This window comes from Coregonus clupeaformis, chromosome 17 (assembly GCF_020615455.1).
Source record: "Coregonus clupeaformis isolate EN_2021a chromosome 17, ASM2061545v1, whole genome shotgun sequence".
Classification (NCBI taxonomy): domain Eukaryota; kingdom Metazoa; phylum Chordata; class Actinopteri; order Salmoniformes; family Salmonidae; genus Coregonus; species Coregonus clupeaformis.
Window position 1 is genome coordinate 33,875,887 of NC_059208.1, and position 121,754 is coordinate 33,997,640.

Below are 121,754 nucleotides of genomic sequence, written 5' to 3' on the forward strand. Positions count from 1 at the left end.
AGAATACCAGCTTCTTCTTACAAGACCTCCAAACAGACAGTTGGAAATTTACAGGCTTAAGGCTCATACAGCACATGTGCACAACAAAAGTTGTAATTTTGCCACGACAATAATCTATGGACATAGAAAGTGGAATCCTAAAAATGATCTGCCTCAGCTTAGCCGAAGCTCCAGGGACATGACTTGTGATTTTCTTCCCATTGAGAGTTTTCATTTCTGAACATGGTCAGCACAGAATATTAACAAGTGTACAATTACCAATGGACTGGGCTATTGTGACTTCACCTATCTATTTCTTAACGGCATTGATTAATCAAATAGGGTGTAGATGAGACACCGTGGTCGCATCAAACACCATTACAACTTTCCACTCCGACACATCATTACTTTTGTTATTCACTACCTTCGCCCTCTTCACACTCTCAACACTGGATGATAGTTCTGATGGTATGGGTGGGGATGACGAAAGTCAAGGACCTCTGCAATGTTCCCTCCAATTTTTTGGGGCACCGAGCAAATTGTTTGTCTTGTGAGCAGAAACTTGAACCTTGTGAGCATTTTGTGCAACTTCCGGCGCGCGTTTACAGTGAACACTAAGGCTGTACCCTTACAGTTTTAGACAGTAGCCAATGGGCTATTGTGGCTATTTGAGCATAATGTAGGCCTACCAACAAAACCAATGGCGCAAATCCCATAACATTTTCACATGGAAATAGCTTTTGATTTCTATGATATAACCTACAGTAGCCTATATGTGGTAGTCAATGCAGGCCTACATTGCATGCGACTTTTAATAACAATTTCACATTATGAAGGGCTTGCCTTTAATTAATGGGAACATTGCCTGCATGGTCTGTGGTGACCACTGCTGTCAGTAGCGCTTATAGCAGGGCCATTCTTTTTTCCTTTACCTTTCACCACAGACCATCCATGGCCTTGACTTTCATCATCCCTACCCATACCATCAGAACTATCATCCATGTTGACCACAGTCCAGCACAGCTGTTGCTAAACCGCCTACCACAATATAGAACGATGGATTCTGTTTCGCTTCTCCACAAACACTCAAATCAGATCCACCGTCGGAGTGTATTTTCTCTCGCATCAGCTCAAATAATGCTCGCCAATGATTTCAAGAAATGTTGCATCATTCTTTAAGTGGTTACGTCATATTTCTGGTCATACTTTCCGTTGACGCTTGCATTGATGCATGCTTCAAAATATGTACAAAAGCAGTACGCATTCGAAAAGTGCCCTCCGTAAACACACTATTTTTTGAAGCCTTCCAAAATGTGCATCATCTGACAAAACACACCTCGCTTATTTTGATGTCAACCTCTCTAGTTACATGCTGCTTATCTGATTCAGTTTTCATAGAGCTTACAATTTCCTCATCTGATAAACCTCTACCACAACTTTCTGTCTTTAAGTGGTAGTATTAATTCTCAATATTTAACATTTTAGTCATTTAGCAGACGCTCTTATCCAGAGCGACTTACAGTTAGTGAGTGCATACATATTTTATTTTTCATACTGGCCCCCCGATGAACCCACAACCCTGGCGTTGCAAACGCCATGCTCTACCAACTGAGCTACATCCCAATATCTTGGGTGTCAGAGATTTAATTTGGCTGCACCACTGACACTCCATCTTATGAACTCTTGGATAAATCAGGATGAAGATCAGAAGCAGGTTCTTTATCCTCAAAAGTGTGTACATTTTGCATATTAAGTTAACAGTCTGAGGCTCTTCTCTGAGCAGTTGACATTCCCTCATTCAAACTCTCCACAGGCAATAGGTTTTGTACCTGAGCCTCATTTACATTCTCTGTTTGTACCATTTTGTTTAATTTCACCTTGTTGTCACTAGCAATAGAATGTATAAATGTTAACTCTATTCTTGTCCCACATATTCCTAAGATTTGACACTACATTTAGTGATAATGGGTTTTCCAATTGGCCATTGCAAGGTTTTGGCATCTTTCTCCCAAAATAGGAAATCACATTTTTCATTATGCTGCATAACATAATGTATTGGCATTGAAATAGCATGGTAATACAAACATTTATTTAATGTTTTCAACCCCCCAAAAATGTATTCTCAACTTTCTGAACCTCTCCAACATCCCTGCCACCCCCATACAATTTACTGTATGTTCATGATTTGGTGGTTCAACAACATTATTTTCATTTATCATCTGTTGTGTCAAATTATTCTGATCTATGCATTTATCAGTACGGTCAACTCCACAGTTAACTATCACCAAAGACAACAGCATCACTATCAGTACAGTCAACTTCTACTATAGCACTAGGTCCACACTTTACCAGTCCCTCCAGAGAAGCCTTTGACTCGCCTCCTGAATTGCCACCGTACACAGCACAGCCATTGGTTAGGCAGCACAAAAAGGTTTACATCTACAAGAGCAGGGCAGGCCAGGGCTCATGATTGGGAAATCCATTGCAGTGTGTAATGCAGTGTAGCCTAGTTTCATACTGAACCAAAATATAAACGCAACATCTAAAGTGTTGGTCTCATGTTTCATGAGCTGAAATAAAATGCACAAAAAGCTTATTTCTCTCAAATTGTGTGCACAAATTTGTTTACATTTACATTTAAGTCATTTAGCAGACGCTCTTATCCAGAGTGACTTACAAATTGGTGCATTCAACTTAGGATAGTTTGATAGTTTACATCCCTGTTAGTGAGCATTTCTCCTTTGCCAAGATAATCCATCCACCTGACAGGTGTGGCATATCAAGAAGCTGATTAAACAGCATGATCATTACACAGGTGCACCTTGTGCTGGGTACAATAAAAGGCCACTCTAAAAGGTGCAGTTTTGTCACACAACACAATGCCACAGATGTCTCAAGTTTTGAGGGAGCGTGCAATTGGCATGCTGACTGCAGGAATGTCCACCAGAGCTGTTGCCAGATAATTTAATGTTAATTTCTCTACCATAAGCCGCCTCCAACGTCGTTTTAGAGAATTTGGCAGTACATCCAACCAGCCTCACAACCGCAGACCACGTATAACCATGCCAGCCCAGAACCTCCACATCCGAATTCTACACCTGTCTGAGACTAGCCACCCGGACAGCTGATGAAACTGAGAAGTATTTCTGTCTGTAATAAAGCCCTTTTGTGGGGAAAAACTCATTCTGACTGGCTGGCTCCCCAGTGGGTGGGCCTATGCCCTCCCAGGCCCACCCATGACTGTGCCCCTGCCCAGTCATGTGAAATCCATAGATTATGGCCTAATAAATTTATTTCAATTGACTGATTTCCTTGTATGACCTATAACTCAGTAAAATCGTTGAAATTGTTTCGTTAATATTTTTGTTCAGTATATTTACACTATCCCAGCAGTGCAAAAACTTGTGAAGGAAGTTAGAAATATAACTTTGCCCTGTGCTACTCCGAGCATGCCCTTCGTATAACCTAGGCCTATAGCCTAGTATAGGCTATGGATCATTTGATTGAGACTACACTAAATATTGATGCACTTGATATTGCACGGCTAGCAGAGAATCAGGGAAGAGGGGCAGCACATACATCGGCATACATACATTTGACTTTGGCACCTAGAATAGTTTTCTCTCTACAGTCGTGGTCAAAAGTTTTGAGAATGACACAAGTATTGGTCTTCACAAAGTTTGCTGCTTCAGTGTTTTTAGATATTTTTGTCAGATGTTACTATGGTATACTGAAGTATAATTACAAGCATTCCATAAGTGTCAACGGCTTTTATTGACAATTACATTAAGTTTATGCAAAGAGTCAATATTTGCAGTGTTGACCCTTCTTTTTCAAGACCTCTGCAATCCGCCCTGGCATGCTGTCAATTAACTTCTGGGCCACATCCTGACTGATGGCAGCCCATTCTTGCATAATCAATGCTTGGAGTTTGTCCGAATTTGTGTTTTTTTTTTGTCCACCCGCTTCTTGAGGATTGACCAGAAGTTCTCAATGGGATTAAGATCTGGGGAGTTTCCTGGCCATGGACCCAACATTTCGATGTTTTGTTCCCCGAGCCACTTAGTTATCACTTTTGCCTTATGGCAAGGTGCTCCATCATGCTGGAAAAGGCATTGTTCGTCACCAAACTGTTCTTGGATGGTTGGGAGAAGTTGCTCTCGGAGGATGTGTTGGTACCATTCTTTACTCATGGCTGTGTTCTTAGGCAAAATTGTGAGTGAGCCCACTCCCTTGGCTGAGAAGCAACCCCACACATGAATGGTCTCAGGATGCTTTACTGTTGGCATGACATTTACATTTTAGTCAATTAGCAGACGCTCTTATCCAGAGCGACTTACAGTTAGTGAGTGCATACATTTTTCATGACACAGGACTGATGGTAGCGCTCACCTTGTCTTCTCCGGACAAGCTTTTTTCCAGATGCCCCAAACAATCGGAAAGGGGATTCATCAGAGAAAATGACTTTACCCCAGTCCTCAGCAGTCCAATCCCTGTACCTTTTGCAGAATATCAGTCTGTCCCTGATGTTTTTACTGGAGAGAAGTGGCTTCCTTGCTGCCCTTCTTGACACCAGGCCATCCTCCAAAAGTATTTGCCTCACTGTGTGTGCAGATGCAGTGGCGGCTCCTGAAAAAAATCTCAGGGGGGGGCAATTTTTCTGATGATTTAGGTGACCTACACACATTTAAAAAAAGATATGTCCAGCAACAACATGAAGACAGGGGCAGCATATAAGTCAATACCAGAAGCATTTATTGACTGATCTCAAAAGTGTTGGCTTACAAAAGCAAAATAAGTTATCACAGTAAAAATAATCAAGGGTGTTCTTTCACATTCCTCAACACTGCATAAACAATATGCATTTCCATAAACAAATGAAATATCAGCTGAAAATACAGCATCTTGGTATTTGTTCAGATTGCAGGATCAACAAGAGCTTTTACCACATTTTTTGCCTCATGGTTGAATTGGAAATATGTGCACCTGAGCATAATTCACAACAAGCAAGCAGGAGCTTTTGATAGAGGCTACTGATAACATTGATGCAAGTTATTGGTAATACGAAATTTTTATAGACTTCCATATTCTGCCCTCTTGTATAGATTTGTGAAAATGAACAGTGATAGACATTTTGCCTGAAAACAGAATTTGAAAGTAATTTCTAGAAAAGGTAAACACAGCTATCTGTATGGCTTTATAAAAATGAACAACCATATTCTGGCCAATTGTATAGATTTGTAAATATGAACAACCATATTCTGGCCAATTGTATAGATTTGTAAAAATGAACATGAACAGATTTTTTTTTTTTTAACTTTTTTAAAAATGAAAAATAACTATTTTAAACAACATCAACTGTGAACTGATTTGGGCGTGTGTGTGTTAAAGAGACAGACAGGGAGGGACAAAGAGAGAGAGAGGCTACATTACTTGTACTGAAACTGTTCTCTTCTCTGTTTCAATACAGCAAAGCGGTCAATGACTTTCTCATTGAAATCAGGCATGCTGAGGACTAGTTCCCTCTCCATGGAAAGCATGGCCAGTGCATTCAGACGTTCCTGGCCCATTGAATTTCGCAGGAATGTCTTAACTCGTGTCAAAGTTGAGAAACATCTCTCAGCTTCAGCTGTTGTCATGGGAGTAGTTATGAGGATGTTCAACAGAGTCACAGTCTCAGAGAACGTCTCCTGGAGGTTGTAGCTCATGAGAACCTGGTACAGTGCCAGTGCACCACAGCAGCCCTTGAATTCAGGATTCTCATAGATCAGAGATAGTTCTGTCTTGAGCTTTGCCTTGCTCAGCATGGGGTATGCATTCACAGTGGCATTCAGAGCCTCATCAGGAAATGAATGGCAGTACCTTTCAAACATGTCTGCTTGCAGTAAGGTAGCACTCACAAGGTGGCCAGAGAAAGAGAACCTTTCTTTGGTGTGATCCAGGATGGTGTTGCAGACCTCTTCAGACAGCCTCTGCTTCTCCTCTTCTCTCAAAGCTGTTCTGGGTCTTTTGGCTCCTGTTGCTTCTTGCAGCTGCTGTTGAGAGGAGTCCCTGAAGGCAAACAGACCAATGTGTTTGTTGGCTTTGTACAGTATTGTTGTCTATGTGATGCACAGGTATATGCAATGTATCCATGTATAGTACAAATACTTCAGTTCCACTTAAAATGGGCAGGGATGCATAAAGTCTTTAGTGTTTAAGTTAGCCTTTGTGTCTCACATAGCCTGGATGTTCAGCACAGTATACAGTTGTGCTCATAAGCTTATGATCCCATGCTAAAGTTGACTAAAAAGAGGAATAAAAAAGAAAAGAAAATTGGTGTCCTTAAAGGTTGGATTTTCCAACTTTTTTAATTAAGTCATTAAGATCAATTTCCAAAAGATGATTTTTTTATTTTTTTATTCCTCTTTTTAGTCAACTTTAGAATGTGTTCATACACTTATGAGCACCACTGTACAGTACACATAGTATATAAAATAAGATAGATTACACCACTGGCCATATATAATGAGAATAATGTAATTTCAAACACAAATGCAGTCTCCTTTCATGCATACATTTTCAAATAAAGCTCTGCTTTGAGAAAGATCAAATGATATTGTTTAATCTTACCTTATGGCCTGCACACTGCTTGTGAAGCTGTCGAGGGCACGTTTGATAAAGACAGCATCGATGTCCTTCTTCTGTAGCTTCTGGTACAGAATGTCGACGTGGGGCATGATTTTGTGAAAAAGCCCCAGGAAAAAAATAAAATCTTCATCATGTAGCATCCTCACGTAGCCAGATGCCTCTCTCACGGTGGGCTGGTCAAATGAACCCAATGAACCCGTCCGGATGGCTTCAAAACATTCTATGAGGTCGTCTCGATTCTCGTAGACAGTGTTCACGACTCTGCTGTTGAAGTTCCACCGTGTGGATGAAGGTCTGGGCAGTCTTCGTGCAACAGTCTGGTCAAGAATGCTGGTGCGTTTGGGTGACCGGGAAAAGAAAGTTGCAATCCCGCTCAGATCGGAAAAGAAAATGTTCACTTTTTTGATGCGAGAAGTAGCTTGCTGCATGATCAAATTCAGCTGATGCGCATAGCAATGCACGTAATGGGCATTCTTGAAATGTTCACGCACCTTTTGCTGCACACCAGCCTTCTCTCCCCTCATCACACTGGCTCCATCGTAAGCTTGCGCAATGAGTTTGACTTTCTCGTCGTCGGCTCCTGCACTTTGTGGTTGCTATCTATGTACCTCAGCACAAGCACCAGCTGAGTCTGTGTAGAAACGTCCGTGGTCTCGTCAGCTTGGATAGCTACGAAGTTCGCCGACTTCACCTCCTCCACAATATGTTCCCTCATGACCGCTAGCATACACTCCAGTAGCTCGTTTTGAATGGTCTTTGATGTGCCCTTGAAAACTTTAGCATTTTTAAGATGGTCATCAAACACCTCATCTAATTGTGCCACAAAGTTGACAAGTCCAAGAAAAATACCAGGGTTGGTGGAGCCCTCAGTTTCATCTTTGCCTCGCAAAGCTAACTCAAACACTCCGCAAAACTTCACACACTGGATTAGCTGGCTGAGGATGTGGCGGTTCTTGCTAACCTCATCGTTGTGGCGGCGGACAGCTAGCCTGTATCCCTCATCCAGTTGAGTGGCAATGTTCACTCTCCCCAAAGCAGACAATCTCAAACAGCTATCCATGTGGGTCTTTGACAGCTCATGTTTCTTAATCTTTTCTGAAAGATGGTGCATGTCGGTTACACCAGTCGCTGTCCAAGCGGTGCTGTCTGCCGTGCCGCCTTCAGGGTGAAAGAGTAAGCAGGGGTAGCAGAAAACTGCATTAGCTACATCGCAGCCTGCTAGCCAGATTTTTCGTTCGTACCAATTTTTGGAAAATCCTCGGGTGTAGGACTTTCCCCCTTTAGTAGAAACCTGTTGAATTATTAAATTTGGTCTGGGAGGTCCTAATTGTTTCGTTGCCAATTTATCTTGATTTGTTCGCCGACAAAAAGGAACTTCTTTCAAAGAGACAATCGAGTTGCACTGAATGCTAGCCATTTTGACAGTAGTAGTGAATTGATTGACGCTGCTACCCGCTCTTTTCTTAGTTACGTATGACGAAAGCGCGTAAGTGCAAGCCCTCAGAAACCCATAGAGATTGTATTGAAAGCTCTGATATTTGAAAAAAAAGATTTTACATTTGAGTCTATGAGACTTCTGGGGCGATTTTCAACCTGACTGAAATCGCCCCAAAAGGGGCGGGGCCATTTGAAGCACGACTTTAGCCTGATTGGACATTTAGTTGCAGATCAGACGTCTAGATTAGAACACTGATAACTACTGTTGCCGTGATATAATTGATTAAAAAAAAAATCCCTTCCTTTTCCCGTTTGGCAGTGCGTCGCCCATATCGCCCTAATGAACACACCGCCCCTGTGCAGATGCACTCACACCTGCCTGCTGCCATTCCTGAGCAAGCTCTGCACTGGTGGTGCCCTGATCCCTCAGCTGAATCAACCTTAGGAGACGGTCCTGGCGCTTGCTGGACTTTCTTGGGTGCCCTGAAGCCTTCTTCACAACAATTTAACCTCTCTCCTTGAAGTTCTTGATGATCCGATAAATGGTTGATTTAGGTGCAATCTTACTAGCAGCAATATCCTTGCCTGTGAAGCCCTTTTTGTGCAAAGCAATGATGACGGCACGTGTTTCCTTGCAGGTAACCATGGTTAACAGAGGAAGAACAATGATTTCAAGCACCCAGACTGTTATTAATAATAATAATAATAATATGCCATTTAGCAGACGCTTTTATCCAAAGCGACTTACAGTCATGCGTGCATAATTTTTTTTTGTGTATGGGTGGTCCCGGGGATCGAACCCACTACCTTGGCGTTACAAGCGCCTTGTCCTCGTCAACACTCTCACCTGTGTTAACGAGAGAATCACTGACATGATGTCAGCTGGTCCTTTTGTGGCAGGGCAGAAATACAGTGGAATTGTTTTTTGGGATTAAGTTCATTTTCATGGCAAAGAGGGACTTTGCAATTAATTGCAATTCATCTGATCACTCTTCATAACATTCTGGAGTATATGCAAATTGCCATCATAAAAACTGAGGCAGCAGACTTTGTGAAAATTAATATTTGTGTCATTCTCAAAACTTTTGACCACGACTGTACAAGCCAATATGTCATTTATAGTGTATTGCATTGGGACCAATGGAGTTAGTGGAGTAGAAAGTGTTACTGGGCATATAGGCCTCAGTCCCCCATCAAATAACACCATATATACAGTGGGGAGAACAAGTATTTGATACACTGCCGATTTTGCAGGTTTTCCTACTTACAAAGCATGTAGAGGTCTGTAATTTTTATCATAGGTACACTTCAACTGTGAGAGACGGAATCAAAAATCCAGAAAATCACATTGTATGATTTTTAAGTAATTAATTTGCATTTTATTGCATGACATAAGTATTTGATACATCAGAAAAGCAGAACATAATATTTGGTACAGAAACCTTTGTTTGCAATTACAGAGATCATATGTTTCCTGTAGGTCTTGACCAGGTTTGCACACACTGCAGCAGGGATTTTGGCCCACTCCTCCATACAGACCTTCTCCAGATCCTTCAGGTTTCGGGACTTTCAACTCCCTCCAAAGATTTTCTATTGGGTTCAGGTCTGGAGACTGGCTAGGCCACTCCAGAACCTTGAGATGCTTCTTACGGAGCCACTCCTTAGTTGCCCTGGCTGTGTGTTTCGGGTCGTTGTCATGCTGGAAGACCCAGCCACGACCCATCTTCAATGCTCTTACTGAGGGAAGGAGGTTGTTGGCCATGATCTCGCGATACATGGCCCCATCCATCCTCCCCTCAATACGGTACAGTCGTCCTGTCCCCTTTGCAGAAAAGCACCCCCAAAGAATGATGTTTCCACCTCCATACTTCACGGTTTGGATGGTGTTCTTGGGGTTGTACTCATCCTTCTTCTTCCTCCAAACACGGCGAGTGGAGTTTAGACCAAAAAGCTCTATTTTTGTCTCATCAGACCACATGACCTTCTCCCATTCTTCCTCTTGATCATCCAGATGGTCATTGGCAAACTTCAGACGGGCCTGGACATGCGCTGGCTTGAGCAGGGGGACCTTGCGTGCGCTGCAGGATTTAAATCCATGACGGCGTAGTGTGTTACTAATGGTTTTCTTTGAGACTGTGGTCCCAGCTCTCTTCAGGTCATTGACCAGGTCCTGCCGTGTAGCTCTGGGCTGATCCCTCACCTTCCTCATGATCATTGATGCCCCACGAGGTGAGATCTTGCATGGAGCCCCAGACCGAGGGTGATTGACCGTCATCTTGAACTTCTTCAATTTTCTAATAATTGCGCCAACAGTTGTTGCCTTCTCACCAAGCTGCTTGCCTATTGTCCTGTAGCCCATCCCAGCCTTGTGCATGTCTACAATTTTATCCCTGATGTCCTTACACAGCTCTCTGGTCTTGGCCATTGTGGAGAGGTTGGAGTCTGTTTGATTGCGTGTGTGGACAGGTGTCTTTTATACAGGTAACGAGTTCAAACAGGTGCAGTTAATACAGGTAATGAGTGGAGAACAGGAGGGCTTCTTAAAGAAAAACTAACAGGTCTGTGAGAGCCGGAATTCTTACTGGTTGGTAGGTGATCAAATACTTATGTCATGCAATAAAATGCAAATTAATAACTTAAAAATCATACAATGTGATTTTCTGGATTTTTGTTTTAGATTCCGTCTCTCACAGATGAAGTGTACCTATGATACAAATTATAGACCTCTACATGCTTTGTAAGTAGGAAAACCTGCAAAATCGGCAGTGTATCAAATACTTGTTCTCCCCACTGTAGATTCTACAGAGCCTAATAAGTATTCCCCACCCCGCTTTTACATTGGCACAAATAATAGTTTTTCCTGTACAGTACAAGATTTGTACCATATATTTTCCAGGCACCCCATTTTAAGTTTTGACCACAGTAAAAGGCCAGCAACACTCCATATTATTCAGAGCCCTATGAAATTACACCGTATATACATTCTACAGACTCTTCCCTACAATACTTTTACTGCAGCACCCAGAATAGAATTAGCTCTATAAGCCAATATGTATTCCATATACAGTGATTCGCATTTTGTCCGGCAATAGAATGGGTGGAGTTAAAGGTCAGCAACACTACATATTATTCAGAGCCCCATGAAATGGCACCATATATACATTCTACAGACCCTACTGAGTACTCCCCACCCAACTTTTACATCGGCACACATAATAGTTTTATCTCTATTAGCCAATATGTAATGCATATACGGTGATTTGCATTGTGGCCAATGTAATGGGCGGAGTAGAAGGCCAGCTACAACCAATGTTCCCTCCTCCAGGACTGCCATGCAGAAGAAATGCCAGGCTGTCCAGACACGAGATTGAACTTCACTGAGTTCACCCAATTAGTTTGCACTATATAGATAAAAGTTTTTTCTGTGATCGAATAAACATTATATCAGCCCCTTTTCAGTGCAACAAACCAAAACAAATCTAACTTTGCAAGATTGAGCCAGTGATTCTGTTGTTGGCAGAGCCACAGCGCAACGGAGTAGAATTCTATTGGTGGGGTAGCCCATGAGCGGTCTTTCAATCACCCGCGAGTGATTGCACTTTTCAGATCAGTTCAGATCAGAGTGCAAATGTGCACATTTGTTGATATTCTTTGCTTGTTAGCGAGTTATTGTCCAAGTTATAGATAAGTATAGGTCAGCAATTGGTAGTTACTGCTTCCATTTCAAGCAGTCTTTGAAAAGCCATACAGATAAAAAGCTTAAATCTTAATTAAAGGGGCAGTGTTGTATTTTGAGACAGGCTTGAATGTGCAAATAAACCAATAGGCAGAGGAGTACCCTACATTGTCTAATTCTCTGTATGGAAATAATAATAATAATAACATCTTTTTTTTGTAAAGTGGTCACTTGCATCATACAACACACTACCCATGGTGTTACAGACCAAGTAAAAAATAATTAATTAAAGTCAAGCCCTTCATAATTTAAAAACGTTATAGGGCGGCAGGTAGCTTAGTGGGTAAGAGCGTTGTGCCAGTAACCGAAAGGTCGCTGGTTCTAATCCCCGAGCCGACTAGGTGAAAAATCTGTCGATGTGCCCTTAAGCAAGGCACTTAACCCTAATTGCTGATGTAAGTCGCTCTGGATAAGAGCGTCTGCTAAATGACTAAAATGTAAAAGTCACATGCAATGTAGGCCTGCATTGAACACCACATATAGGCTACTGTAGGCTATATCATAGAAATCAAAAACTATTTCCATGTGAAAATGTTATGGGATTTGCTCCGTTGGTAGGCCTACATTATAACTCAAATATCCACAATAGCCTATTGGCTACTATCTAAAACTGTAAGGGTACAGCCTCAGTGTCCACTGTACACGCGCGCCGGAAGTTGCACAAACATTCTCACAAGGTTCAAGTTTCCGCTCATAAGTCCTCAAATGTGCTCAGTGCCCAAAAAAATTTGAGGGGACATTGCCAGCAACACTCCGTATTATTCAGAGCCCCATGAAATGACACCACATATAGATTCTATAGACCCTACTGAGTATGCCCAATGGAATGGGCGGAGTAAAAAGGGCTGCTGGGTATTTAGACCACTTGACTTTTTCCACATTTTGTTAAGTTAGACTTATTCTAAAATGGATAAAAAATAAATAGATTAAATCTATTCAATCTACACACAATACCCTATAATGACAAAGCATAAACAGGTTTTTAGAAATGTTTTCAAATTGATAAAAAAAAGAACAACTGAAATATTACATTTACATAAGTATTCAGACCCTTTGGCAGTGATTACAGCCTTTAGTCTTCTTGGGTATGATGCTACAAGCTTGGCACACCTGTATTTGGGGAGTATCTCCCATTCTTCTCTGCAGATCCTCTCAGGCTCTGTCAGGTTGGATGGGAAGCGTCGCTGCACACCCATTTTCAGTTCTCTCCAGAGATATTCGATCTGGTTCAAGTCCAGGCTCTGGTTTGGCCACTCAAGGACATTCAGAGACTTGTCCCGAAGCCACTCCTGCGTTGTCTTGGCTGTGTGCTTAGGGTAGTTGTCCTGTTGGAAGGTGAACCTTCTCCCAAGTCTGAGGTCCTGAACAGGTTTTCATGAAGGATCTCTCTGTACTTTGCTCCGTTCATCTTTCCCTCAATCCTGACTTGTCTCCCAGTCCCTGCCGCTGAAAAACATCCCCACAGCAGGATGCTACCACCATGCTTCACCGTAGGGATGGTGCCAGGTTTCCTCCAGATGTGACGCTTGGCATTCAGGCCAAAGAGTCCAATCTTGTCTTCATCAGACCAGAGAATCTTGTTTCTCATGGTCTGAGAATCATTTAGGTGCCTTTTGGCAAACTCCAAGCGGGCTGTCATGTGCCTTTTACTGAGGAGTGGCTTCCGTCTGGCCATTCTACCATAAAGGCCTGATTGGTGGAGTGCTGCAGAGATGGTTGTCCTTCTGGAAGGTTCTCCCATCTCCACAGAGGAACTCTGGAGCTCTGTCAGAGTGACCATCGAGTTCTTGGTCACCTTTTCCCCTGATTGCTCAGTTTGGCCAGGCAGCCAGCTCTTGGAAGAGTCTTGGTGGTTCCAAACTTCTTCCATTTAAGAATGATGGAGGCCACTGTGTTCTTGGGGACAGTCAATGCTGCAGAAATATTTTGGTACCCTTCCCCAGATCTGTACCTCGACACAATCCTGTCTCGGAGCTCTACGGACATTTCCTTCAACCTCATGGCTTGGTTTTTGCTCTGACAAGCACTGTCAACTGTGGGACCTTATATAGACAGGTGTGTGCCTTTCCAAATCATGTCCAATCAATTAAATTTACCACAGGTGTACTCCAATCAAGTTGTAGAAACATCTCAAGGATGATCAATGTAAACAGGATGCACCTGAACCTCCATTTCTAGTCTCATAGCAAAGGGTCTGAATACTTATGTAAATAAGATATTCTTTTATTTTTATTTTATACATTAGCAAACATCTAAAAACTGTTTTCGCTTTGTCAGTATGGGGTGTTGTGTGTAGATTGATGAGGGGAAAAAATAATGTAATCAATTTTAGAATAAGGCTGTAATGTAACAAAATACTTTCTGAATGCACTGTATAGACTCTGGCGCTTCATCATTCTACATTCTGTAGAATGTTATGTTCTTTACATTCATTTACTTAAGCTCCAACCATTTATCAATGTGCTCCACCTTATATTATTGATATTATATAAAGTAGTAATTCCCTTTAGTTTAGACTTTTTAAAAACATTTGAAGAAGTCTTAATGTTGCTGCCGGGACACTAATGTTGCTGCATGATGCTAATGACATAAGCACCGAGTGGGTCCAAGCAATGGTGTGAACGTTCCACCACCAACTTTTTTTTCCTGACCAGCCAGGAAGATATGTTTCTATCAAAATCTCAATTTATTCACCACATTCTGCTTTTCAAATAATTAAGCTTTACAATCCTACAAAATAATGACAAAATAAGTCATCTTTTAGTTTTTATTGAGATTAAAAAACATCAACAAATAAAACAAAGTTTGACATTTCACTTTATTACAGCAAACTTTCTAAATATTTGCTCTCTCTAACAAAACTGAAATTCACATTACCCTCAAATTAATGTTGGGGTGGTTTCCCAGACCTGTTTCTGATCACAGAGATACATACTGTATGTTTTACAGTATGTATCTATATCTCTATAGTTCTAACTGCTTCTTCAAAAACATTGTTACAAACCAAGAACATTGAATTAATCCAAGCAACATAGGAAAACATGAAACTGTAACAAACTTTGGTCACAGGAACATGAATTCATACAAGTGATAGATTCTGTTGTGTACCTCAATTACTATTGAGTTGTATAGTATGAACTGTTGTAATGCAGTATGGTCAAGCACATCATTCATTAAAGAAACAAATACTAGGCTAGATGAAGACATGTTTAACATACAATCTTGAACAACATTTACACACAAATTCGACCAGAGTCTGTGAAACCAAGCCATCCACTTCAGTTGAAAGCCAAGTGATAAAAAAACTAGCAAAAAGAGCTGACAGCTAACATAAAAAAGTAAGTCTTAAAAAGAACTGTGAGGAGTGATGTTGAGTGAATTACAAGGATGATACTGGCAAACAAAACCCTCACAGTAGTCAATAGCTGTACATCTTCTGAGAGAAATCTTAGGGATGATGGATTGGAAGTTTACAGTTACTGTCTTTTTTTTTTTTTTTTGTCTTGACTCCATAAGGTGAATTATGCAATGAACCAAGTGAAAGAAAGTGAAACTATGATTATGGTGCATTCCCAAATGACACCATATTCCCTTTATAGTGCACTACTTTTGACCAGGGTCCATAGGGCTTTGGTCAAAAGTAGTGCACTTTATAGGTAAAAGGGTGCCATGATATTGACACTAACAAAATCTGTTTCGAAACAAAGATAGCTGGGAAGGGGAATGGGAAGTTGTTATATTCAAAGCTTTGGCAATTAAGGCAAATAAAATTACAAGACATTAGCAATTCGAAAACTGCAGAGCTTTAGGAGAGATAAGACAACAATTAAAAGCATGTTCATGATTTTTTCTATTAAAAAAAAAAACGAAAAACAAAATACTTAACAGATTCGATTGATTTAACCCATTTTAGCTTATTTGGATAAGTCTGCACTGACCAATACAAGATTAACAAACCTCAATGAGAATATCAACATCTATAGGATGTGCATGGAATTAGAAACAGTATCAATAACAGTACCGGGGAAGAATCTAAATGGGATTAGTCTGGACCGACCAATACAAGATTAACAACTGTCAATAAAATTGTCTTCACATCATTCAAGCTATGGATGACAAAGGAAATACAAAAATGTACTTGCTTTTTCACATGGTTTCCACAAAGGCATCAAACCATAAAAAAATAATAGCAAGAGCAAATAGACACGTAGGTTAGTTGAGAAAACAAGAAAGAGTTGGGTAAGAGCTTAGAGCTATCACATTAATAAAATGTTAAAAACATGTCCGTTCATCTTACAAGATGCTACTGATATTTTGTGTTTCCCGGCAACAAGCTATGTTGTCTCGTTCAGTCTGCTCCACCTAGGTTCCTTTTACTTTACAACCTTTTTGGTTGAGCCAGGCTTTCTACCCCGCCTCTTAGGAACAACCACTACTTTCTTCTTTATGGCTGCCGCTACCTTACCAGGTTTGCTAGACTTGCGACGACCACTGCGTGGTTTGATTTCCTCTTCCTCGTCATCTTCTACTGGAGAAAAGTATTCGTCCTCATTTCTCTCTGTATCTTCATTTTCCTCCAAGGCAGCTTCATCTAACACATTTGCTTTACCGTTGGAGCAGCGGTAAAGCCTTACTATTGGAGAAACAGTGCACCCCTGTTTGGCTGGGGGTGCACTGTTGGACCTATCCTTCTCTGCTGCTCTCTTGGCTTTGTTTGCATTGAAGGAGCCTAAGGGGCGGCCCCTCTTTTGCGGGGAACCATCTTTAGCGGGGGGGTTGGAAATCTTAGAAGTTGGAGGTGGGTTTTTCCGTAAGTGGGCACCTTTACCTGTTATTGCCTTGCGTGGACGGCCTCTTCCCCGTGGCTCGGCAGAGGTGGGTGTGGCGGGGGGATCCACGCGGGGATGGATGCGCGGCCTTCCGAGAGGCTTCCACACTCTAGGTCCCTTAGGTTGGCTTTTCGGTTTCTTTCTCTCCTCTTCCTCCTCGGTTGACAGCAGGTTCTTCCTCGGCCTACCCCTTTTTTTTTGTTGTTTAACTTTTTTGGGCCGGCCACGCTTCAGAGGTGCAGTTGTCTCTGCTGAAACAGCATTAGGGTCAACCTCTTTACGTGGCCTGCCCCGTGGCCGCTTGTCTAGTACCGTCAGTATCTTGGGTTTCTTGGAGCCTGATCCTTTGGGCCTACCCCTTCCCCTCTTAGGTGGTATAGGCCTGCCATTAGACAAGGCTTCACCTGACTCCTCTTCACTACCAGTACCAGCAGCATCCATCTGTCCTTCTTCCGACACGGTTGCCGCTTCCTCTGACACTGTTGCCCCTTCTTCTGACATTTTTGCCCCTTCTTCTGACATTTTTGCCCCTTCTTCTGACATTTTTGCCCCTTCTTCCGACACTGTTGCCCCTTCTTCTAACATTGTTGCCCCTTCTTCTAACATCGTTGCCCCTTCTTCCGACATTGTTGCTTCTTCTTTCATCTGTTTTCTCACAACCTGGCGCCTTCCTTCTTTCCTTCCAGCTCACTTCCTAGGAGGTCTTGTGAACTACTTGGGGCTTCCAACTGTAAAACACATATCGAGAAGGTTACAATACAAACAAAATTGTATTCGTGCATCCCTTCATTACTACATAAAACTGGCCTACGTGGGCACGAGAAAGTGTAGCTAACATGTCTTGTAATATGTACCGTAAACACATACTGTGTTTACTGATTGCAGTTTCTTCATTTTGTGATTGGTAACGTTGCAATTATGTATATGGAAAGGTGCACAATACTAACACAATCTGATATGACAGTCTCCATCTCCTCCATAAGTAAACTAAAGTTGATCCATTGAAGCGACTCTGAAATCTAGCTAGCTAGTATCCTGATTCAGTGACTGTTTTGGTTAGTAGTAGCTAGTTAGCTAACTTTACCAGCTGTTCGAAGCAACATTACATGCACCTTCTACGACAGGGGGGAGGGGACTAGCTAGCTAACTAAATGGACTTTAAAAGAAGCTAGCAAACTAGCTAACCACGTAGCGTCGCTAGCTTGTCATCTTGACAAAGCTAACTAACTGGCTACCTAGCAGTAGCACGAGCGCGTGCGACAGCCCTGGATCGCAAGCTAGCTAACGCCGTTACCTTGCTAGCTAAGCTAGTTGAATGAAAATACCACCCTGCGCAGCATACGCCTCACCTTGGTAAAATCCTTGCTAAGATGGTGATGTCTACACTTTTATCAGATATCGTTTAATATCACGAAAGTCGATAGATGTTTAATCGGTCTTTGTTGTTCTTTTTTTTAGCTAGCTAGCGATTTGAATTTCAACCGGACGTTGTGGTGGGTGGGGGCTGATTTGGAAGCCCCTACTACTAAAGGCAAGTGAAACCACGTTTTTCAGTTCCGTTCCCTGAAATAAAAAATATATTGTCTTTCACAGGACACTGATGACACTTATGGAGAGTGCTTTCCTTGAGCAATTATTTAAAATGTTCATAATAGCATCATAGCTCAGATTGATTTCCATTGAAAGCCTGGGAAAATGCGTAGGCTTCTTCTGGATGCTCTGGAGAAGGGATGAGCTGAACATTCTTCTTCTGTGGGTTTTATGGCAGACTACAACCCCAAAAGGTGTATTGCTGCCACCAACTGGACGAGGTTAAAAATAAAACCCATTCGTCATAGAGAGAACTAACTTAATCCACCAAAAATAAAACAATAAATAATCACATTGACAAAACCAAAACCCCAAATTCCCACTTTTTCCTTCCTTCAAATCCTCATATCTCCCTTCTCAGGCTCTATGACCTGAGAGGGTGGTATGGCTTATGACAATACTCCTTGCAACTCTTCCGCCGAGAAGTCTTTCCGTCCCAGGAACCATCCACAATGATGTCTATTTCCCTGGACTTCCTATCCACCTTGGCAGTGCCATTAATCACCATAGCTATAAAGGCCACAAAGTCCACCTTCTTAACCTTTAACATATCTGGGTCAAGCTGTTGAACGGCAACCCCTGCAGCCTTCAGTGAAGACCTATCCACCACCATTGACTATTCAGGAGCAGCATTCAAACCCTCAACCCTTTTAACAGCCGCTGCATATGAAATGCCCCGACTTTGGTCACATTCTCTTTCCCCCTTGTTGGGCATTCCAAATAGGTGGCACATTGGTTACCACCACAATTGCAACATGTCACATTTTCATCACTTTTAAAACACATGATATGATCTTTTCCACAACTTGGACATCTCGGCGTCTCCCTTCTGCAGACACTTGATCACACTGCATTGGTCTTGGAATAAATGCTCTGACTCTGCAGTTTATATATCCCAAATGCACTTGAGTAGTGAGAGATTCCATACAAAAAAACTAAAGAACAGATAGACCCTTCACTTTTTCTTAATTCACCACACGATTCATCCGACGAGCATCAATAACTCCAGGAAAAGTATTAATCTCTGCAACATCGACTTCCCACGAAACGCCAGATATTACACCCTTGAGGGGTGCCCTGTTCCGAAGAGACACACAGGACACATCAAACTTCTCAAATCGGGTGAGAAGCAACACATGTTCCTTCTAAACCTCAGAAGAACAAAAAATCTAAACAAGCCTGCCTCTCGTGATCCTCACAGCCTTCACTTTACCCAGCACTCTCTCTACCCGTTTTGATATTTCAAATGGATTCTTCAAAATTGGCAATCCAATCAGCTGCTCCTCATAAACAAAACGTACTCCTACAAGATAAGAAGGGATATTCTCATCACTGTATGCTTCTTTGCTCCGTTTCCTATTCTTTTGGACAATATTCCAATTCTCCTTGATTCCCCCGCCATTATATTCACGCTCCACATCAGTGTCTGCTTCCGCCATCTTTCTCCTCTCTAACCGATGATCTTCCATGATGGAGAGTGAATGTTTTGTACAGTGCCAACAGCTGCCAACCCTGCTAGATCTACTGGTCTTTGGATCATGAAAATTAATATCTCATCAATGAATTAGTTATTAATTGCTAGATGTACCTGTGTTCTTGTGACTGTTAGCTTGAAATTGCAAACTTTTAGATACAAACATTAGTTTTAAAAAAATCAGTGAGAGTAACAGTAGTTTATGGTATTGAAGCAAACGGAGGGACAGAGACATAAACCTGTGGAGCTGGCGTTCAAGGCAAACACCCTATATGCATTGCGCCAATAGGGTTAACCCACTTAGGAATTGTAATGTGGCTCAATAGCGAGGATCGCTACACTGCCCCCTTGGAATGGGAAGGCTTCGACTACCTCATTCCCCTCATATGTCCGGCCATGCGTTCCGATGGCCTCATGTCCACCTTCCCACTTCTGACACCAATGTAGTGAATGGAGGGAGTGGGCCATTAACCTGTGTCGCTGGCGTGAAAAGCAAACACCCTACACATCATGTCAATATGATTCACCTACTTGATGGGAATTGCAAGGTGGCTCATTAGGGAGGATCACTACAGTATGGCTGAGAACTTTTACAGCTACTGTATAAAATAATATGGCATAGGTCTATAACTGTAGAAATAATGAAAATATACAGTATATCAGGCACTACTTTTGTTAAACTTTTTAGAAAGTTTGATTTATTTTCGCACCACTTGATTTGCTACCGTTTCTTTTCCCTACCTCTATATTTTGTTCTCATGTCTCCATAGACAGGAAAAAGAGGGGGGAAGGAGATTAAGGTAGAGAATAGGTATGCGGTAACAGATGAGTGATGGAAGCAGAATGAATAAGAAAAATATATACAAATTGTATGTGTGTGCGCGCAAGTGCGTGACCCTGTACGTGCCTGTGTGTGGGATATGGAGAGAAACAGAGGGAGAGAGCTTGAGAGACAATCCCAGAGAGACTGTGTGTTGAACCCGCTGCACCCTAATACCCCTACCCCCTCCCTGCATGCTTTGCCATGGTTACGAGACAGGGCTCCCAATGCAGGCAGTTCATGTGTTTTTCAGCAGCAGGGGTGAGCTGGGTACTAATGTGTCTCGGTCTGTCTCCTCAGTAAATGGCACAATCAATATCAACTGTCCCAGGATGCACCACCACTAGCAGAGGGCCAGGGAAACCACCAAGCTGCCAGCATGGTTGGATAATGTAAGGTGACTGAAATATTCTGCTTTCATAAAATGTTACGCTTTTTTCAAATGAAACAAAATACCTTGCTTTTGTTAAAGCTTTTAGAATTAGTTTGTGAGTTAGGGAAAATAAGAGTAATTAAAGATCAAATTTTTTAAAATCAAATAATTTTTGTACATTATATTAGCACAATTTATTGCACAAGAGCTTCCTTTTTATGTCAGCAATTTTTGTTTTCAGTAAATTATTTTGATACGTACAGTCAGGTCCAAAATTATTGGCACACTTGATAAAGCAAAAAACACTATAAAATAAATAATACAAATACTGAGCTACTGTATATTGTATGCTCAAAAACATTTGAAAATTATTTATATTTTATTGTTCAGAGAAATACATTTCGTTTAACAAGTAATCTTTTTTTTCTCAAAAAGATAGGGGTCAAAATTATTGGCACCCCTGTTTTCTGTTTTCAATACCTCACCTTGCGAGGATAACGACACAGCCTTTTTCTAAAATGTTTTATGAGATTGGAGAACGCATAGGGCGGGATCTTAGACCAATCCTCCATTCAGAATCTTTCCAGATCCTTGATATCCTTTGTCCGCTCTTAATTAAAGGGGCAGTGTTGTATTTTGAGACAGGCTTGAATGTGTATATAAACCAATAGGCAGAGGAGTACCCTACATTGTCTAATTCTCTGTATGGAAATAATAATAATAATAACAACTTTTTTTTGTAAAGTGGTCTCTTGCATCATACAACACACTACCCATGGTGTTACAGACCAAGTAAAAAATAATTAATTAAAGTCAAGCCCTTCATAATTTAAAAACTTTATAGGGCGGCAGGTAGCTTAGTGGGTAAGAGCGTTGCGCCAGTAACCGAAAGGTCGCTGGTTCTAATCCCCGAGTAAAAACGTTTTTAAAAGTCACATGCAATGTAGGCCTGCATTGAACACCACATATAGGCTACTGTAGGCTATATCATAGAAATCAAAAACTATTTCCATGTAAAAATGTTATGGGATTTGCTCCATTGGTTTTGTTGGTAGGCCTACATTATAACTCAAATATCCACAATAGCCTATTGGCTACTATCTAAAACTGTAAGGGTACAGCCTCAGTGTCCACTGTACACGCGCGCCGGAAGTTGCACAAACATTCTCACAAGGTTCAAGTTTCCGCTCGTAAGACCTCAAATGTGCTCAGTGCCCCAAAAAATTTGAGGGAACATTGCCAGCAACACTCCGTATTATTCAGAGCCCCATGAAATGACACCACATATAGATTCTATAGACCCTACTGAGTATGCCCAATGGAATGGGCGGAGTAAAAAGGGCTGCTGGGTATTTAGACCACTTGACTTTTTCCACATTTTGTTAAGTTAGACTTATTCTAAAATGGATAAAAAAATAAATAGATTAAATCTATTCAATCTACACACAATACCCTATAATGACAAAGCATAAACAGGTTTTTAGAAATGTTTTCAAATTGATAAAAAAAGAACAACTGAAATATTACATTTACATAAGTATTCAGACCCTTTGGCAGTGATTACAGCCTTTAGTCTTCTTGGGTATGATGCTACAAGCTTGGCACACCTGTATTTGGGGAGTATCTCCCATTCTTCTCTGCAGATCCTCTCAGGCTCTGTCAGGTTGGATGGGAAGCGTCGCTGCACACCCATTTTCAGTTCTCTCCAGAGATGTTCGATCTGGTTCAAGTCCAGGCTCTGGTTTGGCCACTCAAGGACATTCAGAGACTTGTCCCGAAGCCACTCCTGCGTTGTCTTGGCTGTGTGCTTAGGGTAGTTGTCCTGTTGGAAGGTGAACCTTCTCCCAAGTCTGAGGTCCTGAACAAGTTTTCATGAAGGATCTCTCTGTACTTTGCTCCGTTCATCTTTCCCTCAATCCTGACTTGTCTCCCAGTCCCTGCCGCTGAAAAACATCCCCACAGCAGGATGCTACCACCATGCTTCACCGTAGGGATGGTGCCAGGTTTCCTCCAGATGTGACGCTTGGCATTCAGGCCAAAGAGTCCAATCTTGTCTTCATCAGACCAGAGAATCTTGTTTCTCATGGTCTGAGAATCATTTAGGTGCCTTTTGGCAAACTCCAAGCGGGCTGTCATGTGCCTTTTACTGAGGAGTGGCTTCCGTCTGGCCATTCTACCATAAAGGCCTGATTGGTGGAGTGCTGCAGAGATGGTTGTCCTTCTGGAAGGTTCTCCCATCTCCACAGAGGGACTCTGGAGCTCTGTCAGAGTGACCATCAGGTTCTTGGTCACCTTTTCCCCTGATTGCTCAGTTTGGCCAGGCAGCCAGCTCTTGGAAGAGTCTTGGTGGTTCCAAACTTCTTCCATTTAAGAATGATGGAGGCCACTGTGTTCTTGGGGACAGTCAATGCTGCAGAAATATTTTGGTACCCTTCCCCAGATCTGTACCTCGACACAATCCTGTCTCGGAGCTCTACGGACATTTCCTTCAACCTCATGGCTTGGTTTTTGCTCTGACAAGCACTGTCAACTGTGGGACCTTATATAGACAGGTGTGTGCCTTTCCAAATCATGTCCAATCAATTAAATTTACCACAGGTGTACTCCAATCAAGTTGTAGAAACATCTCAAGGATGATCAATGTAAACAGGATGCACCTGAACCTCCATTTCTAGTCTCATAGCAAAGGGTCTGAATACTTATGTAAATAAGATATTCTTTTATTTTTATTTTATACATTAGCAAACATCTAAAAACTGTTTTCGCTTTGTCAGTATGGGGTGTTGTGTGTAGATTGATGAGGGGAAAAAATAATGTAATCAATTTTAGAATAAGGCTGTAATGTAACAAAATACTTTCTGAATGCACTGTATAGACTCTGGCGCTTCATCATTCTACATTCTGTAGAATGTTATGTTCTTTACATTCATTTACTTAAGCTCCAACCATTTATCAATGTGCTCCACCTTATATTATTGATATTATATAAAGTAGTAATTCCCTTTAGTTTAGACTTTTTAAAAACATTTGAAGAAGTCTTAATGTTGCTGCCGGGACACTAATGTTGCTGCATGATGCTAATGACATAAGCACCGAAAGTGGGTCCAAGCAATGGTGTGAACGTTCCACCACCAACTTTTTTTTTCCTGACCAGCCAGGAAGATATGTTTCTATCAAAATCTCAATTTATTCACCACATTCTGCTTTTCAAATAATTAAGCTTTACAATCCTACAAAATAATGACAAAATAAGTCATCTTTTAGTTTTTATTGAGATTAAAAAACATCAACAAATAAAACAAAGTTTGACATTTCACTTTATTACAGCAAACTTTCTAAATATTTGCTCTCTCTAACAAAACTGAAATTCACATTACCCTCAAATTAATGTTGGGGTGGTTTCCCAGACCTGTTTCTGATCACAGAGATACATACTGTATGTTTTACAGTATGTATCTATATCTCTATAGTTCTAACTGCTTCTTCAAAAACATTGTTACAAACCAAGAACATTGAATTAATCCAAGCAACATAGGAAAACATGAAACTGTAACAAACTTTGGTCACAGGAACATGAATTCATACAAGTGATAGATTCTGTTGTGTACCTCAATTACTATTGAGTTGTATAGTATGAACTGTTGTAATGCAGTATGGTCAAGCACATCATTCATTAAAGAAACAAATACTAGGCTAGATGAAGACATGTTTAACATACAATCTTGAACAACATTTACACACAAATTCGACCAGAGTCTGTGAAACCAAGCCATCCACTTCAGTTGAAAGCCAAGTGATAAAAAAACTAGTAAAAAGAGCTGACAGCTAACATAAAAAAGTAAGTCTTAAAAAGAACTGTGAGGAGTGATGTTGAGTGAATTACAAGGATGATACTGGCAAACAAAACCCTCACAGTAGTCAATAACTGTACATCTTCTGAGAGAAATCTTAGGGATGATGGATTGGAAGTTTACAGTTACTGTCTTGACTCCATAAGGTGAATTATGCAATGAACCAAGTGAAAGAAAGTGAAACTATGATTATGGTGCATTCCCAAATGGCACCATATTCCCTTTATAGTGCACTACTTTTGACCAGGGTCCATAGGGCTTTGGTCAAAAGTAGTGCACTTTATACGTAAAAGGGTGCCATGATATTGACACTAACTAAATCTGTTTCGAAACAAAGATAGCTGGGAAGGGGAATGGGAAGTTGTTACATTCAAAGCTTTGGCAATTAAGGCAAATAAAATTACAAGACATTAGCAATTCGAAAACTGCAGAGCTTTAGGAGAGATAAGACAACAATTAAAAGCATGTTCATGATTTTTTCTATTTATTTTTTTAAACGAAAAACAAAATACTTAACAGATTCAATTGATTTAACCCATTTTAGCTTATTTGGATAAGTCTGCACTGACCAATACAAGATTAACAAACCTCAATGAGAATATCAACATCTATAGGTTGTGCATGGAATTAGAAACAGTACCGGGGAAGAATCTAAATAGGATTAGTCTGGACCGACCAATACAAGATTAACAACTGTCAATAAAATTGTCTTCACATCATTCAAGCTATGGATGACAAAGGAAGTACAAAAATGTACTTGCTTTTTCACATGGTTTCCACAAAGGCATCAAACCATAAAAAAATAATAGCAAGAGCAAATAGACACGTAGGTTAGTTGAGAAAACAAGAAAGAGTTGGGTAAGAGCTTAGAGCTATCACATTAATAAAATGTTAAAAACATGTCCGTTCATCTTACAAGATGCTACTGATATTTTGTGTTTCCCGGCAACAAGCTATGTTGTCTCGTTCAGTCTGCTCCACCTAGGTTCCTTTTACTTTACAACCTTTTTGGTTGAGCCAGGCTTTCTACCCCGCCTCTTAGGAACAACCACCACTTTCTTCTTTATGGCTGCCGCTACCTTACCAGGTTTGCTAGACTTGCGACGACCACTGCGTGGTTTGATTTCCTCTTCCTCGTCATCTTCTACTGGAGAAAAGTATTCGTCCTCATTTCTCTCTGTATCTTCATTTTCCTCCACTGAATCATAAGTTGTATAATCAACTTTCGCAGTGTTTCTCCTGCCTCTTCGCCTCTGGGCTTGTAAGGCAGCTTCATCTAACACATTTGCTTTACCGTTGGAGCAGCGGTAAAGCCTTACTATTGGAGAAACAGTGCACCCCTGTTTGGCTGGGGGTGCACTGTTGGACCTATCCTTCTCTGCTGCTCTCTTGGCTTTGTTTGCTTTGAAGGAGCCTAAGGGGCGGCCACTCTTTCGCGGGGAACCATCTTTAGCGGGGGGCTTGGAAACCTTAGAGGTTGGAGGTGGGTTTTTCCGTAAGTGGGCACCTTTACCTGTTATTGCCTTGTGTGGACTGCCTCTTCCCCGTGGCTCGGCAGAGGTGGGTGTGGCGGGGGGATCCACGCGGGGATGGATGCGCGGCCTTCCGAGAGGCTTCCACACTCTAGGTCGGCTTTTCAGTTTCTTTCTCTCCTCTTCCTCCTCGGGTGACAGCAGGTTCTTCCTCGGCCTACCCCTTTTTTTTTGTTGTTTAACTTTTTTGGGCCGGCCACACTTCAGAGGTGCAGTTGTCTCTGCTGAAACAGCATTAGGGTCAACCTCTTTACGTGGCCTGCCCCGTGGCCGCTTGTCTAGTACCGTCAGAATCTTGGGTTTCTTGGAGCCTGATCCTTTGGGCCTACCCCTTCCCCTCTTAGGTGGTATAGGCCTGCCATTAGACAAGGCTTCACCTGACTCCTCTTCACTACCAGTACCAGCAGCATCCATCTGTCCTTCATCCGACACGGTTGCCGCTTCCTCTGACACTGTTGCCCCTTCTTCTGACATTTTTGCCCCTTCTTCTGACATTTTTGCCCCTTCTTCCGACACTGTTGCCCCTTCTTCTAACATCGTTGCCCCTTCTTCTAACATCGTTGCCCCTTCTTCTAACATCGTTGCCCCTTCTTCCGACATTGTTGCTTCTTCTTTCATCTGTTTTCTCACAACCTGGCGCCTTCCTTCTTTCCTTCCAGCTCACTTCCTAGGAGGTCTTGTGAACTACTTGGGGCTTCCAACTGTAAAACACATATCGAGAAGGTTACAATACAAACAAAATTGTATTCGTGCATCCCTTCATTACTACATAAAACTGGCCTACGTGGGCACGAGAAAGTGTAGCTAACATGTCTTGTAATATGTACCGTAAACACATACTGTGTTTACTGATTGCAGTTTCTTCATTTTGTGATTGGTAACGTTGCAATTATGTATATGGAAAGGTGCACAATACTAACACAATCTGATATGACAGTCTCCATCTCCTCCATAAGTAAACTAAAGTTGATCCATTGAAGCGACTCTGAAATCTAGCTAGCTAGTATCCTGACTCAGTGACTGTTTTGGTTAGTAGTAGCTAGTTAGCTAACTTTACCAGCTGTTCGAAGCAACATTACATAAAACTGGCCTACGTGGGCACGAGAAAGTGTAGCTAACATGTCTTGTAATATGTACCGTAAACACATACGACGGGGGGGGGGGGACTAGCTAGCTAACTAAATGGACTTTAAAAGAAGCTAGCAAACTAGCTAACCACGTAGCGTCGCTAGCTAGTCATCTTGACAAAGCTAACTAACTGGCTAGCTAGCAGTAGCACGAGCGCGTGCGACAGCCCTGGATCGCAAGCTAGCTAACGCCGTTACCTTGCTAGCTAAGCTAGTTGAATGAAAATACCACCCTGCGCAGCATACGCCTCACCTTGGTAAAATCCTTGCTAAGATGGTGATGTCTACACTTTTATCAGATATCGTTTAATATCACGAAAGTCGATAGATGTTTAATCGGTCTTTGTTGTTCTTTTTTTTAGCTAGCTAGCGATTTGAATTTCAACCGGACGTTGTGGTGGGTGGGGGCTGATTTGGAAGCCCCTACTACTAAAGGCAAGTGAAACCACGTTTTTCAGTTCCGTTCCCTGAAATAAAAAAATATATTGTCTTTCACAGGACACTGATGACACTTATGGAGAGTGCTTTCCTTGAGCAATTATTTAAAATGTTCATAATAGCATCATAGCTCAGATTGATTTCCATTGAAAGCCTAGGAAAATGCGTAGGCTTCTTCTGGATGCTCTGGAGAAGGGATGAGCTGAACATTCTTCTTCTGTGGGTTTTATGGCAGACTACAACCCCAAAAGGTGTATTGCTGCCACCAACTGGACGAGGTTGAAAAAAAACAAGGTAAAAATAAAACCCATTCGTCATTGAGAGAACTAACTTAATCCACCAAAAATAAAACAATAAATAATCACATTGACAAAACCAAAACCCCAAATTCCCACTTTTTCCTTCCTTCAAATCTCTATATCCCCCTTCTCAGGCTCTATGACCTGAGAGGGTGGTATGGCTTGTGACAATACTCCTTGCAACTCTTCCGCCGAGAAGTCTTTCCGTCCCAGGAACCATCCACAATGATGTCTATTTCCCTGGACTTCCTATCCACCTTGGCAGTGCCATTAATCACCATAGCTATAAAGGCCACAAAGTCCACCTTCTTAACCTTTAACATATCTGGGTCAAGCTGTTGAACGGCAACCCCTGCAGCCTTCAGTGAAGACCTATCCACCACCATTGACTATTCAGGAGCAGCATTCAAACCCTCAACCCTTTTAACAGCCGCTGCATATGAAATGCCCCGACTTTGGTCACATTCTCTTTCCCCCTTGTTGGGCATTCCAAATAGGTGGCACATTGGTTACCACCACAATTGCAACATGTCACATTTTCATCACTTTTAAAACACGTGATATGATCTTTTCCACAACTTGGACATCTCGGCATCTCCCTTCTGCAAACACTTGATCACACTGCATTGGTCTTGGAACAAATGCTCTGACTCTGTAGTTTATATATCCCAAATGCACTTGAGTAGTGAGAGATTCCATACAAAAAACAAAAGAACAGATAGACCCTTCACTTTTTCTTAATTCACCACACGATTCATCCGACGAGCATCAACCACTCCAGGAAAAGTATTAATCTCTGCAACATCGACTTCCCACGAAACGCCAGTGTAGTGTATTAAGATTATGTCTTTGTTAAATGTTTTTCATGAAGAAATGGAATGTTGGTTATGTTAGTATCAAAAGGCAATGTTTAGTATAATGTCATATACAATAGACAGGAAGTGTGTGTTGTAGACAGGGGAGACTGGTGATTGGCCAGAGGAGGGAGTTTCATTGTTTATAAATAAGGGGGTTAGGCGAGGAAGACGTCAGAACGGCCATGGCAATCTGAGGAGCCGTTCTCCAGACCTCGCGAGTCTGTTACTCATGCTGAAGCTTGTGGTCTGAATAAACCTTATGATCAACGTTCAGTATGAGCAGACTCCTTTTGTTCATCAGCAATAATTGCCACCACTCACTCGATACGACACCAGATATTACACCCTTGAGGGGTGCCCTGTTCCGAAGAGACACACAGGACACATCAAACTTCTCAAATCGGGTGAGAAGCAACACATGTTCCTTCTAAACCTCAGAAGAACAAAAAATCTAAACAAGCCCGCCTCTCGTGATCCTCACAGCCTTCACTTTACCCAGCACTCTCTCTACCCGTTTTGATATTTCAAATGGATTCTTCAAAATTGGCAATCCAATCAGCTGCTCCTCATAAACAAAACGTACTCCTACAAGATAAGAAGGGATATTCTCATCACTGTATGCTTCTTTGCTCCGTTTCCTATTCTTTTGGACAATATTCCAATTCTCCTTGATTCCCCCGCCATTCTATTCACGCTCCACATCAGTGTCTGCTTCCGCCATCTTTCTCCTCTCTAACCGATGATCTTCCATGATGGAGAGTGAATGTTTTGTACAGTGCCAACAGCTGCCAACCCTGCTAGATCTACTGGTCTTTGGATCATGAAAATTAATATCTCATCAATGAATTAGTTATTAATTGCTAGATGTACCTGTGTTCTTGTGACTGTTAGCTTGAAATTGCAAACTTTTACATATAAACATTAGTTAAAAAAAGATCAGTGAGAGTAACAGTAGTTTATGGTATTGTAGCAAACGGAGGGACAGAGACATAAACCTGTGGAGCTGGCGTTCAAGGCAAACACCCTATATGCATTGCGCCAATAGGGTTAACCCACTTAGGAATTGTAATGTGGCTCAATAGCGAGGATCGCTACACTGCCCCCTTGGAATGGGAAGGCTTCGACTACCTCATTCCCCTCATATGTCCGGCCATGCGTTCTGATGGCCTCATGTCCACCTTCCCACTTCTGACACCAATGTAGTGAATGGAGGGAGTGGGACATTAACCTGTGTCGCTGGCGTGAAAAGCAAACACCCTACACATCATGCCAATATGATTCACCTACTTGATGGGAATTGCAAGGTGGCTCATTAGGGAGGATCACTACAGTATGGCTGAGAACATTTACAGCTACTGTATAAAATAATATGGCATAGGTCTATAACTGTAGAAATAATGAAAATATACAGTATATCAGGCACTACTTTTGTTAAACTTTTTAGAAAGTTTGATTTATTTTTGCACCACTTGATTTGCTACCGTTTCTTTTCCCTACCTCTATATTTTGTTCTCATGTCTCCATAGACAGGAAAAAGAGGGGGGAAGGGGATTAAGGTAGAGAATAGGTATGCGGTAACAGATGAGTGATGGAAGCAGAATGAATAAGAAAAATATATACAAATTGTATGTGTGTGCGCGCAAGTGCGTGACCCTGTACGTGCCTGTGTGTGGGATATGGAGAGAAACAGAGGGAGAGAGCTTGAGAGACAATCCCAGAGAGACTGTGTGTTGAACCCGCTGCACCCTAATACCCCTACCCCCTCCCTGCATGCTTTGCCATGGTTACGAGACAGGGCTCCCAATGCAGGCAGTTCATGTGTTTTTCAGCAGCAGGGGTGAGCTGGGTACTAATGTGTCTCGGTCTGTCTCCTCAGTAAATGGCACAATCAATATCAACTGTCCCAGGATGCACCACCACTAGCAGAGGGCCAGGGAAACCACCAAGCTGCCAGCATGGTTGGATAATGTAAGGTGACTGAAATATTCTGCTTTCATAAAATGTTATGCTTTTTTCAAATGAAACAAAATACCTTGCTTTTGTTAAAGCTTTTAGAATTAGTTTGTGAGTTAGGGAAAATAAGAGTAATTAAAGATCACATTTTTTAAAATCAAAGAATTTTTGTACATTATATTAGCACAATTTATTGCACAAGAGCTTCCTTTTTATGTCAGCAATTTTTGTTTTCAGTAAATTATTTTGATACGTACAGTCAGGTCCAAAATTATTGGCACACTTGATAAAGCAAAAAACACTATAAAATAAATAATACAAATACTGAGCTACTGTATATTGTATGCTCAAAAACATTTGAAAATTATTTATATTTTATTGTTCAGAGAAATACATTTCGTTTAACAAGTAATCTTTTTTTTCTCAAAAAGATAGGGGTCAAAATTATTGGCACCCCTGTTTTCTGTTTTCAATACCTCACCTTGCGAGGATAACGACACAGCCTTTTTCTAAAATGTTTTATGAGATTGGAGAACGCATAGGGCGGGATCTTAGACCATTCCTCCATTCAGAATCTTTCCAGATCCTTGATATCCTTTGTCTGCTCTTATGGACTGCCCTCTTCAATTCAAACCACAGGATTTTAATGGGGTTCAAGTCCGGAGACGGAGATGGCCATTGCAAAATATTGATTTTGTGGTCAATTAACCATTTATTTGTAGATTATGATGTGTGCTTGGGGTTGTTGTCTTGCTGGAAGATCCACTTGCAGCCAAGTTTCAGCCTCCTGGCAGACGCAACCAGGTTTTCTACTAAAATGTCCTGGTACTGGGTAAAGTTCATGATGACCTTATAAATGGCCCCAGGACCAGTGGAAGCAAAATAACCCCAAAACATCAAAGATCGGAAAGTATTCAGACCCCTTCCCTTTTTCCACATTTTCTTACATTACAGATTATTCTCAAATTGATTAAATAAATATTTTCCCTCATCAATCTACACACAATAATCCATATTGACAAAACGAAAACAGATTTTTAGATTTTTTAAATACCTTATTTACATACACTACCGGTCAAATGTTTTAGAACAACTACTTATTCAAGGGTTTTTCTTTATTTTTACTATTTTCTACATTGTAGAATAATAGTGAAGACATCAAAACTATGAAATAACACATATGGAATCTTGACATTCTCTAGACCAGCTTCACCTGGAATGCTTTTCCAACAGTCTTGAAGGAGTTCCCACATATGCTGAGCACTTATTGACTGCTTTTCCTTCACGCGGTCCAACTCATCCCAAACCATCTCAATTTGGTTGAGATCGGGGGATTGTGGAGGCTAGGTCATCTGATGCAGCACTCCATCACTCTCCATCTTGGTAAAATAGCCCTAACACAGCCTGGAGGTGGGTTGGGTCATTGTCCTGTTGAAAAACAAATTATAGTCCCACTAAGCCCAAACCAGATGGAATGGCGTATCGCTGCAGAACTGTTTTAGCCACGCTAGTTAAGTGTGCCTTGAATTCTAAATAAATCACAGACAGTGTCACCAGCAAAGCACCCCCACACAATAACACCTCCTCCTCCATGCTTTACATTTTACATTTACATTTTAGTCATTTAGCAGACGCTCTTATCCAGAGCGACTTACAGTTAGTGAATACATATTTTTTTTATACTGCCCCCCCGTGGGAATCGAACCCACAACCCTGGCGTTGCAAACACCATGCTCTATCAACTGAGCTACATCCCTGCCGGCCATTCCCTCCCCTACCCTGGACAACGCTGGGCCAATTGTGCGTCGTCCATGAGTCTCCCGGTCGCGGCCGGCTGCGACAGAGCCTGGATTCGAACCAGGATCTCTAGTGGCACAGTTAGCACTGCGATGCAGTGCCTTAGACCACTGCGCTACTCATTTTACGGTGGAAAATACACATGCAGAGATCATCCGTTCACCCGTTCACAAAGACTTAATATTAGGAAGGTGTTACTAATGTGTTGGAACCAAAAATCTCCAATTTGGACTCCAGACCAAAGGACACATTTCCACCGGTCTAATGTCCATTGCTCGTGTTTCTTGGCCAAAGCAAGTCTCTTCTTATTATTGGTGTCCTTTAGTTGTGGTTTCTTTGCAGCAATTCGACCATGAAGGCCTAATTCACACAGACTCCTCTGAACAGTTGATGTTGAGATGTGTCTGTTACTTGAACTCTGTGAAGCATTTATTTGGGCTGCAATTTCTGAGGCTGGTAACTCTAATGAACTTATCTAACTCTGGGTCTTCTATTCCTGTGGCGGTCCTCATGAGAGCCAGTTTCATCATAGCGCTTTATGGTTTTTGCGACAGCACTTGAAGAACCTTTCAAAGTTCTTGAAATGTTCAGGATTGACTGACCTTCATGTCTTAAACTAATGATGGACTGTCGTTTCTCTTTGCTTATTTGAGCTGTTCTTGCCATAATATGGACTTGGTCTTTTACCAAAAAGGGCTATCTTCTGTATACACCCCCCCCTACCTTGTCACAACACAACTGATTGATCAAACGTATTAAGAAGGAAATACATTCCACAAATTAACTTTTAAGAAGGCACAGCTGTTAATTTAAATGCATTCCAGGTGACTAACTCATGAAGCTGGTTGAGTGAATGCCAAGAGTGTGCAAAGCTGTCATCAAGGCAAAGGGTGGATATTTGAAGAATCTCAAATATAAAACATGTTTTGATTTGTTTAACACTTTTCTGGTTACTACATGATTCCATATGTGTTATTTCATAGTTTTGATGTCTTCACTATTATTCTACAATGTAGAAAATAGTACAAATAAATGAAAACCCTTGAATGAGTAGATGTGTCCAAACTTTTGACTGGTGCCTTCGGAAAGTATTCAGACCCCTTGACTTTTTCCACATTTTGTTACGCTACAGCCTTTTTCTAAAATGTATTAAATTATATTTTTTCAATCTACACACAATACCCCATAATGACAAAGCAAAAACAGATTTTACTAAGTACTTTGTTGAAGCACCTTTGGCAGCATCAAGTCTTCTTGGGTATGAAGCTACAAGCTTGGCACACCTGTATTTGGGGAGTTTCTCCCATTCTTCTCTGCAGATCCTCTCAAGCTCTATCAGGTTGGTTGGGGAGTGTTGCTGCACAGCTATTTTCAGGTCTCTCCAGAGATGTTCGATCAGGTTCAAGTCTGGGCTCTGGCTGGGCCACTCAAGGACATTCAGAGACTTGTCCCGAAGCCACTCCTGCGTTGTATTGGCTGTGTGCTTAGGGTCGTTGTCCTGTTGGAAGGTGAACCTTTGCCGCAGTCTGAGGTCCTGAGCGCTCTGGTGCAGGTTTTCATCAAGGATCTCTCTGTACTTTGCTCCGTTCATCTTTTCCTCGATCCTGACTAGTCTCCCAGTCCCTGCCACTGAAAAACATCCCCACAGCATGATGCTGCCACCACCATGCTTCACCGTAGGGATGGTGCCAGGTTTCCTCCAAATGTGACCCTTGGCATTCAGGCCAAAGAGTTCAATCTTGGTTTCATCAGACCAGAGAATCTTGTTTCAGTGGGACCTTATATAGACAGGTGTGTGCCTTTCCAAATCATGTCAATCAACTGAATTTACTACAGCTGGACTCCAATCAAGTTGTAGAAACATCTCAAGGATGATCAATGGAAAAAGGATGCACCTGAGCTCAATTTCGAGTCTCATAGCAAAGAGGTCTGAATACTTATGTAAATTAGGTATTTCTGTTTTTTAGTGTTAATTTTTTTCTAAAAACCTGTTTTTGCTTTGTCATTATGGGGTATTGTGTGTAGATTGCTAAGGATGTTTATTTATTTAATCCATTTTAGAATAAGGCTGTAACTTTAAAAAATGTGGTAAAAAGTCAAGGTGTTGGAGTACTTTCCAAAGGTACTGTGTATATATATATATATATATATATATATATATATATATATATATATATATATATATATATATATAGAGAGAGAGAGAGAGAGAGAGAGAGAGAGAGAGAGAGAGAGAGAGAGAGAGAGAGAGAGAGAGAGAGAGAGAGAGAGAGAGAGAGAGAGAGAGAGAGATTATTATGCCCCTACCCCCTTCTCCACTGGTTGGAAAACATTACAATTCAATATATATATATAGACACTGAATGTACAAAACATTAGGAACACCTTCCTAATATTGAGTTGCACTCCATTTTGCCCTCACAACAGCCTCAATTCATCAGGGCATGGACTCTACAAGGTGTCGAAAGCGTTCCACATGGACAAAAAGGCCGTGCAACTTAATATTAGGAAGGTGTTACTAATGTTTTGTACACTCACTGTATAACGTTTCTTTCCTAATCGCACTGGACTCCAAGTGTATCTGCAAATCAACCAATAACTCCAATCTTAATTCGAACTCTCAGATGTCCACAGACTAAGCCATCTTTCCCAGGACACTAACATTTGACTATTTCCTTTTGCAATACATCCTTCAATTTTACTGTGATGTTTTATGAGGGTCTTGAACCTCTCTATTTGTACCATTTCTACCGAGATTGCCCTAAAAATAAATACTTTACCTAAGTGTCACGAATTCAGCCGAGGCTGCCCCTCCTCCTTGCTCGGGCAGGCTTCGGCGTTCGTCATCACCGGAGTACTAGCTGCTACCGATCCATGTTTCTATGTTCTACTTGTTTTGTCTGTATTGGTCTCACCTGTTTCCCATCATGTAATTTTGTCTTCCCTATTTAACTCTCTGTCTCACACTGTGTGTTGTGCGTGTTTGTGGTCCTCTGTTTGTGGTCCTCTGTAGCTCAGCTGGTAGAGCACGGCGCTTGTAACGCCAAGGTAGTGGGTTCGATCCCCGGGACCACCCATACACAAAAAATGTATGCACGCATGACTGTAAGTCGCTTTGGATAAAAGCGTCTGCTAAATGGCATATTATATTATTATTATTATATTATATTATTATAATATTATTATTGTTCATGTTTTGGTTGTCGTATGTGAGCGGGTTTGTTCCTCCCTGCGTGGAGGTATGTTCATTAAGATACCTACGAGTAAAGTACGTTTTTCGATTAGCTCTGTGTCCTGTGCCTGACTTCGTCCTACCGCATTACACTGACGCCTTGACACCAAGAGTATAATCATATTTCCCATTGATTGATCGTGGTTTTTCAAATCTCCTAACAGTACTGTTTGTAGGTCAATCTGAACACAGACTTTATGACTTAACAACCACTCCTGGACCTGACTCCAAAAGCGAGCCACCGAAGGATAGTACCAAAAGAGATGATCTATTGATTCTGTTTCTTCGTGGCAGAGTCTGCACAGGGCTGACTGTTCAATGCCCCATATATTGAGCATTCTTTTTGTGATGAGAATCTTACATAATAAGTTTAAATTAAAAAGATTGGATTAATGCTTCTATTGTTGTTTTGTAAATCAGTTCATTAACCCGACGCCATGGTATTGGGACATAAAAACTCTGTTCCCAACTATCTTGAATTATATGCGGCCTAGTTGTCGAACCTCTCGACCTTAAGCAAAACCGATAAATTTTATTATTTATACTAGTCATTTTAAGCCATGCATGGTTTTTCATTGGAGGCAGACAAACCAATTCATTCCTTTCTCTTTTGAGTAATTGCCTCTTCCATTTTTGTGGCAGAGCTGCGATGAGTTGGTTATACTCCATACACCTTAATTAATTGCTTGTGTGACATAATTTTACCGTCCTTATTTACAATGTAATTCATAAACATGATCCCTCCCGTATACATTTTTTCCAAGAAAATGTGTGTTTCCTTTATCAGTACATTGGAGTTTAGCCATAATAGTTGCTAATAATAATAATATGATTCTATCAAAAGACAATTTTGTGAGGGTCCCCTACCAGAAATGTACATGCTAAAAACATATTAATATACATTAATTTCACAATAACAACATTTATTGTAACACAAATCGAGAATTGTAACATAAAAAATGCATTCCACCAGTCTTTGCTTTCATAAACACCTTAAAGGTTGTTTGGAGTGCCTTTTTAGTTCCAAAATACATTACAAATGCATAGGAAACAGGTTATCAAGTCATTTCACGTGCGATGAAACATGTTAGAATTGCAAACTGTGTTTATTTTGCGTCAAATTTCCAGAAGGGTAACTGATGCTTTAGGTGGTAATATTTCCATGCTTTCTTGGCTGTTCATCCGATGACATCTTCTTGATCCCGATTACATCATTCTACCCCTCTCCTAATAGTTTTTTTTATTCACCCAAATTCTGATGAACTTGCATGCAGCCTTGTTCCCAAGGACCTCACCTGTGACCTTTAAAGTAATCACAGGTTAAGGGTCTCAGGGACAACGAAACACGCTTAGATATAAGTCTCTAAATAGACATATGAAACTATTTGAGGATAAAAGTACAACACAACAAAGATAATAGAGTATATCATATTATTATGTCACAATCAGAGGCATTGGTTGAATGATGGTGGGAGGTGTATAAAGGCTTTTATTACAAAACGGCGAACAGAAGTTCATGGGAAACGTACTTATGACGATCCCTGAAAGAAAGAGTCAATCTGACACTAGTTTGGATAGCATACAATTGTGTTGAGTGTGTTGGGTTGGTGAACGGCTCCACCTCATAATGGCTCATCTCTAAACTTGCCAGAGATGTTACCTGGAAGGTGAAAAGAAGACAGGGGTAAGAAATCATTGGAAGGTATTGATACGCAGTACTATTCTTGTGTTTTCATTTTAATCATTCATGACCATAGGACATGGGCCATATCCTAAAATCAGACATGAAGATATTGTATATGCATTTCATTCCTCTAGCCGTCCAATTTCTATGTACCCAACATTACCCCCTAGTGGTAGACAGACAGAAAAAGTTACTGTTGAAAGAGACTGACAGACTAATTGTCTAAACCAGGGATGGGCAACATTGATTGGGAGGGGGCCACACATTTTTTAAACTCATCATGAGGGGCCGCAGTGGCTTGTGGGTCTGCGTACCCACACCAATATTCTAGTTTAAATATATATATTGAAAAAATGTAATTGATTCTACTCTAGTCTATATTAGACAAACATTGAAATATAACTAAACATATGCTTTCTTAAAAAGTAAAAAAAGGCTTAAAACTACGAGATACTACCAATGCGCTAAGTTTGCTGCATGCATGTTAAAGACATATGGTGAAGATGGCCTTCACAAGCAGCAAGAACACATCTCAGAGCTCATGCAACGAAAGACATATATGTAATGCAAATAAACCCAACAGAACAAAGGTGCATGTAGAATGTACTGTACTGTCTGAAATTAGACCCCTTCAATGTCCTCTTGTCCCTCTAGTTTTCCCTGTCCCAGATTTACGAGCTCCTCCTTTCTCTCCAAAGCATGAGCGCACAAGAGGAAGGTGGATGAAGAAAACCAGAGAGAGGAGGAGTAGAAACACAATGCAAAAAGAAACAGGATGAATGTGAGAGAAGAAATGAAAAGAGTATAACGGTGGCTAGCCTAAGAGGTCAGATAGATAGCTTCTCTCTTTTCGTTTGCCGGTTCGCTCGAGTGTGTCCACTCACCATTTCGGCTCTAGCTGGTGGAGAATTTGTGTTCCTTCTGTGAACACACACTCACACACATGACTGTGTGCACATACGTACACACAAATGCATGCACATACTGTACATACATACACTCACATGCAAACATGCACAGTCGCACACACTCTTGATTAGTGATTGATCCATTACCCCACTGAGAAAAAATGACAATTATTCCATCGGTAAAGGAAATAAAGCACAATAAACCCTATCCTGCTCCATCTTCACTGTCTTCCTTTTTTCAGGGCTGTAGCCTACACAGAAAAATGAAAAAAGCACCCGCTCTACTCCCCCGGCTTTTTCTCTATTTTTTGCCTTTCTCATCTCCTCCTATCCCTCTCACAGGCTCTGTCCCCGTCTCTGTTTGTGGCTGTCTCCCTGTGCCAAGTCAGATCCCTAATTCTCCGGGCGATTAGAGTCCAAGCAGCCAGTGTGTGAGACAGGTACACACAGACAATCGCATTGATGCCACTACTGCTGTACCTACAGCCATACTTCCCCAACCCCCTACCACGAACACCAGCCAGCGCCTCCATCTCTGACCCCCTCCCCTCATAAATCTGTATCACCTATATGCATCGCACACACACAAACACACACAAAAACACATATGCAAGCTTCCAGTCCATCTTTCTCTCTCGCCTGCTGACATTCTCACCACTCTGTCCCCGCCTCCCCTGCTCTGTCTCTCACCCCCTTTCCCCTCATCTCCATCTATCCCCTTTTCCTCCTCCCCCTCTCACTTTCTCTCTCTATTTATCGCTCATACTCTCACCCTTGTGTTTTTTTCAGGCGTGACGTCTTGTCTCGCCCATCTTGCAGTCTGTGTGCGTGCATGTGTGTCTTTACGTGTGTGTGTCTATCTGTACGTATGTGTGTGTGCACGCGCGCATGTGTGGTGTGTGTGCTCGTACGCTGCTGTGCTCGTGCATCTGGGAAAGAGAGTACATGTGTGTGAGAGCTGGAGGGAGGGAAGGAGTGGGGGAAGGTGGCAGGAGCAGACAGATACTGAGGCTGTGGTATTCACACAGCATGAGGATCAAAGCCACATCAAGCCCAAAGGTGATTAACCTCACAGTCACTTTGTCCGACTGCCACCCTCTTCACTTTGATACACTGGGCATCTAAACAACATACATAATAATAATAATAATATGCCATTTAGCTGACGCTTTTATCCAAAGCGACTTACAGTCATGCGTGCATACATTTTTTTTGTGTATGGGTGGTCCCGGGGATCGAACCCACTACCATGGCGTTACAAGCGCCGTGCTCTACCAGCTGAGCTACAGAGGACCACGTCTATCATCATCTCTACATCTGAACAACACTCCGTAACCTCTGCAGCAAATACGTACCTAAGAATCTGCCTCTTATAAATATCTCTTAATATAGATATTTTACAGTTAGAATCCCAATTATAATATGCATATAACTGTCATCCCTTCATTGATAATTTCTACTTGGCACAGACACATTTATCTCAAATTCACACATGAACAGATTCACTGTGAAATTATTTTCATGTTACGTGATTCACTTCTTCTGCGCTACGGTTGTGTAGCGCTTTTAAACCAACACAAGTTGTATGTGAATATAACACAATCAAGATAAAGTAATATGAGACAATTGGTTATCATATCAAGAATGAAACATAAATGGTTGACGGCAGAAAGGAATGCCGGAAAGTAAAAAATAATTAAGTGCCCCCACAAATCCATGAATGGCACAAAATTCCAAAATAGCAGACAATAGTTGGCACTAGTGCCATGCTGGGTATATTTATTCTGTTGGAGGAGAGATTAAGGGAGTCTTTCAATGAGTGCGTAAAGAAAAGAGCAGCGGCAGACACAGATTGCTGATGTATGCTCTTTTTCCCTCCTTACTCGAGCACAGCAACGCAATGCGGATACTGACTGTCTGAGCCACTAGCCAGACACACTGGGGGGACTTAGGGGGAGTGGAGGGGGGTTGTAAGGAGAGGGGGAAGGCAGTATGGTGGAGGAGCTCAAACACAAGCTCCCATGTGTTTGGAAATATTGATACTAATGGTTGTACATATTGTCACACTTCCCGCAACCACACAGAACAGCAGACTCTTGTGAAGATGTCAAATTTACGAGATCACTGTAGAAACCTGTCACCTGTCCATTTTATTCAAAGCCTATATAATCCAGGGCGTGTGCCTATTTTTTTTACTTAACTTTTATTTAGTCAGGGGAAACCCATTGAGACAGGGTTTCATTTTGAAAGGTGCCCCGAGTACAGCAATACAACAATATAACAGTACAAAATGATCACTCTAACAAAACAAAAACAAAACTACATTACAACTTTCAACATTACAACCAAAACAATCTCTTAAATCAATCAAAACAACTGCAACTCTCATTCAACACATCTAATACTAGAGTCTTAAACTGCCCTGGCAGCACCAGAGAATCAAGATGCAAGGAGATCTGCAGGCTAGTCCAAGAATGGGGGCCATTAAAACTGAAAGCGGATCTACCTAGATCGGTACGGACTAGTGGAACCTCAAGAGTTAACCATCCCTGTGAACGGGTTTGGTGTTTTAAATTTCAAACAGCACAGTGAGGTAGGTTGGAAGCTTTTTCAGCAGAGCTTTGTAAACAAAAAGGGAGTAATGAAGTGATCTACAGGACTTTAGTGATGAGCATTAAAACCTGTCACGTGATGAAGTGAAGTACGCTGTGGTAGACTCCATCCAAAGGTTTTAGTGGTGTCTGCTGCATTTTGATAAATGGTGTCACCATAGTCCAAAACTGGCGGAAAAGTTGATTGTACAATCTGCTTCCTGCGGTTTAGAGACAGTCAAGATCTATTTAAAAAAAAGAAGCCCACTTTAAATCTTAACTTTTTAACTAGCTCTTCCATATGTTTTTTATACATTAGATCTTTATCAATCCAAACACCCAGATATTTAAAGGCGGGAACCCGCTCAATGAGAGAACCATCCAATGAGTAAATACAGTTCCTTCAGAAAGTATTCATATCCCTTGACTTATGTCCGCCCTCGTCTCCTGCCTTTCGGGGAAAGCCCTGGATTGGGCCAACGTGGTCTGGAATGAAGGAGGAGCCGCGTTGGACAACTACGGGGAGTTCGCTCGCCTCTTTCGGGCTGTCTTCGATCACCCGCCTGAGGGTCGAGAGGCGGGCGTGCGGCTGGTCCACCTGAGGCAGGGGACGAGGACCGCGCAGACTGCGCCCTGGAGTTCCGGACTCTAGCAACTGGGTCCGGGTGGAACGAGCGGGCCCTCATCGACCACTTCCAGTGCCATCTATGGGAGGATGTCTGATGGGAGCTAGCCTGCCCGGACACTATGTTGTCCTTCACTCAACTGGTGGGCATGGCCATCCGGTTGGACAACCTGCTGGCGGCCAGAGGACATCCTGGAGGGGGCCATGCCCGTTCCAACCCCGCCCGACCCGGATCATGAGCTGATGGAGCTGGGTGGAGCGGCGATCCGGGAGAGCGGAGGATGACAGCGCCAGTGTCACTCTGGTGGCACGAGAGGACATTTCACTGCACAATGTCGTCAGCGTTCTTTTAGGTCTGGAGGCGGCAGGCAGGGCACTCTCGCGTCACCCCAGTAATCGAACACCCACACTCGTTCAGAGCCCTCTGCTGCGCACTGTACCTTACCCATCCACTTTCCTGATTACATTGTAGTTCCCCAGTGTAAGGCGCTGGTCGATACAGGCGCAGCTGGGAACTTTATGGACAGGTCATTTTAACACAGTCTAGGCATTACATTGGTTCCCCTATCCATTCCACTCCCCATCAGAGCACTTGACAGTCGACCATTAGGGTCCGGGATCGTTAGGGAGGTTACAGCACCAGTCACTATGGTTACACACAAGACTCATCTTTTTTTATTATTGAGTCTCCTGCTTTCCCTGTTGTGTTAGGTATTCCCTGGTTAGCACTACACAACCCCCCCTTTTCATGGCCGCAGAGGGTTCACACAGGGTGGTCGCGAGAGTGTCAAGGTAGGTGTCTCGGTGGTTCAATTGGTGCAACCACGGTGGAAAGTCCAGACAGTACCTCCACCGTGCGCATTCCCCCCGAATACCTCGATTTGGCGCACACGTTTTCCAAAACGCAGGCGACCAAATTATCACCTCATCGAGCGGGGGATTGCGCGATAAACCTTCGGGTAGACGCTGTGCCTCCCAGGAGTCATGTGTATCCCCTGTCACAGGCTGAAACGGAGGCTATGGAGACATACGTCACCGAGTCCCTGCGCCAGGGGTTTATATGTCCCTCCACTTCGCCCGCCTCCTCCAGTTTCTTTTTTGTGAAGAAGAAAGACGGCGGTCTGCGCACTTGCATTGATTACCGATCACTGAACAAGGAGACAATACGATTTAGTTATCCTCTACCCCTCATTCCATCTGTGATCGAGTCAATGCATGGGGCGCGCTTCTCTACAACCTGGTGCGTGTCCGAGAGGGGGACGAGTGGAAGACAGCATTCAGCACAACCACGGGGCATTACGAATACCTGGTGATGCCTTACGGTTGGACGAATGCTCCATCCGTCTTACAGTCCTTTGTGAACAAGGTGTTACGGAACATGCTTAATCGCAGTGTAGTGGTCTACATCGATGACATTCTGGTGTATTCCGCTACGCGCGCCGAGCATGTGTCCCTGGTTCGCAAAGTGCTGGCCCGACTGTTGGAACATGACCTTAATGCCAAGGCAGAAAAGTGTCTGTTTTTCAACAGTCCGTCTCCTTCCTCTGATACCGCATTACCACCACAGGTGTGGAAATGGAGGGAGATTGCATTTCAGCAGTGCGTAATTGGCCGACTCCAACCACGGTAAAGGAGGTGCAGCGCTTTATTCGCTTTGCCAACTACTATCAGAGGTTTATCCGGGGCTTTGGCAAGGTCGCAGCTCCCATCACATCTCTGTTGAAGGGTGGGCTGTCCCGGCTCCGCTGGTCTGCTGAGGCTGACAGGGCCTTCAGTAACATGAGGGGTCTGTTCACCTCAGCCCTGGTACTGGCCCACCCCGATCCATCACTACCGTTCGTAGTGGAGGTGGATGCGTCCGAGGTAGGGATAGGCGCGGTCCTATCGCAAAACACTCGGGCACGCCACCCAAGCTCCGCCCCTGTGCCTTCTTCTCCAAGAAGCTCAGCCTGGCGGAGCAGAACTATGACGTTGGTGATCGGGAGCTGTTGGCTGTTGTCCGAGCCCTGACCGTGTAGAGGCACTGGCTCAAAGGGGCAAAACACCCTTTCCTCGTCTGGACGGACCACCGTAACCTGGAGTACATCCGGGCAGCAAGGAGGCTGAACCCTCGCCAGGCCAGGTGGGCCCTATTCGTCAACCGGTTTGATTTTACACTATCATACATCCCGGGTACGAAGAACGTGAAGGCAGACGCACTGTCACGGCTGTACGACACAGAGGAGAGGCCCAGAGACAACACACCCATACTCCCGGCTTCCTGCATTGTGGCACCGGTAGTATGGGCGATGGACGCGGATATAGAGCAGGCGTTACGCACAGAGCCATCTCCACCTCAGTGTCCAGCTGGGCTGAAGTACATGCCTGCTCTTGTCCGTGACCGTCTGATCTACTGGGCACACACGTCCCCTCCTCTGGTCACCCAGGTATCGGTCGTACAGTGTGCTGCCTGACCAGAAAGTACTGGTGGCCTACCTTGGCTAAGGACGTGAGGGTGTATGTCTCCTCCTGCTCGGTGTGCGCCCAGAGTAAGGCACCTAAGCACCTCCCAGTGGGTAAGTTACAGCCTTTATCAGTTCCAAAACAGCCATGGTCTCACCTGAGTATTGATTTCCTTACGGATCTTCCCCTCTCTCAAGGTAACACCACCATCCTGGTCGTTGTGGACCGCTTTTCCAAAGCCTGCCGCCTCCTTCCTCTGCCCGGTCTCCCCACGGCCCTGCAGACAGCGGAGACCCTCTTTATACACGTCTTCCGGCACTACGGGGTACCAGAGGACATAGTGTCTGACCGGGGTTCCCAGTTCACATCCAAGGTCTGGAAAGCGTTCATGGAATGTCTGGGAGTCTCGGTTAGCCTGACCTCTGGTTTCCACCCCGAATCTAATGGGCAGGTGGAACGGGTGAATCAGGATGTGGGTAGGTTCCTGCGGTCCTACTGCCAGGACCGGCCGGGGGAGTGGTCGGTGTTCTTGCCATGGGCCGAATATGCCCAGAACTCTCTCAGTCACTCCTCCACTAACTTAACGCCATTCCAATGTGTTTTAGGTTACCAACCGGTTCTGGCACCGTGGCACCAGAACCAGACCGAGGCTCCTGTGGTGGATGATTGGTTTTGGCGCGTGGAGGAGACGTGGAACGCTACTCATGTCCACCTCCAACGTGCCGTGCATCGTCAGAAGGTCAACGCTGACCGCCACAGCATTGAGTCCCCGGTCTTCGTACCGGGTGATCGGGTTTGGCTCTCGACCCGGAATCTGCCCCTCCGCCTGCCCTGCCGGAAGCTGAGCCCGCGGTTTGTGGGGCCATTCAAAGTCCTGAGGAGGATAAACGAGGTTACCTATAGGTTATTACTCCCACCAGATTATCGTATTAACCCCTCATTCCATGTGTCTCTCCTCAGGCCGGTGGTGGCTGGTCCGCTCCAGGAGTCTGAGGTGCGGGATGTCCTCGGTCGAGGGGGCCCCGGTGTACTCCGTCCGTTTCATCCTGGATTCGAGGCGTCGGGTGGGCGGCCTTCAGTACCTCGTGGAGTGGGAGGGGTACGGTCCGGAGGAGCGGTGCTGGGTCCCGGTGAGGGATATCCTCGATTCCTCCCTGTTGCGGGATTTCCACCGTCGCAATCCGGCTCGCCCTGCTCCGCGTCCTCCTGGCCGTCCCCGAGGCCGGTGCCGGCGCGCTGCTGGAGCTGCGCGTCAAGGGGGGGATACTGTCACGACTTCCTCCGAAGCTGCCTCCTCTCCTGGTTTGGGCAGGCTTTGGCGTTCGTCGTCACCGGCCTTCTAGCCACTGCTGCTCCTCATCTCATCATTCTGTTTGTTTTGTCTTGTTTATGACACATGCCTGATTCATATCCCCTCATTAGTACTTGTATAAGTGTTCCCTCTGCCCCCTTGTCCTTGTGGGTGATTGTTTATTGTGTGGAGAGTGTAGCTCGGTTGAGCTCCGTGTATTTTGTATTGCCGGGGTATATTTTCCCCGTGTGCCTGTTTGGTTCCAGTGCGCCTGTTTTGCGCACTGGACTGTTTGACACATTTCTGCGTAACTCTGTATTCCGGAATAAACTCTGTATTCTGTAATTTACCCTCCTGCGCCTGACTCCTTCAAATCACACATCACACATAGCGACAGAGTGAAAACATGTTTTTAGAAATTTTTGCAGATGTATTGAAAATAAAATACAGAAATATCTAATTTACATAAGTATTCACACCCCTGAGTAAATACGTGTTAGAATCACGTTTGGCAGTGATTGCAGCTGTGAGTCTTTCTGGGTAAGTCTCTAAGAGCTTTGCACACCTGGATTGTACAATATTTCCACAATATTATTTTCAAAATTCTACAAGGTCTGTCAAATTGGTTGTTGATCATTGCTAGACAAACCTTTTCAAGTCTTGCCATAGATTATCAAGCAGATTTAAGTTAAAACTGTAACTCTGCCACACTCTTAGAAAAAAGGTGCCATCTAGAACCTAAAAGTGTTCTTCGGCTGTCCCCATAGGGGAAACCTTTATAGAAACCTTTTGATTCCAGGTATAACCCTTTTGGGTTCCATCTAGGACCCTTTCCACAGATGGTTCTACATTGAACCCAAAAGAGTTCTACGTGGAACCAAAAAGGGTTCTCCCTGGAACCAAAAAGGGTTCTCCTATTGGGACAGCCGAAGAACCCTTTTGGAATCCTTTTGGAACCCTAAGAGTGCACTCATGAACATTCACTGTCTTCTTGGTAAGTAACTCCAGGGTCGATTTTAGGTTATTGTCCTGCCGAAAGGTAATTTCATCTCCCAGTGTCTGGTGGAAAGCAGACTGAACCAGGTTTTCCTCTAGGATTTTGCCAGGCCATAACGATTACAAGTGTTACTCAGTAATGGGTTTGTATTGTATTTGCCCCAAACATAACGATTTGTATTCAATACAAAAAGTGAATTGCTTTGCCACATTTTTTTTCAGCATTACTTTAGTGCCTTGTTGCAAACAGGATGCATGTTTTAGAATATGTTTTATTCTGTACAGGCTTCCTTCTTTTCACTCTGTCAATTAGGTTAGTATTGTGGAGTAACTACAATGTTTCTGATCCATCTTCAGTTTTCTCCTATCATAGCCATTAAACTCTGTAACTGTTTTAAAATCACCATTGGTCTCTTGGTGAAATCCCTGGTATCTTTGTAGTGACTGGGTGTATATCGAAAGTATAATTGATAACTTCACCATGCTCAAAGGGATATTCAATGTCTGCTTTTTTTTTTTCATTTTTTTTTTTCCATCTACTAATAGGTGCCCTTTGTGAGGCATTAGAAAACCTTCCTGATCTTTGATGGTTGAATCTGTGTTTAAAATGTTCTGCTTGACTGTGGGACCTTACAGATACAGTGGGGGAAAAAAGTATTTAGTCAGCCACCAATTGTGCAAGTTCTCCCACTTAAAAAGATGAGAGAGGCCTGTAATTTTCATCATAGGTACACGTCAACTATGACAGACAAAATGAAAAAAAAAAAATCCAGAAAATCACATTGTAGTGGTTCTGCAGGTGGTGACCACAGACCACTTCTCAGTTCCTATGCTTCCTGGCTGATGTTTTGGTCACTTTTGAATGATGGCGGTACTTTCACTCTAGTGGTAGCATGAGACGGAGTCTACAACCCACACAAGTGGCTCAGGTAGTGCAGCTCATCCAGGATGGCACATCAATGCGAGCTGTGGCAAGAAGGTTTGCTGTGTCTGTCAGCGAAGTGTCCAGAGCATGGAGGCGCTACCAGGAGACAGGCCAGTACATCAGGAGACGTGGAGGAGGCCGTAGGAGGGCAACAACCCAGCATCAGGACCGCTACCTCTGCCTTTGTGCAAGGAGGAGCAGGAGGAGCACTGCCAGAGCCCTGCAAAATGACCTCCAGCAGGCCACAAATGTGCATGTGTCTGCTCAAACGGTCAGAAACAGACTCCATGAGGGTGGTATGAGGGCCCGACATCCACAGGTGGGGGGTTGTGCTTACAGCCCAACACCGTGCAGGACGTTGGCATTTGCCAGAGAACACCAAGATTGGCAAATTCGCCACTGGCGCCCTGTGCTCTTCACAGATGAAAGCAGGTTCACACTGAGCACATGTGACAGACATGACAGAGTCTTGAGACGCCGTGGAGAACGTTCTGCTGCCTGCAACATCCTCCAGCATGACCGGTTTGGCGGTGGGTCAGTCATGGTGTGGGGTGGCATTTCTTTGGGGGGCCGCACAGCCCTCCATGTGCTCGCCAGAGGTAGCCTGACTGCCATTAGGTACCGAGATGAGATCCTCAGACCCCTTGTGAGACCATATGCTGGTGCGGTTGGCCCTGGGTTCCTCCTAATGCAAGACAATGCTAGACCTCATGTGGCTGGAGTGTGTCAGCAGTTCCTGCAAGAGGAAGGCATTGATGCTATGGACCGCCCGTTCCCCAGACCTGAATCCAATTGAGCACATCTGGGACATCATGTCTCGCTCCATCCACCAACGCCACGTTGCACCAAAGACTGTCCAGGAGTTGGCGGATGCTTTAGTCCAGGTCTGGGAGGAGATCCCTCAGGAGACCATCCGCCACCTCATCAGGAGCATGCCCAGGCGTTGTAGGGAGGTCATACAGGCACGTGGAGGCCACACACACTACTGAGCCTCATTTTGACTTGTTTTAAGGAAATTACATCAAAGTTGGATCAGCCTGTAGTGTGGTTTTCCACTTTAATTTTGAGGGTGACTCCAAATCCAGACCTCCATGGGTTGATAAATTTGATTTCCATTGATAATTTTTGTGTGATTTTGTTGTCAGCACATTCAACTATGTAAAGAAAAAAGTATTTAATAAGATTATTTCATTCATTCAGATCTAGGATGTGTTGTTTAAGTGTTCCCTTTATTTTTTTGAGCAGTGTATATTCTTTATTTTTTTAACAAATTAATATAGAATCAAAAGCTGAAATGTCTTGAGTCAATAAATCAGGGGTGTCAAACTCCTTCCATGGAGGGCCTAGTGTCTGCTGGCTTTTGGTTTCTCATTTCAATTAAGACCTGGAAAACCAGGTGAGGGGAGTTCTTTACTAATTAGTGACCTTAATTCATCAATCAAGTACAAGGGAGGAGCGAAAACCCGCAGACACTCGGCACTCCATGGAATGAGTTTGACACGTGCAATAAGTATTCAACCCCTTTGTTATGGTAAGCCTAAATAAGTTCAGGAGTAAAAGATTGCTTAACAAGTCACATAATAAGTTCCATGGACTCACTCTGTGTGCAATAATAGTGTTGAACATGATTTTTGAATGACTACCTCATCTCTGTACCCCGCACATACAATTATCTTTAAGGTCCCTCAGTTGAGCAGTGAATTTCAAACACAGATTCAACCACAAAGACCAGGGAGGTTTTCCAATACCTCTCAAAGAAGGGCACCTATTGGTAGATGGGTCAAAAATACATTTAATGTCCCTTTGAGCATGGTGAAGTTATTAATGACACTTTGGATGATGTATCAATACACCCAGTCACTACAAAGATACAGGCGTCCTTCCTAACTCAGTTGCCGGAGAGGAAGGAAACCGTTCAGGGTCTGTAAAACAGTTACAGAACAAAGCACAGGCAAAATCCTAGAGGAAAACTTGATTCAGTCTGCTTTCCTCCATACACTGGGAGATTAATTCACCTTTCAGCAGGATAATAACCTGAAACACAAGGCCAAATCTACTCTCGAGTTGCTTATCAAGAAGACGGTGAATGTTCCTGAGGGGCCGAGTTACAGTTTTGACTTAAATCTACTTGAAAATCTATGGCAAGACCTGAAAATAGTTGTCTAGCGATGATCAACAACCAATTTGATGGAGCTTGAAGAATTTTGAAAAGAATAATGGGCAAATGTTGCACAATCCAGGTGTGGAAAGCTCTTAGAGACTTAGTCAGAAAGACTCACAGCTATAATCGCTGCCATAGGTGCTTCTACAAAGTATTGACTCAGGGGTGTTAATACTTTTATAAATGAGATATTTCTGTATTTAATCTTTAATAAATATGCAAACATTTCTAAAAACATGTTGTTCTTTTGACATAGTAAAGAGAACAGGTCCCAAAACCGACCCCTGCAGTACACCTTTCGTAATATTGAGGAAACAAGACTTGACACCATCAGAAAGCACACATGGTGTCCTGTCTGTCAGATAGTTCTTAAAACATTTGCAAGACTCCTGATCCAGGCCCATTTCAGACAGTCTTTGAATGAGTAGGGAATGGTCAACGGTGTCAAAGGCCTTGGAAAGGTCTCTCAATAAGGCAGAACAATTATTTCCATGATCTAGGCAATTTGACACCATCTAAAACAAGCATAGTCGCTGAAACAGTGCTTTGACCAGATCTAAAACCAGACTGGTGCAAATTTAGAATAGAGTGAGAAGTTAAAAACATTCTTAGCTGGGAGTTGGCTAGGCAAGATAACTTGGAAATTGGGCGATAGTTATCTAAGTGAGAAGGATCTCCACCCTTATCTACGGGGAGGACATGTGCCGCTTTCCAGATCTTAGGGATAACACCAGTAGCAATGATCAAATAAAAAATACAGGTTAATGATTCAACAATGAGTGGGGCAGAGAGCTGTAGTAAGAAGGGTTCAAGTGAATCAGCCCCTGTGGATTTTTTTTACATCGATCTTTAGTAAGGTACTAAATACATCAGACATAAAATACTTGAAATGAAAAAAATAAGATTGTCTGTACAATCTGTTTAGAGTTAAATAAACTCCCTCTAGAGAAAATAGAGGAATTCTCAGAAACTATTCTTTCAAAAAGGTGGCCAGCTGAGGCAAAATGGTTATTAAAAGCACCACACATTTCCATTTGGTCTATTACGGGACCAGAGGCTGTCATAACCTATTATGGCAATGAGGGAGTGCAACAATAAAAAGGGCAATACAGTGTGTAATCTGTGACCATGAACGAACCATGATAATGGTGTTTAGGTTATGTTATTGTAAGTTTACCTCTGGTTAACAGAGCGCAGTGAGCAATCTCAAACAGCCATGAAAATTGTCACACCCTGATCTGTTTCACCTGTCTTTGTGATTGTCACCACCCTCATCCAGGTGTCGCCCATCTTCCCCATTATCCCCACTGTATTTATACCTGTGTTCTCTATTTGTCTGTTGCCAGTTCATTTTGTTTTCGTCAAGCCTACCAGCGGTTTTCACCTTGCTCCTGTCTTTCTCAAGTTCCTGTTTTCTAGTTTTCCCGGTTTTGACCATTCTGCCTGTCCTGACCCTGAGCCTGCCTGTCATTCTGTACCTTTTGGACTCTGATCTGGATTACAGACCTCTGCCTGCCCTTGACCTGTTGTTTGCCTGCCCCCTGTTTTTGTAATAAACTTTTGTTACTTCGACACTGTCTGCATCTGGGTCTTCTCCTGAAACGTGATAGAAAATAATTGATAAAAGCTCTATATGTCCACATGCTGCACCAAATACCTATCAAACAGCAGACGCTTGCCATATTGATGTCCGCCTGTATTTCCCTCACTGTTTAAGTGCCTTTGGAGTTTCACATTCAGGAACAAAAGCCCTGATGTCAACAGCATATATTAATGAGATTACCATTGTCCTTATGTAATTCCAAGTCTGTTTCAATCTAATTGACATTTTGGTTGCATTAGGGTATTTGTTTATTTAAAAAAATGAATGTTGGGATGAAATCCAAATCTAATTTTCAAAGTCTAAATAATGTGCCTTAATTACATTGTAGTTCCTGTCTCTTTGAGTTGCCTCTGACGCCCCTTATTCAATCGCACACCTAGATTGAGTCCATATGGGCACTGTTCAAAAGTACAGCACTATTTAGGGAATAGGCTGCCATTTGGGACACAGCCCTATTTCACATTACTTACTCAGTGGTATTACATATTATTATACATTATTGATTATAAATTGACAGAACAATACATATTAAAGGCATTTTTAGGGGCGGTTTCCTAGACACAGATTAAGCCTAGACCTGGACTAAAAATCAAGATTAATGGAGCATCGTAGCGTAGACCTGACACTTTCTAAACGGCCCACTCTGTCTAAATGTCCAGAACTGTTGTGGGGTCTTTAGTTGACTCTTCATACTTACCACAGGGGAGTTGAGAGAAGGGGTCCATCATTGGATGATGTATTGGTGACACCGCAGGGAAAGCTAGAAGGTTGTACCGTTATCTCCAGGCTGTTTATTATGCGAAACAATACAACCAACTACCTCACACTGCAGAGCCCTCTTAGAGCAGGGTCACTGCTGGAGTCTCCTGACAGAATGACTGTGCGTCTCTCTTTCATGGTCTGTCCTTTGATTATTTTTACTCTAAATACAGTATGTTTTTCACCCGATTGATCATACAATTCAATATTGGTTCAAATGTCATCCTGAATTATTATTATTTATTTATTTTCTACACAGGTTTGTTAACTTATACCCTAACATTGTACAGGGTATCATGAAGAAACATACAGATTCCAAAGTGATTAAAAAAATGTGTATGGGTTAAGAAATGCATCCACCCAATGCATTTCTGTGGTATTGTCTCCCTCTTGTGGTATGTGATTGAACCTTCACGACATCCCCTCCCCCTTCAACTCACTCATGGCAAGACCTTGGTTACGTCCCAAATGGCACTTTATTCCCTTTATAGTGCACTACTTTTGACCAGATCTGGCACTATAAAGGGAATAGGGTGCCATTTGGGACGCAGACCTTCACTGTCTCACATCACAAAGCCAGGGACTCTACCTGCAGTCTGTCTGACCTACTTAAACAATAATGTGGTGCATCCAAAATCTTCACCCCCTTGAATACTGAGAATACTTCATTATTCTGAAGCAGTCTAGAAATGCTGGGTTCAGTCTCATCCTTTTTCTCTCACTTTCTCTTTCTTCTCCCACAAAAATTACATCGGAATGTAAGTATTGTCGCTCTTTGTGAAATGATAATCATCACTTTACTCAGGTAAAAAGGTCTGTAGGATCACTATTAATTAGACTAGCAATTGATGGCAATAAGATTGTGATACAAGAATGATCAAGACATAGTGTGTAGTGATTTGGAAATGATGATGCTAGATATCTACTTTTAGCACACTCTTTCAATCACCACAACTTTATGAATTATTGTATCAGTGGAAATTCTGTCTTAATAATCATATGGGAGTGCCTAAAACAGGGAATACATAATATGTACTACTAATATGTACTAATATATTATATTCCCTTCTCTCAATCCGATCAATGATGCAGCAGTTGCCCTGATGGTACATCCAGGTTTTATTTGTTATTTGTAAAATATGAGTAATAATGGGTTACAGATCCATAGACACCCTCTTTTTAGAACTACAGCTCAATATTGATGACAACATTTTTGAGCGCCATTAAGTCAATCTATCTCACTGCACAACATAGGGAGCTGATTTTGATAGGCACGTACAGACTTATGACCACAGAGTGAGGTACAGATATTTTCCTCTCCGATAATGCAGTAAATTGGCTGTTGTTAGCGGTCAATGGTGGTGTTTTGACACTCTTCCTTTGTGCCTGAAGGACTCATTAATTACTTGATAGCTACACAGCTTTGCTAGGCTCCCCATTCAGCTTGGTTAATGCGCCAAAAAACACCCTTCACTTCTGAGTTGGCTAGCTAAAGCCTTACTGAATTTCTGTTGACCAAAAGGTTGAAGAGCGGGATCAAAGCTTCATGTCTATTGATGCATATTGACTAGGAAATTCATATAGCGACAATTACTTCAGTGGCTTTAAAAAAAAAAAAACATCACCAGAGCCAGTGCGCCAGCTATCTTGCTAAGTGATTTTACCCTTCGTTTGATATATTATACAGATATATTAGGTGGGAAAGACCAACTATTATGCCCTTCAATAGATTTAGTGCCAATTTCAAACAGTATGCTACTATGAAAAGTACGATCAGTGGAGACATTACAGAGCATCATCTTTTCTTTTTTTTTTTTACTCTTGTTGGATGGCATCCAACTGCAAACCCCATTCGCCACTTCTCTCTCTCTTTCTTTCTTTCTCCTTCAGTCTAAACCTTCATTCACTTTCATTGGCCGGCTTCCCCGGTCTCTATGTGCCTCTCGTTTGTCCTTCATCGCCAAACATTTGTCTGAGAAATCTTTTCCAGATCTTTTTGTTGTTGTTGGACAATCTCTCTTTTCATACAGGTCTCCCTTCTTCATCCCCTTGATTCCACTCCTCCCCTTTCAATCTCTCTCACTGTCTCATTCGTAGTCGAATCACGCATGTATGCGGCATGGTTGTGCCAATGCCAGTTCTCTGCCAGTCTGTTTGTGTGTGGGTGTGTTTTTGTGTGCCAATGTAAGCCTGAGTTGGTTTGGGGTTAGGTAAAGCTATTGAAGGTTACCATTCAAACAACTTGATTGACCCCAAATTAATTGGGAGGGTCGGAGGATTGGAGCATAGAGCTCCACCATCAAGAAAAATAGTGATGAAGAATATTTCGATATAACAAAGAATTACAAATTCCTGTCTGTATATTCAGAAAGTGACATTCACTTATTAGGCTCTGTCTGGGAATCTCTGACTTTGCACCAGACACCAGAGTTGGGCATGTGAAGGTGAGAAAGGGAAGCACATCCGTTGATAGAATCCAAATTTGGCACTGCACAGTTGAGTGATGGATGGTCTCACTTTCCAGCTGTTTCACAGTGGGTGGCTCCCTCCCAGTCCATCTCTGTAACTAACAGTGTCTATGTCCCAAATGGCACCGTATACCCAATATAGTGCACTGCCTTTGACTAGGGCCAATAGTAGTGCACTATGTAGGGAATAGGGTGCCATTTGGGAAGCAGACAGTGTCCCACTGGATATTCACTGAAGATAGAAGGACATTTGCCCCCTTCTGACTACCAGTAGTTTAAAAAATAATAATCCATTAAGGATTTAAGGAAGAGAAGGAGACAAAAAAGTAACCAAAGCTTGTTTTTGTAGTCAAAAGTTGAGAGATTGACAAAGTCTTAAATGAGATGCGGACTCGAGCAAAGAAGATAATAAATATAAAAACACAGTTTGACTTATAACAGAAACTTTTGAATTGATATGCTTCTGACTTGACTGACTGGAGAGAAACACTAGGTCGACATGACAGCTGCATTGGTATCAAACGTGCCTGTCTGATCTTTGTCAATCACTGAGATTATTCTCTCTGGATATAAAGCTAAAAAGAATGAGCTCAGGTGACAGATACACCTTTGACACACTTAAAAAACGACACGTCTTAAGACTTAGCGTGTCTCCACTGTGACTTGAGTGACAGACAACTAACCTACTGTGTGTGTGCAACACCCATACAGCCAGAGAGCAGAGTGCATGAAGTCTGCATGCAGAGTCTTGACTCGATCTATCATTGTCTCCTCCCCTAACTGGAAAACCAGATTGAGTTGGACGGCAAGTCGACATGACACGCATTACCTCACCAGAGCTGAGGCAGGTGGGAGTATAAACTGTGTATACTGTGTGGATATGTGGTCATTAATTTCCCTTTTATTTTCATAACCTTTATGAGAGTGTGGTTATGTGACCGTTTGATGTTGGGGAGGAGGCTGGAATGTGTTATACTCCTCTCCGGAGTCATATTCAGTCCCTTGTCCTCTTTAGAGTTCTCTGTATGGGAAAGCAAGGCTCAGACCACCCCGCAGACAAACTTTCCCTCTTCAGACAGATGACAACTTGATTCAAGGCCAGGGTAAGTATCTGCTACTCCCAGACCATAAATGATTAGCTTTCTCAAGATGATACGAGATGCTGTAGTAGCCATCTCTCCCAACCCCTCTTTCCTCTCTCCTCATACCTTATTTACAAAGGCAGCATAAGATGTTACCATGGGAACACTGACACTGCCTGGCAACCTCAATGGCTTGGCAAGATGCCCAATGGTTGCTAGGGCACCGTTTTCAGTTGCTATGGGTATTGTGCCAATCCTGTTAGTGCGTGCGCACGTGTTTGTGTAGCCTATGCAAGGCAAGGTATTTGTACCCCATTCTAATAAAGCCCATTGAAAAAGTTGATATAGCCATTATTTGATGTTTTATGTAAAGTAGATCTTCTCTACTGTATTTCATACTTTCTACCATTTGTATGACATAATTTAGCTACTAGTGGGAGTGTTTGTGAGTAGAATGAGATTTGAAGTTGCCAGAACATTCACGTGTGTATATGTGCGTGTTTCTGTGTGTGTGTCTGAGAGAGAGAGAGAGAGAGAGAGAGAGAGAGAGAGAGAGAGAGAGAGAGAGAGAGAGAGAGAGAGAGAGAGAGAGAGAGAGAGAGAGAGAGAGAGAGAGAGAGAGAGAGAGAGAGAGAGAGAGAGAGAGAGAGAGAGAGCGAGAGAGAGAGATTGGAGGCAGCTTTACCTTACTGAGGCTGGACTGAAATTCTTCCCATAGATCCTTCTTAGTGGGAAGTTTCCACGGACTCAAGTCGAGAGTAGACCACAGCATTCCTGAAAGCAACAGAGCATAGGCTGTTTATTATTATCTATTAGGAAATCAATAAATCAATTCATATGTCCACTGTTCAGACCTGACCTTGTCCAGTGCTATTTCCGACGGAAACATAGAGCATTGGATAATGTAAGCTAAACATTTGTGAAGCAAATCATGGAAAAAGCCAAAATGACTGATCAGTCCAAGAAATAACAATAGTAGACTAAACCCATTGAACCAAAAACATAATAGCTCATTGTCTTAAAAATGCACTATGCAGAAGTCGCTCCGCCATTTCCTGGTTGCTAAAATTCTAATAGTTCGCCTAATTTCAGTTTGTGACAAAACAACAGTCATTGTGTAGAGAAACATTGTACCATCTAAACTGCTGTGAAATATATTTTCCATAACCAAAAATATTGTATATTTAGCTGTTTTAAGCTGATGTAGAAAACCAAAAGTAAAAGACACAAAAATGAAACTTCAGAACGGGAAGAATAGAAATAGCAAACATAGAACATATCTACCACTTCTTAGACTTGCCTTCAATGGGAATGAAAGATCTATAACACATTTCTATGCGAATATGGTCAGGTTGCCCAAAAAGTTACATACTGTAGCAGTAAGTCAGGAAACAGAGTGTATCCACAATATTACCTGTGTAGATAATGAAAGGGAAAATGGAAGAGTGAAAATATTATATATTTATATATTTTGTGCTATTGACAAAGACTGAATAGAACATAACATACAAAGCCATGAAGAGATGCTTTAAGACAATAGTGATGAATAATTCATTAATAATGATGAACAACACAATCCGCCATTATAAATTAAATAGTAGTGAGCCAAACAAATGCAATAATTATTACATCTCAACACAGTGTTTGCATGCACTTAAGGCTTCTGCATGCCACGGTTCAGCTGGAACCTAGCCAAACTCGGTGCGGCGAACCGAACGAGTGTGCTTGCATACCTTTGACCTTCGCTTGAAAAGACCTTCGCTTAAAAAACAAGAAAAAAGCATCCATAGTACTGTTTGTCCATCTTGAGATGCCGAGGCCAATATACACTTCCTCAAAATAGTCAGAATTAATCTAAGATAACTCAAGATATCTGTCATTCACTTTTACGTTTTTGCCAAGGAGATCTTAACTAGGATGTTTGGTGCTGTATTTCTCAAGTGAACAAAATGTATATGAAAACGAGTCGTCTATCTTTGAATGACAGAAAACTCCTCATTGAATAATCCCTACTGTTAATCAATTACCGATGAAGGGGTGTAGACTTCGCCTTGCCTCAAAAAATTGTTTTGTGTGCACGAACAGACGAAAAAACCCTTGCCGATGGCCAAAACGAACAAAAACGTCATAAAATGTCATCATAATATATGCACAAACTGTTCCGAACTGTTTCAGATGGGAAGCATGCAGACGCCTTTAGTAAGAGACGAATGTTGCCTGCAGTGCATCTTATCTAACATCACCAGAGGAAGTGTTGCCCCTTCCCCTCCCTCTCCCATCCCTTTGAATTGAAACCATGGCTGGAATGTCTGATTGAGCACAGCATGCTCTTAAAGGAGGTCAAAGGCCAGGCTAAACAGTCTGGTGTTATGGCAACTTGATGCCACCAACCAGAGATTGTGAGGGGGGATGGTTGGGGAGGTCAGACAACCTGTCAGGGGGTCATTATCAGAGACACATCATTCTGGTTCTGAATCGGCAAGAAGGAAGTTGAGCCTAAAATATTGACGCTTCTTAAAGTGTATTTTCAAGTGAATCTCTGTCTGGATACTCATTGAGTTTTCACTTGTGTCCTTAATACTTCCCCATGCATACTACACTCTTAGAAAAAGGTAGAACCCTTTTGGGTTCCATGTAGAACCCTCTTTGGAAAGGATTCTACATGGAACCCAAGAGAGTTCTACCTGGAACCAAAATAGTTCTATATGGAACCAAAAAGGGTTCTTCAAAGGGTTCTCTTTTTTTTCTAAGAGTGTAGACATCCTTCTATGAATGAATCGTATGTGTGTGGTGCCAGTGTAGCCAAAAAACAACAATGACAATGCCACACTAAACAAAAATGTAAAGCCCCTTCAAAAAACGGCAACAATGAAAAATGAACAGCAGCTTTAGCCTAATTGTGTTACCTGCAAGGTCTGAATCTCTGTTTTCAATTCAGCTCTGGAGTGTTGGGTCAATATGATCTCCATTCTGTGTCATTAGCTTGTCTGATCATTGAGGAGAAACCTTTTTAAGTGTGTCCATAGGTGTGTGTATGTGACAGAGAGAGATATAGAGACATACACACATTGACTGGAATAGCGCAGAGTGAGTGCATGTTTATGCATGCATAGTGGTATTGCCTTTCAATACAATTCCGATACAGACCTGTCTTTACAACGTGCATGCATTGATGCAGTTCACATATGTCCTATGTGAGTGGGTGTGTGTGTGTTTTTCCAGAGTGTGTTTGTGTGTCTTTGTGTTTGTTCAATGCGGCAGAGGGTGGAGTGGCCGATCAATAAGAAACAAAGGAATTCAGATCAATATGAAGCCAAGTGAGAGAGAGAGTGAAGGAGAGAGAAGGGGAGAGAGAGAAAAAAGGGGAGGAGGGGGATGAAGAAGTGGGAGGTGGTGAGTTGGAGGGTTGGACGGGGACTGACTGTTAGTGCTAGCGCACTGGCTAACTGTACACTGGGGAGAAACCAGTCATCTCCACAGCATAACCTGAGTACTTAAACTCTAGACGTCAGTGACAGTGAAGAAAGAGGGTCAAGGAGGGGAGAGAGAGGAGAGCAGAGAGATACTGGAGACTAATTCAATCTTCCTGCATTGTTATTGACATTCTGTTAAAGCAGTGACTCAGACTTGAGATCGCAGGCTTTGGTTTTTCCATTTATGTTTTCAGGTTGGACTTTAGCACGTTAGCTAAAGTCCAACCTCGTAGTCAGTATGTGTTACACCTGTGCTGGCTTGTCCATCTCGTTAGTGAGAAGGTGTTTCATCTCTGCTTGCCCAGGTGCTATTTAAGAGTGGCTGGCCCAGTGCTCCAGTTGTCTTGATAGATGCGGAGGGTTAACACCTTTAGTTGGCGATCCCTATTTTGAGTTCTAGACAAACAATCTTTTGTCTGATTTCCCTGATTTTGTTTTGCTCCACCTTTTTGGTTTGCTTCCTGTCTTTGAGTTTGGTGTGGGTTTTTATTTTGTTTGCCTCTTCTTGGGCAAGTTTGGTGGGTGCTCATGATGGGTGTCATTTAGGTTCCAGTTGTTGTTGCTTTTCAACTTTCAGTGGACACCCCCATGAGTGTCTTTCAGAACCCTTCCTAAAATCCCACCTGTTTCATTTAGGTTGTTGTCAGTGACTCTTTGTTAGTTCCCCCTTCTGTTGGAGCGACATTATTCGTTTTTTTTGCTGGGGAACGTAACAATATGCATCTCCTTCTCTTCTCTTCCTTGTTGTTATAGTTCTACTGTCATTAAGCACTACTGTGTGATCTGACCAAGCACCAAGTGGCATGCTAGCAATTAAGAGATGGGCTGCATCCCAAATGACAGCATATTCCCTACACTACCAGTCAAAAGTTTGGACACACCTACTCATTCAAGGGTTTTTCTTTATTTTTACTATTTTGTACATTGTAGAATAATAGCAAAGACATCAGAACTATGACATAACACATATGGAATCATGTAGTAACCAAAAAAGTGTTAATGTAAATGTAAAAAATAGTAACTTTTGACTGGTAGTGTACATAGTGCACTACTTTTGACCAGTGCACTATATGGGGAATATGGTGCCATTTGGGACAAAGCCATGGTTTGGAGGGGGACCAGGGTATGGCTGCATGTCACCTATTCTTGATCTCTGAACCCCAGTCAGTGAAATCTGGCTTTGTATGATAGAGGCAGACACGCTACAGCTGAGGGCCAAGTGAACTCTGACCATCGACCTGTCACCCCACCACCTAAAGCACATCTCCATCTTTTGTTTTTAGAAATGCATATACAGTAAGTACATCATAAGTATCATACACTATACATATCATACATTCTATCTATTCATACTATCGAAATCATTTTCAGACTGGCATTATTTTTCTATTGTGACAAATATTTCAAATTTTTCAGCCAATGTCCTCACACATTTAAAAGTGAAAACAGGATAACTTGGGTTTCTACATCGCCTCGTCGCTTGGTGGCGAGATCAAAGCGCCGAGTGCCATTTTGGTGTCTAGACTGGATGATACTTCTTTGATGTGAAGTGGCAAAAACAAACACCTGGCTGCTGAGTGCTGTTGAACCTGCTCTCCATCTCTTCATCTCGCTCAAGGTTCCTCAGCACTTGAGACAAGTTTTAATTAGAAAGGCCTCCACATACAAGTCAAACTGACAATTTCTTTTGAATTATCTGTATAGAAATATAGCGTAGTGTAGTGGTGTTAATGGCTGAGATTCAGCAGAAGGCAGACGGTTCAGGTGTATAAGTGTACATTTCTATTAACAGTAACCACGTTTCCATCCACTGTTTTTATACCGTATCAGAAAAATCACGACAGCTGTGATGGAAATAGAATGTTTCGGTACAATTTTATGAATGCCGACAAATGAGTCGGTAAAATGTATTATACGAGAAATGGCGGTGGAAACACCTTTATGCGCAAATATTGATATAATAACCATCATATCGATGTAAACTTGAAGTCACGATATGGTCTGTGGTCTTCCCACTACGACTTGGGAAACCATGCAGTTTATTAGGCAACAGATGAAATAACTTATGATGAACTCCACAGAGTGGTGAAAGTGCATGTTGATCTTGATGCTCCTTTCCAAGAAATATTGAGGGTCTTATTCTGGTGACATGAGGATCGATGCTTGACTGCCATTTGGCAAAAAAACATTTTCTCGCTGTTATCCATAATAATCTCATCATGTAGACTAGCCTACCTGCACTGTATCTGCCAGCTGTTGACTAGAGCACACGTGCTAAGACTAGAGAAGGCACATTTGCTATTTAACGCAACAGTTTTTGTGATAAAACTATCGGTAGAGTTGAAAATGTGATGGAAACAAATAGAGCTTTAGATTTTTATTCGATACATGAAAACTTAAGTGAAAAATTACATTTTGTGTGCATTACGTCATCACACATTGATTTCTATCCGCAACAAGTCCGTTTGGTGGAAACACACCACTGGCGGGAAAATTAGCATATTTTCTTTATGCATATTTTGTTATATTTGCATGAAAGTCTGTCGTCAATTGAATGGAAACCTAACTAGTGTTCAAAAAGGTGCATCCCAGATAATATCGATGGATGCGCATTATGTGGGTCCAAATGAGGAGTGGATCATCATGTTGAAACTGTACCAGTAATCGTTTAGCGGTATGTGTGTTTGGCGAAAGGCATATAATGGTATTCTTGTCCCCTATATATATATTATCATAAAATATCATCCTTATTTTACCCCTATTGAACTTGGCATCTTTTTTAAGCGGATTCAACATATGTTATGTTCCAAGTTATATTGACTACCAAATATGAACATATTTAGGGCTCTATTTTAACAAACCTAACGCAATGGTAAATCTTAGCGCTGGCGTTAGCGCTATAGGTTCAGGGGTGTGTCAGAAATATTTTTGCTATTTTCACAACCAGAATTATGGGCAAAAAATTATTGGTTTTGATGAATAAATAAGGTTTGATGAGGGCTTGGCCACTCACTGGCTTAATACTGCAGTTGTCGCAATTCTGTAAGTTATTGATGGTCTTGGCGTTGTCATCAACTCCAATTCAGCTGGGGGCACAGAATATTCTCATCCTAGTCCATTGTGGATTGATACTACAGTTTTTTAAATAGCATAGGCTACAGTAACGAGTTATAACAACTGTAAAATAAATCCAGTGTTTGCTCAATATGTTTGGAGTGTTGACAGTCAACATTGTTGAAATTGGCTTCAACGAGTATGTCTTTAAGCATTTCATTTCTCCTCAAATAAAAAATACTAGACTCCCATAAATTGTATTGTATGTGTGAGGCACATTCTAAGCAAGATATAGCCTAGGCCTACTGTTGATATGGCATTATAGGACTGAATAATTTAATATGTTTGGTGGAGCGTGTCTTTGGTAACCAGACAAGAGGCGCTCTTTGGAAATGGGGATGGATCCAAGCCGAATGGAGTTTGCACTACAGGTAGGCCTATGTGAATTGTGAATAATGCAAAAGCATGATGAAAAAAGCCTCACAGTAGACCATTTACAAACCTTTTATGGATAGGCTGCTTAGCTAATGCATGGCGAGGATAAGATATACACCTGAAGCATTGCTGTTCAAGCAGCGTTCGTTATAGGCCTAGGATAAGGGTAGCCTACTGAGGACTTGTTTTTGAATCACATGAATTGGAAAACAAGCTATTGTTAAAGGAAAATAACTTAAATGTTTCTAAATAGGGTCAGCGGCATCAGCTCATCTCTCGTTCCATGATGAGCATATTGACATGTAACCTAGATAGGGGGTTTTACGCACATCCAAAATAATAACAGGAGCTGGCTAAAATAATATACAGACTTGATCTTTTAAAACAGCTTTGGTGATTAAAAGATTTATTTCAAAGCAGTCTTACGAGCCAAACACTTTATCGATATTCTTGACTACTTGGTGAATGCATTGGGCAGGACAAAAAAAACAGCCTTCATTGAGAGGACGGGAGGCTATGCTTGGTTTTTAATCAAATGAAACGAAATGGGGAAAAAAGCACATCTCTCTTGTTCCATGCGCATATGGGTACTGTGCATCACGGCTGGATAGGCTGCGCTTCCAATGTCAAAATCCATGCCATAACCGCTATGACCAGCTTTTGGTTGGTCTTAAATATCCCCACCAGTGCTGCCTGAAATTGGCACGTTGGCACACGTTTTAAAGACACACCTCAGATATTGCCACCCCTCCCACCTCAGCCCACAAAGTCCTCACAACAATGGTAAACCAAGGAACATTCTGAGAAGTGAGAACATTTGGCCGGTCCTCACTATTAAAAAGGCTATTTTAAGCTTAGATTTAGGGATAGAATTAGGGTTAGGGGTTAAGGTTAGGGTTAAGGTTAAGGTAAGGGTTTGATTTAGGGTTAGTGTAAAAAGTCCTCACAAGTATAGCAATACAGAGCTGTGTGTGTGTGTGTCTGAGTGAGACAGACCAGGAGACTCACTCTCTCTCTCTCTCTCTCTCTCTCTCTCTCTCTCTCTCTCTCTCTCTCTCTCTCTCTCTCTCTCTCTCTCTCTCTCTCTCTCTCTCTCTCTCTCTCTCTCTCTCTCTCCCTCTGCTCTCTTCCCCCCCTCTCTCTCTCTCTCTCTCCCCTCTGCTCTCCCCCCCCCCACTCTCCCTCCCTCCCTCTGTCTGTCCCCCTGAGCTATGTTCTATTCCCTGCCAATCTGGCATTAAAAGCTTCCTTTGCATGAAATATGAGATGCCCTACATCTGTGTATGTGAAATGTGCTTTCATTCAAGGAGCATGTGTATGAGGTTTAAAGTATGTCAAATCCCACATCTGACAGAAGCAAGAACATCAGCATACCTCAGGATTGGGGATAGTAGGGGGGTTACAGAAAGTGAGAGAATCACAGCTTTGGGTTACTACAGTCAGATATCCAGACAGCTCATATGTGACTCATTTCAGGAAACTAGGCGTATGTCGCACGTCACTACTTCACAGCAGAGCCATTTGATCGTAAACTTGTATTTATTGATAAAAATTCGTTTTTTGGCAGAAATGTCTTCTGAAACGTGAACTTTCATGTGCCTTAATAACAAACTTGTATGCCATCTGTAAATACTAATAAAATTGTTAAATTATGAGCCTAGTTGGTTTAACCACGGAAAAATACAGGAACCTTCCCGCTAGCCATGATTGGCTGAGAATATGTGTCGGCTGGACATGCAGAGAGATGAGTTCGGATTGGTCTGCCATGTAGCCTGCTTCTGTCTATAACATGAAGCAGCCGTCATACCGCTCAGGAAGGAGACGCATTCTGTCTCCTAGAGATGAATGTACTTTGGTATGAAATGTGAAAATCAATCCCAGAACAACAGCAAAGGACCTTGTGAAGATGATGGAGGAAACAGGTACAAAAGTATCTATATCCACAGTACAACGTGTCCTATATTGACATAACCTGAAAGGCAACTCAGCAAGGAAGAAGCCACTGCTCCAAAACCGCCATAAAAAAGCCAGACTACGGTTTGCAACTGCACATGGGGACAAAGATCGTCTTTTTGGAGAAATGTCCTCTGGTCTGATGAAACAAAAATAGAACTGTTTGTACATAATGACCATCGTTATGTTTGGAGGAAAAAGGGGAAGGCTTGCAAGCCAAAGAACACCATCCCAACCATGAAGAACAGGGGTGGCAGCATCATGCTGTGGGTGTACTTTGCTGCAGGAGGGACTGGTGCACTTCACAAAATAGATGGCATCATGAGGAAGTAAAATTATGTGGATATATTGAAGCAACATCTCAAGACATCAGTCAGGAAGTTAAAGCTTGGTCGCAAATGGGTCTTCCAAATGGACAATGACCCCAAACATACTTCCAAAGTTGCGGCAAAATGGCTTAAGGACAACAAAGTCAAGGTATTGGAGTGGCCATCACAAAGCCCTGACCTCAATCCTATAGAAAATGTGTGGGCAGAACTGGAAAAAGCATGTGCGAGCAAGGAGGTCTACAAACCTGACTCAATTACACCAGCTCTGTCAGGAGGAATGGGCCAAAATTCACCCAACCTATTGTTGGAAGCTTGTGGAAGGCTACCCGAAACGTTTGACCCAAGTAAAACAATTTAAAGGCAATGCTACCAAATACTAATTGACTGTATGTAAACTTCTGACCCACTGGGAATGTGATGAAATAAATAAAAGCTGAAATAAATCATTCTCTCTACTATTATTCTGACATTTCACATTCTTAAAATAAAGTGGTGATCCTAACTGACCTAAGACAGGGAATTTTTACTAGGATTAAATGTCAGGAATTGTGAAAAACTGAGTTTAAATATATTTGGCTAAGGTATATGTAAACGTCCGACTTCAACTGTGTAAGGTAGTAGAACTGCAAAGGTGTTGTTCTCCACTTTCTGGAGGACCTTTTTTGAAATCAGTGGAATGCATGGTGGAATTAGAGTATGATAGCTAAGGGGATGGAGAAAATTCTGGCGTTTGATTGCAAATATGCAGACGGAGTCGAAAAGAGAACACACAGATGGCTGTTATATAAAACACTTGTCTCCGGATTACATCTTCAAACTAAGGCAACCATGGCATCCGTGACCGAGAGGGAGAAGCGTCCATCCATGTATATGGGTAAGATAGTCTAGCTAGATACATTTTCAGATATTACACTTTTCTAATTTTGTCAGAAAGTCGTTTTCATTTCAAGTTAAAGTGTCCTGTTAGCTAGCTAGCTAACGTTAGCTGGCTGGCTCGCTAGCTAACGTTACATGTATGATCTGTGTAGGAATATTATTCGTATCTCAGAGCCATTTGCATTGCTAGGTATAGCCTAATGTTAGCTAGCTAGCTAACATTGAACCTGGTTGGTTAGCTACCTGCAGATTCGTGCAGGGTAGTAACGTTATGAGTTGGGATTATGGTTCATTGTTTAGCTACCTAGCTAGCTACATGTCTAAACAAAAGACTCCACTATGCAAGTAACCATTTCAATAGAATGTTAACGATGTCACTGCGACAACTGTCGATAGATGTAGCTGTGCCAGAGCGCAGAACAACTGACTAATTTATGAACACCCGTTGAATATGGCCAGTGTCAGTAAACGTTGGCAAAAAAAAGCGTAATTAAATTGTTGCCAGCAGCACAGTTGCAGTCACCAATGCTCTAGATAACATAAAAACAGCCTAACCAGCTTTGCTAGGGCAAGTAAAATAGTCTGAGTGAGCTGTTCCCTCATTTGTGTCTGGAAGTAGCTAGCAAGCTAGCCAACGTTAGCCAGTTAGCTTGGGTGCTTGACTGCTGTTGTTAGGTCAGAACGCTCAGATCAACCCTACTCCTCACCCAGAGTGTCCAGTGTGCGCTCTGAATGCTCAGAGAGCGAAATGCTCTGAATTTATGAACGGACAATCTGATAATGCTCTGAGTTTACGAACGCCCAGAGCACACACTCCGGCACTCCAGATTGAATTTACAAACACACCCGTAGTATAAACCAGCCTTTATTCTTGAAATCTTTGGTACATGTTTAGTACATGGCCTCACATGTGAATCCTTAAAGAGCTGGGTGGGGCTAAAGCTTAAGAGGGTTACAAGTTTATCAACTTTCAAAGCAGAATTACTTTCCCATTGTTCCTCAACTGTAGTGTAGGATATACCATTTTCTAGCTCTGAGTCTCTACTTTTATCCAATGTAAAAAACACAATTTCAAATTTTGCTACATAAGACCGAATCGAGGTGGTCGGTCACATATGAAGCCCTACAGACCATTTGGGAACAAAGGAGGCTGCTGAGGGGAGAACAGCTCATAATATTGTCAGAGCATGGAAACCATGTGTTTGACGTATTTGATACCATTCCACTTATTCCACTCCAGCCTGTGCTCCCCAATTAAGGTGCCACCAACCAGACACTGTACCGCACTGCATCAATAACAAGCATGCACAGACACACACAGTCTGTATCTTTCCCTTTCTCACCCAACCCCCCAGCACCGCAGGTACTGAACTACATGTGCCGAAGAGAGAGAGAGAGAGAGAGAGAGAGAGAGAGAGAGAGAGAGAGAGAGAGAGAGAGAGAGAGAGAGAGAGAGAGAGAGAGAGAGAGAGAGAGAGAGAGAGAGAGAGAGAGAGAGAGAGAGAGAGAGAGAGAGAGAGAGAGAGATCAATGAAAGGTAGGAATAGTGCATAAAGATAATAGGATATGTGAATAGAGAGATATGGAGACAAAGAACACATTTGACGTAATGAACAGGAATGAGAGGAAAAGAGAGCAGAAAGTAAGACAGAGAAACAGGAAGAATGAGTGAGAGGTTGATAGACAGGAATAGACTACCCGTGAAAGAGAGAGGGGCAGTAAGGGCCTGGGTTAGGGGGAGAGAGAGAGAGAGAGAGAAAAGAGAGAGAGAGGGCAGGCGGGAGGGTGCGTGCTAAAGTAAGAGGCAGGCTCTTGTCAGCGCTGTGACCTACTCATGCAGGACTGAGGAATTATCCCTGTCAACCAGGACACATTCCTCCGGTCCTCAGACATTAACCCACGCGCTGCCACCATGTTGGGCTGGAGCGGGTTCCACTGGCAGCCCTCACTGGCACTGCGTTGCACCGTTGTACATGTACTACACACTACCCTAGCAACTCATTGTTTAAAAAAAAAATTTAAATAAATATTTTATTGGATAGAGACAGTGAAGGGAGACAGTGCTCCAAAGGCAGCCACAGTAACCGGCTAGACCACCCCAGGCCACAACTAGCCACTCTTCATCAGTACTGTCCTGTGCACACATTCACCAAGCCTAGTACTGCACACACAAGAAATCAGCACACATGCTGTATCTGAAAAGCCACTAATCTACACATATTGAAGCATGATTAATTGTGATGCCTACACCAACACGACACACACACACACACACACACACACAAACACAAACGCTGAATGGAGCCTATACACACTTCTAAATGAACACACTAAACAAGAATGGGTTGATCAGGTAAAGTGCGTAGCATAACCAAGTGAACCAATGAACTGGGTGTGTGTGTGCATATGGCGCTGCAAAACCACATTGTGACAATATCTGGATATGAAGGGCTCTATTGTGTCGCCGGGCAGAATGTAGCTCTTATTCTGCTGGTGGGGACGGGGGACGGGGGGTTACAAAGACAAAAATGTAATGTGAAGCTTCTCAAAGCCACAAGCTCTTCTTTATATCCCTCTGCTTCTCCCTGATTCCCTAGCCATTCACTACTTACAATACCGCAGGATCAGGACATGACCAACTGGCAACCTCACCACTTGTAACTCAGTAAGAAATACAGTATGTCAAAGCCCGAACTGGCAACCCGTATTGTACAAAGCTCAAATGTGACATGAAATGCCCATCACTATAGAACATTATCATTAGTTTGCTATTTAGCTTCCTTGGGAGAACAACCTTCAAGTGAATCATTATAGGATGACTCAGGGAGTTGTAATTCAATTGTTCTGGTGGTAAATCAATGGGTCGATCGGTTCCGAGCTCAAAATGGCTGACCAAGTGATCCTCCCCACTGCTGGATGTTTGAGTAAAAAGCTGACCGATAGAGCACTTGATTCTATTCACATTTAGATGACTTCCCTGAAGGGTAAGTGAAGTATGATGGATGATTTGTGTTTGTTAGTTTTGAGTGAAAATGAAAATATCTCCTTACTTTCAGTGGTGGAAAAAGTACCCAATCGTCATACTTGAGTAAAAGTAAAGATATCTTAATAAAAAATGACTCAAGTAAAAGTGAAAGTCACCCAATAAAATACTACTTGAGTAAAAGTCTAAAATAATTTGCTTTTTAATATACTTAAGTATCAAAAGTAAAAGTATAAATAATTTAAAATGTCTTATATTAAACAAACCAGACAGCCTAATTTTCTTGTTTTTTACATTTATGGAAAGCCAGGGGCACGCTCCAACACCAAGATATAATTTACAAACTAAGCATGTGCTTAGTGAGTCCGCCAGATCAGAGGCAGTATGCATGACCAGGGATGTTCTCTTGATAAGTGTGTGAATTAGACAATTTTCCTGTCCTGCTAATCATTCAAAATGTAACAAGTACTTTTTGGTGTCAGGGAAAATGTATGGAGTAAAAAGTACATAATTTTCTTTAGGAATGTAGTGAAGTAAAAGTAGTCAAAAATATAAATAGTAAAGTACAGATACCCCCAAAAGACTACTTACTTTTCAGGTCTTGGTCTATATGGAATGGGAGTGGCAATGTTGGGTGCGTAGGTCAGGTCTGAAAAAGAGAAACAAACATCTCTAAGTTACATTTTTTGCAGTAATCTTTAGTTATTTTGAAAACTTCCCGTTCTAATTCTGTATGCTTGACTTCTGCTCCCCCTCTACCCCTGAAGAGAGGTAGCCTCTGTCTTCTATATATTTGTCTTTGCTTGTCTGTTAGGCTGCCCATTGTTTTTACTGTACATCCACCTGTCTGTTTCCCAGTATGTTTATCTGCATGTCCACTTACTGTATATGTCTAACAATCTGTCTATTGCTCGTCAGATATATTGCTCCTACTCTTTGCAACAGTCACACTGGGAGTTTTTCCATACCATCACAGATATATATCATCAATGACCAGTGTATCATATTATATCATCAGATTTCTGTAGGTAAAAATTAACATTCAACCCCTGCCTTCAGAAAGTATTCATACCCCTTGACTTATTCCACATTGTGTTGTGTTACAGCCTGAATTCAAAATGGATTCAATATATATTTTTTGCTCTCACCCATCTACACACAATACCCCATAATGACAAAGTGAAAACATGTTTTTAGAAATGTTTGCAAATGTATTGAAAATGAAATATAGGTATCTCATTTACATAACTTTGCATACCAGGATTGTACAACATTTGCCATTGTTCTTTTCAAATTCTTCAAGCTCTGTCAAGTTGGTTGTTGATCATTTCTAGACAGCCATTTTCAAGTCTTGCCATAGATTTCCAATACAATTTAAGTCAAAACTGTAATTAGGCCACTGAGGAATATTCAATATCATCTTGGTAAGCAACTCCAGTGTATATTTGGCCTGTTTTAGGTTATTGTCCTGCTGAAAGGTGAATGTCTCCCAGTGTCTGTTGGAAAGCAGACTGAACCAGGTTTTCCTCTAGGATTTTGCCTGTGCTTAGCTTTATTCCGTTTATTTTTATTTTTTAAAACTTCCTTAGTCCTTGCCGATGACAAGGATATCCATAACATGATGCAGCCACCACCATGCTTGAAAATATGAAGAATGGTACTCGGTAATGTGTTGTTTTGGATTTGCCCCAAACATAACGCTTTTGTATTCAGGACATAATGTTTATTTCTTTGCCACGTTTTTTGCAGTTTTACTTTAGTGCCTTATTGCAAACAGGATGCACGTTTAGGAATATTTTTATTCTGTACAGGCTTCCCTTTTTTTTACGCTGTCATTTAGGTTAGTATTGCGGAGTAACTACAGAGCTCTCTGAAATAAGGTGCCCCCCTTGGTCAGTTCAGAGTAATGATCTCTATGTTGATAAATGTATTTTTTTCTTAATATGTTTTGTAATTTTGTACATTGTATATGCAGGGCTCATCTGTAAAAGAGACCCTAGTTATGACTTCCCTGTCAAAATAAAGATTAAATAAAATACAAATAAATGTTGATACATTCTCAGTTTTCTATCACAGCCATAAACTCTGTAACTGTTTTAAAGTCACCATTGGCCTCATGGTGAAATCCCTGAGCGATTTCCTTCCTCTCCGGCAACTGAGTTAGGAAGGACGCCTGTATCTTTGTAGTGACTGGGTGTATTGATATACAGTGGGGGAAAAAAGTATTTAGTCAGCCACCAATTGTGCAAGTTCTCCCACTTAAAAAGATGAGAGAGGCCTGTAATTTTCATCATAGGTACACGTCAACTATGACAGACAAAATGAGATTTTTTTTTCCAGAAAATCACATTGTAGGATTTTTAATGAATTTACTTGCAAATTATGGTGGAAAATAAGTATTTGGTCAATAACAAAAGTTTCTCAATACTTTGTTATATACCCTTTGTTGGCAATGACACAGGTCAAACGTTTTCTGTAAGTCTTCACAAGGTTTTCACACACTGTTGCTGGTATTTTGGCCCATTCCTCCATGCAGATCTCCTCTAGAGCAGTGATGTTTTGGGGCTGTCGCTGGGCAACACGGACTTTCAACTCCCCTCCAAAGATTTTCTATGGGGTTGAGATCTGGAGACTGGCTAGGCCACTCCAGGACCTTGAAATGCTTCTTACGAAGCCACTCCTTCGTTGCCCGGGCGGTGCGTTTGGGATCATTGTCATGCTGAAAGACCCAGCCACGTTTCATCTTCAATGCCCTTGCTGATGGAAGGAGGTTTTCACTCAAAATCTCACGATACATGGCCCCATTCATTCTTTCCTTTACACGGATCAGTCGTCCTGGTCCCTTTGCAGAAAAACAGCCCCAAAGCATGATGTTTCCACCCCCATGCTTCACAGTAGGTATGGTGTTCTTTGGATGCAACTCAGCATTCTTTGTCCTCCAAACACGACCAGTTGAGTTTTTACCAAAAAGTTATATTTTGGTTTCATCTGACCATATGACATTCTCCCAATCCTCTTCTGGATCATCCAAATGCACTCTAGCAAACTTCAGACGGGCCTGGACATGTACTGGCTTAAGCAGGGGGACACGCCCAGCACTGCAGGATTTGAGTCCCTGGCGGCGTAGTGTGTTACTGATGGTAGGCTTTGTTACTTTGGTCCCAGCTCTCTGCAGGTCATTCACTAGGTCCCCCCGTGTGGTTCTGGGATTTTTGCTCACCGTTCTTGTGATCATTTTGACCCCACGGGGTGAGATCTTGCGTGGAGCCCCAGATCGAGGGAGATTATCAGTGGTCTTGTATGTCTTCCATTTCCTAACAATTGCTCCCACAGTTGATTTCTTCAAACCAAGATGCTTACCTATTGCAGATTCAGTCTTCCCAGCCTGGTGCAGGTCTACAATTTTGTTTCTGGTGTCCTTTGACAGCTCTTTGGTCTCTGCCATAGTGGAGTTTGGAGTGTGACTCTTTTAGGTTGTGGACAGGTGTCTTTTATACTGATAACAAGTTCAAACAGGTGCCATTAATACAGGTAACGAGTGGAGGACAGAGGAGCCTCTTAAAGAAGAGGTTACAGGTCTGTGAGAGCCAGAAATCTTGCTTGTTTGTAGGTGACCAAATACTTATTTTCCACCATAATTTGCAAATAAATTCATTAAAAATCCTACAATGTGATTCTCTGGATTTTTTTTTCTCATTTTGTCTGTCATAGTTGACGTGTACCTATGATGAAAATTACAGGCCTCTCTCATCTTTTTAAGTGGGAGAACTTGCACAATTGGTGGCTGACTAAATACTTTTTTTCCCCACTGTACCATCCAACTTGTAATTCATAATTTCACCATGCTCAAAAGGATATTCAATGTCTGCTTTTTTTATTTTTACCCATCTACCAATAGGTGCCCTTCTTTGTGAGACATTGGAAAACCTCCCTGGTCTTTGTGGTTGAATCTGTGTTTGAAATTCACTGCTTGACTGAGGAACCTACAGATAATTGTAGGTGTAGGGTACAGAAATGAGGTAGTCATTCAAAAATCATGTTAAACACTATTATTGTTAAGCACATTTTTACTCCTCAACTTATTTAGGCTTGCCATAACAAAGGGGTTGAGTACTTATTGACTCAAGACATTTCAGCTTTTCATTTTTATTTAATTTGTTAACATTTCTAAAAACATAATTCCACTTTGACATTATGGGATATTGTGTGACACAAAATCTCAATTTAATCAATTTTAAATTCCGCCTGTAACACAACAAAATGTGGAAAACGTCAAAGGGTGTGAATACTTTCTGAAGGCACTGTATCTCAATGAGTCAACCCCATCCACACACACACACAGCCAGCCTGCAGAGGAAATCCTGAGGTCTGCACTGACCCAGTTAATGTATGCTGCTGCGGTTGAATATAATCTCTTAAGAATGAGCACCACAACAGACTCACAGACAGAAGAATGGAACTGATAGTGAGAGGAACCCTGGGATGCTAAAACTATGGTACACATCGATGGTACACTTATTCCCTATATAGTGCACTACTTTTGACCACAGCCCCCATATAGCTCTGGTCAAAAGTAGTGCACTACAAAGGGTATAGGGTGCCATTTGAGACTAAGCCAAAGGAGCAAGATGTACAGTGACTTGCGAAAGTATTCACCCCCCTTGGCATTTTTTTTATTTTGTTGCCTTACAACCTAGAATTAAAATGATTTTTGGGGGGGTTTGTATCATTTGATTTACACAACATGCCTACCACTTTGAAGATGCACAATATTTTTTATTGTGAAACAAACAAGAAATAAGACAAAAGAACAGAAGTTGAGCGTGCAAAACTATTCACCCCCCCAAAGTCAATACTTTGTAGAGCCACCTTTTGCAGCAATTACAGCTGCAAGTCTCTTGGGGTATGTCTCTATAAGCTTGGCACATCTAGCCACTGGGATTTTTGCCCATTCTTCAAGGCAAAACTGCTCCAGCTCCTTCAAGTTGGATGGGTTCCGCTGGTGTACGGCAATCTTTAAGTCATACCACAGATTCTCAATTGGATTGAGGTCTGGCCTTTGACTAGGCCATTCCAAGACATTTAAATGTTTCCCCTTAAACCACTCGAGTGTTGCTTTAGCAGTATGCTTAGGTTCATTGTCCTGCTGGAAGGTGAACCTCCGTCCCAGTCTTAAATCTCTGGAAGACTGGAACAGGTTTCCCTCAAGAATTTCCCTGTATTTAGCGCCATCCATCATTCCTTCAATACTGACCAGTTTCCCAGTCCCTGCCAATGAAAAACATCCCAACAGCATGATGCTGCCACAACTATGCTTCACTGTGGGGATGGTGTTCTCGGGGTGATGAGAGTTGTTGGGTTTGCGCCAGACATTTTCCTTGATGGCCAAAAAGCTCAATTTTAGTCTCATCTGACCAGAGTACCTTCTTCCATATGTTTGGGGAGTCTCCCACATGCCTTTTGGCGAACACCAAACATGTTTGCTTATTTTTTTCTTTAAGCAATGGCTTTTTTCTGGCCACTCTTCCGTAAAGCCCAGCTCTGTGGAGTGTACGGCTTAAAGTGGTCCTATGGATAGATACTCCAATCTCTGCTGTGGAGCTTTGCAGCTCCTTCAGGGTTATCTTTGGTCTCTTTGTTGCCTCTCTGATTAATGCCCTCCTTGCCTGGTCCGTGAATTTTGGTGGGCGGCCCTCTCTTGGCAGGTTTGTTGTGGTGCCATATTCTTTCCATTTTTGAATAATGGATTTAATGGTGCTCCATGGGATGTTAAAATTTAGGATATTTTTTTATAACCCAACTCTGATCTGTACTTCTCCACAACTTTGTCCCTGACCTGTTTGGAGAGCTCCTTGGTCTTCATGGTGTCGCTTGCTTGGTGGTGCCCCTTGCTTAGTGGTGTTGCAGACTATGGGGCCTTTCAGAACAGGTGTGAATATACTGAGATCATGTGACAGATCATGTGACACTTAGATTATTTATTTATGGGCTTCATAGCAAAGGGGGTAAATACATATTTTCCATTATTTATTCTTTAGAATGTTTTGAAATAAGTAATTTTTTTCATTTCACTTCACCAATTTGGACTATTTTGTGTATGTCCATTACATGAAATCCAAATAACAATCCATTTAAATTACAGGTTGTAATGCAACAAAATAGGAAAAACGCCAAGGGGGATGAATACTTTTGCAGGGCACTGTAGACAGAGCAGAGGTATCGGCTTGTACAGTATGTATTCCCATAACATGTTTGGAATATCACATGAGCTGCTGGAGGGTGCTATTGTTCATATTCAACGTGATGATGAATGATTTCCAAATTTCTGAATTGGATAGATCTAGTAGATTAGATTTGGCATCTGGTACAACTAAATATTGGCTCTAACATATTATGATAATAATGTACTCTGTGGTATTTAGATGTGATGTCAACCTCCCTCTGAGGCATATAGTATTCTTGTAATTTACAACCTGTCTCTTCCACTTCAAGCACAGGTATGTACTGTACTATAGGTGCTAATATGGGGCCATTGAGTCCATGCCAGGGGTAGACCCATATAGTTCACTACCACTGATCATGAGCCTGCACCCCCATCCAGCCACTGTTACGTAAAGATTACATAACACCCGGGTCCCAATACAGTACACTGGCATTACCATCAACTCCCTACAGGACTGAAATCAAAGGCGGTTTGTTGAGGTTGAGGAACATTCAGAGACATTGACTGTCTGACGGTGTATTTGAATCAAACAGGCGTACTGCCGGAGCATGGGGATCCCCCCGACTGATGCTGCTGAAAACCCAGGCGTTTGCCTCATGCAAACTTTGACATCAAAGATTTTTCCACCCTCTTTCTTTAAAAGCCATAGGGAGGTCGTGGTGGGGCCAGGGTTGGAACGCCACTAAACAAAGGGATGTCCCACGCAGACTATTAAGATGCTGTCTACAGAATAAATGTCATATCATTCAATGCAAATTAATCAAATCATTACATTTGAATTCATCCTGTAACTATGCACAAAATATGCATAGAAATTAGGCCACGTATTGTAGTCATACTGGTTCCACTTAAGCACATACTATATATAAATCAACCACAGAGTAGGGAGGCAGATAACCCAGGGGAGGGAAGAGAGAAAGGGAGAGATACACTACATGGCCAAAAGTATGTGGACACCTGCTTGTCGAACATCTCATTCTAAAATCATTAGCATTAATACGGAGTTGGTCCCCCCTTTGCTGCTATAACAGCCTCCACTCTTCTGTGAAGGCTTCCCACTAGATGTTGGAACATTGCTGCGGGGACTTGCTTCCATTCAGCCACAAGAGCATTAGTGAGGTCGGGCACTGATGTTGGGCTATTGGGCTTGGCTCGCAGTTGGCGTTCCAATTCCTACCAAAGATGTTTGATGGGTTTGAGGTCAGGGCTCTGTGCAGACCAGTCAAGTTCTTTGACACCAATCTCGTCAAACCATTTCTGTATGGACCTCGCTTTGTGTACAGAGGCATTGTCATTCTGAAACAGGAAAGTGCCTTCCCCAAACTGTTGCCACAAAGTTGGAAGACATTTGACGAACTGACTTGTTGGAAAGTTGCCACATTGAAAGTCACTGAGCTCTTCAGTAAGGCCATTCTACTGCCAATGTCTGTCTATGGAGATTGCATGGCTGTGTGCTCGATTTTATACACCTGTCAGCAACTGGTGTGGTTGAAATAGCCGAATCCACAAAATTGAAGGGGTGTCCATATACTTTTGTATATATAGTGTGTATCAGGCTGATACTGGAGATGGAAAGGAGAAGGTGGGTTTACATACTGGTACTGGACATACAATACATACGGACGGATTAGCAGCTGGTTAGCGCATATAACGAAAAGAGAGAAAAGCGACCCTATACTTCTAACTCCCAATACCATTGCCCCATATTCTAATACAAAAATAATCAAACCTGCCATGCCCTTCATGCCTCCCTTAACACTTCATTATAACACACAACATCCTTTCGATACACACATCGATACATAACATGAAACGTGATCGGCACAACCCCACGCATGCGTATGGAGTCACATAAGAGTGATCCGCCGGCACCGCTCACTCCAACCCCCCACACCCAGTCTCCCTCTCGCTCTCTCTCCTCTGTCTGGACCCCCAGAACTGGATGCTCTGAATGCAGCCCCCTCCAAAATCCCAATTTAAACGTGACCAAGGGTAATCCTACAGGGAGGCACTGAGGATAGCATATGTTAGAGAACAGCAGAGGGGGGGAGAGTAGGAGAGAGAGGGAGAGACGGAAGAGAGAGAAGGATAGAGAGAGAGAGAGGGGATATGATGGGGGATTAGGATCCTAGGAAACACACCTGCATTACTAGCTGTTTGGGGTTTTAGGCTGGGTTTCTGTACAGCACTTCGAGATATTAGCTGATGTAAGAAGGGCTATATAAAATAAAATTGATTGATTGATTGATTTTTCAAACAAAAATAAAATAGTTGACAAATGGAGCAAGGCATGAGGAGGGTGGGAGAAAGGAGAATCTGAGAGAAAGAAAGCGATAAATGATGAATGTATGAAGAGGGAAAAAGGATATGAACAGACACACAGAGGCGAGAGGGACATTGAAGGAATTATAAAAAATGAGGAAAAGTGAAGTGGGCAAAAAACACAAAAGCGAACAGAAAGTACCAGCTCCTTCTCTTTTTCTCTTTCTCTTTTTTTCCTCCTTTTCCCGCGATTTTGACCCCTACGGGTCCCCCTTCTCATCTCTCCTTCAAATTTTTCTTGGTAGTGCCGGTACTCTCTCTCCTACCTCACTTGTTCTCCCACAGAACATGCTCTCCATTTTCTCACTCTTTTTTTCTGCTGTCCCCTTTCATCTGTCCATTCCGCGTCCTCTTCTTTTCTTCGTCCTCTCTTCCAGAATGGGTATGTGAAGAAATGACTCAAAACGGACCGGATTTTAAATTAAGGTTAGAGAGCTCTTTTTTTTTATAAAGAGCTAAAATCATAGGGAGTAGATGCACAAATCGATTGGTAGCGTGCAGTCTGATGCAGGGACAATCCAGGGCCTATGTTTTCAGGGGCGCTCTCACTGCAGAGAAGGGGTGAAATGGGACTCGTCTCGCTGTACATGAGGGAAAGACCCAAAGCAAGCAAAGCAAATAAAAAAGAACAGAGCCCTGCGCTTGCTGCGGTCTCAGGCGAAAGGGGATAGTAGGCGTGTGAGGGAAGGAGTCAGCCCGGGTGTGTGTGAGTGTGCATGTGTGTGCCTGTGTGTAAAGAGGTGGGAGGGGAGAGAAGGGAAAGCTAGCGAGAGCGAGACGGGGTTCATGGTGAAATATCCAGGAGGGAGGGATAGAGGAGGAGGGGTGTGTTGTTGGGGAGAGAGGGTAGGGTAGGGGGCTGCTGGAATACATTTTTTCTCTCTCCCAGTATACATTTTTTGTACTTCCATTTCTTCCCTCATTCCTGGGTTAATACATTTTCTCTCAGAAAGAGAGAGTAAGAGCACTGCTCTCTCCGCTTTGTGTCCTGCCTCTTTTAACCCCTTTCTCCTTGCTTACTTTCCTCTCTGCCTCCCTTTAATTCAGGCCATTTTCTACACGTGCACTTGAACTCTAAATCCTGTCTGCCATACCCTCCCCTTTCCCTCTTACTCTCTCTGTCTCTGCCTGTCTCTCTCTCTCCTAGACAGAGGATTGAAATAGCGCTTGCAGGCTAAATGCGAGAGAGTGAGGGAAATGGAAAGGGCGAGGGGGACAAAAAAGGGGAGAGAGATGTAGGGGAAGAGGCTTAGAAGGGCTGATTCAGAGCTGAGGGTGGCTCTCTCTGTGTGTGTGTGTGTGTGTGTGTGTGTGTGTGTGTGTATGTGTGTGTGTGTGTGTGTGTGTGTGTGTGTGTGTGTGTGTGTGTGTGTGTGTGTGTGTGTGTGTGTGTGTGTGTGTGTGTGTGTGTGTGTGTGTGTGTGTGTGTGTGTGTGTGTGTGTGTGTGTGTGTGTGTGTGTGTGTGCGTGTGTGTGTGTGTGTGTGAGAGACGTATCATTTTTGTTACTTAATACTTTGGGTCTTAATATTTGATTTAATGTGTGGTACACTGGTAAGCCTGAGGCAATTGCAAATAAAGAAGAAACTATTATGAGGAAAACATAAAAAACCACAGCAGCAAACTTAAGGGACCTCGAGACTGTTTCATGAAAAGCTGCAATAACCGAACACCATGAACTACACACATTCAAGAGTTCCCATAACAGCACAAACAGTGACGATGACTTGTCTTATATCTTTCAGGTTAGGGTTGGGCTTTTTTCCTGCATTATATTTAGCATACATTGTGCCTTCTTGTATTGTTAGCCCCTCTATTACATATGGTGTGTACTACTCTGAGACAATCATATATTTACACTAAAATTAAGGGTTATCTGGGCAAAATAATGTACTCATGGTGAATACCTATAATTTGTTACCATACTATTACTGTGTTAGTAGCACTTTATGCTGTGCTACCCATCTAACAATGTGCATTGTCCTATCGCAAAACCATTTCCATGACCTACAAAATCCAAACCAGTTTATGCCATACTGACAAAGGCTTTTCCATTTCATCAGGAAATCCCCAGGCATCAGTGCAGGTATGAGGGGAAAGTAAGGTGGCGGTGTAGTGACATGTGGGTGGAAATGGAGGAGAGAGAGAGCGTGGGGGGAGTCATAACAGTTCAAGGAAGGCATTTGCTGAATTCCCTGTTACCTTGGTTAAGGAGTTGCCTGTCTGTCCCTACTTCCAAAGCCAAACAGCATTTCCACCAGGGGTAAACGATTCCTGTCACGAATTCAGCCGAGGCTGCCCCTCCTCCTTGCTCGGGCAGGTTTTGGCGTTCGTCGTCAATGGCTCACTACCGCTCCATTTATCATCACTCCATTTGTCTTGTCTTGTCAATCACACACCTGGTACTCATTCCCTCATTAGTCTGTGTATAAGTGTTCCCTCTGCCCCCTTGTCCTTTGTGAGTGATTGTTCATTGTGAGAGTGAGTAGCTCGGTTGAGCTACTCTTTCCTTTCGTTTTGACGCTTGCTGCGCTTTATTCATGTACACTGAATAAACTCTGGATTTCGGTGTTTTACCTCCTGCGCCTGACTCCGTCATTCACACCTCATCACAATTCCATTAAAAACACTTCACAGCTAATACAGATAAAGTATTTCCACTATCCAAGGACAATACGAACCTACAAGCAGGAACATAAAATAACCACTATGACACATGCATGAGCACAGGAGAGGACACTGTAGGTCTGTTTGTTTATATAGGGTACCTTTGTAGGTGGTCGGTGAACTTGCTGATCCTCCATCTAGGTGTAGGCTATCTTCTCTCTGAGGCCACTGCACCACACTTCATGTATAGGAATGGTGGCTGGGGAAAGAAACATGTGGACATAAAATTAACAAGCCTGCCCTCTGCTGGTATTGCATAGTAGACTATTATCCCTCACATCCATTCCTCATCCCCTGAAGAATCAAATGCATGCATTTAAATTGTACTCATAGCTATCTCTTGCAATAACGCTTCGGAACTGTCTAAATACACCTAACTCTGAATTACATGGTCACAAGGTTGCCAGGTAGGATACAAGCCAAGTTGCAGGGTTGGACTATATCAAAATGTTGAGAATACATCCACTCCAACTGAAGGCAGTAACCCTACTCAGCAGCGAGTTAAAGAGGGTTTTATATCAGACATTCAACAGACATTTGCCGTTAAATCTCTTGTCCGCAGTAACTTTTGCGTTGATTGTCATAGAAGCATCAAACCAAGTGCTAATTATTCTAAAAAGGTCTGACCAACTTTTACAACCTTTGATTTGCATTAAAAGTCAAATGTTGATTTGATAGAAATAATAAAATCATATAAAAATGCATTTTAATCTCTTGTTCGCAATAACTTTGCGTTGATTGTAATAGAAAGATCAAAACAAGTGCTAATTATTCTAAAAAGGTATTTTACAAGCTTTGATTTGCATAAAAATGTATGTGTTGATTTGATACAAATAATCAAATCATATACAAATGCATTTAAATCTCTTATCCTTAATACATTTTTCATGAATTGTCATAGAAACATCAAACTAAATCCAAGTTATTCAAACCAGACCCTCAATGGAACTGAAGCAGGCCATCACCACCATACAAGTTTCAGCTTTACAAAAGGTGTTACAGAATTACCTGCCGGTGACTCTTAGCACACCATCTCACAGCCCTCTCTGAGAGAAAATATGTAACTGGCCCTTCCCATCTCTGGCCCTAACCAAACCGATTGGTTGCTAGGGATCAGGTTGCCAGGTGCCTTATCACACCGTGGGGTCAGCCAATCACCGGCAGTCATCTTGGGTTCCAGATCCCCAATTTCCGCCACCCCCTATGTCTTCTTTAGGCAGTTGCAGAGTGTCCATCAAGTTCCTACACCTCTTCCCTCCCCAATACAGCTGGACTCATTCAAATATCTTCACATGTGGGATGGTGTGCGTGTATGAAGTAGAGGGAGGGAATTTGTATTTTTGTATGTTACTGCTGGTTGTTCAGTACAATATTAGCTTTTAGTGCTATACAGTTCTTTGCCATTTGTTTCTGCTCTATCCTGTAAGGTTCTGTATCTGTGCATTCTTGCCCCGGTGTATTCATTTGGTATGTGAATATTCATTGCCTCTATTTTCTCCTGTTACAGAACCACTACCATTCTACTTTCCATGTCTGCCTATGTATGTCAATAAAGTATCCCTGTGTGTAACTCTGAGGTTGAATCATGCCCCATCTCCTCTGACCGGGGATGGTGCTAGCGGGTCACAGACCAGCAAAATACGAAGAGCCAGGTCGCACTCTTTCAAATGGTGTGTAATTACTGAGCACAATGGTGTGAAATTATTGATGTACATAATTACATGATGTATAGGTCCCCTTGTCTGTCCAGTGCCCTGACCACTGTTTTGTTTCAATGTACTAATGGAGACAACACTGAGTGACCTGTTTCTGCCAAAATAACACCACAACCCTGAAGACCTCCACCTGGCTGCCACATTGAAGCTCGCTCAGAACAAGGTGCAGAAGTCAAGATTAATTTGGATAAGTAGAAAATGCTGTATCCCACATGGTATAAATTGCACTGGACCAGGGAATCTATAATGGGATTTGGTTTGTTTGGTTGATGTGAGGACCGTTATTATTGCAGTTGTTTTATTGGTTTTTAAATGTAGATATAGAGACCGAACATAATGGACAGTAACAACATAAATACAGCAACAAGTTACATTGATACTATCCTATGCAACAGCTGTTGGACAAAAAAATAAATAATAATAAATAAAATAAAAGACATATATATATATATATATATATATATACAGTACCAGTCAAATGCTTGGACACACCTACTCATTCCAGGGTTTTTCTCTCAACCAGCTTCATGAGGTAGTCACCTGGAATGCATTTCAATTAACAGGTGTGCCTTCTTAAAAGTTAATTTGTGGAATTTCTTTCCTTCTTAATGGTTTGAGCCAATCAGTTGTGTTGTGACAAGGTAGGGGGGGTATACAGAAGATAGCCCTATTTGGTAAAAAAACTAGTCCATATTATGGCAAGAACAGCTCAAATAAGCAAAGAGAAACGACAATCCATCATTACTTTAAGACATGAAGGTCAGTTAATACTGAACATTTAAATAACTTTTAAAGTTTCTTCAAGTGCAGTCTCAAAAACCATCAAGCGCTATGATGAAACTGGCTCTCGTGAGGACCGCCACAGGAATGGAAGACCCGGAGTTACCTCTGCTTCAGAGGATAAGTTCATTAGAGTTACCAGCCTCAGAAATTGCAGCCCAAATAAATGCTTCACAGAGTTCAAGTAACAGACACATCTCAACATCAACTGTTCAGAGGGGACTGTGTGAATCAGGCCTTCATGGTCGAATTGCTGAAAAAAAAAACACTACTAAAGGTCACCAATAAGAAGAAGAGACCTGCTTGTGCCAAAAAACACAAGCAATGGACATTAGCCCGGTGGAAATGTGTCCTTTGGTCTGGAGTCCAAATTGGAGATTTTTGGTTCCAGCCGCCGTGTCTTTGTGAGACGCAGTGTGGGTGAACGGATGATCTCCACATGTGTAGTTCCCACCGTAAAGCATGGAGGAGAAGGTGTTATGGTGTGGGCTTAGTGGGACTATACATTTTTTTTCAACAGGACAAGGACCCAACACACCTCCAGGCTGTGTAAGGGCTATTTGACCAAGAAGGACAGTGATGGAGTGCTGCATCAGATGACCTGGCCTCCACAATCCCCTGACCTCAACCCAATTGAGATGGTTTGGGATGAGTCGGACAGCAGAGTGAAGGAAAAGCAGCCAACAAGTGTTCAGCATATGTGGGAACTCCTTCAAGACTGTTGGAAAAGCATTCCATGTGAAGCTGGTTGAGAGAATGCCAAGAGTGTGCAAAGCTGTCATCAAGGCAAAGGGTGGCTATTTGAAGAATCTCAAATATAAATATATTTGTTTAACTCTTTTTTGGTTACTACATGATTCCATATGTGTTATTTCATAGTTTTGATGTCTTCACTATTATTCTACATTGTAGAAAATATTACAAATAAAGAAAAACCCTTGAATGAGTAGGTGTTCTAAAACTGTCAACTGCGTTTATTTTCAGCAAACTTAACATGTGAAAATATTTGAATTAACATAACAAGATTCAACAACTGAGACATAAACTCAACAAGTTCCACAGACGTGACTAACAGAAATGGAATAAAGTGTCACTGAACAAAGGGGGGGGGGGGTCAAAATCAAAAGTAACAGTCAGTATCTGGTGTGGCCACCAGCTGCATTAAGTACTGCAGTGCATCTCCTCCTCATGGACTGCACCAGATTTGCCAGTTCTTGCTGTGAGATATTACCCCACTCTTCCACCAAGGCACCTGCAAGTTCCCGGACATTTCTGGGGGGAATGGCCCTAGCCCTTACCCTCCGATCCAACAGGTCCCAGACATGTTCAATGGGATTGAGCTCCGGGCTCTTCGCTGGCCATGGCAGAACACTGACATTCCTGTCTTGCAGGAAATCACGCACAGAACGAGCAGTATGGCTGGTGTCATTGTCATGCTGAAGGGTCATGTCAGGATGAGCCTGCAGGAAGGGTTCTACATGAGGGAGGAGGATGTCTTCCCTGTAACACACAGCGTTGAGATTGCATGCAATGACAACAAGCTCAGTCCGATTATGCTGTGACACACCGCCCCAGACCATGACAGACCCTCCACCTCCAAATCGATCCCGCTCCAGAGTACAGGCCTCGGTGTAACGCTCATTCCTTCAACGATAAACGCGAATCCGATCATCACCCCTGGTGAGACAAAACCGCGACTCGTCAGTGAAGAGCACTTTTTGCCAGTCCTGTCTGGTTCAGCGAAGGTGGGTTTGTGCCCATAGGTGACGTTGTTGCCGGTGATGTCTGGTGAGGACTTGCCTCACAACAGGCCTACAAGCCTTCAGTCTAGCCTCTCTCAGCCTTTTGCAGACAGTCTGAGCACTGATGGAGGGATTGTGCGTTCCTGGTGTAACTCAGGCAGTTGTTGTTGCCATCCTGTACCTGTCCCGCAGGTGTGATGTTCAGATGTACCGATCCTGTGCAGGTGTTGTTACATGTGGTCTGCCACTGCGAGGACGATCAGCTGTCCCTCCTGTCTCCCTGTAGTGCTGTCTTAGGCGTCTCACAGTACGGACATTGCAATTTATTGCCCTGGCCACATCTGCAGTCCTCATGCCTCCTTGCAGCATGCCTAAGGCACGTTCACGCAGATGAGCAGGGACCCTGGGCATCTTTCTTTTGGTGTTTTTCAGAGTCAGTAGAAAGGCCTCTGTAGTGTGCTAAGTTTTCATAACTGTGACCTTAATTGCCTACCGTCTGTAAGCTGTTAGTGTCTTAACGGCCGTTCCACAGGTGCATGTTCATTAATTGTTTATGTTTCATTGAAGCATGGGAAACAGTGTTTAAACCCTTTACAATGAAGATCTGTGAAGTTATTTTGAATTTTATCTTTGAAAGACAGGGTCCTGAAAAAGGGACGTTTCTTTTTTTGCTGAGTTTATATACATACACATACACATACATACATACACACATGCAGTGATCAGTAACTTCCTTGCCATATAGCATAACATACAACCTTTCAATGTAAATTTTTATGTAACTTATAGTATCTGAGCCTGAGAGTAAATATCTTAGTGTGGTAACCCAGTTACTTTTGTGTTCTGTAACACTTCAATTATGTTTATTAATTTAGGATAACCTCAAATTACTCAGTCAGCAGGCTATTAAAAGGAGAGGAAACAAACTCCCTTAAAAATAACAATAACAAATAGATTTTTGTGCACAGTGTAATGTGCCGCAATATTCAATAGCACCTTTCAAATCACCCAGATCAACCGCCTCTTAATGCTAAGATAGCAGGGCTATGCAGGTCAATAATCATACTGTTAACTTGTATGCGCTCTAGTGGATTTAGTTGGTATGACATGTACTGATGTACATTTTCATAAATGTCCCATGGCTACAGGCTACACTGAGCTACATAATAACTGAGGGGAATTACGAACGTGAACTAAACCAATTAAAGTAGAGATCCCTCTATGTACAATGATAGCTTAGATGTATAACTCCAAACTATGGTGGAGAAAGATAACAGCTATGGCTGCGTTGCACTTGTACAATGGATGAACGACATGGGTTAGCTACAAGGTCAGCTCAAAGAGAAGCAGAAAACGAGCATTAAACCAAAACAGGGAAACCCTTTGCTGTAAATTATAAGTAAACTAATGTTGCCTAAAAAAAATAGAGCTAAACAAAATAGTGAAATCCTTAGATCCTTAGATAATGTGCAATACACACTCTACTAGGTAGCCATCTAAGCAAAATAACAAGATTACGAAAGTATTATTTCACTTATGGTCTAAGCATCATGAATCCTGCAGATCCGCTCTAGTCAGATTAGGCTTAGATTGAGAACAAGTGACATCAGCTAAAGTTAGCTAAAGAGGTCCGATCTGTAACGTAAATGTTAGCTAACTAGCTAATCTGGCAATAACATGGGCCATAATCAAAAATGCTGATTACTGGAAAAATTTACATAATGTCATAGCTAGTTACCCATCTTCTCCAGGTGGAGTTACAGTCCCTTGCAGCACAGGTAACCAATCCGTTAACAAATCAACAAAAGTAACGTCCATGCAGCTGGATGGCCCGGTTCAGTCCTTAAACTGGCTAGCATAACTAGCCTCCAGATAGCCAAATGGCCCGTTGCTTCCTAGCTTGGTTTGTTAGGCTAGCATTTTCACCCAAAGTTGGAAAGAGAGAACGGAATTACTGTTGTGTTTGATCTTCACTTGAGTGTCAAATTCTTCAGAATGAAATCCTTAGCTAGTGCTGGTTCCGAGAGGCTTTTCCGAACGCCATCTGGGGTTGTTATCCTCAAGTCCACAGGGTAGCACAGGCCATAACGGATTCCCTCACCACTACTGAGCATGGCTCTCAACCCCCTGAAGGCAGCCCTCTGCTTGGTAACCGCCTGAGTGTAGTCAGGGTGGATTCGGATCTGGTCTCCAAATGTGGATATCACTTGTTTGACCTCGGCTGTGTAGTGTTTAAACACTTTATGACTTTGCTAATGGTTTCAAGTGGTTTTAGAGGATGTTGACTAAGCTTAAGGGAGCATCTGGAGAGTAGTTCTATAGGGGCACCCTAAAGCCGAGGGAGTCTGTTAGGTGCAGTCCTGGGATTGGTTTATGGGAAAACACCCATATTATATTACATAGGGCATAGGATATAAATACCACAGTTAAGACAAAGGAGGTCAGAACAACTTATTCTTTTGGGTCGTTGGTCTCCAGATGCCTGCAGACGTCTGTAAACTTATGCTGAAATCTTGTGATATAAATAAACCTTTATAATCAAATTACAGTGTAAGCGGACTCCTTGGTCTCACAGCAAAGATTAGCATCATTTTTAGATACAACAGAAATGGCGGCGAGGAACGTTTGGGACGTGATGCGTCTCTCCAGTGTTCCATTTATGTGCTGCGAAGTGACTCCCGCTCAAGACGCCGGCTCATAAGGTGAGATTTCTCACAATTTTGTGCGCGGGTTGATTCGCTTGCTTGTGGGTGTGTGCGCTGGAGAAATGTACCATTTAAAAGACTTATGTGTGCAGATTTTGCTGTTATTTGCTGTGGGATAGGAGTCCATTCTAATAATTCTAAATTTGTTTGCGCTGGTAACAACGCAAACAGGGGGGGAGTGTCTATAACTATTGAATAATATAATGAAGGAATAAGGCCAGGGTAAATGTATACAAATTAGACCATTGCGAATCTATGGAAGCCCTCTAAGGAGGGGATCATTAGGATGGGCCGAAAATCCTAAAAACACGTTAGGTGTATTTAGGTGAGTCCAGGGGACTTGAGGCTGTGGTATATATATTCGGTTGCAAGTTACCTCTCAACATGTGGTTGACAAATTATATGATTGATGTGACCGCTCATTGGATGTCCGCGGAACTCATGGTAGCAGAAATTTAGAGACAAAGGAATTATACGGCGCAATGTAGGTAGAATACTACCTTAGAGGTCCATAAGAATGGGACAAGCCTCTTAAAACTGTGTATGTATGAAAGAGAGAGAGAGAAAAATAATAAAATAAAGACGTCTCTGTTGTGTTTAAACTGTGTGTCGACTCATATTAGGATAATATTTATGTTAGAGATATATACATATATATGTTTTGGTTGAGGATAGGGGTTTTTGTTTTTAAAAGGAAATACGTAAGTTAAGGTTAAAAAATCTTATGAGTCTCCGTTGGTGAGAACGTTAATAGTTGTTAACTATATATGAGCCCCCTGGAAGGACGCTAAGGTTAAAAAACGTATGAGTCTCTATAAAAAGAGAACGTTTACTAACTATTAGAATATCATGAGCCTACAGGGAGGAGTTTTTAATAGTGTATAGAGATGTTTTGTAATAAATAAGGAAATAACTATAAATCTGCAGATTAGGATAAAGGGAAGTTAAGAAACTTCTAAGTAGGATTTGTGTTCAATGTTTTATGTTGGTTTGTGAGCTCTGTTAAATGTTACTGTTTGCCTCATGAAGAACGGAGGTAAAGTTGGCGTGTCTACTTTCTGTTGTTTAGCTGGGAGAGAGCTCCATCCACTCTGAAATCGTATTGGTGTATGAACTACGCATGCGCGTGATTTCATGACTTTAGAGTTACGTAGGGCAAATATGCCACTCCCCTGCCTGCACTGAGCTGCTGGGAGACGCGCACAAAGAGAGAGAAGATTTAGACACTAATAGTGTATTCTGGTTGTTAAATCGGCTGTTGTTTAAAGATTAAACTGTTTTCTTGAGACCTATCGAATTGATAAACTAGAGATATGTTGACGGATTAAAAATAAATAAAATAAAATGTTATTGAGCTATTTATACTATTCCTGAGTTAAGTTGTTTGCTTATTTCTTAGCGCGAATGTGAACGGAGGAGTATTGAATGGTTGAAATAACTCAGTGTGTGCATAAAATACTAAATTCTTGTCTGTCCTTTGTTATTCTGTCATATGAGAGACGAGAAGGAGGAGAGAGAGAGAGAGCGGAAGTGCTGACGTGTACATCACGCGACAGGGTGTGCTGCAACGGATCCAGTCAAACTAAGGCCAGTACTGTTCTATTTACAAAACTTACCTTCCCATACAGGATATTTTGTGTGCCTAGCATATTTGATGTTGTGACAATTTGACAGGGACTTGGCAACAGACTGATCAATTGATGTAATTGCATATTGGAGTTTTTGTGAATAAGTTGGTTTGATTAGAGTTGTGTTGGGAATCGAGTACTGACATTATTCTGTAAAATTAAGGTCATTGGGTGCTTATTAAGCAATTGGTTTGTGAGTACTGTAGTGTTGCTGGATTGTAGGTCTTTCTTTTTTGGATTGCTCTGAAGTTGACTACTTTCCTTTACTTTTCCTGATCGGATGTGGTAAGATTGCCACTAAGTAATAAATTGGTTTAAAATATATATATATATATATATATATATATATATATATATATATATATATATATATATATATATATATATATATATATACATAAATTGATTGATTAATTAATTGTTTAATTACAAAACTAACTAAAAAAAAGCCTTGTTTTTTATTAATAATTAAAGGGAGGAAACTATAAGCTATATAGTCTAAAATAATAACATATTTCACAATAAAGGAATATAAAAGAGTTGTTACAATGGGGAAAAAGGACATCAAAACTATGAAATGAATTACTCCTGTTGATATAGTACAGAATAGTAATCCTCTAGTTAATGGTATTGCTAGGTTATCTGGAAAATGGAATAAACGTTGGCCTGACATTGAACAACCATGGCCAGTGGAAGGGACTCTTAACCCTGACGTCATCAACATAATGAAAGTGCTTCTGTCAATTCATAAGGCAGATCAAAAGAAGGGAAAAAAAGGGAACAACGTAAAGAAAAGAGACAAAGAGAGCTGGGTGTTCTTAAGCTGTTTGAAAATGAAGGACAAAAACTGATAAAAGATACCAACGATAAAAGAAACAAAGGTATAGAGAAAATTGTAAAAGCAGTGAAGGTGACAGAAAAACTAATGACAGAAGTCAGTACACCTTTCTCACATACGGATTCAGCAAAAAGACCCCCACCTTATGAGAAAGAAGTAGAGTTTAAGGACATCTATCCTCAGCTTCCAGTGATCATTCAGGAGGGTGATTATTGCATCAGAGATGAGGATGAACGAATAATAGAGAGAGGACAAGCAGAAACGACCATAAAAATGAATCCAAACTCCAAAAGTAAGAAAAAAACGAGATGTCTGGAAACTAAGGGTGGAGTGAGGTTCAGGAGGATGGAACTTGAAGATGATGATGATGATGATGATGATCAGAGTGATTCAGAAGAGATCATGGGTGGATATGACCCTGTGATCAGACGGAGGTTGGCCAGAGCGGAAAGAAGGGGTGATGGATGTTTGAAGAAGAAGAATACAAGATATTCCAGTTCTGATGAAAGCGAAGATGAAGACAGCGATAAAGATTCGGAGATTAAAGGTGCTTCATATTCAAGAGGATTTTATCCTACAATGACTAGCACAGAAGAAATAGAAAGAGATATAGACCGATGTGTATCATGCCTGGATAAAGCGAATAATTTAGAAGAAGTAAGAGAACTGGAACAACAACTCAAGAAGCTGAAGATACAGAAGAAAAAACTGCTGAGAAAAGGACCCCAAGAATTGGAAAAAAAGTATACATTGAGGCCAAGGAAAGAGGGCACCAGTAAGAAGATGATGCCAGTGATCATTCGAGGACAAAACCTAGAATATAAGCCTTTGCAAAATACCGATATGTAAGATATACTTGAGAAGCTGCCTACTCTTCAAGATGGAGCCTATCCTTGGATTTCAAAATTGGAAGAAATTACGGTGGGAACACAGTCAGCCATAGGAGACATTAAGAGACATTTGGCTAATCTCCTTGGGATTCCAGATATGGAAAAAATATTTCAGAGAGCTGGACTCAATAGATATGTGGGGACTGCAGTGAACGACCCTGAATTGTTGGCTGCAAGTAGGAATCGTCTGTGGAGAGCACTGAAAGATATGTTTCCAACAAATGTGCATCCTGACAACATTCTGATTGATCCACTAGGACAACAAGAAAATCCGAGAGCCTATGTGTCAAGAGTCCATCAAGTGTGGAGAAATATTATCGGAAATGATCCAGATGTGAGTCAAATTGAGCAGTCCATTTTGAGAGCTAAACTGCAGATGGGACTGCCCTCACCAGTAAGGAGCAAACTGGCAGAGGTGGTTGGACTTGGAAGCATGACAAAAGGCGTCTATACAGATCATATAGCCCATCAAGTGGATCTGTACAGGAAAAAGGAACACAACCAGAAAGAACAGGACCAAGAAACTCTCAGAAAACTCAATCAAATACAACTGGTGGAGAATAAGAAGGAGAAGAAACAAGCTTTGGTTATGCAGAATCAGTGTGCACCAAATCAACAATCACTGCCACAGCTTCAACCGGACCAGTTCCAACCGCAATTGTACCAGCCACCAATAGCGGTACCAGTTGTTTCATATTCACAGCCAGTTTCTGGACAGACACAGAATTGGAGAGGAAGAGGACGAGAAGGCTTAGAAAGAGGAAGAGGAGGAAGATTTAAGCCATACTTCCAGCAATCTCCAGAAGTGTGTTATAGTTGTGGACAGGTTGGTCACTTTGCCCGTGAGTGCAATGGGCCAGGAGGAAACATCAGAGGGAATTTCAGAGGAAGATACAGGGGTCAGTCAAGATCATCTGGAGGACCGGTGAACCCCTATAGGGGCCCGGAGCAAGGATTCTAGGGGTGCCCAGAAGATCCGAGAGGGGGGTGTCAGCTGGTAGCATCAGGACCGGAAAAAGATCCAACAATTGAGGTAAAAATAAACAACCGACCATTGGAAGTGATGGCAGATAGTGGAGCTGCTTTTACCTGCGTTCGGCCTGAAGATGCTACACATCTCCCTATATCCAATCAACTCATTAGGACAATCGGATTCGAGGGAGTAAAACAGCTGATTCCTCTTACGGAACCAATTGAGCTCTGCTATAAAAATCAAAAAATTACAATACCCATACTGGTATCAGAACATACACCTATTGCATTATTGGGAAGAGATGCATTGTGTAAGTTGAACTGTACAATAAGATGTACACCAGACGGCTGTCTGGTAGAAGTGCCAAAGGAAAAGGTTTACCAATTGTTGATGATGACAGAGATGGATTCGTCTTCAGTATTCTGGATTGGAAATCTCAGTGAAGATTTTTTGAAGCAGGCTAAGATATGGGAGAAATTTATTGTGGCAAATATGCCAGATGCGAGGCTTCCGGAATATCCATTTCATTGTACGCTCAAGTATTTCAAGAATGCTGCCCAATCGAACTCAGGGAAATGGTTGAGTCATCAACCAAAGAATGTTCAACTCAGCTCATGTTGCATTATTTTAGGACCACAAGGAGCAGCTATGAAGATAAACACAGACGATTAATTGAATAAAGAATTTGAGATTGAGAAGAGTATGCCACATGTGACCTTGTTGGTTTCGGAAGGCTATGAGCAGAAGCAAATAGGAGAAATTATGACAGAAGCAGAGAAAGCTGTTTTCAGACCGATGAAAGAGAATTTGGCGATTTGGAGGAGTGAAAATCAACGATTTCTCAAAATAATGATTTCGGCTCAAGGACAAGGAGAGCCACAAGCTGTAAGGATGACACATGGATCTATTTGCAGTGTGCAGATGAATTCAGACCCTATGAAAGAGAAGATGTTGGAACAAGTTCCAGAATGTTTGTGGTCTCAACACAGTACCGATATTGGATTTGTGAAATCAGCCCAACCTGTGAAAGTTGAACTTCGACCAGGAGCCAGAACTCCTTGGAAGAATCAGTATCCATTGAAAGATGAAGCAATCCAAGGGATTGAACCACAAATTGAAGGACTTTCGAAAGCAGGTGTTTTAAGGACAACAAAAAACCCTCAGAGTAACACGCCTTTGTTGCCTGTGAAAAAACCAGATGAAACGTATCGTGTGGTTCATGATTTGAGAGCAGTGAATGAGGTAGTGACTGACTTTCCAGCAGAAGTGCCAGACCCGCATACCTTGTTAGCCCAAATTCCTCCTGATGCGACACATTTTACGGTGTTAGACTTACAGTGGGGAGAACAAATATTTGATACACTGTCGATTTGGCAGGTTTTCCTACTTACAAAGCATGTAGAGGTCTGTAATTTTTATTATAGGTACACTTCAACTGTGAGAGACGGAATCTAAAACAAAAATCCAGAAAATCACATTGTATGATTTTTAAGTAATTCATTTGCATTTTATTGCATGACATAAGTATTTGATCACCTACCTACCAGTAAGAATTCCGGCTCTCACAGACCTGTTAGTTTTTCTTTAAGAAGCCCTCCTGTTCTCCACTCATTACCTGTATTAACTGCACCTGTTTGAACTCGTTACCTGTATAAAAGACACCTGTCCACACACTCAATCAAACAGACTCCAACCTCTCCACAATGGCCAAGACCAGAGAGCTGTGTAAGGACATCAGGGATAAAATTGTAGACCTGCACAAGGCTGGGATGGGCTACAGGACAATAGGCAAGCAGCTTGGTGAGAAGGCAACAACTGTTGGTGCAATTATTAGAAAATGGAAGAAGTTCAAGATGACAGTCAATCACCCTCGGTCTGGGGCTCCATGCAAGATCTCACCTCGTGGGGCATCAATGATCATGAGGAAGGTGAGGGATCAGCCCAGAACTACACGGCAGGACCTGGTCAATGACCTGAAGAGAGCTGGGACCACAGTCTCAAAGAAAACCATTAGTAACACACTACGCCGTCATGGATTAAAATCTTGCAGCGCACGCAAGGTCCCCCTGCTCAAGCCAGCGCATGTCCAGGCCCGTCTGAAGTTTGCCAATGACCATTTGGATGATCCAGAGGAGGAATGGGAGAAGGTCATGTGGTCTGATGAGACAAAAATAGAGCTTTTTGGTCTAAACTCCACTCGCCGTGTTTGGAGGAAGAAGAAGGATGAGTACAACCCCAAGAACACCATCCCAACCGTGAAGCATGGAGGTGGAAACATCATTCTTTGGGGATGCTTTTCTGCAAAGGGGACAGGATGACTGCACTGTATTGAGGGGAGGATGGATGGGGCCATGTATCGCGAGATCTTGGCCAACAACCTCCTTCCCTCAGTAAGAGCATTGAAAATGGGTCATGGCTGGGTCTTCCAGCATGACAACGACCCGAAACACACAGCCAGGGCAACTAAGGAGTGCATCTCAAGGTCCTGGAGTGGCCTAGCCAGTCTCCAGACCTGAACACAATAGAAAATCTTTGGAGGGAGCTGAAAGTCCGTATTGCCCAGCGACAGCCCCGAAACCTGAAGGATCTGGAGAAGGTCTGTATGGAGGAGTGGGCAAAAATCCCTGCTGCAGTGTGTGCAAACCTGGTCAAGACCTACAGGAAACGTATGATCTCTGTAATTGCAAACAAAGGTTTCTGTACCAAATATTAAGTTCTGCTTTTCTGATGTATCAAATACTTATGTCATGCAATAAAATGCAAATTAATTACTTAAAAATCATACAATGTGATTTTCTGGATTTTGTTTTAGATTCCGTCTCTCACAGTTGAGGTGTACCTATGACAAAAATTACAGACCTCTACATGCTTTGTAAGTAGGAAAACCTGCAAAATCGACAGTGTATCAAATACTTGTTCTCCCCACTGTATGTGGTGCATTTTTTAGTGTTCCACTTAGTGTAGAAAGTCAGGGTTTATTTGGGTTCACATATAAGGGACAATTCTATGAGTATAGTCGTTTGCCACAGGGGTACAAGCATAGTCCTCATATCTTCAATAAAGTACTGAAGGATGATTTTGTCAAGGCGTGCTGTAGGTGCAGTGGCGGAATCAAATGCAGGACGCAGACTGATAATCCAATAGACTTGTATTGAGCCGAAACACGGCAAACGGACAACACTTGCCCGAAGGCGAAATACGCACGAAGGCGAAATGGAAAAAAACAGCGCACAAACAGGTGCGATAACTCCAGCGCAGTGGAGAGAAGCTCAACCGAGCGAAAACACGTCTGACAACAAACAATAATACACAACACCTGACACACACAACGGGAACTAAATAGGACACTAATGACACTAACTGAAAACAGGTGTGACAACACTCAGACAAAAAGCAAACGAACATGAAACATACAACGGTGGCAGCTAGTACTCCGGAGACAACGAACGCGAAGCCTGCCCGAACAAGGGAGAGAGGCAGCCTCGGCCGAAACCGTGACAGTACCCCCCCTTGACGCGCGGCTCCAGACGTGCGCTGACTCGGCCTCGGGGACGACCCGGAGGACCGGAGCGGGCGCGTCGGGTGCCCACGATGGAATTCCGTCAGGAGACGGGTCCAAAATGTCTCCCTCGGCACCCAGCACCGCTCCTCCGGACCGTACCCCTCCCACTCCACTAGATACTGGAGACCCCCATCCGACGTCTCGAATCCAAGATGGACCTCACGGAGTACGCCGGTGCCCCCTCGATGTCCAATGGGGGGCGGAGGAGTCTCCCTGATCTCACTGTCTTGGAGTGGGCCAGCTACCACCCGGCCTGAGAAGGGACACATGGAACGAGGGGTTAATACTTTTATATTCAACAGGTAGCTGTAATCTATAACACACCTCGTTCAACCTTCCCAGGACTTTAAATGGCCCTACAAACCGCCGACCCAGTTTCCGACAGGGCAGGCGGAGGGGCAGGTTCCTGGTAGAGAGCCAGACTCGATCACCAGGTGCGTACACCGGTCCCTCACTGCGGTGGAGATCAGCGCTCGCCTTATGACGTCGGAGGGCCCGCTGCAGGTGGACGTGTGCAGCGTTCCATGTCTCCTCCGAGCGCCTCGCCCACTCATCCACCGCAGGAGCCTCGATCTGGCTCTGCTGCCAGGGTGCCAGAACCGGCTGGTAACCTAACACACATTGGAAAGGGGTTAGGTTAGTGGAGGAATGGCGTAGGGAATTCTGGGCCATTTCGGCCCAGGGAACGTACCTTGCCCACTCCTCCGGCCGGTCCTGGCAGTATGTTCTAAGAAACCTGCCCACATCCTGGTTTACACGTTCCACCTGCCCATTACTCTCCGGGTGGTAACCCGAGGTGAGGCTCACCGAGACCCCCAACCGCTCCATAAAGGCCCTCCAGACTCTGGAGGTAAATTGGGGACCCCGATCAGACACAATATCCTCGGGTACCCGTAGTGCCGGAACACATGGGTGAATAGGGCTTCGGCAGTTTGCAGGGGCGGTAGGAAGGCCCGGCATGGGGAGCAAACGACAGGCCTTAGAAAACCGGTCCACAACGACCAGTATAGTGGTATTCCCCTGTGAAGGAGGAAGGTCAGTAAGGAAATCCACCGAGAGGTGGGACCATGGTCGTTGTGGCACGGGCAGGGGTAGTAACTTACCCCTAGGCAGATGTCTAGGCGCCTTACACTGGGCGCACACCGAGCAGGAGGAAACATAAACCCTCACATCCCTTGCCAACGTGGGCCACCAGTACTTGGCACTAAGACAGTGCACTGTCCGGCCGATACCCGGATGTCCAGAGGAGGGTGACGTGTGAGCCCAATAGATCAATCGATCCCGAACCTCGGCGGAACGTACTTCCGACCCTCCGGGCACTGTGGTGGACTAGGGTCGGTGCGTGCCGCCCGCTCGAGTTCAGCATCGACCTCCCACACTACCGGTGCCACCAGACACGACTCCGGCAGTATGGGAGTGGGCTCCACGGACCTCTCCTCCGTGTCATACCGCCGAGACAGCGCATCTGCCTTACCATTCTGTGACCCAGGGATGTACGTGATCTTAAAAGTAAACCTGGTCAAGAACATATTCCATCTTGCCTGGCGAGGGTTCAGCCTCCTCGCCGCCCGGATGTACTCCAGGTTACGGTGGTCCGTCAAAATGAGGAAAGGGTGTTGAGCCCCCTCAAGCCAGTGCCTCCACACCTTTAGGCCTGTACCACGGCTAACAGCTCCTGTCCCCTACGTCATAGTTCCGCTCCGCCGGACTGAGGCTTCTTAGAATAAAAAGCACAGGGGCGGAGTTTAGGTGGCGCGCCAGACCGTTGTGAAAGCACGGCTCCTAGCCCGGCCTCTGACGCGTCCACCTCTACCTGGAACGGCAAAGAGGGATCCGGATGTGCCAGCACCGGGGCCGAGGTAAACAGGTCCTTCAGCCTCCCAAACGCCCTGTCCGCCTCGGCCGACCACTGCAGACGCACGGACCCCCCTTCAAAAGAGACGTGATGGGAGCTGCCACCTGTCCAAAACCCCGGATAAACCTCCGGTAGTAATTCGCAAACCCCAAAAACTGCTGCACCTCCTTCACAGTGGTTGGTGTTTGCCAATTACGCACGGCCGACACCGGTCTACCTCCATCTTCACCCCTGACGCAGACAACTGATACCCCCAAAAAAGGAGACCGACTCCTGGAAAAACAGACACTTCTCTGCCTTCACATACAGGTCGTGCTCCACCAGCCTCCGCAACACTCTACGCACCAGGGCCACATGCTCGACACGGGTAGGCGAGTACACGAGAATGTCATCAATGTACACAACCACCCCCTAACCCTGCATGTCCCTGAAGATCTCATCCACGAATGATTGGAAAACTGACGGAGCGTTCATCAACCCGTATGGCATGACCAGATACTCGTAATGGCCCGAGGTGGTACTAAAGGCTGTCTTCCATTCATCGCCCTTCCTGATGCGCACCAAGTTGTGCAGCGCTCCTGAGATCTAATTTAGTGAAGAAACGCGCCCCATGCAACGACTCAGTCATAGTCGCAATCAGCGGGAGTGGATAACTGTACTTCACCGTAATCTGATTGAGACCACGGTAATCGATGCACGGGCGCAAACCACCATCCTTTTTCTTCACAAAAAAAGAAACTCGAGGACGCAGGGGAAGTGGAAGGCCGTATGTATCCTTGTCTCAGAGATTCGTCTATGTAAGTCTCCATAGCTTTCTTCTCCTCTTGAGACAGAGGATACACATGGCTCCGTGGGAGCGCAGCTCCTGCCTGGAGGTCTATCGCACAATCTCCCTGCCTATGGGGCGGCAACTGCGTCGCCCTCGCCTTACTAAACGCAATAGCCAAATCCCCATACTCAGGGGGAACGTGCAATGCGGGCACCTGGTTTGGACTCTCCACCGAGGTAGCCCCCTACGGAAACGCCCAAACATCTACCCACACACTGAGCAGACCACTCCATCAGAGCCCTCTCCTGCCACGAAATGGATGGGTTATGGGTACTCAACCAGGGCATGCCCAGCACCACCGGATACGCAGGAGAGTCAATCAGGAATAGCTGAATCATCTCCTGATGACCCCCCCTGCGCACACATCCTAAGTGGCGCCGTGACCTCCCTGATCAAGCCCGTACCCAACGGACGGCTATCTAGGGCATGAACGGGGAAAGGAACATCAACAGGAAGAAGGGGAATCCCTAACGCTAAACAAAACTTTTTATCAATAAAATTCCCAGCCGCGCCTGAATCTACCAGCGCCTTATGCTGGGAATGAGGTGCTACCTGTGGAAAACGCACAGGCATACAAAATGTGCAACAGAGAGCTCTGGGTGAGTGGGGGCGCCTACTCACCTGGAGGGAATCCCCAGTGCGGGACCTGTCGTCCTCTCCCTAGGAGGCCATCCCCAGCACCTAGCCGCGGTGTGTCCTCCCGACCACAGTTGGTGCAAGGGATGGACCCCCTAGTAAGCCGACCCCTCCTCTCTCTAGCGCCAGCGCCCCGAGCTCCATGGGGCACGGCTCGGAAGCGCTGGAGGGTGAAATGGACGGACCCCCTCGGAACGCCCGCGGGTAGCTAGCAGGTTATCCAGCCTGATGGACATGTCGACCAACTGGTCGAACGTGAGGCTGGTGTCCCTACAGGCCAGCTCCCGACGGACGTCCTCTCGCAGACTACACCTGTAGTGATCGCGAGGCCCGATCATTCCACCCCTGCATCTGCCGCTAGAGTCACGGAAGTCGAGGGCGAACTCCTGAGCACTCCTCCTCCCCTGCCGGAGGAAGACCAGACGCTCCCCGCCGCTTTCTCCGGGGATGGTCAAACACCGCCTTGAAGCGGCGGGAGAACTCGTTATACGTGATGGTGTCCGCGTCGATCCTCCTCCACTCCGCGTTGGCCCATTCCAACGCCTTCCCGGACAGGCAGGAGATCAGGCGGACACGCTCTCATGTCCCGAGGGCGCCGGATGCACGGTGGCCAGGTACAGCTCCACCTGGAGAAGGAAACCCTGGCACCCGGACGCGGTCCCCTCGTAAGCCCTCGGGAGCGAGAGTCGGACTCCTCGGGGTTCTGGTGCGGGACTAGGCTGACTGGCCGATGGTGCTGGCACGGAGGGTGGCGGTGGAGGCGTCCCCCAGCCTCGGATGGTGGTGATCACCTCCTGCAGTGCGGTCCCCATCTGCAGGATCTGGTCCCCCTTGCTCCCGGACCCTGTCCTCCAGAGTCGCCTGGGCTGCTGCGGCTCCTGCTGATTCCATAGGTGGTGTATTATTCTGTCAAGGCGTGCTGTAGGTGCAGTGGCGGAATCAAATGCAGGACGAGACTGATAATCCAATAGACTTGTATTGAGCCGAAACACGGCAAACGGACAACACTTGCCCGAAGGCGAAATACGCACGAAGGCGAAATGGAAAAAAACAGCGCACAAACAGGTGCGATAACTCCAGCGCAGTGGAGAGAAGCTCAACCGAGCGAAAACACGTCTGACAACAAACAATAATACACAACACCTGACACACACAACGGGAACTAAATAGGACACTAATGACACTAACTGAAAACAGGTGTGACAACACTCAGACAAAAGCAAACGAACATGAAACAACGGTGGCAGCTAGTACTCCGGAGACAACGAACGCCGAAGCCTGCCCGAACAAGGGAGAGAGGCAGCCTCGGCCGAAACCGTGACAGATTTGGTAGGGATAGATCAGATATTGCAAAGCACTGTCATTCAGTACGTAGATGATATAATAATTTGCTCACAGAATAAAGAAACATGACTCAATTAAATTGCTACAGGTATTGGCAGAAAAGGGGCATAAGGTTTCACAGAAAAAGTTGCAATATTGCCAGGAGAGGGTTGTTTATTTGGGTCAGAAAATAACGCATGGACACAGAAGCATTTCGGACAGTCATTTGGAAGCTATTCGTAAGGCTCCGAAGCCTAGAACTGTCAGAGAGATGATGACATTTCTTGGTATTGCTGGTTATTCCTCAGCTTGGGTGGAGAGCTATACTAGTTTGATGGGACCTTTGAGAGCTATGGTTAAGGATACTGGAAGTGGACAACTCCATAGCAATCTTTCCTGGACACAGGAAGGCCATGTGGCATTTGAAACGATCAAACAGAGGTTGCAGGAGGCACCTGCACTTACACTACCAGACTACTCTAATAACTTTTTGCTCTATGTGTCTACTTCTACTGGAGGTATATATGCATGTGCAGTTCTTTGTCAGCTGACAGGCACAGGGACGAATCCTCAGCCTATTTCCTACTACTCTACTGCCTATTCAGAAGTAGAACTAGGGCTACCACTGTGCTACAGAGCAATGGTGGGAGTATATTCAATGTATGACAAAGCATCATCGGTTACGATGGGTTACCCAGTAACAATTCTTACCCATCATAGTCTCAGAAATCTTCTGAACTATGGGAAATATACATTGACTATGCCTAGGCTCAGAGACTATCATAGGCTCTTAGAGCAGGAAGATGTCACCCTAGTGAGGTGTGATACGGTAAATCCAGCTGAGAATTTGCCAACTTCAGAGGATGGTGAGTCACATGATTGTGTCCAAGAAGCAGAGAAATACTCAAGGCTTAGATCAGATTTGCAAGCCTTTCCATTACGTGAGGGCAGACCTGGAGTATTGGACTGATGGGTCTTGTTATCGTGTGGGAGATAAATTGTGTGCTGGCTATGCAGTAGTTAAAGCCCAAGGAACTGGATTTGTTGTTGAAAAGGCTGAAGTAATACCACAGCCTGCGTCTGCACAACTTGCTGAACTTGTGGGGGCTAACAGAAGCATGTTTGTTAGCAGAAGGAAAGCGAGTGACGATATACACTGATTCAGCATATGCACATAGTGTATGTCATTTGTTTGGGGCAGTATGGAAAGGTCGAGGGTTTAAGAAAGCGGATGGTTCTCCGATACAACATCATGCGCAAATAATGAAACTGTTGCATGCTATGATGAAGCCTAAAGAGATAGCGATAGCTAAGTGTGCAGCTCATAAAACAGATGTGTCAAAAGTCACACAAGGGAACAAAGCTGCTGATGAAGCTGCAAAAGCCGTCACAGGAGCGGACAAATTGGGCAAGGTTTTTCTGGTCACTCATCGAGTGGACTTGGAAGACAAAATTACGCTTAAGGATGTGATTTTGATGCAGGAAGCTGCTTCTATGATTGACAAACAGCTGTGGCTAGACCGAGGGGCGGTCAAAGATGCTACTGGTCTTTGGAGAAACCATGAGGGGTTGATAGTAGCGCCTCTAGACCTCTTAGGTCTGATCATTCAGGAAGCACATGGGTTAGCTCATGTTGCAAGGGGGGAGGTTAGGAGTAAGATCACAAAGGAGTATGGTTTTTGGGCACCATATTTGCTTGAACAGATTGACTATATAATAGGAAGGTGCACAATCTGTCTGAAAAATAATGTTCGCAGGGGTGTGACCGTTCTTCCTGGTTACATTCCTACACCGAGAGGTCCTATGCGTGAGTTGGTTATCGACTTTGTTGATATGATAAAACCAGTTGATGGGAAAAGATACATGTTGGTGGTTGTAGATAGATTTTCACGATGGCCGGAGGCCTGTCCAACCAAGCGAAAAGATGCTCAGTCGGTTGCCATGTTCTTGTGTAAAGAAGTCATAAGCAGGTGGGGATTACCCGATCGAATATCCTCAGGAATTTGTGGATAGATCAGTGAAATTGATGTTGCAAAAATTGGGAATTAAGCAACGTCTTGGAGCAGTTTATCACCCACAAAGTCAAGGGATTTGTGAAAAAATGAACGGTGTCTTGAAAAATCGCATTGTCAAAATTTCTCAGCATACGGGTCTAAACTGGATAGCGGCGCTTCCTTTAGCATTAATGGTGTGTCGCTCAAGTGAGTTGCGTGATCTACGTATGACACCCCATGAATTGGTAACAGGAAGAAGGATGCCTACGCCTTGTTTGCGAACAAGCGGAAAGGGTCCAAGCTTGGCTCTTTTGGAAGATGAAATGAGTGCGATCGTTACATATATGGCCAATTTTCATAAAAAGTTGTCCACATATGTTTCTGACAGGCAAAGAAAAGAAGAGGTGCAGGGAGGAGCTTGATGACAAAAAGGAGTACAGTGCAATCTGGGGACAAGGTGTTCGTGAAGGTATTTAGAAGGAAGTGGTATAACGAACGTCGTGAAGGACCATTTGAAGTTGTTCGTAGTACTGGAACAGCTGTCCAGGTTAAAGGATCTCCAACGTGGTATCATTTGTCACATTGTGTTAAAGCGCCTGGAGAAGAGGTGCCACGCGCAGAGCGAGAGGATGTTGAAGGCTCAAGAGAGCAGGATGGAGATAGGGGAGAACAGGAAGAAGGAGAGATTGTCAATGTTGGGGATAACGTTGATGATAATGTTTACACTTCTGATGATGCCAGAGATGACTCTGCAATGGAGGGAAAGGAAAGGAGATTTGGGGAAATTGATTTTCAATACGTCCCAGGAACAACAGGGAATATTTCAGTGGAATGTGAAGCAGCGGAGATCACCAAGGGCAACTCTGTTACAGGAGAAGCTGGTGATTCGGTTAAACAAAGTAGGCCCAGACCAGTTAGGAGAAAAGTCAGACCAAAACGTTACGAAAACTAGGGTTGAAGTAACTCTGGGACAGTCAGCTCAGCTCCCATGTAAGTGCACGAGAGAGAACAGTGGTGAAGGGAAATTTAGAGTTCAGTGGGAAGATAGATATGGCAGGAGTTTAGATCTGTTAGGAGCAGTTGCATTGAGAAAGTATGCGTTGCTGAATGATAAGAGAAGAATGAAGATTGAGGGTGATTGCAGTATCTATATTTACAATTCCCAGCAGGAAGATCAAGGTGATTATAAATGTATTTTTTATAATCAACAGTTTGAAAGTGAGGGATTAGAGTTGGGACTGAGAGTTAATGTAGTGACACTAGTGGTGATAGATGGAAATACAAGTAAAGAGTTCAAAGCTTTAGGGAAAATGGATGAATCAACAACAATGACATCAACACTTCAGCCTATTATAACAACAGTGAGAAGCAATTCAACTCTTTCAACATTGACAGTTATTAAAGCTATAAATGTATCACATTTGATTACAAGGGAGCCAATCGCTCCAGCACCAATTTTAGAGGAAAATACTGTCATTAGGGTTAGGATGGGTGGTACAGCTCATCTTCCTTGTAGATGTGAGAGATGGAGTGGGGGTGGTGACGTTCCTCCCACATGGAGAGATAATTATGGAGAAGAAGTGTTGTTATCAGGACCAGAAGTAGAAGCTGTGCCCCCTAGTCAAAGGAAGTATATTTTGTACAACGATATGAAGTGGAAGAGGGTTATGAGTGATTGCTCACTTATTTTGCGAATGTTACATGGAAAGATCAGGGAGAATATATGTGTACTTATTTAGTGCAAGCATTAAAGTTTGTTCGGCTAAGAATTATTGGTTAAAAGGCTATGTGACTCGTAAGGTGACGCTTATGATGGAAGATTTGAGGTCTGTTGAAGCTTCCACAGTCACCAAAGGAGTTCAAGAGAAGTATATTACAGTAGCCACTCCAACAGTAAATAATACACAGAGGATATCTGTAACTTTCCCACTGGAAATAGTTAAGAGTGTTAATACATCAACTAAAGCAACTATTTTAATAGCAACTTTGAAAGAGATTAATGGTACGACGGCAATAACAAATGTAGGAAATATGACACAGACACCAACAACAACTTTTCTGAAACTAAAGGATGTAGCAAGAGTGACTCAGGAGTTTATGATACGGATGGAGAGTGCTGTCAATGGTAGTAAGGATAGTGTTGAGATAGGAGAGCAGATGGTAGTAGAGAATGATGTAGATTCATCTTGAAATAGTGCAGAATACTATCATGGAGGTACAGGATGAGTTCTTTGATTTTAATGGAAGACAAGAAGATATATCTGATCAATACCGCTCGTTAGGGAAGAGAGAAACTAAATGGAAGGCATATGGATTTGATTCTTCTGTTTTGCAAATTAAAGATGGATGGGCAGGTAGGAATCTTTGGTTCCAGCATTTAACTCATTCTGTAAGATCAGTGAGGAATCTTGAGGGTCCATGTCTGTTGAGAATTCCAGCACCAGGCACATGGGGGTCTATTTTAGAGACGGTAGCTAAACCTCTATCAAGTACGTGTCAATCTTATGCTTTATCATGGCTGTTGTATCAGCAACAATCATTAACAGATACAATAATGTCGTTGTCGAAACATTTGTTTAGGCCTAGGTTTAATTGTTCTTGGTTAAATGAATTACCCTATGTGAATTTGTTAGATGGGAAGGAAAATCAGTTAACAGCGATTCCTGAAGCATTGGAGGTGAAACCCGTGAGGGCTAAAAGCTGTTTTTGTTCTGTAGTGTATGAAGAATTATGACTTTGCTAATGTTTTCAAGTGGAACCTGAGAGGATGTTTATTCAGTTTTAGAGGGATCCGTTTTAGAGTGACACCCCATAGAACAGAGGAAGTCTGTTGGGTGGAGACAGGTGATTGGTCAGTATGGGAAACCACCCATATCCTGGCAAAGATTATAAGTACTGGGTGGAGACAAAGAAGATCAGAACAGACATATTCTTTTGGGACACTGTTCTCCAGATGCTGCAGACGTCTGTAAACTTATGCTGAAAGCTTGTGATATAAATAAAACTTATAATCAAAGTACAGTATAAGCGGACTCCTTGGTTTCACAGCATAATTAGCAGCGTTTACTCGACACAACAAAATGGCGACGAGGAATTTGGTCGTGTTGCGTTTTTTCCTCAGCATTTCATTCATGGGCGCCGAGCTGACTCTGGCTCCAGAGGCAGATAAGGGTGAGTTTGCTCTCAACTTTGGGCTCTGGTCAGTTCGTGTGTCTGTGTGTGTGCGTTGAAATAATGCACCGTTAAAGAACTTGCGTGTGTGCGTTGCTGTTATGCTGTGGGATAGGAGTCCGTTCTAAATTTGTTTGCGCTGGTAAACAACGCAAAAAGGGGGGAGTGTCTATAGGGATATTTTGCTTGAATAAAAGTTCAAAAATAATAGATTGAGAGGAATAAGGCCTAGGAATATGTGTATAACTTAGAACCGCTGCGAATCTACGGTAGCCCACTTAAGGAAGTGATCATTATGATGGGCCAAAAAATCCTAAAACACGTTAGGTGAAGTTAGGTAAGTCCAGGGGCTTGAGGCTGTGGTATATATTCGGTTGTATGTTACCTCTCAGCATGTGGTTGACAAATCATTTGATTGATGTAACCGCTCATTGGATTTCTGCGGGAACTCGTGGTAGCAAAAATTTAGGAACAAAGGAATTTTACGGCGCAACGGAGGTAAAAATGCTACATGCTACATGATAAATGCTTCATGCTACATGCTAAATTATACATGCTACATGCTAAATGATGCGTGCTGCGTGCTGCATTTTTACCTTGGAGGTCCATTGGAATGGATCGAGCCTCCAGAACTGTGTTTAGGATAGTGTGGGATTTGTGTCCTATGGTTTGTGAGCTCTGTTAAGTGTTATTGTTTGTCTATGAGGGGTAAAAGAGAGGAGGTATAGCGGGACTGTTAACTTTCTGTTGTCTGGCATGGAGAGAGCTGGGAGAGAGCTCCTTCCACTGTGAAATCGTAGTGATGAATGTACTGCGCATGCGCGTGATTTTATGTCTCTAGAGTGACATAGGGGTAAATATGCCACTCCTCTGCTACACTCCTCTGCGGGGAGATACAGACGAACGAAGAGAGAGGAGAAGAGTTAGGCTAATGGTGTATTCTGGTTGTTAAATCGGCGGTAGTTTGACGATGAAACTGTTTTCTTGAGACCTAGCGAATTGATAAATGAGAGAGAGATGTTGACGGATTTAAAAAAATAATAATAATAAATAAAAAATATTGAGCTATTTATACAATTCCTGAGTTAATTCTTAGCGCGAATGTGACTAGAGGAATATTGAATGGTTGAAATAACTCAGTGACTGCATGAACTACTAAATTCTTGTCTGTTTCTTTGTTCTTTTGTGATATGAGAGACGATAAGGAGGGAGAGGAGAGAGAGAGAGAGAGGAAGTGCTGACGTGTACATCATGTGACAGGGTGTGACGCGACAGAGTCTGCTGCAACGGATCAAAAATCAAGTCAAAAACGAAGGCCAGTACTGTTATATTTACAAAAACCTTACCTTCCCATACAGGATATGTTGTGTGCCTACCATATTTGATGTTATGACAATTTGACAAGGACTTGGCAAAAGACTGATCAATTGATGAAAATAAGAATTGCATTTTGGAGTTTTTGTGCATGAGTGGGTTTGATTAGAGTTGAGTGGGGGAATCGAGTACTGACATTATTCTGTAAAATTAAGGTAATTGGATGCTTATTAAGAAATGAGTTTATGAGTACTGTAGTGTTGCGGGATTATAGGTCTTTAAAATAAAATAAAATGAATAAATAAATTGATGAATAAATAAATTGATTAATTAATTAATTTGGGGGGAAAAAAGAAAAAAAAAAAAAAATAGAAAGAGAGAAAAAAAAAAGAGGAAGCCATAGGCTATATAGTCTAAAATAAAAATAATTCACAATAAAGGAATATAATACAGTTGTTACAATGGGGAAAAAGGACATCAAGACTATGAAGGTAATTACACCTGTTGATATAGTACAAAATAGTAATCCTCTAGTTAATGGTATTGCAAGGTTATCTGGAAAATGGAACAAACGTTGGCCTGACATTGAACAACCATAGCCAGTGAAGGGAATTTTAACCCTGACGTCATCAACATGATGAAAGTGATTGAATAATAGAGAGAGGAGAAGCAGAAAGGACCAGAAAGATTAATCCAAAACTCCAAAAGAAGTAAGAAGAAAATGAGATGTCTGGAAGAGAAGAGTGAGGTTAAGGAAGATGGAACTTGAAGAAGATGAAGATGATGATGATGATCAGAGTGATTGAGAAGAGATCATGGGTGGATATGACTCTGTGATTAGAAGGAAGTTGGCAAGAGAGGAAAGAAGAAGGATACTAGAGATTTGATCTCTGAGGAAAGTGAAGATGAAGACAGCGATGAAGATTTGGAGATTAAAGGTGCTTTATGTTCAAGAGGATTTTATTCTACAATGATTAGTAAAGAAGAAATAGAAAGAGATATAGACTGATGTGTATTATGCCTGGATAAGGGGAATAATTTAGAAGAGACAACGAGAACTGGAACAACAACTCAAGAAGCTGAAGATACAGAAGAGAAGAGGAAAAAACTGCTGAGAAAAGGATCCCAAGAATTGGAGGAGAAGAATACATTGAGGAAAGGAAAGAGAGCAAAAGTAAGAAGATGATGGAAGATGATATTTCGAGGACAAAACTTAGAATATAAGCCTTTGAAGAATACCGATATGTCAACAACAAGAAAGAACAGGACCAAGAAACTCTCAGAAAACTCAATCAAATACAACTGGGGAGAGAAGAAGAAGGAGAAGAAAAGCTTTGGTTACGAAGAATCAGTGTGCACCAAATCAACAATCACTGCCACAGCTTCAACTGAACAAGGTCAAATGCAATTGTACCAGCCACAACTAGTGGTACAAGTTGTTTCATATCCATAGATAGTTTCTGGAAAGAGGGAATTTCAGAGGAAGATACAGGAGCAAGTGAAGATCATCTGGAGGACAGGTGAACCCTTAAAGGAGCAAGGATTCTAGGGGTGCCTAGAAGATCCGAAGGGGGGTGTCAGCTGGTAGCACCAATTAGGGAAAAATATCCAACAATTGAAGTGAAAACAAAGGACTATGGAAAGTGATAGTGGAAAAGCTTTTATCTGTGTTCAGCCTGAAGAGGTTACACATCTCACTATGTAAAATTAACTAATTAGGATAGGGATTTGAGGGAGTAAAACAGCTGATTACTCTTAAGGAACCAATTGAGCTCTGCTATAAGAATGAGAGAGAATTACAATACCCATACTGGTATCAAAACATATACCTATTGCATTGTTGGGAAGAGAAGCATTGTGTAAGTTGAACTGTACAATAAGATGTACACCAGACGGCTGTCTGGTAGAAGATTATAAAGGAGTAGGGGAACACCCATATCAGATTACATAGAATATATACCACAGTTAGGACAGAGGAGAAGCAGAATAATCAGATTTGAGATGGGGCGATTATTCTCCGGGTATCTGCAGGTATCTGTAAATCGACGCTGTAACCCTTTGTTATGAATAAACCTTATGATAAAAATACAGCGTCAGCGGGTCCTCCTTGGTCATCACAGCATAATTAGCAACGTTAACTCGACACTACAGTTCTAATAAAACATAAGATGGAAAGGGTATGTTTATGGGAATATCAGATTGTGATGATTATATGATGACTTTGGGTAAGCATGAACATAAGGTTAGTAATGAGAAATATAATGTATCTTTTTATGTTCCAGTTAGTAAGAAGAGCAGTACTTTGATGGTGAAAGATCAGCTTTTGCCTGGTAATGTGACTATTGGAAATGTTAGAGATATTTGGTGGGTTTGTGGTGATAAAGCGTATATATTTTTACCCTATGGATGGACAGGATGTTGTTACATGTCGACGTTGAAGCTTCCATATGAGGTTTTTACCATTAAAAGAGGGGAAGCACCGGACACAGATAAATCTGATTCTAGGTTTGGAAATAGGGTGAAAAGGGACATGGCGAAATTTCATAGTCTGGAAGCCTACCATTGGAGGATAAGTCTAGGAGAGAAATGGGGACTGGGGCTTTTTCCATGGTATGGTGTAAAATTTTTGGCAGATCACATTGATAATATTACCTATACTTTGCAGGGTTTTGCAAATGAAACGATAAGAGGGTTTAACCTTCTGTCGAATACTCAAAGAAGTCACAGACTGACGCTGTTGAAACATGACATGGCTCTTGACTATATTTTAGCAAAACAAGGTGGCTTATGTTTGGCTATGAATTTGACGGGGGATGATTGTTATACTTTGATCCCAGATAGTTCCGATAATATCACTAGTGTTATAGATGCATTGAAGAATATAAGGGATGCGTTTGGTAGATCTGAAGGAGCTGGATGGTCAGCGAAGGCTTGGTTGCAAGATCAGTTAGGCCCAGTGGGAGCACTGATGGTTCAGATTTTAGTAGCAGCTCTGATAGCGCTGTGTGTGATGTTTTGCTTTTGTACTTTGTTGTTGACTTTTGCGAAGGCTATGATATTGAGATGGGTTGGAGTTGTGATGCCTGGAGAAAACACTCAGATGCCATTGTTAACTGTTACTGATCTAGATGAAGATGGACAAATGGGACTGGATGGAGTATTGATGGATAGATATCCATTTTGAATATCCGGGGGGGTAGAAGGATTACTTTATCCTATCCCAGGTATTCCTTAAAGAGGTGGGGTTTCAAATGTCTCCGGAAGGTGGTGAGTGACTCCGTGGTCCTGGCGTCGTGAGGGAGCTTGTTCCACCATTGGGGTGCCAGAGCAGCGAACAGTTTTGACTGGGCTGAGCGGGAACTATGCTTCCGCAGAGGAAGGGGAGCCAGCAGGCCAGAGGTGGATGAACGCAATGCCCTCGTTTGGGTGTAGGGACTGATCAGAGCCCGAAGGTACAGAGGTGCCGTTCCCCTCACTGCTCCATAGGCAAGCACCATGGTCTTGTAACGGATGCGAGCTTCAACTGGAAGCCAGTGGAGTGTGCGGAGGAGGGGGTGACGTGAGAGAACTTGGGAAGGTTGAACACCAGACGGGCTGCGGCGTTCTGGATGAGTTGTAGGGGTTTAATGGCACAGGCAGGGGAGGCCAGCCAACAGCGAGTTGCAGTAATCCAGACGGGGAGATGACAAGTGCCTGGATTAGGACCTGTGCCGCTTCCTGTGTAAGGCAGGGTCGTACTCTCCGAATGTTGTAGAGCATGAACCTGCAGGGAGCGGGTCACCGCCTTGATGTTAGCGGAGAACGACAGGGTGTTGTCCAGGGTCACGCCAAGGCTCTTCGCACTCTGGGAGGAGGACACAACGGAGTTGTCAACCGTGATGGCGAGATCATGGAACGGGCAGTCCTTCCCCGAGAGGAAGAGCAGCTCCGTCTTGCCAGGGTTCAGCTTGAGGTGGTGATCCGTCATCCATACTGATATGTCTGCCAGACATGCAGAGATGCGATTCGCCACCTGGTTATCAGAAGGGGAAAGGAGAAGATTAGTTGTGTATCGTCAGCGTAGCAATGATAGGAGAGGCCATGTGAGGATATGACAGAGCCAAGTGACTTGGTGTATAGGGAGAAAAGGAGAGGGCCTAGAACTGAGCCCTGGGGACACCAGTGGTGAGAGCACGTGGTGCGGGAGACAGCTTCTCGCCACGCCACTTGGTAGGCGCGACCGGTCAGGTAGGGACGCAATCCAGGAGTGAGCCGCGCCGGAGATGCCCAGCTCGGAGAGGGTGGAGAGGAGGATCTGATGGTTCACAGTATCAAAGGCAGCAGACAGGTCTAGAAGGACAAGAGCAGAGGAGAGAGAGTTAGCTTTAGCAGTGCGGAGAGCCTCCGTGACACAGAGAAGAGCAGTCTCAGTTGAATGACCAGTCCTGAAACCTGACTGGTTTGGATCAAGAAGGTCATTCTGAGAGAGATAGCAAGAGAGTTGGCTAAAGACGGCACGCTCAATAGTTTTGGAAAGAAAAGAAAGAAGGGATACTGGTCTGTAGTTGTTGACATCAGTGGGATCGAGTGTTGGTTTTTGAGAAGGGGAGCAACTCTCGCTCTCTTGAAGACGGAAGGGACATGGCCAGCGGTCAAGGATGAGTTGATCAGCGAGGTGAGGTAGGGGAGAAGGTCACCGGAGATGGTCTGGAGAAGAGAGGAGGGGATGGGGTCAAGCGGGCAGGTTGTTGGGCGGCCTGCAGTCACAAGTCGCAGGATTTTATCTGGAGAGAGAGGGAGAAAGAAGTCAAAGCATAGGGTAGGGCAGTGTGAGTAGGACCAGCAGTGTCATTAGACTTAACAAACGAGGATCGGATGTCGTCAACCTTCTTTTTCAAAGTGGTTGACGAAGTCATCCACAGAGAGAGAGAGGAGGGGGGAGGGGGAGGATTCAGGAGGGAGGAAAATGTGGCAAAGAGCTTCCCTAGGGTTAGAGGCAGATGCTTGGAATTTAGAGTGGTAGAAAGTGGCCTTAGCAGCAGAAACAGATGAAGAAAATGTAGAGAGGAGGGAGTGAAAAGATGCCAGGTCGGCAGGGAGTTTAGTTTTCTTCCATTTCCGCTCCGCTGCCCGGAGCTCTGTTCTGTGAGCTCGCAATGAGTCATCAAGCCACGGAGCTGGAGGGGAGGACCGAGCCGGCCGGGAGGATAGGGGACACAGAGAGTCAAAGGATGCAGAAAGGGAGGAGAGGAGGGTTGAGGAGGCAGAATCAGGAGATTGGAGGGAGAAGGATTGAGCAGAGGGAAGAGATGATAGGATGGAAGAGGAGAGAGTAGTGGGAGAGAGAGAGCGAAGGTTGCGCGGCGCATTACCATCTGTGTAGGGGCAGAGTGAGTAGTGTTGGAGGAGAGCGAGAGAGAAAAGGAAACAAAGTAGTGGTCGGAGACATGGAGGGGAGTTGCAGTGAGATTAGTAGAAGAGCAGCATCTAGTAAAGATGAGGTCAAGCGTATTGCCTGCCTTGTGAGTAGGGGGGACGGTGAGAGGGTGAGGTCAAAAGAGGAGAGGAGTGGAAAGAAGGAGGCAGAGAGAAATGAGTCAAATGTGGACATAGGGAGGTTGAAATCCCCCAAAACTGTGAGGGGTGAGCCATCCTCAGGAAAGGAACTTATCAAGGCGTCAAGCTCATTGATGAACTCTCCAAGGGAACCTGGAGGGCGATAGATGACAAGGATATTAAGCTTAAAATGGGCTAGTGACTGTGACAGCATGGAATTCAAATGAGGAGATAGACAGGTGGGTTAGGGGAAAAATTGAGAATGTCCACTTGGGAGAGATGAGGATTCCTGTGCCACCACCCCTCTGACCAGATGCTCTCGGGGTATGCGAGAACACATGGTCAGACGAGGAGAGAGCAGTAGGAGTAGCAGTGTTTTCAGTGGTAATCCATGTTTCCGTCAGCGCCAGGAAGTCGAGGGACTGGAGGTTAGCATAGGCTGGGATGAAGTCAGCTTTGTTGGCAGCAGAACGGCAGTTCCAGAGGCTGCCTGAGACCTGGAACTCCAGGTGTGGGGGTGCGTGCAGGGACCACCAGGTTAGAGAGGCAGCAGCCACGCGGTGTGAGGCGTTTGTGTAGCCTGTGCAGAGAGGAGAGAACAGGGATAGGCAGAGGCATAGTTGACAGGCTGTAGCAAATGGCTACAATAATGCAGAGGAGATCGGAATGAAATGAACTAAACATCTGGAAGAGGAGAGAGCAGGGCCTCCCTCACCAAAACTTCCACCTCAGAAACTATAATTGTTTCACTGAACCACCCGAACAAAAACTCTCCCAACTTCCACCTTTAGAAATCAGAATTGTTGTGAACCACAGCGGTTCAATGTTTAAAGGAGTAGACTCAACCCACTTTATTCAGCTAGCTAACTATGACACCATAGCTAACTAGCATGCTAGCATCCAATAACACACAGTTTAGCACCAATACTTGGTTACAACAAACTACCAATAGTGTGTTAACACACTAAACAGATAATTCGTGTCCGTGTCTAGTTCCTTTCATAACGCAGCAAAAATTAAACGTTGGCTAGCTAGCACATTAACATTGGAAACAACTCTCCACCGTTGTTAAACGTTACCAGTAGCTACCCGCTAGCTAGCTAGCCTCGTGCTTTCTCCGGGCTCCGCCGTAAACAATACTTACCTACAATAATTACCTACGGAAACCTACAATAACTACCTAAATAAACTACCTACAATACCTAACTACAACTACCTACCTACGATCAAATGCATGGTTTAAGCTTTACTCAACACCATATAAGAAGCCAAGCTTACCTCAAGCTTACCTCCTGCTAGAGAAAACACAACCTCTCCCGACCACAGTTGGTTGATATATAGACATATTTGCATGTGTAATACATAATTTGTGTCATATTCTTTCTGTATTAATTTTTGTAGAATGATATTTGCTGTTATTGGGTACATGTGGGGATCTCAGATGTTTTTGTTTATTTCGTGGATGCTTAGGGATATTGGGTTTAGGCAGGGATAGAGAGAATCCACAGGAGGGTCCGATGGGTTGACCAGCCTGAATGTGGACATTTTTGATTGTATTTTGTTTGCTGAGGCTTTCATGTGTATTCAAATTGCATCATAGTTTCAAATGCATTGATAAAGATTTATGAATTGATCTGGAGTACTTAGGTGGTTGCCTGGGGCAGAGGGGCCGTGAGAGAATTTTACTGTCTTGATTGATTGATGGATATTTGGAAAGAAGGCTGCCAGACAGGTTTTTCGCTCTCACACTCCATAAAGATTTGTTCATATTTCATAGAAATGTATTTACACTCCATAGAAAAATTTGTTTTTGGTTTATTGTTAAAGATACTCAATAAGAGAAATTGTTATTTGTCATAATCCTATTCTTTTTGTTTTCGAGACTTAATTAGTCTCGAAGGGGGGAAATATGTAGTGTTTAAACACTTTATGACTTTGCTAATGGTTTCAAGTGGTTTTAGAGGATGTTGACTAAGCTTAAGGGAGCATCTGGAGAGTAGTTCTATAGGGGCACCCTAAAGCCGAGGGAGTCTGTTAGGTGCAGTCCTGGGATTGGTTTATGGGAAAACACCCATATTATATTACATAGGGCATAGGATATAAATACCACAGTTAAGACAAAGGAGGTCAGAACAACTTATTATTTTGGGTCATTGGTCTCCAGATGCCTGCAGACGTCTTTAAACTTATGCTGAAATCTTGTGATATAAATAAACCTTTATAATAAAATTACAGTGTAAGCGGACTCCTTGGTCTCACAGCAAAGATTAGCATCATTTTTAGATACAACAGCTGTTTTGCGGAGGATTGCTTCTTTCTCTTGGTAGTAGTGGCATATTATCACGAAGGCTCGCAGTGGCTGGTCATCCCCCGGTCTCTCTCGTAGAGTGCGATGTGCACGGTCTAGCAGCGGGAGTTTCTCCAGGCCGAGTGCCTGTTGTAGCATCTCTGCAATGAACTCTATGAGGCGCTTGCCATCCTCCTGTCTCTCTCTCACCCGTCACGCGTAAATTCGAACGACGGGATCTAGCCTCCAAATGTTCGTTTTTCTCTTTAAGTTCCTTGATTTCCTTTTTCATTTGGAGAACATTCCTTTCCAGTGTGGTGATCGAGTCAGAGTAGCCATTAGCCGCCATCTCCAGGCTGGTCATGCGGATGTCTAGTGCCTCGTGGTTGGATCTAGCCTGTTCAGTGGCAGTTTTCAGCTCCTCTCTCAGCTGGCTAACCTGGTTTCGTACCTCTGCCGACTGCATCTCTGCCTTTTCGTCCATTTTGTCAATTACTTCCTGCTTCATTTCAGTTAATGCCTGTAGAACAGCTTCTTGTCCAGTCGCCTCGGCTTTGCATTGTTCAGCCGTTGGTGTAGCCTCATGGTCCTTGGCTAGGCTAGCTAGTCTTTTAGCATTATCCTTAGGCTGATTCTTGCGGTTGGTGCCTGACATCGTCAACAAAAATGACAAAAACGTGACAGTAAGCGTTAACATTGAGTCTCAGGTTGTAGAGTGGTATTTTGATCAACATTATAATCTGCCCATATGTTTTGGAACAAACAAATCAACTATTTAAACGTTCTGGCGAGGAGCTCAGAAAAGTACGTCCTCACAAGGCGCTGCTCCAAGCACTCCCGCCGATGTGAGGACTGTTAATGATGTTTGCTGTACTAATGATTCTGATGTGCCGCTTGAAACATGACATCTGTTAAGTCATGCAACGGAAACCCAGAGCCTAAATTATGGTGCAAATGCAAACCCTCTGCCCAGCTACAGTGCCATCGGAAAGTATTCAGACCCCTTGACTTTTTCAACATTAAGTTACGTTACAGCCTTATTCTAAAATGAATTAAATAAATAAAAATCCTCAGCAATCTACACACAATACCCCATAATGACAAACCAAAAACAGAAATACCTTATTTACGTAAGTATTCAGACCCTTTGCTTTGAGACTCGAAATTGAGCTCAGGTGCATCCTGTTTCCATTGATCATCCTTGAGCTGTTTCTACAACTTGAATGGAGTCCACCTGTGGTAAATTCAATTGATTGGACATGATTTGGAAAGGCACACACCTGTCTATATAAGGTCCCACATTTGACAGTGCATGTCAGAGCAAAAGCCATGAGGTCGAAGGAATTGTCTGTAGAGCTCAGAGACAGGATTGTGTCGAGGCACAGATCTGGGGAAGGGTACCAAAAAATGTCTGCAGCATTGAAGGTCCCCAAGAACACAGTGGCCTTCATCATTCTGAAATGGAAGAAGTTTGGAACCACCAAGACTCTTCCTAGAGCTGGCCGCCTGGCCAAACTGAGCAATCGAGGGAGAAGGGCCTTGGTCAGGGAGGTGACCAAGAACCCAATGGTCACACTGACAGAGCTCTAGAGTTCCTCTGTGGAGATGGGAGAACCTTCCAGGAGGACAACCATCTCTGCAGCACTCCACCAATCAGGCCTTTATGGTAGAGTGGCCAGATGGAAGCCACTCCTCAGTAAGACACACATCACAGCCCGCTTGAAGTTTGCCAAAAGGTAAATGAGAAACAAGATTCTCTGATCTGATGAAACCAAGATTGAACTCTTTGGCCTGAATGCCAAGCGTCACGTCTGGAGGACACCTGGCACCATCCCTACGGTGAAGTATGGTGGTGGCAGCATCATGCTGTGGGGATGTTTTTCAGCTGCAGGGACTGCAGGATCGAGGCAAAGATAAACGGAGCAAAGTACAGAGAGATCCTTTTAATGTTTTAAATTTTTTTGTGATTATGATCTTGTCTCATCGCTGCAACTCCCCAACGGGCTCGGGAGAGGCGAAGGCCTGTATTTACATTTAAGTCATTTAGCAGACACTCTTATCCAGGGCGACTTACAAATTGGTTCATTCAACGTATTATAAAAAAAATTAATGGGGGGGAGGGGGAGGGGGGGGGGGAGGGGGAGGGGGGGGGGAGGTGAAGTCTCCCCTGTCCCCTCTCCATCTGTCATGGCCCAGTATGTTGCAACTCGCCTGTGGGCAGGGGCCCATTTCATAATGGAGGATTTGTGGGACTTTTACAGTTTATGAATTGATATTCTCATATGAATTACATGTTGTTTCTGCTACATACTGTATATGAAAAGCTATTCTTGGAAGATGTTAAACTACTATATGAATCTGTTACTTTGAGGTTCTGATGCTGTAAAATGAATTGTCCATTTGTGACACGTTTCAGGAAACTAGGCGTATGTTGCGGGTCACTACTTCACAGGAGAGCCATTTGAACGTAAACTCTTTTGGCAGAAATGCCTTCTGGAACATGTGAACTTTCATGTGCCTTAATAACAAACGTGTATGCCATCTGTAAATACGAATACAATTGTTAAATTACGAGCCTAGTTGGTTAAGCCACAGAAAAAGACAGCAACCTTCCCAGTAGCCATGATTGGCTGAGATAATGAGTGGGCTGGACATGCCGATAGAGGAATTCGGATTGGTCTGCCATATAGAAGGTTTCTGTCTATTTGAGCTGGTCAGTACGTGTAGGTAATCCTGTCTAACGCAGCTTTTTTTAAATGTATTGTGTAGTGGAGCTGCATAAGTGTTTGCTCTCCACTTTCTGGAGGATCGAGTTTTGAAATCAGTGGAATTAGAGTATAATAACTAAAGAGATGGAGAAAACATCTGTCTCCAGATAACATCTTCAAACTAAGGGCAACCCTGGCATCCGTGACAGGGAGACGCGTCCATCATACATGATCTATATGGGTAAGATAGTCTAGCTAGAAACATTTTCAGATATTACACGTTTGTAATTTTGACAGAAAGTGGTTTCATTTCAAGATAAAGTGTACTGTTAGCTAGCTGGCTCGCTAGCTAGCATTACATGTATGATGTTATTATTCGTATCTCAGAGCCATTTGCTTTGCTAGTTAGAGCCTAATGTTAGCTAGCTAACATTGAACCGAGTTGGTTAGCTACCAGCAGATTCATGCAGGGTAGTAACGTCATGAGTTGGGATTATGGGACATTGATTAGCTAGATAACTAACATTAGCTGGCTGGCTCGCTAGCTAACATTATTGACTTGTATGATCTTACACGTTGTTTACCTAGCTAGGTTAATTGTTTACCTAGCTAGCTAACTACAAAAGACTCCACTATGCAAGTAACCATTTCGGGTGCGTTTGTAAATTCAGTCTGCGTATGCTAGAACATAGAATAACTGATGAATTTACGAACGCACAACACCCGTTGAATATGGCCGGTGTCAGTAAACGTTGGCAAAAAAGCATAATTAAATTGTAAACAATTAACCATAATCCCAATTGTGTATCTGAATGTAAATAGCAATCTAGCCAATGATAGCCAGTTAGCTTGGATGCTTGACTGCCGTTGTGAGGTCAGAACGCTCCGATCAACCCTACTCATCGGCCAGAGCATCAAGTGTGCGCTCTGAACACTCCGAGAGCGAAACGAGATGGGTGGGCCAAAGCTTAAGAGGGTGTGAACGATACTGAATGGGTGTAGACAAAGAACAGCTCTTCACTAGGTACCAAAACATTCAAAGGCCATTTTCTCAAAAGTGAGATTACAAGTTTATCAACTTTCAAAGCAGAATTACTTTCCCATTTTTCCCATAAATGCAGTGTACCATTTTGTAGCTCTGTGTCTCTGCTTTTATCCAATGTAAAAAACACAATTTCAAATGTTGCTGCATAAGACCGAATCAAGGCGGTCGGTTACATTTATCTATGTGGACTATGGAAGAGGAGACATTTATCTTTTCAAATGGTGGGTCGTAATCCTGCCCCATAACCCCCTAGAGTTTCTTAAATTTCTAAAAACCTGTTTTCGGTTTGTCATTATGGGGTATTGTGTGTAGATTGCTGAGGATATATATATATTTTTAATCCATTTTAGAATGTGTTCTGATAGCTATACTTCTATACAAAGTATTATATCCTCAGATCCTCAAAAGGTTCTACAGCTGCACCATTGAGAGCACCCTGACTGGTTGCATCACTGCCTGGTATGGCAACTGCTCGGCCTCCGACCGCAAGGCACTACAGAGGGTAGTGTGTACGGCCCAGTACATCACTGGGGCCAAGCTTCCTGCCATCAAGGACCTCTATACCAGGCGGTGTCAGAGGAAGGCCCTAAAAATTGTCAAAGACTCCAGCTGCCCTAGTCATAGACTGTTCTCTCTGCTACCGTACGGCAAGCGGTACCGGAGCGCCAAGTCTAGGTCCAAGAGGCTTCTAAACAGCTTCTACCCCCAAGCCATACGACTCCTGAACATCTAATCAAATGGCTACCCAGACTATTTGCATTTCCCCCCCACCCCTCTTTTACGCTGCTGCTACTCTCTGTTTATTATCTATGCATAGTCACTTTAATAACTCTACCTAGATGTACATATTACCCCAATTACCTCGACTAACCGGTGCCCCCACACATTGACTCGGTACCGGTACCCCCTGTATATAGCCTCGCTATTGTTATTTTTACTGCTGCTCTTTAATAATTTGTTACTTTTATTTCGTATTATTTTATATTGTCTTTTTTTGTGATTTTTTTGGTATTGTTTCTTAAAACTGCATTGTTGGTTAAGGGCTTGTAAGCATTTCACTGTAAGCTCTACACCTGTTGTATTCGGCCCATACAATTTGGTTTGATTATATTGCCCTATGTTGTCATCTAGTGGCGAAATCTGCTACTGCAGCTTATAATTTGCTAACTTTCGGTTCTGAGCTATTTCCTGTCAGAACAATTCGAGCAACAACAACAGACAGACAAGCTCTATTTTTCCATCTTACTAGGCCTTGGTTAAAGATAAGTCTGTAAGTACTTTTGAGTTATTAGAACATGCTTTTGCTAATTCAAGTTGTGTTTCTGTCACGGTCGTCTACCAAAGATGAGGACCAAGGCGCAGCGTTGCAGGCAAACATACTCATTTATTTAGTGAAACGCGATCAAAACAACAAAAGACGGTAACGTGACAGTAAACGGTCAAACACAACCAACACGAAACAAGAACCCACAAAACACAAAGGAAAACCGACAGTTTAAATATGGCTCCCAATCAGAGACAACCAGCAAACAGCTGACACTCGTTGCCTCTGATTGGGAGTCACTCAGGCCAACCTAGACATAGAACAACTAGACACTCAAAACACAGCACATAAACACACGGAATCTACACACCCTGACTCAACATATAAAGTCCCCAGAGCCAGAGTGTGACAGTACCCCCCCCCCAAAGGCGCGGACTGCGACCGCGCCTCAACAAAAACCCCAAACAGGGGAGGGCTGGGTGGGCATTCCTCCTCGGAGGCGGCTCCGGCTCCGGGCTTGACCACCACCCTTCCATAATCCCCCCGTAGCGCCCCTGGTCCGGTCTGACCCCGCTGACTGGATCAGGACTGGACATCGACGGAGCGGATTGCTTAAGCTCCGTTGTGGAGCAGCTAACCAGTACCTGATCAGGCACCGGACTGACGACGCGCACCCCTGGCTTGGCGCGTGAGGCAGGAACGGACCGGACCTGGCTGACGATGCGCACCTCTGGCTTGGTGCGTGGAGCAGCAACGGACCGGACCGGGCTGACGATACGCACCCCTGGCTTGGTGCGTGGAGCCGGAACGAGCCTCACCGGACTGACGACGCACACCACTGGCCTGGTGTGGAGAGCAGGAGCGGGCCGGACAGGGCTGACGAAACGCCCCACAGACTTGGTGCGGGGAGCAGGAATGGGCCGGACTGGGCTGGCGACGCGCACCACAGACTTGGTGCGGAGAGCAGGAACAGGCCGGACAGGGCTGACGAAACGCACCACAGACCTGGTGCGGGGAGCAGGAATGGGCCGGACTGGGCTGGCGACGCGCACCACAGACTTGGTGCGGAGAGCAGGAACGGGCCGGACAGGGCTGACGAAACGCACCACAGACTTTGTGCGGGGAGCAGGAACAGGCCGGACAGGGCTGACGGGCGCACCATAGGCTCGGTGTGGGGGAGCAGGAACAGGCCGGGCCGGGCTGGCGACACGCACCACAGGCTCGATGCGAGGAACAGGAACAGGCCGGACCGTACTGGGGACACACACCACTGGCCCTACGCAGGGATCAGGAACGGGCCGGACCGGACTGGTAACACACCCCAGTACCTCTCGCCGTGCCTCCACATTCTCCCTCTCCTCTGTGACCAGTGGCCCCCTTAACCTGGCGGCCTCCTCTGCACACCCGCTGGACCGCTCCTTCGCGGCCTCCTGCTGCCCGTCGTCCCACGTCGTGAGCCCCCCTAAAAAATTTTCTGGGGTTCTCTCCTCCCCGTGGGCCAGGCCTCTATACTTCTCGCCCAACTCTCACTCCTCTGCTTCCAACTCCCGCTATTCAGCTCCTCAATGGGCTTGACCCAGTCGAGGCTCTTCCTCCATTGTTCCCACGTCCACTCTCTCTGCTCTTCCCTCGGCTTGACCCAGTCGAGGCTGCCACGGAGATCTGCTAGGGATCTCCCTGGCGATGGCACCTCGACTCGCTGCTTGGTCCAGTTTTGGTGGGTTCTTCTGTCACTGTCGTCTACCAAAGATGAGGACCAAGGCGCAGCGTTGCAGGCAAACATACTCATTTATTTAGTGAAACGCGATCAAAACAACAAAAGACGGTAACGTGACAGTAAACGGTCAAACACAACCAACACGAAACAAGAACCCACAAAACACAAAGGAAAACCGACAGTTTAAATATGGCTCCCAATCAGAGACAACCAGCAAACAGCTGACACTCGTTGCCTCTGATTGGGAGTCACTCAGGCCAACCTAGACATAGAACAACTAGACACTCAAAACACAGCACATAAACACACGGAATCTACACACCCTGACTCAACATATAAAGTCCCCAGAGCCAGAGTGTGACAGTTTCTAGAATATTTGCTTTTTACATGTTTATTCTAGTTTTCTAAGTTCCGATTATGCTAAGCTAATTGCGCTAACTATCGCTTAACATTGTGTGTTAGCATGCTAGTTAACGTTTCGTGACGGAATTTAGCTTCTTTGGGTTTTGGATGTATCTTTTAAGTGTTCAGATATCTCTTGTGAAAGAGCTAAAACATAGTTATTAAGCTATGTGGACACTTAGATTGTGTGTATATGTTTTGTGGCACCTTTCCTGTGATGTAAATTGTCATCATTTTTGCAAGGTCATGTTGGCTAGCTAGGCTTATTTTCTTGTTGCTAGCTCATGATAGAAATGCTGTTCTTTATTTGTATCCATTTGTGTGAATGTAAATAGTGACTTTTCTAATAAATTTTCTCCTTTCTGTATCTGTTACAGTTTTACAAACAAATATGTAGCGTAGAATCCCGTATTATCGTCATATTCAACAGCGTTTAAGAAATATATTACCTTCAACAGTGTTATCTTGTGATCAAGCCTTCAATGTTTTGTGATTATTGGTGTCGTAAAAATGTTAGCTAACGGTTTAGCAATTAGCAAGTTTGACATTTCATTTGAAAATATTACTGTTATCTGCTTTTGATAAGCGGTTTAGCAAAAAAATACGTCCCGTATTATCTGTATACGGCCCCCAGTTATTGGGCACCTTACTATTTTGTTCAATTACAAGATATATCCGTTTAATTTTGTTGAAAAAAGAGACACCAACCACGTACCCGAAGTGTTTACTAGATAGTTGACTAGTTGGCTAGTCTTCAGGTAAAAAATAATGATTTGCCTGTCAACTTTTCATTGCGTAGCCCGGTGCGCCCTCTTGTGGACTCTTAAAAAATGGTTCTTCACCAACATATTCAGTGTTGTAACCAAATGAAATATGAGTATTAATAATTTACATCAAATACACTTTAATTTCAGTTATGTGCATTAACATAAAACAATGAAAACACTGTTGGAGTTTGTGTTGCAGAGGTGCACTTGGAAAGTAAAGGAAGAAATACACAAGATGGGTTCAATAAATATATATATTATATTTTAGACA

The 121,754-nt window shown here is 43.2% G+C and overlaps 1 protein-coding gene and 1 long non-coding RNA gene across 4 annotated transcripts; both read right to left on the reverse strand.

Moving 5' to 3' along the window:
* Positions 1–14,535: 14,535 nt before the first annotated feature.
* LOC121586281 (chromosomal protein D1) lies at positions 14,536–26,869 on the reverse strand. 3 transcript variants are annotated; one of them, XM_041902864.2, is made up of 2 exons: positions 25,903–26,869; positions 14,536–16,346 (listed from the first exon to the last, which is right to left on the reverse strand). In XM_041902864.2, the coding sequence occupies exons 1-2, from the start codon at positions 26,867–26,869 to the stop codon at positions 16,156–16,158; spliced, it is 1,158 nt and encodes a 385-aa protein (XP_041758798.1). In that variant the 3' UTR covers positions 14,536–16,155. The 3 variants fall into 3 exon arrangements, with proteins under 3 accessions (XP_041758798.1, XP_041758799.1, XP_041758800.1); XM_041902865.2 differs by lacking the exon at positions 25,903–26,869 and adding an exon at positions 17,961–18,307 and having other exon boundaries at positions 14,536–17,339; XM_041902866.2 differs by lacking the exon at positions 25,903–26,869 and adding an exon at positions 17,559–17,827 and having other exon boundaries at positions 14,536–17,339.
* A 10,421-nt stretch (positions 26,870–37,290) lies between these two features.
* Positions 37,291–77,878, reverse strand: LOC121586282. Its single transcript, XR_006003924.1, has 4 exons — positions 77,404–77,878; positions 69,184–69,241; positions 56,175–56,263; positions 37,291–37,614 (listed from the first exon to the last, which is right to left on the reverse strand). It is a non-coding gene; the product is annotated as an uncharacterized LOC121586282 (long non-coding RNA).
* Between the last annotated feature and the right edge of the window lie 43,876 nt (positions 77,879–121,754).

What these genes read in the sequence shown, in the direction of transcription:
- LOC121586281 (XM_041902864.2), bottom strand. Translation starts at nt 26,869, where the DNA reads ATGAAAGAAGAAGCAACAATGTCGGAAGAAGGGGCAACGATGTTAGAA. An exon ending in TTCAGTGGAGGAAAATGAAG is followed by an intron (nt 16,347 to 25,902) that starts ATACAGAGAGAA and finishes AGGAAAATGAAG; the next exon opens with ATACAGAGAGAAATGAGGAC.